The sequence below is a fragment of the Centroberyx gerrardi genome, chromosome 2 (assembly GCF_048128805.1).
Source record: "Centroberyx gerrardi isolate f3 chromosome 2, fCenGer3.hap1.cur.20231027, whole genome shotgun sequence".
Taxonomy (NCBI): domain Eukaryota; kingdom Metazoa; phylum Chordata; class Actinopteri; order Beryciformes; family Berycidae; genus Centroberyx; species Centroberyx gerrardi.
The window spans coordinates 13803329-13917451 of record NC_135998.1 but is presented as its reverse complement, the minus strand read 5'-3'; the positions used below and the strand labels follow the sequence as shown (position 1 = coordinate 13917451).

At 41.5% G+C, this 114123-nt stretch overlaps 2 protein-coding genes across 3 annotated transcripts; both read left to right on the top strand.

Annotated features, from left to right (window-relative positions):
• The first annotated feature begins 2654 nt into the window (after positions 1 to 2654).
• rabgap1 (RAB GTPase activating protein 1) lies at positions 2655 to 99064 on the top strand. 2 transcript variants are annotated; one of them, XM_071901303.2, is made up of 27 exons: positions 2655 to 2759; positions 19127 to 19362; positions 23890 to 23919; positions 25370 to 25625; positions 26176 to 26389; positions 27316 to 27490; positions 32925 to 33085; positions 35239 to 35349; positions 37659 to 37725; positions 37836 to 37938; positions 38453 to 38622; positions 39354 to 39522; positions 41071 to 41164; positions 43311 to 43461; positions 71682 to 71795; positions 73756 to 73830; positions 74463 to 74588; positions 75023 to 75166; positions 75501 to 75542; positions 76127 to 76255; positions 82072 to 82164; positions 84572 to 84682; positions 85026 to 85130; positions 86586 to 86669; positions 91545 to 91616; positions 93661 to 93861; positions 96261 to 99064. In XM_071901303.2, exons 2-27 carry the CDS (start codon positions 19210 to 19212, stop codon positions 96381 to 96383), a joined length of 3273 nt encoding a protein of 1090 aa, XP_071757404.1. In that variant the 5' UTR covers positions 2655 to 2759; positions 19127 to 19209; the 3' UTR covers positions 96384 to 99064. The 2 variants fall into 2 exon arrangements, with proteins under 2 accessions (XP_071757404.1, XP_071757405.1); XM_071901304.2 differs by lacking the exon at positions 23890 to 23919.
• On the top strand, positions 56551 to 58829 carry LOC139913325 (putative G-protein coupled receptor 21). The gene has a single exon (XM_071901305.2). The coding sequence runs from the start codon at positions 56692 to 56694 to the stop codon at positions 58108 to 58110; it is 1419 nt and encodes a 472-aa protein (XP_071757406.2). The 5' UTR covers positions 56551 to 56691; the 3' UTR covers positions 58111 to 58829.
• Positions 99065 to 114123: the final 15059 nt, after the last annotated feature.

Genomic DNA, 114123 nt, shown 5'->3' with positions numbered 1-114123 from the left:
ACTGACTGGCTCTATGGATACTAACACTGTCTCAGCAGTTATGTAAACAAATGAGGCTGCTGTGACACTCACACATTGTTTGGAAATTCACTACAGCCACAGCCTGCACTGTACAAGACTTCAACTTCGCTCATGGCTCTGTGGTTTCCTGGTCAGAAAGACATTTACTGTGTGTGGAACCTCTCTCTTTCTTTCTCATAGTGTTTTATTCAATTGGAAATTAAATGATGTGGATTTATAATGACATCTAATGAGGAAAACAAGGAGGCCAACTAAACACAAGGGGGTGACAAAGCAGAGAGTCGGTATAGGTCAACATGGCTGGACCAATGGGAAACATCAGGGAGTGGAAAGTGAACAACCAGAGTTGAACTGCCCTTTAGAAATGCTGTTAACACCCAGCTACGCCCTTACAGCTGCTCAGTGGCCTGTGTGTGTGTGTGTGTGTGTGTGTGTGTGTGTGTGTGTGTGATATGCACAGCCCTCCCTCCCCTCCCTTTTAGTAACTTAGACTACATTGTTATTCAATTCATCAGGTCAAATGATGGTTAAAAAAGGAGGAGAAGAGAGTTTTGTGGCTGATGGATAAACCTGGTGAAACACTTTGATGAAACCAGCCTTGACAGGTCGGGCAGGAAGGCCGAGCCTGACCAAAACAGAACAGGACCAGTGGGTGTTCATCACAGCTGACAAAGGAAATGGTGGGGGGGGGGGGGGGGGGGTGTGTGTGTGTGTGTGTGTGTGTGTTGAGAGCTCTTTCCCTTCATTTTTCTCCTCAAAATCAGTTAGCATGTGTTTAACCCTCATCCTACCAACATATTTAACATACAAGGACTACCAACTGGGGTCCCTGGGGACCCCAAAATGAAACTACTGTAAGAAACAACCATCATAGCAAAATATTAACTTATTTCTTCTCAAAACATTATTAGTTATGTAATTAATGTCATCTGAAAAAAAAACAGATTATTATTATTTTAGGAAAGTTACAGTTAATTAAATGATGTATTGTATTTCTGACTTTGAACATCATCTTACCTTAGGAAGAGCAGTATTTAGGGTCGTCGACAGAGCACATGAGGAAATCTGTGTCTGCTGCATCTGTGTCTGTCTCCTTCAAAATGATTGACAGAGTGCCCCTACCCCCCTGATAGTGTGTAATACTTTAAATTAGGACCCATGGCAAACATGAACTCAATAAATAGTTCCATCTATTAAAACTGCATAGGCGGAATTGGGTGCTTTTGACTGGGATCCCCCAGGACCCCAATACATTGGTATTTTTAAAAAGCACTAATTAAAACAGAAACAGAAAACAATGATATGAAGTCATTAGGAACAAATTGATTGACAAAGTCATGAAAAATTGGAATGATAGACTAAAGCACCTGTGAGATATGACAAAAAGTATACCTCTGGGGTCTGCGGGTACCCCAGTCGGTAGGATGAGGGTTAAAAAGATGGGTGCTACTACCAAGTTGCTCCCTGAACAGGTCCAGTTCTAAATATGTGTGCTTGTCTATCAGATTAACCTGAGTCTGAACTGTCGAGGCAACAGCCTGTGATCCCATGAAACTAATTGTAATCTCAGGGTTATTAGAGGGTGACTGTCTCACCCTGACCAACTATTTCATACTCAGGGGAAAATATTTACATTTTGATCGGATTACAGAGATTAGATTTTGCACACGGAAAAGTATCGTGGAACTCAATTTGGATCTGGCATCACGTGATGAGGCTACTTCCTCTTTCAGTAACACCTTTCCTATTTGATTACAGTTACGGATTGACATAGCATCGGTAGACAGCATCACTGCATTGCCTATTGCTTTATGGAGTCATGGCTTATATTACCGCTGGATGACATATAGCTATGGATATAATGACATGTTGTGTGTATGTGTGTGTAATAACCAATGAAAGACCTAATGGAGCTTGTAATAACCATGCCTTGATAACGTGCCCCCCCCCCCCTTTTCTCTTTATGTGTTAGGCTACTTTAATGTTTGAAAGCCAGTGGCAGTCGCACCTGCGAAAGACGACTATTGTAATCCAATAAAAAATAGGATAGACTATACAAATATCAAGTCCCTCTACGAATATTACAGTGATATCATAGCAGATGAAAATACCATTAAATAGCCTACGATAATAAGGTCACTGTAATTCACTCTTGATTCCCACATGTTCCTAGGAATATTGTAAGGAATATTATAAGAAAATTATTGTTTTTTCTAGGGCGAGCATGGTGTTTTTGCTGGGCCGAGGACGAAAGAATAGGCGAAACAGTTTAAAACACACATTTTGATTGAAACGGGTGCAGTTGGGTGGTTACATCCAGGATGCATGCCGAAATGAGAATTGCATTTGGGGAAAGTGTTACATCGTGTCCTGTGAAGTAACGCTACGCCTGTGAACAAGGAAGCCCTAAACTGACAAATTCCGGCATACAACTTGACTTCCGTTAAACAGAATGATCACGGCGTGAACCTGGGTTTAGTCTAGGGTCAAATTTTCTGCATAAGACATGTTGAAATCTTAAAAACTACTTATTGTATTCGAGCATCATTGTCATTAGGTAATGCCACCCCTCCTTCAGCACAAGCGAGGGGCACTGACAGACGCATGCGCAGTGTCAGTGTCAGTGGGTTGGTTGGGGTTGTGTTTACAGCTCGACTGGATGCTGTTGCTGCTGATGTTACTAGACAGTGCAATGTTGTGCCAACCGCCTTTGGAATAAATACAAGTGTGGGAAAAAGGTAAGCTGTCTTACACTTACATCTGCCTTTATCCTCAAAGATAAACGCGACTGTCCGTGCCGTTGTGGACAAAATTAGCTTCTTTTTATTGGCTGGAACTGTCACGTTAGCATGGCTAGCAAACGTTAGCCAGCTCTGTCTCAGAGTAACGTTAAGCTATATAGCCACAGTAACATTAATGGCCTGTTTCAGGGCTTTCTCCAGCGAGGGCCAAGCAAGCGGTTTTACCCAACACATTACTGCGACCACTTATGCTTAGCAGTTTGCATTCATTGCTTTTATAGGGACGCTATAGTTGCATTAACACACCATATAGCTAAACATTTCTTCTCGGACTTTGCATCGATGACTGGCTAGCTACCGTAGCTAGTTTGGTTGGCAAGGACCAACTAACTAGGTTAAGGCACTACTAGAGCAACATTAGGCTAGCCTAGGGAGCAAAATTGACTTAACATTGGATAAGTTATGTATCTGAGAGTTATGCGGTTGAAATGAATCGAGGCCCCATGAGGTTTCCCTTACACATTAATGCATTAACATGCGCCTTGTATCCAGATTAGGGGGTGCTCTGAAAAGTCGACTAATCGACAGATCGACCTGAAAGCCACTAATACTCCACAGAACTGTTGTATTTGTAAATCAATGAATAAGCCCGCTAAAGTACCTTTGACTATGGTAAATGTATCTGGACATCCTTTAACAATGCATTGTTCTCTAGATTGGTAGCCCTATTGTAAACTTTTAGGTCAACTGTTCATATTTCAGTATAAAATTGAATGACAGCTGGATGGGCCTTGCCTATTTCTTGTTTTTACTATCAGGTTTCAACATTAGTGTGTATAGACTAGTAGTGTATGGTCTATAGTTACTGGACAGAGAATTTGTGACAGGTTTGCCTATTCTGCAATAATCTACAGCACACTGTGCCTATCATCATGCCTTTATGTCAAAAGGTCAAACATTCTGCAGTGTAATTACAATAGTAGTTTAACACACACAAATACAACACAAAATCAACGTCTTAGCACATTTTGACATTTAATAAAGAAATACATGAAATTAGAACAGATGGAGCCATTGAATCATTTGATTTGCACATTTATAGCTCAACATAATTGATTAAAACCATCAATGCACATTTATGATAGTAAATCTTCGTGTGAAATGCTTTAGCAGTTAATCAGTTGTCTGTTGCGGTGTCCTGTTTACAGGAAATAAAATCATAGTCAACCACAGCCTGGACATCTTTTCAAGAAGTGCTGGGCCACTCATTTCTCAATACTCATTTCAAAAGTAATATTATTTTACTTATGATTAGTATTATTACTATTAGCAGTACTTTGTTACACTACTTGTTATATTACTTTCCTGTTATGCTTCCAAAATTGATATTGCTTCCTCTCTTACCTTCAGAAATCAGGATAACTCAATTGCTGTACCTTTGTGCTTCTGTGTGGATGATGAGGAGAACCAAATATCGTCCAGTGTTCTTGTCACACTTTTGCTTGACAAAGTAGTGTGAATATTTCCACCCAGAAATAAAAACTTTTCTACCATTACTCATCGAAGTTAGCTTAGTTTGCGCGCACGTCAACTGAGAGGACATCAACTAGCAGTTAAAACAAATTGGGCAGTGGAGGTGGGATAGAAGTTTTGGATAATTTGCTCTGATATTTAGAGGGGATCATAACTTAAGTAACAACTTATTTTTAGCTGTGACCAGCAGGTAGTATAGGTCACTCTGTCAGTCGGTCGGTCCCAAAAGTTAAAAACTTTACTGGACACTTTGGAGGACAGCAATAAAGACTCTATGAGTCTGAGTGCTGCATCATTCCAGGTTCTAATCCAGAGTGAGTAAATTTAGCGGCAAAATTGCGTGCTTGTTTTGATGGGCGAGTGTGTGGTGGGTGGTAAAGTGCTCTATTCTTTTTAGTACGGGCAAAATGTATTCTGTGTTGTGAATAAAAAGAGTGGAACTGCATTACTCAAACTCTCCTTTGTGGATCGTCTTTGTGTGCTGCAGAGGTAAAATCCTGGCATGCATTTAATAGAGAATAAAAGTTAGGCTATTATGTCCCCCCCTGGTCTTTGCATTCAGAGCTCAGTGAGCCAAGGCTTTACCTCTCCAGAGGGAATTTAATATAAAATTCCAAAGTAATTTGTATCACACAGTGGTTGCATTTCCATCTAAAGTGTCTTCCTCAGTTGATTATAATTAATTCTGTGCTTGTAAAGATGAAATATTGCAATATTCCTTATTGTATATTGTAACTTGCAGCATTATCTATCAAAAATGAGTCTTCTGCAGTTAATTATTCATTAGTAATTGTTTGTATTTGTGCACTAATCAGCTGCTTTCAAAAAACTAATTCTGAGTGGCAATGACATTTCTACTCCCATTGTACAGCAAATGTACTCAGCTGTGACCCCGAAACTGAGATACGTATGGAACCATGAGTTTTGCCCACTGTTCCACCTCTGTACTTTATATATTGGCTCATGCTGTCAAGTTTATTGAGCACAATTAAGTTGAAAAACTGAAAAGCTCTGAGGGCATTGGACTGAGTAATGAAGACAGAAGAAAAAGACAGAAGTTAAATAGTTATAGAGACAATAAAACTGTAAGGGTCTAGGGATGCAGCGATTAACCACTGTCACTCTTAACTGTGCTTAATGCCACGATTTTCTAACCAGAAGCATTTTAGAAGCTACACTATCTCTGTCTATGGTTCTCTGCTCTTGAATGCAGCCTCACGTTTGGACGACATTGAGCCTGTCAAAACTTCTCATGAGAGTTAATCATGTTGTTTGGGTATTTGCACGGCAGAACTAACCACAAAGTTGGTGGTTTGTTTTGAATTGCATAGTGCTGATCTTGATGGTGCTGGAATTGTGACAGTTTGCTGAAAAACAGTAGGCTAATGGTTTTTGGTCACTATTAGCCTACTCCCGCGGCGACGCACACTCTAATGATCACAAATAACGCTGATCTGCACGGGATTGAAATCACTGAATCTGCCCGATTTAAAAACTGCATTACCTGACCACCTCTAATAATATTAATGCTGTCCCGACAGGGCTATAGTAACCAGGAAAATAACCTACTGTTTTTCAGTGAACTCCCATGTCTGTCAATTCTAGTATCGTCTGGGTTGATGGTACGAGATGCATGGGGTCGGACCTCGTTATTATGTTGCTATTACGATACTTATGTTTTAGGTAGTCAGTTCTTTTCCAGCACTGTGCAGGGTCAGTTTATTTATTCATGTTGTTAATGTTCGTATTCTTTGAGCCCACTGCGATGCGTGCTGCTCGTCTCATTGAACATGCGTGACTCAATGGCCAAGGTGCACCCAAAATATTTCTTACCCTAAAACGTCAAGATAACTTAATAAAGTTTGTACATTAATTGTACATTAAAATCAGTGACGTGCAAATGTACTAAATCATATTACTAATTTCCAATACGACTACTCAAAAATGAGTGAGGTAGCACATCCAAAATTGGAAAAAAGATTATTGAATGAATGACATTTTGCTCATTTTTTTTTCTTGTTGGCATATACTTCTTTAAAGGCTGCAAATGGAGTATTCTGCTGTTACCAGTTGGGCTGTACTTCTCAGTAACTTGCAACCTAGCCTTAGAAAAGCAAAAATGAAAGAAATCATGATGGCATCATTATTGCTTTACTGCTGTTTCTGATAGAGCAACAGTTTTATCAGAACATACTGCTCCAACAGTTATTAAACAGGAGAAGGCGAGTGCGGGATGAGCTTTACCGCAGACAGACAAGGCAGAGAGAGGGGATGACATACGTCCAAGGGCACAGGCCGGATTCAAACCCACAACGCTGTGATTAGGACTCAGCCTCAATGGTACGTGCTCTGCCGGTTGAGCCACTGGGGCACCCGCAGCTCAAAATGTTTCTCACAAAAAAGTGGTGTCAGCAACAGACCGGGGCTGTGTTCGGAATGGGATTCTACCGTACTAAACATATTACTATAGGTACATGTTGCATATAGTGTGTATAGTATGAGTAGTATCCCATTCTGAATGGGCGGCCCGGTTTTGTTGGGCACCCGCCACGATTCATATTTTCCCGGAAACTAGTAAATGTCACTGACGTCACTTACCTCTAATGGGCGAGGTGCGCAGAAAGAGTATAGATATTCCAACCAAAGAAAGAGATCGGACTGAGCGTTTACATGACAAGATTTTATCCACTTAACAGATTATAAAAGGTTTATATCACCTCTCTCAAATGGAATTAAATTTCATTTGGAGTAGGCTGGTTTATTCTCATTGAGGTTAGCTATTATTCTGATGTACAGTTAGTGAGCCAAATGTGCCTGTGCTATTGCCATTGCATTTCTATCTCTTGCATCCCTGTTCCTTTTTCATTTCCTGAAACTCGGGTATTACAGTAAAGGCTCACGGCAGGTGGTGCTGCGGGTGATATGTACACACACACATGCACACACACACAGACACACACACACACATATACAAACACACACACAACCCAGATTTGTCTGTATGCAAATATTTATTATATTAACAACAAACGGTACACGTACTGGAGGAGGGGAAAGGTCAGTGCTGCTTAACATATCTTTGGTCTGTGCAGAATAAAGAAGATAAAGACAAAACTTAGGGGACAAAATAGGCTATCTGCACACATTTATAGACAACAAATGCAAGAGGCGCACCGATACCATTTTTTTTTCAGAACATAGGCCTAGTTCACCTCTCACCATCCACGTTCCATAATGAGCGCTGATGATTTTACGTGAACCAGCTTTAAAAGGTGGCTAAATGAATATGTTATGCATGATTTTAGTTCTGGGTCTAGGTCAGAGGAGGCAAAGTAGAGCTAGAAAGCACATGGATCTTCTCCACTTTTTCAAAAGAAGAAAGGTAGGATATGTGCTAGGTTTGGTTAAACAAGTGATTGATTATCCAATTATGGGAAGACAGCAAAAATCAGCCATGTGTATGCTGGTGAGCTGACAACCACTAGTGGCCAGATGGACACTGGAGTGCTAGCTTGGTTGACATTTGACTTGGCTGTTAGCGTCATGGTTAGTTGCCTACAAGCTACTGCTAAACTCTTCATTGTTTACTAACACAAAATGGCTTTTCAAAGACATTATGCTTTGCTAGAGTCATTATTATGTTGAAACATTCTAGACAAAATGTCACTTGTCAGGTTCATCCTCACATTCATAGTTTGTTTGGGCTGCTAAACATTAAATGCATTAAAAATGATTTTCCTCCACATGAAACAAATATATTATTCTCAGCTTAAGACCTCAAAATGTAAGAAAATGTGTTTAAAAGTAAGATTTAGAATTTGTGCTTCTATATATTTTCCTAATGCATAGAAGACTCCCACAGCCATTCAGAAAGGATGAGGCTTTTCACCCACGCCATGGCATGAGGATCTTTGTTATTACAGCTATGATGTAGCATGGAAAAATATAAGCTTTCTAAAAGAAGATGAGAGGTGAAATCATTTGCTTCCTAAAATATGTCAAAGTCATTAGTCAAGATTTCATATCTACCAATAAAAGTAGATTATTATTAGGTTGTAATAATGTTATGAGTTAGTGAAATGTATAGAGGCACAACCTTTGATTAAATATAACACTTTGGTTTTTGGATTGGATTTAATCTGGGTTTTTTTTAACAGTGCAGAGACAGATGAGGAGTTATGAGGACATACCGTATATCATATATAGCCTTTAAAGTTTGATAACTGTGTCGCTTATTTTTTGCACAACCTGAACTGAACAAGAGAGAGAAGAGGACAGAGACAAAGAGAGATGAGGGGAGGAGAGAACAATTCAGAAGGAGAGGAGGGAGACAGCAACAGATATGACAGACAGCACACTACAATCACTGTAGGCCTGTAGTACAGACCGCTGTTCAAAGTCTTTACTATACTGCCTCATTTAGACCTACGTATGTTCATGTCAGAGTGCACCAGATTGATGCATTTTGCTGTTGAAATTTTAATAATTCTCTCCCAGGGAGTTTCCCCTTGGATCCCCCCTACTATAGTCCTGTAACTGCCTCCGGGCAGAGCCTTGAATATTCTGAAATCCTAACAACGCCCTGATACGCACCTGTCCTTGGGAGAGCTGGTTGATTCTCAAGGGGAGGGGCTTCAGCTATAGGGGGAGGAGCTTAGGAGGACAGTAGTTGGGGTCCAAAGCCTGGAAATGTGTTCCATGACTAAGAGAGGAGTTGGGTAAATATCATGATGGCACTGCTGTGTTAGCAGAAGTGGGCAGTAATACACCATTCTCAGCTCTTGATATAATTGTGTTAATTACTTAAAATGAATGTTTGCTGATTCATTTTGGTTTCTGAGCTGCTGAGCTGGCTGTTTGAAGCTAGAGGGTCAGCTGCCCCATTAGGCTATTGTTGTTGTGACCAGAAGCAAGGTTAGAAATTTTTCGATGTATTGATGTGAACTAAGGGTAAACCTAACTGTAGCTACTGTAGATGAGAATGCATGTGACTTTTAGACACACATTGCTCATAATTTAGGTCAGGAAAATCAATGATTGCTTTAATGTTACTTTATGAGTTACTCTGGCACAGATATCTAAAAAAGAAATTACAGGAAAAGGAATTGCACATTTTGAGTCCTCAGTCTGTCTTTAATATGAATTAATTTTCCTCAAATTCTCTGAGGCCTCATCCTTCAGACCTTTAAGCGCCCCTGGGAGGGAGTGAACTCTAACTTAGATCCAGCCTTATGAATCACTCATTTTCTTTTTCACTCATATTTGCTTATCAACCACTTAACCATTTGAACTTCATGATTCATGGGAATGACGAGACATAGCAGTCTTTGGTGCTGCTTTTCTGATTTCATCATTGGGTGGACCAGTGATATTTTAGCCATTTACTTAGATGGTAGGAAATCATGCAAATCATGGTAGCAAAGACTTGCTTCATGGATGTGGGTGCATGTAAACACACGCCATCATGTGAAGCCCACAAATTGGTGATCTGTTTTCAATGTGTCCCTGCTACTTCCTTTGCTGAAACCACAGCCAGTCTCATGAATTGCAAAAATCAAATGGTCACATGGTCAAGGAGTGAAAACAAAAATGAGTTGATGAATTCAGGCTACTAAGACCCCACTTTTGTAGGTTAATCTTCTTTTCATTCTAAAAGAAGATAACCATCTACCATTTCATAAAAATTATTCCTGCTGTTACAAAATGATTGTAACAGTATAAAGCACAATGTGAAATGATTAAATAGTCCTCTGAAGTGTTGTTGTCATTTTTTTGCTTGTGGATTAAATCCGGATCCATTGTTTTTTGCCTATGGCGAAAATGAATGGGATTTTTGGATCACTCTGTTCTTAAAATGGGTGAAATAATGTAAATAGAAATAACATAATGAAGTTATTACATATTTTAACGTGTTACTGAATTAAAAAAAATCGTTTTGTAACAACCCTGGGGCAGATGTTGCGTTATCCTCCTTATGGTCTATGTTATCCTTGCTTCACAAAGCCAAGAAATGCTGGAATGCAAGAATGCAAAGTATGGCAAGTGATTTTTTTATTTTTTGCATTGCAGCTTCAAAACCCATCAGAGTCCACCTCAACAAATAAAGAAATAATGGAGGAAGCTCTGAAATCAAAAATAGTCAATATTAACGTTGGACATGGTCGAAGTCAAATCATTTTACACCCCTGTTAATTTTCACGTTACACTGAAAGGGGGCGGGATCCGGAATCCCTTATTTGGGCCAAAAAATGATGTCACGCTTGAGAGGACAATGATACCTTTGATTATTACAAAATGTCAATGTTTATGTGAATGTATTCGCCTGTGGTTTTGAGAGTGAAACTGATTGATGAAGTTTCTGTTGCATTTTCAGTTTTAAAATGGACATGAAATGTTTTCAAAAAGAGGATCTTGATCTGCATCAGGCTGTCTTCGGTTAGTTCCAGTTTAGTGGTCTGGATGCAAGACACTGGGCTTGTTTTGTTATGAGGACATGCATACTTAACATTGTTTGTATGTAGGCCTATATAGGAATAAGCCTGCTCTTTCCTTTCACCATAGTATCAATGACACTAGCTGCTTTCAATACCAATTTCTAAAGGCTTAGCCCAACACCCTTAATAACTGCACATACACATACACATACACATGCACATGCACATACACACAGGTTTCAAAGGTTCCATAATAAGCCATATTCCCATTCTTTCTACATAAAAGAGTAGAGATTCAACATTGTCTATTATATAAATGTCTGTGTATTGCCACTCAGTGTGCAGCTCACTTCTCGCAGTGGAGGGATTGCTTGCACCCATTGCTGCATTTCACAAGTTGCAGCCAAGCCTACAGTATGTGATCAAGTTGTTTTTTTTCTCAGTCATGTGAGATTGTTTTGTTGTTGAGTGTGAGAAATGCAGAGGTTTCCTTTCTGGACAGCCAACTGGGAGCCTGAGCTCTGCCATTGCCCTGAATTGAGATGGTTCTTAGGCACCCACACGGTACAAATACAATGTAAATCAGGGACTGCCTGTGTGTGCGTGTGTGTGTGTGTGTGTGTGTGTGTGTGTGTGTGTACATTTCCTCCATTTGTACAATGCGTGACTTGCCTATCCAGAGCTCCTCCTACCCTCTTTTTTCTGTCTCTCCCCCTTTTCTTTTGTGCAATACCTTGTGACTCACCTCTTGTTGGTTCAACTTTTTCTCTGTCATTCTCTCTCCTTTTTCTCTCTCTTCCTCCCCGCTATCTCTGCCTGGCTGAAATCACTGCTGTGAGGCTAGTCGAAAGGGACTGTGTTGCAAGCCTGAATGCTCTCTGGCTGTGTCTGGCTGTGTCTTCCTCTCCCTTGTGAGGTGCATGCAGGGCCCAGCTGGCAGCCCAGAACAGCCAGTTCAGCTGGAGAGTGGAAACCAGGAAAAAAACAAAAAACAAAAAAAGACAGGCGAAGGCTTCTGGTGTGTACAATTTTACACATGGACTTACATAAGATAAGGTTGTTACAGTTTCAGATGCTTGTGCTTCTGTTTTGTTTTTGTTTTGTTCAGATCAAGCTAAAAACAATCAAGGGTGATGTCTATTTTGAAACCTGTTGTTTCAAGTATTGGAGTAGGCTTTGGTTTAATTCAGGAGAATTCAAGAGAATTCATTTGGTTTAAGTCTGAGAAATAGGCTCTTGGTGTTTCTTGTTATTGCCTCTCTCAACATGTTATGCGATAATCAATAAGGGAAGACAATAGAACTACAGTGTCGCTTTGAGGAAATAAATCATTTACAAGAGCAGTGCTGGAACCAGAATTCATTTTCAGAACTGTTTTTGTTAGAAGTAAAGGGATCAGGACAAAATACTTGCCCATGTATCATTATCACCTTTACCAGAGATGTCGTCTTGTCCCTTCTCTTCCTGACCAGACACTGTAGACTACTGTAGAGGGGCCTTGTTGTCATGGCAACGCGCACAACAGCGTTCCATCAGAGGAAACTGCTTCCTGCTGCATTAGCTCACTTTGTTCTCTTCTCTTCTCTTCTCTTCTCTTCTCTTCTCTTCTCTTCTCTTCTCTTCTCTTCTCTTCTCTTCTCTTCTCCTCTCCTCTCCTCTCCTCTCCTCTCGCCTTCCCCCACTTCCTCGCTTCCGCCTCTGTTAGTCCAGATAGATTACTGAGAAAGAGAAATCACACACAAAGGGATTTACATGAAAAGTTAAAAATACTTCAGTAGATACTTGAAAGGGAACAGAAGATTGGAGATTTAAAACAATGGGAGTGATAGACACAAGAGACAGAGAGAGAGATGAAGAAATGGAGAGGGAGGGTGTGGCTGCGGGAAAAAAAGATTGAGAGGGAATGAAGAAACAGTGTGTATTTCAGTTCTTGCTGCTCTGTTTACTGCTCTGGTCTCATGTAGCACAATGATGATATATGAAAATATAACAATTTTGTTAAAATTCAGCAGAATTGGCTCATGATCCCTGATATTTCCTCCAGGTTAGTGCATTTTGGACCCTTTTTAGCATTTAGACGATCTGCCTATGCTAATTTTGTAACGATCAATAACTTGATGGGCATTGTGTGTCTTGTTGGAAGTGTACCACAGCACTGAAAAGGTTGATAACCAACGGTGTAGCTTGGCAGGGGCAGGGAGGAGGGCTGTTGCTGAGGCTAGGGAGGAAGGCAGGGTGACAAGGCAACCATTATGAGTCTGTTGGAGCCGCTAGCTAGTCAAAGAAATAGAGCAAGATGTTTGTGTGTGTGTGTGTGTGTGTGTGTGTGTGGGTGTGTGTGTGTGTGTGTGTGTGTGTGTGTATGCCAGCATGATACAGCTGCTTGTGTGTGTGTGTAGGCTATGTGTGAGCCAGCATGAAACAGTAGTTGCTTTTGTGTGTGTGTGTGTGTGTGTGTGTGAGAGAGAGAGAAAGAAACAGAGGATAGGAGAGAGAGGGAGAGAGGAAAGGAGAGAGAGGGAGAGAGAGAGGAGAGGATAGAGAGGGAGAGAGAGAGGGAGAGAGAGAGTCTGAGCTCCATTGCAAAGAGTTGTTAGGTTTTTCAGCCTTTGCTACTTGAAACTGGTAGAAACTAGTGAAGCCAATATGCCATCTTTCTCAGATATCTCCATAACAAGTCTTTAAGTCTCAGCATTGATATTGCTCAGTAATAAAACCTTAGAATTGGCCCAGGGGGGTCTTTTAGTCACTAAACACCGATCTAAAGATGGCTTACGGTGGCCAGGAAAACTGATCGCTCCCCAATTTCATTTCTGACCAAACATAGCATTTCACTGAGCTTTACAGGATTTTCCTTGACTTTTATAGGGGGTTAGGTGTTATTGTCATAATCATAAGGGTGTTTGCACATGAACAGACTCAGTAGCACAAAATGAGGCTGTTGGAACCTATTCAGTACTCCTAAGCAAGTAAAAGACACTATTAGAACTTATTCGGAGGCTTTATGCAAGGAAAGCATTAAAAAATGCCTAAGACGGTACATTTCACAACTTATTTTGGTAATCAGGAAAAAACACAGAGAAAACCTTGCTGTAGGTTTTTATGCAGGAAGTGTTTCTTTATGGGGTTAATAATGGATACTTCTGGTTATTTTTCAACCTGGACCTTATTTTCCTAGTTTTTGCCATCATTGTGAGTGATTGTGTTCAAAATTTCATCACTAACTTTACAGTAGACCTTTACGTACTTCCAGTTTGCAGGGAGCGCTGCTGTCCAGTACACACTCAGAGGGCCAATGCAATCTCCAACAGTTGAACCCAAAGTGATTAGAACGTAAAACTGTATACGTCGTTAAGGTTGTAACCGTTTTTTGCAGGAAAGGGAAGATGATAATTATGAGCACAACATCCTGAAAGCCTTGTAAGAAATGATAGTAATGACTGACATGTAGTGAATGAATAATAACATTTTATAGCACTTTTAAAGTGCTATATATAAAAATTGAAGTGCTGTGCAAACAATAAATAACAAATAAAAGCCAATAAGGTAACATGTAAAAAGCAGTAAACATGCCAGATGTGAATTAAAACAAGATTTTATAACAATAAAATGGGCAAAAAAAATAATATAAAAGCCTGCCTTGTACAAATGTGTTTTTGCATTTGCATATGCAGCAAAGGGCAAGACCAAGCCTTAAAATGAATGAGTAAAATGTTAAAAATCAGTAAAGGCTTGTAGAATTCTATGAGCATTGTTAAAACATGAAATCCCTCTGATCTTTGCAATATTCCAAGTTGATAGAAATATAGACAAACTTTTTAGCATGTTGCCCAAGGTTTTACATGCATTTCAGACAACCCCTCTTACAGTAATAATACGTGACATTTTCATATAAATAACTTTTGCTAGGTTTTGCTACAGCCAATTGATATAACACAATATTGATTCAGGTTTTTCCCAGGAAAAATACTCTGGTGCACAGGGAGTAATGCGGTTTACATTTATGGAAGCAGCTTGTTTGGAATAATTACAAGAGCTGGGTAGTTAGCATGACTAGCGACTGCCACCATGGCTGAACTGACAAAAAAAAGGCCGGTACCTACAGAAACTCAAACTTTAGCATGCTAAAAAAGGAAAGTGACCGTCTCCGAGCCAAAAGTAGAGTAAACATTGGCATTGTCTTTCCAAGAAAAGCCCGCAAATTTACCTGAATGTCAAACCCTGCTGTGGGACCCCACCTGTATGGTCTGATGAGGATGAGGATGAGGAAGAGGATGAGTTGTCTGTGGTGACTGAAACATTCTGTTGGAAAGATAGGAGTGAACCAGTGAAGAGCTATAGAGCCCAACCCAGATTCTCAAGCAATCTAATAAAATGATATTGCAGTGTTTCCCTTAAATAGGGCCATCTGTGGCGCACCGCCAGAGTATTGTCACGGCCGCAACAGTATCATAAATAATGAAAATTCAATTATGAAATCTTAAATCAATCCATAAGGCTGCGCCAAGAAGCGCGAATGATATTATGTCCCCTTTAAGATTAACTATGTCTAATACAGTAGTTTCGCAAGACTGTTACGCGGCAAAGAGGAAGAAGAAGAAGACGGGTCAGGCGGTCAGAAGGGTCGGAGCAGATACATTTACTTAAGTGCAGCTGCTCCACGGGCCGCACATGCAGCACGCTGCCGGATCTGAAACGGAGCCAGATCGGAGCCCCAACATGGTTTCTATTTTTGTCAGACTATGCAGCGGTCTGTTGTGTATTTGAGCCATATAAACGTATATAAATGCCACGATTTTGCTTATTATATTCAATTATCATCATGTCAGTAAACAAAATAGAGGATACATGAACCAATGTCACTTAAATAAAAGTTAGAGATGAGGTTATCTATGGATAGCCACTGAGAAGCCTTCTATTTGGCAACAGTAGACCTACACTCTCAAAATAAGTGACATAAGTACTCTTATATGGTGTATTAATGTTCCTCACGGTACAACTTGATTTGTTTATGGAAAAATAAGCAAAATTGGATAACTGTGTTCACTTAAACATAGGTAAAACCAGCAGACCGAGGGCAGAACAAGAACGGACCTGCTGCAGCAGCTTTAAGTGCCGTGCTGCAACTGGGCCGCAACAAGTTCGGAAACGCAGTTGTTACGCAGGCTGTGTAATTAAGGCGTTCAGGCCCACAGATGACCTTCAGACCTAGGGGAAACACTGGGTACTGTCAACAGTATCGACGGCCACTCTGAAATCTAAAATAATTAAAATGGAATATTCCCCGGCATCTGCTGTTAAAACAAGGTCATTGGTCACTGAGGACAGCAGAGTGTTGGCTGTGAAGTGTCTAAAACCAGATTAGAATTTCTCAAAGATATTTTGAGTATTTTGGAGATGGGTCTGTAATTTGCAGGGGGTCAAGACTAGCAACTGATGTCAAGTTTATACTGTGTGGCATTTTGGGTAGTTGGCACTGTTTTCACATGAGGTCTGTGGCTGCATACCGGGCAGGAGGGTGGCATAATGAGTAGAGAGATTGGCCTTGACATGGGGGTTTAGGCCCCCACATCAACAAGCGTCTGCTGTGTTGAAGCAAAGTGAATTGACTATCAGTTTCTTCACTCATGTCTACACGGTGTCAGTTTATCGCACAATGACTCGTTCCACTTATTTTGGATCTAAACATCATCAACAGTTGTCCTTTCTCACAACAAACATTACATTGGCCGGTATGGCTCAGGTTGAAGAAGGAATCATATATACTGCAAGGCCAAACTCTTATGTTGCCTAATGGCAGAGAATATCAGAGATAGATAAAGACTTAATTTAGCAAAGCTATTCTGCAAGCAGGAGTTCTAAGCATTAAAAATATTGAGAGGCATAAAGGAAAACAATAATCTTATTAGTCTAATTAGAGTCAGGCTTTACATAGATTTGGGTTTTGGGTTTAGTTACTCTTTAAGTTAAAATGGGGTGCCTATGCAAAGCACAATTGAGTTTCCATATCTACACTTCACACAAGTTGCATTTTACAACATTTTGCGAATGTTATAAAAGTTTTTTGAATCAAGATTGCTGCAAAGATCAGTATCAGCATTGGCTGATTCTTCTAATATGAGACTGTCAATTTGCATCCCTAGTGAATTGCATGCAGGCTTCAGTTGTCAAAGTGTAACAATCATCTTCTGCTGCATCAGAGGCTACAGTACGTTACACAGTATGTGGCCACAGTAATCCATCATTCCCTGTGACCCTGCCTTTCAACTCTATTTCTGCAACACAAGTGAAAAACAACACCCAAGACTTTTGGATGAACAACAATCATTTATTTCCTCAGTTTGCTTTGAAACAAGCAGAAAGTGAAAGGAACAAGCCAAAGCTGTCAGTTTATGTTACATTTGAGTTTTTTTTTTTGTTGTGTTAGCCTAATAATAGCATTCACATCTGCACAGTACATTGTAAAGCCCTCCTGTCCCACATCGATAGCTACTTAAATTGAATTTCAGTTTGCGTCAGTATAGCAATGTTATCATATGCATGGTACATCATAAACTACTTTGAATTTTGCGCTCTAGACCTTGTTCCTTTTGCTTTTCCATTGTTGGACCTGCTTTGAAAGGGAAGAAGGGGGGTTGAATAGAGAGGAATGGAACAACAACAACGGAGAGCCGGAGAAAAAGGGAGGAGGGAAAAGATGAAGGGGATGTAAGAGAGGAGATGGGGTGAGAGGAAGTAAGGGGTGACGAAGAATGAAAGGTAGGTGGGGGAGAGATGAGTAGGGCCTGAAGGAGAAGAGAGGTAGTAAAAGGGAGTAAGGGAGAGGGATGAGAGTGAAAGGGAGGAGCGGAGAGGGGTGAGCAGGAGGGGAGACAGCCAGAAATAGCTTGTTATGGTCTCTTGTTGAACCTCTGCCAGAACCTTCTGTTGCGCCTGTCTTCCTGTGTTACACAGAAAGGCACCTCCCTTATCCAGTAGTTACTTCATGACCAAACTGTAAAGCTGAAATTTAACCTAATTTTCATCTAAAAATCTGGCTGTAAAACCTAACCCTTACCTTAACCCTGACATTTTAAATTTTTTGTTTTTTGACTTCTCTCACCTCACCTTAAGCATCTATCTGTTTGCTATCCCCACCTATCTTTCTCTAGCATTATCCATTCGCTGAATCCCTACCTCTCAATTCTGTCTCCTCCTAGCCAAGTGAAACGAAACCTTTTAGCAACACCAACAAGCGTACATACACAAATACACTCGGATCAAGAGAGAGTGCACCTTTTAACCACCCATCTACAAGACTGTGGCTGTCAGAAATTAGGCTTAATTGTGCATCAGCCATTAAGTAGTTGATCATACATGACATATGACATTACAGCCTCCAAATGTCCATAGTCAGTGCTGGATTGTTGCAAGTTAGGATATAGTTTCTGATTTGTCAAGTTGAGGATATTTGCTTAGATCTGTTTTGCATACTCTTCTTGAAGAATGATGTTATATTGAATTGCCCATCATGTGAACTTGTCTTGTGCCTAAGGTCAAAATAGGCTAATGTAATAGACTATTAGTTGATTTCTCCTTTGAATATTGTCATAAAATAGTTATTCAGGATGGATGGATTGGCGGAAGGAGGTAGAGAGAGACAGAGGGAGGGATGAGTTTCCCACAGGATCTTAGGTTTGTGGTTGTGGCGGCAGGCCAGGACAGCAGTCATGCATTGAAGAGTGCTTGCAATGCAATAAGCACTTTTAATACATTATTTTTCTGTTAAGGGGATATATTTGTGGTGTACGTGTCTGATATTGTGGTGGGAGACCACAAATGAATCGATGTATGGAGGAAATTCTGAGGTCGGATGGATGGATGGTTGGTTTCTTCCCCAATTCCTCACATTCATATGTTAATTTTTTGAAATGACACTTGCATCACCATGGCTTTACATTGCTTCAGGCTATTTTGCAAATAAACTCTCTTCTACATTGCTGACTCAACAGAATCAAAATTGCTTTAAAAGTCCCAGAGATCCTCTTTTCTTCTGATCTTTCCTGTGTCTTTGCTCTCTTTCATTTTAGGCTACTCTCTTGTCTAAGCAATCAATTTCATCTGACCTAAGGTTTTCCCTTAACTTTTGTTCCCCTTTCTTTTTTTCTCCTGACCCCTCTCTCTCTGGGTTGTCAGTAAACCTGCACACAGTTCCCTTCAGGTGCACAATCGACCTCTTAAACTGAATAATAAATGGATTCACCAATTTTTTTGACAATTTGCAAGACAAGGAGACACCTAAAATGGTGTATCCAAGTAGCCAAGTTTCCAATTGCCTCAACAAATGCTTTTCATGAATTTCATCACATCATGACTGTTTTCTCCTTTTTCCTTTCTTATTTTTTTTTCCTTCTCTAGGTGATTTTGCTCATCATCCCCCACCACTTCCTCCTCCTGTCTTCCATTCATGAGCAGCGTGGCTGAGTTTAGCAGCGGCAGCCATGGATGACAAGGGCTCGGTGGGGAAGATTAGCGTGTCTTCGGACTCTGTGTCCACTCTCAACAGTGAGGACTTTGTCCTTGTGTCCCGGCTGGGGGACGAGACGCCCTCCTCCACTAATAATGGTAGTGATGACGAAAAGACAGGATTGAAGGTAAGGATGGTTAGGCGTATGGACGGATGGAAGTACGAAGGACAGAAGGAAGATTTCACAAGTCAAGTCAGAGTGGACGTGCTGAATGAAAATCACTGGTCTGTTCCCCTTGCCTTGACATTTACAATGATAATGACCTCTTGGGCAAGATTTAATTAAGATTAACCCTATTCTGAGATTATAGATTCTACAATAGTATTGAGTATGCTCAATATCGACAATGGTCCTCATTTATCAATACGTTCGTAAATTTGTGTGTACATTTCCGCATAAAGTAATATGAACTAAAAACTTGCGCTACATTCATCAAACATTCAGAAGCATCTGTTCTCAGTCATATTCATGTATGTATGTTGATAAATCCCAATCACTTATAAATAGGAGGCGCGTTTATGGGACCTTAATTATTGTGAATAAGCATAAAGAAAATGCAATATAAGATAAAGGAGAGCACCTGCATTCATAATCTTCCGGACCCAAATGGCATCAAAGAAAGTGAAAAAAAATAACTTGACATAATTCAGCAGCAGGAGCTTTTTGCCTCACAAAAAGCTGACATATGGATGGAGGTCACAGAGCAGGTGAACGCCGTCATATATCCATGCAGAGTCCCGTGCAAGAGGTTTAAAGAAAGTGGCTTGAATTAAAACTGTTGTCTTCTAAGTGCATCACCGCCAACCCAAATGAACGGGAACAACTGCTGCTGCGCTTTCCCAAACTGATGAATGCATTGGGAATGTGTTGGTCTCTGGCATTGTCCCAGTTGGGGACAGTGACATCATGCCCTGCACTGAAACTATTCACCGGCTGACGGGCTCAGAGGAACAGTGTGGGTTGACTGATAATTAGGGGTGTAACGGTACACAAAAATCACGGTTCGGTATGTACCTCGGTTTTGAAGTCACGGTTCGGTTCATTTTCGGTACAGTAAGGGGAAAAAATGCAAAACATAAAATTGCTTGTCGTTTATTATGAACTTTTGTAAACATCAACAGTTTATAATTTTTTTAAATACAATTTTAAATGAAACATAATAAAAAATAAAATATATAAAAATAAAATAGAATAAAAAATATAATACTGCTGCAAACTACTACTAATAAGTTCTCCAATAAATAAAATATTCTCAAATAAATTAAACAAAATATAAAATAAGAAATATATAAAATATAATAAAAAATATAAATAACTAAAAATCTTTTCTTTTTTTAGGAAATGAACTTTTCCACATTGACTAAAGTGCAGCATTTGTTATTGCTTTGGCCCTATCTGAATTACCAGCGAAAGGCTGTTTAAATGACGAAGGGAGCAGCGTTTGCACTACGCTCGTTTTTTTCCTTGCAGCAGTGATATTCACATTCGCGTGGTGCCGTTTCAAATGAGTTATCAAGTTTTGACGTGTTGCCAGAAACATACCCGATCACTACTGAACAAAGGAGACCTTAACGATAAGGGAGGGTCTTCTAGCTCTGGCTTATCGTTTGCATTGGCCATGACGTTCGCTAGCCAAAGGCTAGGCTAGGCTAAGCTAAGCGTGCTGTCTGTGTAGTGCGCTCAAAGTGCGAGGCGGAGACTAAACAAACTTCCGGTCCGCCACTTAATATGTTCGTGTGGGAACTCGGATTTGAAGTATGTTCCGCATGCAAAACAAGCCTACTAAGATTGCATTCGGTACACATCTGCACCTTACCTAAAGTCCTGTACCGAAACGGTCCGGTACGAATACGTGTACCGTTACACCCCTACTGATAATATAATACCGTATTTCCTCTAATATTGGCCCGGGCCTTTATTTACCTCAACTGCAGAGGGTACCAGGCCTTTATTGGAAGCAGGCTTATATTAGAGACAGGCCTTTATTTCTAATTCCCTCTGTTTGATAAGTATATTTGCTCATATTTTAGTACGAAGCCTCCTTGTTTTCTGATCTGCTTCAGTTGGGGTATGTTAGGTAGCCGTTTTTTTGTTACTGCAATGCATTACGATAATTACGGTAATTGACGACGGCATGCTCCAGAGACTTCCGCCGGCCGAGCCATCTTGTGGCACTTCCAGCCATATATAGTATATGGCTGGACACGGTCTAGCCATATACTAGGTTTTGACCTAGTCTTGTTTCCTTTGTTTTTTCCCCCGGCCTGTATTTGAGGCCGGCCTTTATTTGTTTGTGTCGACCATGGCCCCGGCCATTATCGGAGACCCGGCTTTTAATTGACTACCGGCCACTATTAGAGGAAATACGGTACTTCCATGGGGTTGGTCAATACGAAAATGTCTCCGCTCCTGCTTCTCTCTTCTCTATGAGTCCAGATTGGCTTTGCAGCGTTTTAGCACTTTAAATCTCTAATTATAGAATAAAAGGACATCGATCACTCATTAATTCAAATAGCATCTACAAGAAATTAATGTTAGGTTTTTTTTTTTAAATATTGCTTTCTTTCTACCTTTATGCTGTGTAATAATTTGAGAAAAAGTAGGCATACATTCAAAGCAGGCAATTTACCCTCCAGTTTCATTAATAGAAGTGAAAGACTTGAGGTAAAAGACAAACTGGAGTTTACGTATGAACAATGTAGACGTATGAAAACTTTGATAAATCCTGATTTTCGTATGTAAACATGGATACGAAGGATTCACAAACAAATCCGTTTGGAAATCGCTTGATAAATGAGGCCCATTGATTGTAATCTCATCCCGATAACATAAAGATATACAGAAAGCTGAAAAGCTGTAAATTATTCTCAGAATAACAGTAGGATAACAGCTCAGATTTCATAAAACTCTAGGCTAACGGGTAACATATCAGCACTCCTGTTTTAGGATAGACCCTATTTCAGAATCCAGAGCATGGTTTACTAAAAGCATATTGGTATTCACTTCATCTTCACTTTGTCCAAGGATTCCTTCAGACACCCAGGTCACATGTCCAGGCCGTACATATTCCATTTTCAACTGGTTGTGTTAATCACTCACTTGTCCAAAGCTCTCCTCCATCTTTTTAAACATGCACCGATTTTAGATCACTCACTCACTTATTATTCTCACTCTCTAATAAGGCTAACCATTTCATGTTTTGCCTTTTCCACATTCTCACTCTACCCACCCTCTTCTCACAGTTAGTCTTAGATCTGTATTTGTCCTCTTTCATTTGTTGCTTGAAGAAAGGAAGCCCTCAAATCCTCGTTGGGAAGTGCACATCGCCATAAATTGAGAGCACATTGTCACAGGGTTTGTGCTGAACTGGTTGTTCATATGTCGCAAACAAGGGTACTTCTACTGTATATTGTGTTTTGTTTTTAAATTAGTGCCGGGTAGTGGAGAAATAAAGACCTCATCGAAGTCAGCAATATATTTACGGTTGTCATTTGGCGACAGCTAGTCAGCAAAGAAAAGTTGCGTGCAACTTAACTTTGAGGCAACATCTCCCATTAGTTGTCAATTAAGTGCTACTGTTAGTCCTATATGTCCAGTATATGTCCCTTGCTGTATGAGTCATGCTTCAGCTAGCAATTATTTAGCAGATATTGGTTGACAAACTTTGCGGCGATGTGGTTGCGAGTGCTTTGAACTCATTGTCAGGGAAAATAATGGTGTTTTGGGACTAGGGTGTGTCTCTCTGCAAAGAGAGTGAAGATGTTTCTGAGGGAAGAAATGTAGCTACTCGCCACCATCCTGTGTGTGTCCCTAATGGGTTCAGGTTACCTCCTCTCCTCTCCTCTCCTCTCTCTTCTCCTCTCCTCTCCTCTCCGCTCTGCTCCTCTCCACTCCTCTCCTCTCCTCTCCTCTCCTCTCCTCTCCTCTCCTCTCCTCTCTCCTCTCCTCTCTTCTCCTCTCTCATCTCACCTCTCCTCTCCTCTCCTCTCCTCTCCACTCCTCTCCTCTCCTCCTCTCTCTTCTCCTCTCTTCTTCTCTCTCATCTCACCTCTCTTAGGTCACATTTTGTCCATGCCTCTTCCAGTTTACCAGTTAAAATGTTATCACATTTCCTTTTATTGGGTTTACTTAAGCAGTTGGCTCACATGTTCATACAGTGTCCATTAGTGCACATCATTACTGTACTTTGTGAATTCTGGGAATTAATTGTTGACTCGATGTTGTAAAGCTACCAGAAGATGGCGCCAGCAGAGCAGGGAAGTGGCATGTTCAATTCACAGCAAACGGTCACACGCTTCTATTGTTTATTTTACATGCTTGGAGATAAGAGCATGTGATTTCACACATTCCATAAATAGATAATCTGTTGATGGATCACAATGATTTTGATGGAAAACAGATTTGAGATGCTAGTGCTGTGTCGTTTTGTGGCCAGTGACTCGTTGCCATTTGAGGTAAGAAAGAAGTTATCCCACACACATCCAGTGTTGTCAATACCTTGTGGTGAAGTCACCCCATTCACTGACACCTGGCCATCCAGATATCATGTTTTGGTTTTCGTCTACACACTATTATGCACATTTCCTTCCCCACCAGTCAGCCCATCCAGTCAGAGACGAGTCAGTGTGTCTAAACTTGTTGTTTGTTATGCAGGTGATTTCTGAGGAAGGGGTCAGCTTTAAGGTCAGTTTCTTCTCTCGCTCTCTTTCTTTTTCTCCTCCTGACTCTCTCTCTCTCTCTCTCTCTCTCTCTCTCTCTCTCTCTCTCTCTCTCTCTATAGCTTGTGTTTTTCTATTTTTCTCTAATTCTGTGATGTGATTCCGTGGTGATTCTGTCTGTGCTTTGTGCTCTCTGTATTTTGACTGGCTGTTGATTGATGGCCTTAGCTAGCCTATTCAACACTTGTTTTGATGATGGTAGTGATACAGTAGACACTCGCATATAGGACTTAGTTCTACCTGACAACTGCCCAGGCTTTTAGCAAGACCTGAAACTGACAAGGCTTATCCGAAGCTGTATAATGAAGTGGTTATGTCAGATATATATGGACTTAATGGCTCTCAGTAGAGAATTGATTGTTGCCTTACAACAAAAACAGTTTCTTAAAAGCAGAGGCAATTTGACTTCATTTATATAAGAATCTTTTCTCATTATATGGCACTGGGAATTTAGACAGTGTAGTTGTAGTATCCATCCTGCTATAGGCAATTGTAGGACTATGGCTGCATTGCACAAATGGTAAAACATATGTGGCACAGATATTATCTATGGCTGTCTATACATGCAGAGCCCACTTTGAATATTGAACCTGATTACTCAGCTATGAAAACATAATGCGTAGGCCACAAAGGACGAAAAATCAGATTCTCTATTCTTGTGTAAATCAGCCTATCCTGCCTATTGCTCAACAGTGCCCTCTGCAGGTTACTTCTGCTGTCCCCCAGTATTTTCTGCCGCCACAGCAGGCAGGTGAAATAGGGCCTTGCCTCCTTTTGTATGGCTTGATGGTTTGTCTACCCTTTAGCTTGCTCTTTGTTTGCTATAGGTAGCTTTGGAACAAGCTTAGGCTCAGTTAGAGTTGACAGCAGTTCTGATCTCTTGCTGTACAAATGAACTGATCTAGGAGTTTCACAACCAAAATTGACATACCTACTAATCACTAATATTGGATTAAATGTAATAAACATATCTCACACCAACATAAAATGTAGGCTAAATCATTTGAAAGGTGCCTTCCTTCCTTGAACACACTGGAAATGAATCTCAAGATCACTGTTAAATGGGCAGCACAGAGCTGCCGCTCAGTGAACTCTGTGCACACTCCCACAACATGAAAGAGGAAATTCCAACACACTTGATGTAGGCCTAAGGATTAGCTTGTTAGTTGCTTGTTAGTTGCTAATTTTGACTTGTTTTGTTGAGTAACTGTTGTAGGCCAGGTCAGTACAATGATCTCTAAAACAGGCATATCTGTGTGTGCTTTTAATTATGTGTATATGAGTCTAAATGTGTGGGTTTTTATGCTTCCTTTTGTCCCTACTCCTCGGTGTGTTTGTGCATGTCTGTTTCTATGTGTGTGTGTGTGTGTGTGTGTGTGTGTTCTTGTTTCTACACCTGTATGTGTGTGTGTCAGATCGTGGGGAACGGAAGTGAGCAGCAACTACAGAGAGAGTTAGAGGATGTTCTGATGGACCCATCAGTAGCTGACACTGGACTTGCACCAGAAATAGGAATGGACCACCTTGTTGGGGGGGACCATGGCCTTCCCACTACAGCGTCACCTGTACCACCAGGCACAGACCCTCTCAGCACACCCCCGCCCAAGGTGGAGATGGTGCTTCCAGTTCAGACGGCTCAGGAGAGTGAGCTGAATGAGCGGTCGTACCGAGGTGAGCCGTGACGGGACTTTTCTCATTTTCTTTTCTAGCTTCTGTCAAAGCACATACTGTACACTGGCTCAATATTCACAGTGTTATAGTTGTTGTTTTTAAGGCACTAAGAGCAAGGGCATTGTAGCACCAAGGTGTTTAAGTCACATCATACAGTACGTTCTCCCCTTCCCTCTCTTTTTTCCTCCCTTGTAGCAGATGTTGTCTTGACATTTTCTTCTCATTTACCTTGTGCCCTCTATTCAAATATGAATATAAATTTTGTATTTTGTATAGTTGTACTGTTGTAGAAGTTTTAGTGATTCATTGATATACACCTTTCTCTTCTCTACCCACCTGCCCCCTCCCCCTAATTCATTCCTCCTTGAAGAAGGCAAGTCATCTCATCTCAGACAATGACAATGTTGTTGATGTATAACAATAAGATCATAATATGAATCTTCAAAAAAATAATAGAATCCCTTTCCTTTCCTTTCCTTTCCTTTCCTTTCCTGTCCTCTCCTCTCCTCTCCTCTCCTCTCCTCTCCTCTCCTCTAATTCCACTTTGCAGCGGACGAGTCGTCGTCAGAAGGCAGCCCCGGGACTCCCATCCCAGATGAGGACAGTGTAGTGTTCAGCCAGCTGACATATCTGGGCTGTGCTTCGGTCAACGCCCCCCGCAGTGAGGTGGAGGCCCTCCGCATGATGAGTATCCTCAGAGGGCAGTGCCAACTCCCCCTGGACGTCACGCTGTCGGTGCCAGGCGTGTCTGAAGGCACTGTCAGGTAAGGGGAACGTATGGATTATCAGTGCCAGCTTGATGTGGATATTACACTGTATAATATGTTGTCAAGGGCACTTAGAGTAGAATTTTTTACAGATGTGGTGGCTAGGGATAATTTTGGATATGAGGCCCAGGTTCGGTCCGGGGCCCGGACGCCAGTAGGAGTTGCAGTTTAAAGGATTTTATTTGGAAATTGATGCATGATGCAAAGTGTGGATGCACTTCCATAGAGTCTACTGTAGTTTGTCCTCTTTGTTGCAATACTGCTAGAAAACTGCTCCTGTTCTGTGGAGAATTGGACTGCACACACACTCTAACCTGAGCCTACGTCATGTCACAACCTCTCAGTCAATGGCATAAACAGTGTACAGTTGTGTAATTTGTGTACAATTTTAGAGTAACTGGTATTGTGAATAACACAATAATAAAACAGTGTGGTATGAGCACTATATATTTTTTATTCATTTCCATAAATTCAGTTACAAACTTAGTATTTTTGGAGGTGCTATAGATGTAATATATATAAGAAAGGAACCAATAAGGGAATCATTAAGGAATCAGTTTGTTAAAAAGGAATTGTTCTGGAATCGACATTGTTAAAGTCTTATTAATTCCCAACCCTAATGATATATAGACAGCTGTGCTGAGCAATAAGGCCAGAAGATGATTTTTCATCATATTTATATTTTTATAGCTATGGAGGGCCACAGTAGGTAAACGAAACTAAAGGACACCCTGATCAATACTGTAATGTATATGCATAGACACCGACACATCCAAACACATACGCTTGTACACAGGCAGGCATATGCACACATTATACACACATGAGAGACACGCACACTACACACACGCAGACCTCACTCTGCGGTAATGGCTTTTCAGATTGCAAACAAAAACCTTTTATCCTGTTCTCAACTCTTACAGGTTGCTGGACCCCCACACCAGTACGGAGATCGCCAACTACCCCATCTATAAGATTCTGTTCTGTGTGCGCGGCCATGATGGCACACCAGAGAGCGACTGCTTTGCCTTCACTGAGAGCCACTACAATGCTGAGATCTTCAGAATCCATGTTTTCCGCTGCCAAATCCAAGAGGCGGTGAGGATTCACTGATTTGATTGACTGTACACTTTAGCTCCATATATGCAGCTCTCTTCTCCACACTGCTGACAGTCATCACAAAGACCTGCACATAAACAGGAATGCATTTGCTGATTTTTACTGATAGATAAAATAGAGGATAGATTTATCTTTTCTCTGTTTCTTCCAGTTGCTTTGCTTTCACATTAAGGCACATTATAACACACACACAAACTCTCACACACACACACACACACACACACACACACACACACACATGTGCACAAACCAGTTGCCCAGCAATGTTGCTGCTATTCACATAGTGAACAACAGGGGGAGCAAGAACTGCTCTCACAGATCTCTGCTCTGACTACACTGTTTCGCTTGACACTTTATTCCTCTCTCTTGCTTTCCCACTTTTTCTATCTCATTCTCTGTGGGTCACATGTCTTGCCTCCGCTCACATTAAAATACACAAACACAGACACAGACACACACACTTGGTGCCCTCAGTACCCTGGTTGACCTTCTCTTGAATAGTTGAGCTCTCTGTAGCCTGTCCCTCAGGGTGTTATGTCAGTGTGGGTGCTCCCTCAATGGACCCTAAGGATTTATGTCCAGCTCTGCAGGCTGCTCTCCCATGCACACGCTTGCACACAGACAGGCGCGCGCTCGCACAATCACCCAAACCAGCTTCCAAGGGAAACTAAGTGTCATTGCTCATATAGTCCCATCAGTAGACATATAAAGGAAGAGGAGAGGGAAGCCACTCATGAATCTGGGTTAAAGTACTGCTTCAGTGTTCAGTGACCTAATTTCCCCTTCATGGAAGCACTCTCCTTCAGTGTCACTAAGAGCCCCCAGACAGACACTACTTTATCAGTCCCACATCATCTCACTATCCAGTTTCCCACCTTCCAGACTCTCATCCTTTACACACAGATGCTCACACTAACACACACACACACACACATATGCACGCACAAACCCCCACCTATAGTATTTCACCTGTTTACCTAACAACCAGATGTCTCCCTCCTGCTCCCCCTGCCCTCCTTTTTTTTCTTCATCCTCTTCCCCACAGTCTTACCGCTCTGCGCTCCCGGTTTCTTTCAGCTGTCATCTTACCTCACCGGCCCCCTCTCCTCACAAACCCCGAGCAGCCGACCAAACTCCAGCACTTCCAACTTTTCTTTTTTTTTTCTCCGCTTCTTATTCTGACCATCAGCCCGTAGTGAGTCAGCCCGTTTCTTCTCCTGGAAAAAGTCATGCTAGTCACACGCCTCACATCAGCCCTCAAACCCACTGTAAACAACCTCCTCAGCCTTCCTAAACCACCACCTTCACCCCGCGCCTCCTGCTAGCTCAGGAGTTCTCATTTTTGGGGCACAATAGCCATACCTAAAAGATACAGACTTATTGACCAAATTCTTATTTTTTCTGCTTTTTCACAATTCTCTGATCACGTACCCACACCCGCTGTATTCACACACTGTACTGAGGTAGCGTTGTGGTGGCTCCTTGCAGTATCAGGCCATCAGAGCCCCTCGGCTGTGTTCTCTGCCCTAAGCAAGCAACCTAATCCTAAAATCAAATCGCGAAGAGCATGTGAAGCATTCTTTACCTATAAATGGAAAAGTATGACACAGTCTCTGGAGAAATAAGGCATTTTAGAATATATAAATTACTAGCTATCTTTAGGACTTCTGACTTCTGACAAAATAGCAGCATTGTTGAGGATGTAATCATATGTTTTTTTTTTGAGATTTTGAGTAATAGATAAAAAAAAAATTCCTAAACGGATTTGGGGATTTTGGAAAGGAACTCTCCATGCATAAAGCAAACCACCTCCTCAGTCCTACTCTGCCTTCCTGTGCCAGACCTCCCAGTCAGGCCCCCAAGGCTAGTAGCTAACAATTCCCAGTCTCCTGGTGTTGATAGTGATGCAGAACCCTGCTGAGTCATATGTCCAACACCTCCCTTTTCTCCCATAAACTTGCTGCCCCTGTCCAGAGATGTATATCTAGAGCTGTGCGATTCAAATCAGTAAGGCTCCAGTGGACTGGTTTCACTTAAGCCATTTGGGATCTTAATCTAAATAAAATGAAATGTTTACAAGGAGGAGCACAAACTGGGCATTGACAGATGGCTGTAGATCTAGATTGTCAATCAGGTAGAAGCTAAGGATACTTCCGATGCCTCATATTAAAATGTACGTAACGATAGTGTTGCCAAGTAAGAAATTGTTGCCTCACCACAAAGTAAAAACAAGCAACTGGATGCTTGAAAATTCTTTAATGCTACAGTTTTTCCTCAAATCCAGAGAGAGACACATGTAATTTAGTTTTATAGGAAATACTAGAGTGAAAACTGTAACACTTAAACATTTTCTTCAGGCTTTTTATTTTTAATATTCTCCTGCATTTGCATAAAGGGACAAAAAAATGTCCAGTTCCAGGGCAGAGGCTGTGTTCATAACTCCAGTGGCCAAGACAAAAGGGTAAAATCACACAGTTCAAGGTCTTGCAGATCAGTGATCAGCTGTCCCAGGCCCAATATAACTCCTTTCCACTACATAAAAAAAGAACAAAAAGGCCATGTGGAGCCATGCAAAACTGATCAGCTTTGGCACAAACATTGATTGGAAAAGTGCAGAACAAGAATACCATTGTTCAAACCTTTCAATGTTTCAACTCGCATAATTTCATAGATACAAGACTGGGCCCCCATCTAGCTCCACTCATCCTCCGTCTCCTACATCCAGCCCCCCATTGTTCCTCAACAAATAAACCCCTCCGCGATTCCCTAACATCCTCCCACTCCACCAGAAAGAAAACAAAGCCATTGTGTAGGAGAGGTTAGAAGCTGCTTTATACTTTGGCCTTAAAACAAAGCAAGAGAACACTGTCATTTATTGATAACAGCAGTTTCCCCACACCATCTCCCAGTCACTAACCCCCAAGCTCTGCTGAGCGCTGGGGTTACAGATGATCCAGAACCACTGTGGTGTCGACCTCTGTTGGGGACAAGCTTTTGTTTGTGTCATCGTGTGTGCGTGTTTGCTTTTGTGTGTGTATACAGTCATGACAAATGAAAGAAAGATTGTGTAGCCAAGCTCACAAGTCTGAGGTCTTGTGAGTGGGACTTCAACCTAAATCAAATCAAAAGAACAGTACAATAAGTGAACGGTAATAAGTAAATGAATCGGTAACAACCAGTTTTCCAGTCTGTACCCCCCACCCCCCATCTCTGCTCGTCACTGGGGCTGCAGATGCAGCAGCACCCTGCGGTCTCTGGTGGGGGTGAGTTTCTGTTTTCCGTTTAATGTTGATAGGGACAATAACTCCACACTCAGATTTATAGGCAATGATAAGTCAGTATGTTGACTAAAACTTAATTGATATGTCTTTTTTTCAAGCCAAAAAAGCAAATGTCCAAGTGTTATTATTAGACCAGTGTTTTGCATTGTAATATATTATCTCTTCACTGGACATTTCTGTTGGATCTCTGCTCCTAATTAGCTAGCTTATTTGTCGCTGTTGTGAAACTGTGACTTTATTGTATGTGTAAATTATAGGATAGGATGAGGGTGGAGGCTGTGCCAGAGACTTGTGTAGAAGAACATAAATTCTATCAGTTCCCACTGCCAATTATTATTGCGAGGAGCACTGTGCTCTGTGTGTTGTTAGTTTGTTCGTTCATTTGTTCATGCATGCATTCTTGGGTGCATATGTATGTGCATGTGTGTGCAAAGCTTTATGTCATGCACACTGCTTAGGGGAATTACGGTATGCACTCTTTAGGACGCACAGAGCCGTGAGAGTCCTAGATAAGGAAATCCAGTGTGCGCTCGTACACCAGACAGTACGGTAAAAGTCATCAAGCATCAACCAACTGGAGGCTGGTGCGCTGTACATCCACATACCAGGAAGTAGCTTAGTGGTTTTTTAACTGTAGTGGGTCAATCAGTGCATCAATTAAATATTTTGTTCAACAATTCAAGGTGGAGTTTTTAAAGTCAACATAGTTTCACTCGCTACAATCGTGCATACACCCCTAGACACCTAAAAAGCACAAGTGTACTTGTTCTTTATAAGACACAAGTTTTGGCCCTTTGGGCTTCATCAGTGTTATAAATTCAAATCAAAAGTTCGATGGCAGCATTTACTGGCAGTTGTGCAAACTAGAGGAGGTGCTGCTTTTTGTTTTCTCAAATTTAATTTTTTTGTGTGGGCGGAGTGTGACAGTGAACTGATCACACATGTAATTGCCAAGTCTTTCAAAATCTACCGAATACATCTGTATTGTTTGTCTCTGTATTTCTTGTGTTGATGTGGAGATGTAAGTAAATGACGTGTGTGTGTGTGTGTGTGTGCGTGTCTGAGCAATTGAGTTATAGTTTATGTGTTTATGTGGTTGTGTCTAGATATTTGTGTGTCTGTACATGTGGAAGTGTGTGTACAGTATGTCTTACTGCTGTGGGTCTGTATGAGATTATTAACTGATACTACTGTAGGTACTATGTAATTAGAGGTCCCAGTCATGTGAATGCTGATGCTTGTGCCAGAGAAGTCTTATGTCATTAGATTAATAACTCTAGATCAAACGATCTCTTGTCTGTGAAAACGCACAAGACACTCATACGTGGTCACAAGCATATTGAGGCAGTGAGTTAAAATTAGCTTTTGTTTGCTTCATGTAAAAACAGATTAGAACACTCACAGTGGAAAAAAGTAAGAACTACTAAGTAGAACTACTAAGTACTTTTAGCCAGGTGACGTTGTCAGCCATTAGCTTCTCAGCTAGTTTATCTCCCATCTGTTATCTATCTATGAGGAGATTAACTAACACAAAAGAGTAAACCACAGCTCATATGATAAAGCCAACTTGTAATCACATTGTATCATATCTCCCCTAGGCTCTTAGTGTGTGTGAGAGAGAGAGAGGGAGAGAGAGAGAGAGAGAGAGAGAGAGAGAGAGAGAGAGAGTTTTACAAATGTATGTCTCACTTGTGTATTAAAGTGTGTTTGGGTATGGAATTTTTGTGCATTATTGTACAGCTTTGTGTACTTTATGTGTGTATGTACGTATATTCTCTGTACAGTCTTGTGTGTTTATAGTGGATTTCTAGTGTGTGTGTGTTTCTGTGTGTGCGTTTCTGTGTGTCTGGATGCATCTGTGTGTACACACACACATGCATGATTACTTAACAGTATGTTACTATATGGCTTTGTATGTCATGTCTTACCCCAAAACATGCCAATTTTGAATCCTTGAATTTCACCAAACACAATGTTGAGATTCATTGAAAAGTCTTTGAATTTGATGTCCAAGTGAGTGTGGGAACCGTGTAAATTGTATGTGTGTGTTATCATCCCACCCCATTTTAGTGGCTTACTGTATGTTTTTGTGTATATTAAAGTGTGTGTGTGTGTGTGTACTGTATCTGCAGGTGAGTAGGATACTGTACAGCTTTGCCACAGCGTTCCGGCGGTCAGCTAAGAAGGCAGTGCTGTCGTCCCAGCAGGCCACTCCCCTCACCCCTGACAGCGACTTGTTCACCTTCACCGTCAGCCTGGAGATCAAGGAGGATGACGGCAAGGGTACCTTCAGGTGAGATACACACACACACACACACACACACAAACACACATTTGCCTGTGTAACTCGATTTGTAGAGCATGGCATTAACACTCTGGGTTCCTACGCAGTTGTTGTACCAGGTGAGCACAATTTGACATGACCCAGTTACAAAACCCATGAACCATTATAGATTTGAGAATATATGATTTTTTTTTTTTTTTTCGTGGTAGCCACCCTCGATCATCCAAGTGTATGTATGCGTTGCATTTATGAACAGAACAGTATTGGACCGCTCTCTCAAAATCCACATTAACTGAATTAGCTGCCTCTCTGACCTTCCCTCATGCTCTTAGATCTTTTAGTGTCCCACACCGTGAAAATGAACATGACAGTCATGTAACAAGGCAATGATGAAAATAACACCAAAGAGAAAAGAGACTTGAGGCTCCCTTTTTTGTCTCGGAGCTGTAGACACATGCTTACTTTAATTTATAATTTTTTTTATAATCCTTCCCCTCCCAGATCCACATAGAGATGTATTCCTCATCACAAGCACACACACATACACATGCACACTTGTGCACTCACACACACCTGGCCCATTCTTGTCCCTCATCCTCCTTTTACAGGACAGTTATTGGCTCATTTCAATGTTTTAATGTGCAAAGCCCTTTTTATGTCTCACAGTACATTCATATTTTTGACCTCTGTTTAACCAAGCATGTTAAGTAAGAATACGCTCTGATTTAATGCGGTGGCCTGGCTCGGGAGAGTTATTGCAGGGAGAATGAGACATTCATGAGAGCATTCAGACTTCTGTCGTAGGCCCTGTCCTTGTCTTCCTTACTCTTATTCAGCTTCCACAGACTGTGAATTTCTTGGGGTTTCTCTCCAAAAACATGAATATTCCCACAGACAACACATCGACACTTAATCTACACTGAGACAAGATAACACAAAGGAAATCAGTCGGTTTTGAGGTTCAGTCATGGTGTTACTTTAAGGAGCTGTTGACCCCTTCGACCCCTCTCCCCCACCGTCTTTCTCTATTTTGATTTTCCCATTTACTCAGTCACTTCCGTGAGTTCACAAACTGCCCCAAATACCCAGCTTATTTGGAAAACAAAAAAAAAAATTGCCTGTGATTATTTTTAGCTAGCACATATTTCCTCCTCATTAGTTCTTGGTTGATTATTTTTAGTTTGCTTGACTTCCAAGCGTGCAGCTTTCACACGCAAGTGCACATACACTGTGTTATCTGTGGATAAGCAATTTTCCCCTTGTTAAAACAACCGATGAGATATGGAACAGATGCACTATAGAAATAAAGATACAATATCCATGAAATGTGAAATATTTTTGAATCCTTCTTCTTCCCCTAATAGGGTGTAAACAAGCCTGTTTATCTATAGTCGATACACAGAACATTATAAGACCATGAGTCAGGCTGATATTCCAGTTGACCAGGTTCTATCTGGCACAAATGTTTGCAGTAGATTTCAAAATGATTAATGGAATTTTCCTTTTTTTTTTACTCAGGAATCTCTTAACTGAAATCTCTTTTCAGTGTTTCCTCAGGAATTTGTATCACTGAGGGTTTAGAGAATGTTGATTACTGTTCCTGTCTCAAAGCTGGTCCTCTTTCCTGCTCTTTTGCATGCTTATACTGTGATAAAGGGGCCTGTTGTAAACAGGGGCCATGCTTTTAATTTTTGTCAGTCAATCAGACCGACTGACTGGGGGCGAATTCCATTGGTGTAGCAGAGGGAACACTAGTTACTGTGTTGTGTGTAGTTGTGTTTGCTAGTTTGTGAGCACAATAAGAAGAAACTGCTATATTTATTGATATCCTTCCCAGTAAGACATAATAAATACAGTCATGGGTCTGCTCAGCTTGTGGTCCACCATTACCCATAACTTCCTGAATATCATTTCAATTTCATGGCTGATTTTCAATGTAAATGTAAATGTTTCAAATAGTAAAGCTGTCTTACAGTATAATGTGGTCACTGTTACACAGACCACTGTATCTGCTACACAATTTAGCTAGGGCTAATGTGCTTATATATAATCTTTCCAGACTTATCCTTAGTGCTAAGTTAATCTTTGTTTTTTTCCATCAGTGATCTTTTTGCTGACAAGCATTTGGGAAATATTATTTATTTTTCTTTTCACATATTCAGTGCTGTGGCGAAAGACAAAGACAAGCAGAGCTTCAAGCTGCGCGCAGGAATGGACAAGAAAATTGTCATTTATGTCCAGCAGACCTCCAATAAGGAACTGGCTATTGAGAGGTAAAATACCACCTACACACACACACACACACACACACACACACACACACACACATAACACACACAGAAACGCATCTTCAGAGTAGCACCGAAAGTCCCAGTTGTACTGTACAGTATGTCTCTAAAAACATTATAGTTTCACTTTGGTGGTCAGATAAAAGTGATATCTGGTCAGCGATTAGCCAACTTTAAGGGTGCCAGGAACCACAGATGAAAACTAATCTGTTTTCTAAATGTTCAGTGGCATACCTTGTCAGATCCTTGTCATGAAGTAGAAAAGGATACTTTTTGGCATGATTGGGCTGTCTGCCTTCCTAATTTATTTCATATTTTATTGGTATGTTTGACATTCCAGTGAAATAGTTCAGGAAAGAGGGCTGCAGTCGCACAGCATGAGCCAGGATGCGGAGATGATGTATTGTTAACATGGGCCTTAGATGACTTGAGCAGTTACGATGCCCTGTGGTCAGCCTACTTTTTAAGACCGACCGGAACTACGGATGAAAGCTGTTTTATATGAATGTTCAGTATCCCTCACTGTCTTAATATCTGTCAAATAAACCTCATAATGTGGTCGCGCGGAAAAGAGTGTGTTTTTGTTAAAGGGATATTCGTCTTTGGTGTAACATTTGTAGATTTTGGCATGGATAAATGGGGATTAAGGAGCAGTCGGCCGCCAATACTGGCTGTTCCTGTTACCTGTAGTGATGTCCTGTTTAATTAGTTGATGTGGCAGTTACTGTTCAGGAAAGATAGATAAAATGCAAAATAGATGTTTGGTTCACCAGTGATCTAAAATGTGGGGATAACTTTGTACCCTGCTAGTGTGTTTTTTCCTGTTGTTTTTCCTCTTAGCTCTGCCTCTCCATATCTACAGCTCGAGCTTAGATGCCTCGTTATGGGTATTACATTGTTTCTTACAGCTTCTGACTAAGCCTTACTGAATGTTCTAGTGTCAAAACCGTAAGTCCATAGACTGGAACTATCTGCCTCTTGATATCGGATCAGCAACTTCTGTGCTCTCTGTAAAACCCTCATAGAAACTTTGTTTATTTATACATGGGTCTTAAATCAAGTGTTTTTAAATTTTAATTGATTTGTTTTTGTCTTTGTACCTCTGTATGAAAGGTGGTACAAAGTTTATTATTATTATTAGTAGAAGTAGTTGAAGAAGGAGAACAAGTATAGGTTATTTGTGGTGGTGGCATCTGGAGTCAAGTAGCAAATTCAACATAGTAATTGGTGTTGATATGTTTTTGCGACAGTTTGGGAAATATTGGGAAATAGTGTTTCCCATACACAGTTAAAAAGGTGCCATGAAAACTAGATTTTTTGGGGGGGCATTTTCATCTTTATTACATACTTCAAAGTAGAAAGAGACATGAAAGATTGGGAGAGAAAGGGGGATGACATGTGACAAAAGTCTTGGGCCGGATTCGAACCCAGGACGCTGCAGTTACATAGTATGCACCTAAACCACTGAGCCACCAGGATGCCCGAAAAGTAGCCTGACCCTTGCTGTAAAATAACCCTCATGCGCTGACGTAAGGATGAAAAACGAGAGGCTGAAGGAAGCGAGGATCTATTAAAAGAAGACAGAATTTGTCATACATCTCAGACTGACCGAGTTCATTCCATCCGCTGCAGTTGAGATGTCTCTGCTTAAAACGTCTGACGAGACATTCATAACAAAGGCATTACTCAGCCATAACTGATAAACACACACTGGGAATATCTTTACATCCGTCTATCTATCTGTGTCAGGGTTTAAGTGTTCCGGCACAGCCGTGAGATGCTGATTGATGCGAACCTGTCTCTGAGACTGTTAATTTTCCGTGGTTTAATGAAGCTGTTGAAATTTAAACATTCCATCACCTTCTGGTGAACTTCCCTTTCATGGTGGTTTGTTATCGTACGATGGGCCCGGACAAGGTGAGGATTGGGAATGGATTTTCTTGAAGTGCTGTGTTTAATGTTCTCCATGTTCTGGTCTGTGTTAGAGGAGATCAATCCAGGAAGCTATTTGTGGTAAAATATGTATGATGTTTTACAACTGGTTTTACTCTAAAGAGAGATTTATTGTTCTGTCTGTGGTTCCCGCTCTTACTCTCTTTTTTTTCTTTTTTTTTCTCCCTTTCTCTCTTGTGTTCTTATTCATCTTGCTCTTCTCTCTTCCCTCCCTGTGTGTACATGTACGTGTGTGTATGTATGTGCGTGTTTGTTTTTGGTTGTGTGTGTTTGCATGCATGCATATGCGTGTGTGTGTATGTGTGTGTGCGTGTGTGGTTTTGTGTGTGTTTCTTCTCCAGGTGCTTTGGTCTCCTGCTGAGCCCGGGGAAAAATGTGAAGAACAGCGACATGCACCTGCTAGACCTGGTGGGTGACTCTCTGTGTGTGTGTGTGTGTGTGTGTGTGTGTGTGTGTCTGTATGAGGCTGTGCCTGTATATGCGTATGTACTAACTTCCTCTACCTTGTGCTCCTCCAGGAGTCGATGGGGAAGAGCTCCGACGGGAAGTCCTACATTATCACGGGAAGTTGGAACCCCAACACGCCTCAGTTCCAGGCTGTGAATGAGGAGACGCCTAAAGGTAGCAGCCAAAAATCTGTCAAAAATTCAAAGAAAATTGAATGATTCTCCTCAATTATTATTTACTCTTTTCATATTTAATTGGATAATTGGATATTTACGCACTCATATATCATTTGTTCGTCCATCTGACAGTCTGTCAATCCATTACATGTGATATCTCAGAAGCTGCTGATTGGATTTTTGGACTTTTTTTTCTGATTGGACTGACTTTTGATTTTGCATTCTGGCATATTCAAAATTACACACCTTCTTTGTTAGTTTGTCCAAGAGCCACACACACACACACCTACACACACCTCTAACAGCACCAATCGGATTTTGATAAAACTTTGGGAAATGATGCACCTCACCACTGCACTCCAGCATTTTCAAAATTACACTGATTGGCTGAAAGGGGGTGCTACAATTCCAGGTAAAAAAAAGGTGACATATTTGTTTGTTACTGATTGGCAGCAGACGGGACTGCATCATTTCTGATGGATGACATGTTTGCTGTTGCTTTGTTTTCACAGACAAATTCATGTATATGACGACGGCGGTGGACTTGGTGATCACAGAGGTGGAGGAGCCAGTCCGCTTTCTGCTGGAGACCCGGGTCAGAGTGTGCTCCCCAAACGACAGGCTGTTCTGGCCCTTCAGCAAGCGCAGCTACACTGAGACCTTCTATCTTAAACTACGACAGGTACGTCAAGTCATTGTAACATTTTTTTCATCTGTAATGAAATTAAATCAAATTATTACTAGGAAGATCACAAAAGGCCTCTGCCATATTGCCCCAAATGGCCGCTGTGATGTGAGAGAAAAATACTCATTTCATAGTAAAGTAGGCCTATATCATGCATATGTGTGTTTAACTACGTAATGTATCCATCTAGTGTAAGAATATTATGTGGGTGTGTGTTCATCTAACTAAGAGATGCCGTGTACCAGGCTGTGACCAATAACAGATAAGGCCGAAGGTCACACGTAGGAGTAAACTAACCGAAGCTTACAGAGGTGTCCTGTTCTTGAACAACGATGCATTGAAATGTTCCAGGTGCTTTGATGATTGTTGTGCTTAACTAACCAATAGCAGGAGACAGCTCCCATGGTAGTATAAGGTAGTAGAGGGGAGAAACCACCCTTCAGAACTGGGGTGGCAGTGCATACTATTGTTCGTTCACTCCTTTTGATACACTGCAGTTTTGTAATTACTAAATAAACATATATATAATAAACATTTTATTAATTAATCTGAGGAAGTCTCTAGTTAATTGCTTTATGTTCTGTTTTTTGTCATGTTTTTCAGTGCCTCTCACAAAGGCCTCTCTTGCCATAATGAGCCAGCTTCAGTGCCTTTTAAATGGATTATGTTTAGTTGGGAGATGATCGTCTTTAACTTATCTGATGTGTTCTGAATGTGCCTCTCTTCAGATGGAGCGCAAGGAGCGTAAGAGTCCTGCCTCGGACACGCTGTATGAGGTGGTGAGTTTGGAGAGTGAGACGGAGCGAGAGAAGAGGAAGACCACAGCTAGTCCTGGCATCCTGCCCACTGGGCCCGGCACCATGGTTCCCTCGCCGCCCGAGGATGATGAAGAGGAAGGTGATTTTTGTTGGATGCTGTGAATTCCCTTTCCCCTCCTTAATTTTTCAAAGTCACTTTTTATGGTGTTTTTGTTTTATTAAATGTGCACAGTAGAGAGGGACAAGGAATATTACTGAAAATCAGATTCATGATGTTGCAAAATGCTTGTACTGTATGCCACCTGGATGGCCTCATATTTGCCACTGTAAGTCTCCTCTCCTCTCCTCTGTCTTCCTGCTTACCCTCTTTTTATCTCTCCTCCCGACTTTTATCTCCACCTAGCATCCCACATTATGCTGCCTTTCTTTTGCTGTCTTTCTAGCCATCATTCAAAAGATGGCATGTACTTTATGACTATATAAACTTCAAAATGAAGTCCCCTACTTGTACTTAATAAAGCCACCAGGTGTCTTTACCAGTATGACCGCACAAAAGCACAGAAGAAGCCTGGCTAGCAGACCTTTATGAAATAGACAGTACTTGAATATGGTTAAAGCATTTTTGAACCACTTGTGGTGTACTTGATCCTATCAGATACCTAAACAACTTCAAAGCTGGAAACGTAACTGGCAAGACAATATAAATAACGGTTTCTCATTATTCTGCCTAGCTCTAACGCTGCACCACAGTGGTGTCCTAGGTCAGGACTGACCTCATTCAATTGTGTGCACTTCCAAAACACAATAATAAAAGTAGCTCTGCCCAGTAGCATGAAATTTACATAGTTTAATTTGCATACGACCCTACCAAATTTCTCTGTGTTCTTTTAGACATGTAGCTGTTAAATATTTTCAGCCTCTGACCCAGTTACTCTACCCAAAAAACTAATACTCTGTCCTTTGGGGCTCTACCAGAAATAGGCTTGTGCCCCACAGTAACCAAAATCCCGTGGGAGATCAAACACAGTGGTGCAGAACTCTGTGTATCTTGTCACAGTATTTAGCCAGCATTGGTGCGTGTGTGTGTGTGAGAAAGAGAGAGGGGGAAATGGAAAGGGAGGGAGAGAGAGTCAAAGGGAGAGAGCACAAGGGAGATACCTACTGTATCTGTCTTTGTGTTTGTCTTTGGTCTACTGGCCTCTCGGTTCAGTTTGGTCTCACTCTCTGGACTCTTTGTCCACTGATTACTCTAGCCAGCAGGTGGCTGAATATTTACATAATATACTCCATTTGGCTGTTTTTGTCTTTTTCAAGGACCCAAATCATCACCCGCAGCCTGTAGCGGGCACTTGGATATATACGAAAGTGGATTTCGTAGTGGAGTGGATTAATATAAAGCCAGGTTTCCTAAATTATTGAGCTGGAAACTGAAATTTGTCATGGGCCTATTGTCTGCTTAATCCCCACCTAAAAAGTAGAGTAGTAATGAGCCTGTGTCCCAGCACTCCTCAGTCTGTATACACATAGGAGAATAATGTGGTAACCAGTACTTACAAAAGGTGTGAAGTTTGTTGTTAAAATGATGGTGAAAATGGTCTGACTGTGTTTCCCTTTGTGTTTGTGTGTGTGTGTGTGTGTGTGTGTGTGTGTGTGTGTACGTGTGTACATGTGTCTGTGATCTGTCCAGATAATGATGAGCCGCTGCTCAGTGGGTCAGGTGACGTTTCCAAGGAGTGTGCAGAGAAGATCCTAGAGACCTGGGGAGACTTGCTATCTAAGTGGTGAGGCTTTTTCTCTCTCTGAATCTTAACACAGCCGCTCACTTTCATGCATGTATGCACGTGCACACACACACACACACACACACACACACACACACACACTCAGACTCACATTCATGCACATGCACACACACACAGAATTCATTTGTGTGGGGGAAATTCTGATATATGTGAGAGACAGAGAGAAAGAGAGAGAGAGAGAGAGAGAGGCAGGCAGGAGTTCCCGATAAGCAGCTTATTAAGATGGCTCCCCTCTCCAATTACTCCAATTGTTTTAATCAAAAGCTTGTGATGAACTGAATGAAAATTGCCTGGACTTTAATTAGCCATAAGTTTGTGGCTGCTGTGCTTTGAAGCGAAGTTAACATGAACTCTATAGCTCCCTGAGTCAAGGCACACACACGTACTACACAGACTGTCTCTCACTCAATCTCTCTCTTTCCTTCTCTCTCTCTCTCACACACACACACACACACACGCACACACTTCAGGCAGAGAGGCACTTGACATAGCTGTTTTGATCTGTTATCTTGTTTTTTTTCTCCTGCTTCGCCTCCGAGAGGTGAACAGCGGGTGATATTAGGCGCCTTAGAGAACACAGGCGGACAGTAGAATGTGTTACGTATATCTTCACTTTTTCTTTTCTTGTTGTACCTTTTGAATGCCAATACATATAATGCATGGTATTTCACAATTCAGCCTTGATACTTTTTTCCTCATTATTTGTTAGATGCTGTCTCTTGCTAGTGTTTATAATGTCTCTTGAGAGTATCAAATGTTGACAAGACCATTGTCTCATTTAACTGGTAAGAAATGGTAAATAAAAGAATCACAAGACTAGCCTGTTAATAAAGCCAGGCTGTGTGTGTGTGTGTGAGAGAGAGAGAGAGAGAGAGAGAGAGAGAGAGAGAGAGAGAGAGAGAGAGAGAGAGAGAGAGAGAGAGAGAGAGAGAGAGAGAGAGAGAGAGAGAGAGAGAGAGAGAGAGAGAGAGAGAGAGAGAGAGAGAGAGAGAGAGAGAGAGAGAGAGAGAGAGAGAGAGAGAGAGTTAGGATGTAGAGCTCAAGCAGAAGGGAGAGGCAAGTCACAGAGAGCCATTTACAGTCTTATGCCCCTAAGGACCAGGCCTGGCATTACTTACATCACATGCACGCACACATGCATGCACTCACACTTTCACAGTATACTTTGTTTCCCTGCTTGGTCTCAGCAGAAAATGCCATGCATTGCATAACCTGACGCTAGGAACAAATAAACAAAACAAACTCAGAAAATAGAGGGGGATGAATTAAGAGAGGGAAAAAGTGAGAGAATCATCAGGGATTCAGGGACTTTACTGTCGGCTCCAATCATGCGGTAGCTGCTAGGTAGGTAGGTAGGTACGGCTGTGCCTCCGAGGATTCTCTCTGCATCTCTAACTTTATCTCTCTCAGTTTCTGGTGTGCTGGCAGATGCCCGAGTTCATGAGGACCTCATTTATATCTACATACACCACTCTCTGAGATGGAGGATTTTCACAACAGCTTAGAAATGTAGATGTGGAGATGAGTTCTTCAAAGGAAGGCTTTAAAATTGCTTTCTATGTATTGTTTACTGTATTTTTTCTGTCTATTGTTTTCCTGTCCTGTTAAGAATTAAAAAATAGCATTTGCGGTACAAAAATGATTGCATTGCACATATTTCCCCCCCCCCACGTTCTCAAACACTCTCACATGATTTTACTGCTATAAATCATTGCATTTTTGTGTTGTTAAGTGATATCACACCTCTTTGATACCCCCACCCCACCCCTCCACACACATACGCTTGCATGGACACACACCCACATACACACTACATCCTCATGATCTCTTTCCATGGGACCATCTGTACAGATAATGATATTCCCATTTAGACACCATCTGGGGCCAATGTTGAAAAAGAGACAATTCATTGTCTTGGTTAGATACTGTAGGCAGATGTGCACGGAAAGATCACATTTGCAAAAGTATGTAATGAGGGAGTGAGCAGTGTACCTTACTTTTAAGTTTTAAGTTTGATATATATAAAATAAATAATAAAACTGCAATGTTGAATAAAGTGAAAATTAGTTTAACTTTGATTAGCCCAACGCAACCGACTGACTCTCCTCTCCTCTCCTCTCTTCAGGCATCTGAACTTATCAGTGCGTCCCAGGCAGCTGCCAGCGTTGGTGCGGAGTGGCGTTCCTGAGGCTCTCCGTGGGGAGGTGTGGCAGCTCCTGGCTGGTTGCCATAACAATGACCACCAGGTGGAGGAGTACCGCACCCTCATTACCAAGGTAAGGCCATACCAAAATCTCATCTTAGTGAAGATGGTCAGGACACACTCATTCACATGATCCCCTAATTTCACTTGGTGGGTAGCATAGTGATTATAGAGACCTTTAACAGAAAGAACCCACTGAAGTGTCCTTTAACAGACCACTGAGTCACTGCACTTTATGCCCACTCCTCCCTGTGGAGGGGGGTGAGTGGGCAATTAACATCTTATCTATTGAAATATGTTGGCAGTTGTAATTAATGTTATATCAGAGAAAATTCTCACTTTCCCAGTTGTATTTTCCACTGTGTTTGATCAGTCATGTGTGCTCAAATCATAATTACAACATTTTTAGCAGCACGTGAACGAGCAGTAATTTCAAGAAAACATTTTTCCAGTCTTTGCTTTGGGTTGGCCTATACATAGGTGCTCTATTATGCTTGGCAGCAATGCAATACATTTTTATATATGAGTTGGCTGTGGTAGTGAGTTTCAGGGGGACAGCCGATGGCTGTGTTTGATAAGTTTATCTCTCATGTGCTTTAAACTTGTGATGCTATCCCTTACTGAACTGCAGATAACGCTGATTGATTCCTTGGGCATGACACGCTCAGAGTGAGATGGCACCCATAGTGTTGTACGACAATAGGATGTGCAAAGTTTATACAACTCTCTTTCTGTAGAGGAATCACTGTCATGGTGGGTTAAGTTAAGGTTGGTAATATTTAAGGTAATAATCCACAAATTTTTCATATAAATAAATGTGATTCAACCTACACCCAGTTCATGAAAGCTTTTACACAGATGCGGCTAGGTTTTCTGGTTGCACCAGTCACAAAGAGTCAGAATATGCGACCAAACTTTTGCACTCTGGATCTCTGTATTCTGTTCTGTTTTTGGACTCCTACTGGCCTGGCATGGCCTGTTTTTATTTTAATGGGAATGAGCTACTTGGTGTACAAGAGTTGATCTCCGATCTGAGATTCTAATTTAATTCTAATTTGGAATGCCGTAATTTTATGTCTGATTTGTCATGGCCACTTGGCCTCTTCCTTGCTCTTCTGTGCAAACTTTGTTTTTGAAACTGCAGCCCATATTTGAACCTGGATATAGAGAATGTGTAGTTTTTTTTTTTAGTTTTTTTTATTACTGAACAACATAATACAAACAATCAGACATTTAGTACAACATATGAAAACATATATCTTTCCAGACAGTATTGAAATGATGTTTAGGAGAATAGTTCTCTGTGTACCTTAACTATAGACAGAATTTTGTTTTATTTTAAATGCATTTAAAAGATTCAATTAAGGATTTACAGTCGACCATGAGCACCTTAAAGCATGGAATAGTCTGGAAGAATTTTGACTGTGACGGATTAGTAGTTGGGGAAGCTTGCCATTTTGCCTCTATTTAGTTTGTCAGTTTACTTTATGTCTTGGCATTCCCCATGTGTTAGTTGTTAGCAGACTTGTGTGTGTCTGTGTGTGTGTGTGTGTTCAGAAATGACAGGTAGCCTTTTATTTTCAATTCGCCAGCGAATCACAGTGTGCACGCGTCTGTGTGTCTATGTGTGCATGTGGGTCCAGGGCCAACGTGTCTTAGCCCTGCTGTAGATGGTTAGCCCCCCTGTGCGCTGGGCACAGTGTGTTATTTTATTTTATTTTTTTCCCGGCCACAGCCTTGTCCACTGTTGTTATGTAAAGGCAACATCCGCAGGCAGCGAGCTGTGTCCCAGGTGGTGACAAGATGTTCCTCTTGCCCTTTCCTCCCTTCTCCTCTCCCACTCTATCAGTGTTCTCGTCCCCTTCGCCCTCTCCTACCAGGTTCTCCTCCTCCCTGCCTCTCTCTCCCTTGCTCTTTTCCTCTCACTGGCTTTGCACTCCTCCTTCATTACGCCCTCTTCATCCTTACCATCATTCTCACTTAAGTGGTGGCAGTGCATTTGCATACTTAAAGTTCAAGAAAGGAAGTCAACTGAAATGGAAGGAATGTATCAAAATAATATGTTTAAATGTTGTCCCACTAAGATTAAGATCATGACTGGAATCTCAGTTTTTACTCATACTAACAATGGTTAACAATGGTGTTAACAATGGATCACAATGCTACTGTGTTGATAGACATTAGACAGAAATTTGGATAGGAATGTAGTATAGAAACACTAAAGCAGTCCAGGTTTGTACTGCAGCCAAAAGACACACAGAGAGGATTGTGCAGCGCACGTGCAGCTACCTCTGGCTCTAACAGATGATTCATGTTTTATTTAGTCTCTTCAGAGCGAGACTGGGCAAAGTAGCCCAGAACAGGAAGAGATAGAGGGAGCCTTTGGATGCCTAATGTGCTACTTAGCACGATGAGGTGTGTGTAAAGTCAGGCATACTTGTGAATTTTATCACACTAGAAGTAGGACACACAGAAAGGAAGGGTCTGGCTAAAAGAATCGGCCTGTAATGTTGAAAAGCATCTTGACATATAGTGCATAATGGTGGATTACATATGCTTTATTTAGGAAAGAGTTCATAATACTAGTGACTGGACTCATAGACACTGAGAATTATATTTGACTAGAGAATAAAATAACATGTTCAAGATACCTCTGCTCGTAAACAGGGTGCAAAAATGTACATGACACCCAAAAGAAAAAGTGAAGGCACTCTGTTGTTCCTCAATGTTTTATCAATTCTACATGGTGCCATAAAAGTTTCATTTCAAAGGTGTAGCTGCAGAATCTGAGTTAGCCACTTCAACTATTTTGTGGGACGTTTTTGTTCAGATGTTTGTTGCTACTCTTACTGTTACTAGCGCTTATCTTCTCCTTTTTTTGTCCCTTCCTTTTCAACCCCTGGTTTAAAATTTGTACATACCATCCTCTTGTGCCAGTAATAATTTGTTTTGAGTACTTTCTGTATTCATCCTATCTTAGCTTGTGTTTGTTTATGTCTCTTTGTGCTGTCTGTGCACTGTATGCACACTATGTCCTAGCTAGTGTGTTCTTTTGTGCCCTCATCTTCTCTGTACTCGCCATTCATCTGTCTGGATGCTTAGATGGAAGTAGAAACTGGACTGTAGGTCTTGTGCATTGAACCTATTCTTTCCCCATCAAGAGCCCTGATGTACTCCACAAGTATGTGGTCTTTGTAATCAAGGGGCCTGGCTGCCAAGTACTGGAAGTGCCAGCCTGACTATGAATAATGACTAATTAACACTCAACCAGTAACCAATCAACTCATTAGGCTGTTCTGGTCTTGGCCCACATTTGGCATTAGCTCCATGAATTATAGAGAGTAGAAGCCAGTAGAAGGACGCTAACCAAGTCACTCAGAGGAGAGAGGTATGGGAGATAGTACAACAAAAAGTTGTTTCTGCAGGACATAGATCCTATGCCAGCTGGTTTTTATAATGTCATAAATCTCATCATGGGGATGTTATGAAAGACATTGTTACATATTGGCAGCTGGCGCTTTTTTGTTCTACAGAGGGGGCATTATCATTGTGGCCATAGTACAGCATAACCACACTCAGCATGCCAGTTTTAACAGCATCATCATATCCTTTACTTCATTTGTTTATTTGACAGGGACAGCGCACACAATGTAACATATTGCACCAGAGCATAGCCAGAGGCTAATTTGCATCTTTATTCCCTGGGCTGGAGCCAGCAGCATAACCCAACCCTTCATGTAGCTCACCAGCTAACTGTTACTTAGCAAACAAACAAACTGACACTGTGTATGTAAGTTTCTTTCATATTATAAGCAGTAATCTGGTTATCATGCAATCATGGATATACAGTGAAATATTGATAATTGTTGGTTACCATTCCTTCATTTACTGTTGGATCCCTAATGATGACTTCCTCTTTGTCTGTTAACTGTACAATATGCAGGTATGCACATTGGGATCAATTACTATTATATTTTAGCAGAGTAGTCGACATATACAATTTTGGGTTAGGGTTAACAATAACGTATCCTGCTGCCTGATAGCTCTCAGGGGCTAATCTAATGGCATTAGAATTTGTTTTGCTTGTGGAGTGTGACGTCCAACTGTGGGAATGCAAACAGTCTAGCTTGCATGACTTCATAGTGGGTTCTGCACATTATCACGCTGCTTATAAGCCTGAACATGGTGGTGTGCACTGAACATGCTGTCAGTTATCTGCTGTAGTGCTTTTTTTTTCTTAACCATTGACCCACTGCTGGTGTCCTCATACTCAACTTTGACTGAGTTTTTTCTTATCACCATTAATGACTATAAAAAGTCTAAACCCACAGATGCACACTGTCAAAAGTTTGGACACACCACATTTTTCTTTATTTTTTACTATTTTCCACATTTTAGAATAATAGTAAAGACATCAAAACTATGACATAACACAAATGCAGTGACCAAAAAAGTGTTAAACAAATCAAAACTATCTTATATTTTAGATTCTTTAAAGTAGCCACCTTTTACCTTGATGGAAAGGTAAAGGATTTGGAAAGAAATTAATACATAGGCATCAACTTCCCTATTTAAATTTGTCTAAGAAACTATTTTCAAGCATTTAAGCATAAGCCTTTAGATCAAAATGGCTTTGAGATAAAAAAAGAAGAAGAAAAACATATTCAATCAGGTGTGTCCAGACTTTTGACAGCTAGTGTATTTGCGATAGTCAGAAGCTACTACTGTCAGTTCTACTGCAGGTTTGCCCGACCTCCCGGAAGTCATAGGCTCCCCAAAGCAAATGTGCTGAAAAATAACCGCAGCAGGAGCAGGAACTTACGGGTCATCAGCTGGCCTATAAAGGCTGCTACCGCAGGCATTTCAGACATGCCAAGTTCAACAGAAACCTAATGAAAATACTAAAAGTCTCTTAACAACATCAGCACATGTAGATGCATTCTCTTCTGAAAAGCATAAAAATGCAGTCATGGAATTGTAATTCACAGAAACATGATTATGCCATATGGTGGACCAGGTGAATTTCTCTCTTTTTTGTCCAGTAAGGTAGTTGAGAAATGAGAGTCGGCATACCAGTTCAAGAAAGGTCGATCAAATCTATTAGAAGCAACATGGTTTCTTACAGATATTCTTTTCTTTATCATTTTATTTAATGTCTTCTACATTCTAGTTAACAGGTTGCTAGTGTGACTTGTCATGTGAGGTGACGCTGAGCTGGTTCAGGCATTTGATCTTTTCTGGTCTTCCAAGGTTTTGTCAGCCCTTGTTAGGTTGATTTTCTGAGTGTGTGTGTACGTGCACACATGTTCAAAAGAGGTGGGGGCAGCGAATGTTGGAGATATCACTGGTCACACATAGAGAATGGCTCCAGCAGGTGCAGACAGTGATGTTTGTGTGTGTGTGTGTGTGTGTGTGTGTGTTTGCATGTGCTGATCTGTTGGTAGCAAACAGCAGGTGGTGGTTGGTGTGGCACAGTCCTCACACATACTGTCCACAGATGATTCTGTGTTCATATCTGCACATACAGTACAAATGCATATAAGCACAGACATGGACACACACATGCTTGTGAAACATTCACACATGTATATGTGCATGCGGGCACAGACACACACACACACACGTATTTATACTGTGGACACAGAGTGATTGGATAAACACAGGCCTGCTCTGCAGGCCTGGTGCACCAGCCTCCTGTGGAGAGCAAAAACAAACACTCCCACAACTACCTGTCTGTCTGCATGCCTCTGTCTGACCCCCATAACGACCTGCCTGCCTGCCTGCCTCCCTGTCGGTCCCTCTTCATAATCACTTGCTTTTCTGTATGCCTGTCTCTCTGTCTGACTTCTACCTCGGCCTGTTTGTGTTGCTGTCAGCTTGTGTATCTTTCTGCCTCGCTCTGTCTGCCTGCCCATTTGTGTTTTGTCACTCTGTCTGCTTCGCTCTCTCTCTTCTCCCGCTGTTTGTCTGCCCATGTGTCTGCTTCTTTCTTTTTCTGTCTGACTGTATGCCTGCCTGTCTCTCTGTCCCAAAGGTTTATGTGTGTAATGATGTTTTGGCTTCTGCTAGGCAGACCTGGGTCAAACATGCAAATACTTTATAGGTTTGTTTTATCCTACTTTGGTGCCAGATGGGAGTTTGCCACATGAAACAATAAAATGAATGCCAGAAATTTCAGACAATCACAGGAAAGTATTTGAAAAGCATTTTAGTACTGTTGTGTGATTGATAACTTACCTGACTGTGATTGACAGCTTACCTGATGCTGAATTATCCTGATGCAGTAAACCCATTTGACACTCTGAACAGGCTTACAATCATGTGCAATTACTATTTGACCCAGGTCTGTTGCTAGGCATGTGTCTGTGTATCTGCCCTAAGCACTCATCATGGGACTATCTTGTGTGAGTGTTTGTGTTTGTCTGTGTCTGTGTGATAACTCTTACAACCCTATCCTCATAATGCCCCCTTTGGCATGGGGGCATTATATAAGTTGATGTATTAATGTGTAGTCACATCGCACACAAACATACACAGTGCTGATTCAGAGACATGTCGGCAGCTATCTTCAGTTGGCCAATTATTTTCTTTTTTATTCCACCAAGCTGATGCAAACGTTGGCATGATGTAAATGATTCTTTTTGTATTTATCCAGAAAAAGGGCAGGGTGGAGAATAATCTGAGTTATCAGATCACCTGGGTTCAGTTAGAACCCTGGGTTACTTGTAAGGATGTGAAACCAGGCTATAATTTAACAAAGCCTATAATAATACAGTACTTCTGATGACATCCACAGTATGATTTAACTTCTTAAATTCTAGACACTGGAAGGTGTCCATTAATTTTGTTTAACCTACACTGTAACCGGACGCCTCTTATGTGACTGTTTGATCTTGGCTCTAAATAAATTAATGTGCTAGCAATGTATGAGTGGTCTATTTCAACTATACATTGGCTTATTCTTAAAGGCTTGAACAAATGGGTTATCAAATTGTCCTCAAAAGATCAAAATTATTGATCAGGGCTGAAGAAAACTAGACTTAAAGCTGGACTAACATTGTTTAGCCCTGATGCTACAACATAACCATAAAACCAAGATCCTTCTGTTCTCACATCAGACACTTGTTGCACTGATGTTGCACTGAAATACATGGGAAATTAGCGACTACAGTAATTCAATTTCTGTATGTAAAAAAAAATGTTTCTTGTACAAATCTTAGTGGCAAGGTAGAGCTGGCAGAGCAGGTTTTGTTTATTTGTTCAGTTTTTTTATTTAGTTTGGGATTGCCATGAGCTGGAAAGCCTTAGCTGCACAATTGGCAGTGTGAAGGGAAGCAGTTTATCCCTGTTTGAGACTAGACAGCTTCTCTGTTGGTGGCTTCTTTCTAACTGCACATCACTGTACATAACTGTTTTCACTGTTGAATGGCAGTTTTGAGCTGGGTGATTACTAGCTGTAGCACCAATTGTGTTGTAGCAATAGTCAGGGCATACAGGGCTGCTCAGGGGCGTTTTGTCCAAAAGTTCAGCTGCTGCAAACCTTGCTGCGCCGACAAACAATAGATTATGAATGATGTAACTCCAGCGCTACTTTGCTATAAACACTAAGGTGCTAAGAAAGATAGATAAAAAATATACAAAAAGGAAAACTTATTGCATACTTGGGTGAAGACTAAAAATAAGTATTTATTAAGTAAAACCAACTCATTTTGGTATTGTCTTGTAAATCTGTAACCCTGATAAAGGCATTCACTGAAACACATTGGTTTTACCTCTGTGGGTGATACCAAACTGAATAAATACTGCATCTATAATCACAAAACTCTAACAATATCTTTTTGTAACTGAGATATTTTCTGGAATTTTTTTTTCATACTGTGTACTGTGTCTCCCAAATATTGATTGTATTTGGGCAGCTTGCCAAGGTAAATTAACAGCCGCCCAAGTAAATTTTTGTTTTGGAGTTATTTTGCATGCTGTGATGCACCAAGCTAATGTTCAGACCACAGAACTCCATTCAAGTTCTGTGGTTCAGACCTGGTGTTTCATGTCAGTGTATTTCATAAAAACAAAGATTTGCTTCGTGCTGTCAAGCACTTACAGCGTGTTAGTGAATACAGTGATAATAATTTGTTACACTTGTGATGCAGCGCATGGTATTTGTCAAACAGCCAGTGCTCCTTTCAGCTGTGCTGTGCCTGTGCTGACACATGCTGAATAGAGGTAAAGTTTGAAACACAATCTGTTGAAGAGGTAATTACAGTAGCTGTAAGTTAGATTCGCCTCACAAAAGTAACAATTATCAGATTTAGCCAACACTAGCCTTATTAGCTTCTAATTAATCGAGTAACAGAATTTTAGTGCTTGAACAGCGATAAGACACTAACATTCACACACAACTGAAAAAACATGAAGTCCATCATTATTCATTATTTGAAAAAATAAAAAGGAATAGAGGAATGACAAACCTTCAGCACACAACCCCCTTTTTTTAGTATAGAGAGAGAGAAAACTGTGATTGCTCGAATCAGTTTTCTGTGATTGCTCAAAGATTTTTACGTCAGCCAACAGTATGTCAACCAAACTATCACAATAATATGATTTGACTTGAGAATATGAACTGTAATTTGCTGTACTGTAATTATAATCACCAGCTTTGTTGTGTTTCCCTTGAGCCAGTCAATCAGCCAGTCAATCACGATGTACTGTACTTGTGGGCTGAAGTGTCGGTGCCAGTTGTGTGTCAGTTACTGGATGTCAGTCCTGGAGAGTTTGCTAGGCTGTGAGGAAGCACCAGTTGGACTGAACAGGACTGAGCTGTGCCAAATGTGGCAGCAAATGTTCCTCAGCTTGGCAAGCAGGTGACTGTGCATCACTCTCTTCCTGCTTTTCCCACCTTCTTAACAGCTCTTTCTTGTTCTCAGTCTTTCTGTCTCTGTCTTTCTCTCTCTCTCTCTTCCTCCTCCTCATCTACTGGGTGAGCCCAGTGTTTCCCATGACTCCTTTTCTCATCCCATCCTTCTTTTCCTCCTCTTCTCCCAACCCTTTTCGTCTACTGTCATCTATTTTTAGCCCCTCGTGTGGTGGACTGAGGAGGTGCGTGAAGGCACAGGAGTGTGTCTGGATTGCGGGGGAGAAAGGTGCAGGCTGATGCGTGTGTGTGTGTGTGTGTGTGTGTGTGTGTGTGTGTGTGAGTGAATGTGTTTGGGTCTCCATCACGCTACACCAAATTGCCCTGCACGAGACATAAACTCTGCAGTCTCAAATAGACACCATACAGTAGACCGCGCAGCACCAAGCGGGATAAATGTTCCTAATTTTAGAACACGATTCTGTGTGATGATCTATAAATAGCATGCCAAATGAATCCAAAAATAACTGAGAAGGTAATTATTCTAGCACATTTTCCGTCAGCTCCTCACAGCAGGGCCAGTTGGGACTAACCTGTTTACGAAAAGGAAATAAAAAGCATTAAACTGAAGCCCAGCTGGCACATCATCTCACGCAAAAGGAATCCCAGAAACATAATTTTTGGAGAAATTGAGGTGATGAATAATAAGGAAGTCCTAGCTAGTCATTTTGAGCCTCGCAGTGGAAAGAGGGCTGTCTGTATTGCCAGGGAGAAAGAGAAAAAATGTCTGTGGTGAGGTCAGGACACCTGGGTATGGCTGACTGTGTCGGACCAACTCTCCTGCTAAGTGGAGGAGCAATATCTGGTGATGCATACAAAATCAGGAGCAGGTGCATATCTGTTTAGCACTCTCAGACACACCTGGACAGAAGGACATGCACACGCACACACACACACACACACACACACACACACACACACACAAACAAAGACATGGACAAAGGGACATACTCACACACACGTGAACATGGACAGAAGGACTTTTGCGTTTATGTGTAGATGAAAAACATTTGAATCATTTATGTGTGCATCAATACAAGAAAAAGCATAAAAACATGGGCTGTATAAATACAGTGTGAAAATCACTGGGACTGTCCTGCTTCCTCTTCTTAAAGATGTACTCCACATTTTTTTGCATCAGCAAACTAAAGGGCTTTCCGTTGTGGCCAATAAAACGCTTAAGGAATACAGCAATGAGAATGTTTTTTAGAAGAAATAATAAGAAATGATAATTTTAGAAGTGTTGCCACCTGTTTTTGGTGTTCAATTCAATTTCTTAAGTTAAAAAGAAAACACTACCAAATCTAAGAAGTACCCACAGGAAAGTAGACTATTTGTATAATTATATTATTACATAAGTACCATTGTTCAACTTGGTTTACGTTGTTAAACGGGCTAGTGCTTTGTGTGTGTGTTAGGGTGTGAGCGCATGCACATTTTTGAATGTGATGTTATTTTACCAACATATTCATGTTGTATGAATGGTATTATTATTATTGTTAATGTTGCCATGGTGACCTTCCTGCTATAATTAGACGACTCAGGAAAAGGTTTTCCATCGTGTTTTTGATCATCCCAACTAGAGCCCTTGGCACTCACACATGATTCTCCAAACCCTCACCCACAGGTTCCAGTACAAATGCATTAGTTAATTAAAGTATTTATCCACATAAGGTATTCCAGTGTATTTATTTAAAAAATGGTCTTGGTTTTGGTATTAAGGTGAAGAAAACTGACGTTTCATCAAACAATCAACTGTTTAACCCCTTCATCGTAGCTTGCGTCATCACTTTGGTTCAGCCCTAAAGTAGCAGTTTCATCCGAAAATTTGTAGCAAATTCATCAGCAAATTTATGAGAATCACATTTGCAATCACTTGTAGAAAGTATAAATAAAGCCTTGATCGCAGTCAGTCCGTTGTACTTTTATGTTTTATGCTGCAGTTTATTATGAGGTTATTACACCAGTGATGGACAAAATATAGAAATTACTTTACTAGTAAAACCGATTCAGCACATTAGCCACTATTCAGCTTAGAGCTTCACTGCTAGTTATGTTTAGCATCACAACATACATTTTCATTGCAACTTTAATTCACAGATGAAGTATTTTCAGCATGATAACACCAGAGAACCAGTAAAAAAACTAGTTTATACATGCATAATCAATGCATAAGTAGAATAAATCAAACACACACAGCATTAATGGATTCTCTCATTTGCGATGAATGAATTTCCATCGGAGAACAATGCTTTCAGCTCAAGGTGTAGTGTTTTTTTGTTGTTTTTTACAGCCCCCTTGTGTTGTAGTGACAGGGGCAGACTCTGATCCTGACACACACAGGACTTGACTTAGTCCATGTGTAGCATACATGCACATAGTTTGAACATGCTAGTATGATGTACTACGTTATAATGGACCCCTTCCTATGCCTTGGCTTCTAATCAGACTGATAATAGGGATATTTCCTGTAGGCAGCGCTTATTCATGCATCCAGGCATTGTTGTGACATTTTCTGTACTGTAAAATGGTAATGTCCAGATTGTGTAATCTCAAAATATCCTGTCTGCTGGGAATGAGGAGAGAAGCTGCAGAGAATGGGAATTAAAGATTAGTATTTTTTCTAAATTTACTTGGAAAGGGAGTCAACAATATCAGCAACTTGACAGTGACACTCCCACTGTATGAAGGGATAAACTAGAAATATTATCTCCAGAATCTTAAGAAAACATGAAAACATGGTGTACGACTGTTAACCTGACAGATTCCCATTCACTGAGAAAGTAATAATACTAATAACTAATTATAATTCTTATCATAAAACCACTATTACTGCTAGTAGTAATAATACTATAGTACTGCTAACACTAATAGTTACTTGTGTACATATGTGTATATATAAATAAACTATTGAACCCTGCCTTTCCAGTTTAACCTCATATTACCGAGAACTGGAAGAATATTTCCCCATAATTTTCCCAGTCCTCCCTTATCTTTCGGGAATGAGCACAGTGACTTGTGAAGGACAGAATGTTTAGAAAAGCGCTTACTGCAACCTGGCTCGGCTCCAGGCAATACAGCAGAATTATTTATCTGATAATCAGCTCAGTTTCACCCAAAGATCTGATGGCATGGATGGACAGCATCTTTACATCTCTTGTCATTTGTGTGTTTTTTTCTTGCATGTTTATGTGTCTTTTTATGTCAGTCTGTTTGTCCAAACAGTACATTTGCTAAAGGCCACGTTTAAGAGGTTGTGTAACCCCAAATATTGCTGATTTTTAAGTGTGAGACAGTGAATCTTATGGGGCGTATGGGTTAAGAGGGATGGAAAGTGGTCTATGTGCTTATGAGGAGCACAGGCACAGAAAAAAGGGGGAGGGGGAAGGGGGTGGGGAAGGAGGCAGACTCGTGCCCTTGCATTTGGTCATTGGTTGGAGCTACAGAGAATGGGAGGAGCCTCTATGCCACTGTTTCTGTCGAGAGAGAGGCAGAGAGAGCGAGAGAGAGAGTGTGTGAGAGAGAGAGACAGACAGACAGACAGAAAAAAAGGATAAATGAACACGAGGGGGGTTCTCTCAGCACTGGTATGCCTGCCTCCCTCATTTCCACTCCAGACATTGTTGCTGCTTCTCTGGATAGACACAGTGAGCAGAGCTGAGGTGTGTTTGTATGTGTGCGCGCGCGTCCGAAACATCAGTCACCCTCCGCACTGCCTTCATCCTCTCAGCTCAGGCTAGTCTGCTGCGCTCCCACCGTGAAGGACCAGACAGAAACTGAGGCAAGAACAACGGGACAGGGACGAGTGAAAAGAGGATAAAGGAGCAGCAAGAAAGGAGAGGAAAAAGGAGAGGGAAACAGAAAAGAGAAGCTAAAGGCAGGACAGAGGAGGAATAAGAGGACAGAATAAAAAGGAGACGATATCCTTCGTATCTCCCTCGCTCAGTTTATGTGTGCGGCATATTACAAAATAATGTCTTTTCACTGGAAGCTGTTGTGACTGTTCGGACTATAGACAGATCAGAGAGAGCTCTCAATCTGCGCTTTCTGCAGCTGCAGCAGATGTTGGAGCCATCTCTGACTTTATAGGGAGCTAAGGACGGAGGCATTTCAAGCACAGATTGGACTGGAATTCCTTTAAACAAAGACAATCACGTTTCTTTCCTTTTTCCTTTTTTGTGCCTTTTAGATCCAGTTGTGTCCAGTTGGGCATTTCACCTTACTGGGACAAGGAAGAAGAGGAATACGAGGGTTTCTCTGTGTGTGTATATCTGTTTGTAGGTGTGTGCACACTGGTGATTTTGTAACTCTGTGTGAAACCACATCTGCATGCAGTGAGGACTACTCCGGGGGGCTCCCCCACCTTTCTATGTCCTTCTATCCCTCCTGCCTATGAAATGGCAGAGGGCGCCAGTCTCACCATGGAACCCCAGCATGGAGCTTTCCGTTTGGGCTGAAACCCTCCAGCTTGTCCCAATAACCAGCCAACTAACCAACAGAATCAGTCCTTGGGTTCCCCGTACCCTTGCAGGGCCCCTCGGACACACACTCCCGCCCAAGATGATGAACTCCACACTGGACCCATTGAACCAGAGCTCTGCTGACCTTCACCCCTCCAACCTCTCTGCTCCCTTCTGCCTGCTGGAGATAGGCTATTCCCAAATCTTCAACACCTGCCTCCTAGAAGTCTCTATCATACTTCTCCTTACTATTCTCATTATTTCTGGCAACCTGGTGGTCATCTTTGTCTTCCACTGTGCCCCCTTGCTCAGCCAGCACACCACCAGTGCTTTCATCCAGACCATGGCCTACGCTGACCTGCTGGTGGGGGTGAGCTGCCTGTTCCCCTCCCTGTCCCTCCTCCATCACCTCCAGGGCCTCGACCCCAAACTCACCTGCCAGGTGTTCGGGTACATGGTATCCGTTTTGAAGTCAGTTTCCATGGCATCGCTGGCGTGCGTGAGTGTAGACCGCTACATTGCCATCACGCAACCTCTGACCTATGCGTCCCTAGTGACGCCTTGCCGCGTGCGCTGCTGCATTGCTCTGATATGGTTGTACTCTGCCCTGGTGTTTTTGCCGTCCTTCCTCGGCTGGGGGAAGCCGGGTTACCATGGCGATGTGGTGGAGTGGTGCGCGGTTGAGTGGACGACACGTCCGGCGTTCACAACATTTATCGTGGCGTTGCTTTATGCCCCTGCTGCGCTCACTGTCTGTTTCACCTACGCCAATATCTTCAAGATCTGCCGACAGCACACCCGGGAGATCAGCGAGCGCCACGCACGCTACCGACCCCAACAACTGCAGGGGCCAGGAGCGGCAGTGGGATCAGTGGCTGTGGTCAAGGACTGCAGTGGGGTAGAGCAAGGTCAGATGCCCCACTTGTCACAACCACAAAAACCTCAGCACCAACTGCAGCATCAGCAGCCCCCGGCACCATACCCAGACAAACGATACGCCATGGTGCTGTTCCGCATCACCAGCGTGTTTTATATCCTATGGTTGCCCTACATCCTCTACTTTCTGTTGGAGAGTGGAGGGATCTACCATCACTCTGCAGTCTCCTTCCTTACCACATGGCTGGCTATCAGCAACAGCTTCTGCAACTGTCTCATCTATAGTCTTTCCAACTCTGCCTTCCGAAATGGCCTCAAACGCCTCTGCTCCTTCTGTCTGCAGCGCAGTGGCAGTGGTTTTGGGGTTAGGAACACTAAAAAGGCTTTCTTTGGGCCTGCTGAACAGGGATATGGAGGATCTGGGTATGGATATGGCCATGGGGAAATAAGAACTGGCACAACATGTCATGTGTAGTGAGAGCGCCGAGGGAAACCCTGTGCCGAAAGGCATTTGAACCTTTTAGAAGTTGCCTGATGTGCTTGTTAGTATATGTCTCCCTTGTTAAGATGAAATGTGCTGCAAGAGAGATGGACGGAGGGATAGATCTGCTGCTGTTTCTATCCAGTTTGGATTTGCAGAGGCATCTTCCCTGCACAGGCCACAGATGGCATTCAAAGACAGAGAGAGGGAGGAAAGAGAAAATGATTTATGGATAAAAGGGTACTAAAAAGTCCCGCAGGGTGTTTAAATGACGAAGGAAACTCATGTGCATTATACACCAACATATACGGACAGGGGTGATGGAAAAGACGAGTTGGAAAGGAGGAGGAGAAAGTGTCTAAAGATCTCTGGACAAGTGATATGACAGTTTTCTTTTATGGGCGGTGAATCCTTAACTTATTTTGCCAAAAAAAACAAAATGTAAGAACACGGTGTTGTTCTGAAGAAAACTGAAAACCAATGTGTGCAGTATGTGAAACAATGTGACCTTTGTGTGTTGCCAGATCAGGACAGTATGTGTTGAATGGAAAAAAAGAAGGAATGGATGCAAAACGCAATGTGTTCTTTGAAAAAGACCAACAGTTGACTGCTGCTTTTTAGTATTGTGGTAGTGCGGAGGCGAACTGTCAGTAACAAATATTGTGTTTTATGTGCCCTCACCCCCTGGGTGTTTAAATACTCAAAGTGATGCAATAGTGTGTGTGTCTGTCTTAGTTATACTTTTACTTTAAGTATTTTGATTGACTGATTGATTGATTGTTTGATTGATTGATTGATTGATTGATTGATTGATTGTTTGATTGATTGATTGATTGATTGAGGTTAGTCAATCAAAGAGCAATTTAAAGAAATTATATAGGTCTAGCCCTAATACACATGCCATTTTGTGGATTGTTTGCATTGACTAAATTGAACATGGTTTGTCTGCATTAAGACATCTGTTTGTGAATTTAGATTATTTATTGATCCATGTTGTTGTACAGGGCAACAAGTCATTTCTTTACTTAAGTAATGGGTTGACACATTGATCCTGCTCTTTGTAATATATGAGCCAGATGCTGTCTGGCTATGGTGTACGACTGTTAACCTGACGAAAAGCCACAGTATTTTTTAATAGATTTACGTCTCTCAAGCTTTGTCAATATCATAGCATCCTTGTCGTTTTGTAATTGATTATATTTATTCTGTAACTAAAGTGATTCCAGAACTTTGTCCAAGACAAAAGCAAGATAAAGAATGTGGTTGTTATGGTTTTTTTTTTACAATCCATTCATTGTTTGTACATCATCTGAGCTGATTTTCCCACAGCATATTTGACCACAGGTAAAGCTGTTAGGCAATCATGGTGACTGACCCTTGAACTTTGATCCTTGACCCTTGACCTTGAGACTGGCTTAGGGGAACAGAGTAAAGAGAAGCCGTGAGTGTCTGATCCTGCAAACTTCAGATTTACACGTCCTTCTAATTATCTTGTCACTAACCTATGTGCTGTATCGTGATTGCATAACTGTGCCTGCAGTCCGGGTCTAGTGCACACACACACACACACACACACACACACACAGACACAGACACAGGAGGAGCACATGCATACAGAGCGGACAAATAGTCCATTCTCTCTGCCTCCAGACTAACCTCTACACGGCGCCATGAAGAGGGATTGACCTCCTCAACTCCCTGGGACTGGCAGTGGCGCGTGTGTGCGTCCATGTGCATGCATGTGTTGTAGTCTATTTCTCTCATCTTGTCCCCACATGTCGTTTTGTGGATCCTTTTCTATTTAACTTAATATTTAATACAAACTAATCAAGAACAAGAATAGGTTGAAATGGTCCAAGTGTGTATATTGTATAACTCAGAAGTTGGGAAAATTGATTTGAACCACTATTAATAGTAGGTTCAGTTCTCCTATGATGGAGTCTCCTCATCACTGGCACTCAGTTTATTTAGGTGCAGATACACTAGCTTTATCTATCTAGTCTACCAAAGAATGTCAGCTAGATCTTTCTTAGATTATAATAATTTTATCCTAAATATGTAATGGATGAAGATTAAGGGCCACTGCACTGTGCTGGTTTAGAGATGCCGAAGGTGCATGTATAAGACTGTTTCTCATTACAGACGGATATATTCTTGCCTTGATGTACACATAAAAATGAAAATGATCTGTTGGAAAAGTGTTAATTAGGCGAGGGCTTGATTTATAGATATGCATCTATTTTTACAGTGCTGCTTGGCACATGCTAGGCTGGCAATCTTTTACATGTGCTGAGATGAAAACATGCACTTGCCAGCCTCAATCATTTTATTTCACATTCAGTAGGGAAAACCCAACACCCTTTTTGTATTGTATATTCAGTAGAATTTGCAGAAAAACATAATTTATTTCAAAAATATGTCATTATTGCTCAGCTGCTCTTTAGAAGTTCAGGATCTGCATTCAGTGTTTCTCTGTTCCCTCAATGTGTAACTGAAGACCAGATGGAGCAAACACATGAATCAGAAAAATTATTTTGTGCTTGTGTGAGTGTGTGCACAGTCTCGTATGTGTTTGTGTGAACACATGGGTGCCTGTGGGGAGGCGACCATGGGCTGAATTGGACTGTTTCTGGTGTTCTGGCGTGCGTATTGCCAGAGTTATCACCTTTTACTGCTTAATTATCTTCACATGACCCCCAGACTGTTATACCTTCAGGTGTGTTTGCGTGAGTGTTTGAGTGTGATGTACAGAACAAGATGTACGAGGTGTCAGGTGTTCTCTTGTGTTTGACAGAAACTCTGATCTCATGTCATCATTCATTTTTTAGGCTGTCATCTGTCAAGCATTGCCAAATATTATAACCTTTCCTGTCTTTTCCCAGTTTAGCTCTACTACCTGAACAATACTCAGTGTACAGTAATATGATGGCCTATTGAATGTCTGATTGTCAAACTACCCGCAAAGTTATTTTTGTAAAGTTAAACCGTTGCTGTCTTTTTGACGTCTCCATTGGGACTTGATCAGTGTTGTGGATTGCAAATAGGTTTAGCGGCAAGGTCACATATTGAAGTCATGCTTTTTCCCTCGACTGTTTCTACTGAGGTGTTTTTATTGTAAACACTGTCTTTTGCGCTGAGACAGCTGATGACTTTTGAAGGAATTGAAGGATGACGTTCACTACTGAAAACCTATTCGAAAGACATTCCTTCCCACAGTAGTTCACGGTACAGTTCCTCAGAACTGGGTAAGAATTGGAGCAAAGGGTTGGGGGGCATTTCACGTACAAAGACATGGCGGTCCTCCACTTTTTTTTTTTTTTTTTTGCTGTGGGAAAACAATTAGCTCTGATGGTCTCAAGGGACCCACACTCTGGTGGTGGCAGTGCTAAGGAACAGTACCATGTTGGGTATGATTAGAGAGAAAAAGGGAGAGCAGGCTGGGTTGGGTTGGGAGTATGAACACTGTGGTATTCTGGGACTGATCTGGGTTCACTGGCCATTTGTAGATGCATAGATAATTTAAATTAAAATGCAACCTTCTGGTTTGAGAGAGGGAGATAGATAGGTACAGTTTACAATGGTAAACACATACAACAATAAAAATATGACAGTAATTATACATGTCAACAGGTAGGGCATCTACACAACGGGAAAGTGATTTTCAAGTATATATGTGTAAAAAAAAAACTGTAATGACATTATAGTTTATACTTTTCCAAGACTGGGTTTGGTCACAAATTTGGGAAGCAGGGAGATTAAAGTGTGTCTTCAAATATTTTGGAGAAATTGTATCCAAAGCTCAATAAAGCCACATTGAGTCAGGAGAAAAAAAATTGTTCCCTAGGAAAAAAAAAAGAAAGAAAGTTTTGTACAGTACACAGAACAAGCAGTACAAACTCATTCAGTGCACTTTAGTTTAACACATGCACACAAACACAGGCAGTGGTATTCTCTTATCTGTCATTCGATCTGTATTGGATTTTCTCCTCTGTGTTTTCCTCTAAATAGGCTCTAAATAGGCCACGCCAGTCCCCACTAATGACTGACTCATGACCCAGCTGTTCTGTGGAACAGATTATTATCACATTAAGAGGAGATTGACCACTTTAACAAAACCTTGGCCAGGAAATGTCCCAAAAGATGCAGGAATGTGACTCTCCGCGTGTGTTTTTGTACACTGTGCACACTGGAGATTGGACACAGTGAACAATGGAATATGTGTAATTTTGAGATTGAGAAACTGAAGCCACCGCCATGTTAAAACATGACCATGGGTTTGGCATGTCAGATTTCAAAGCTTTTGAAGTGTTTGCAATGAGGTCTTTGTAATGATGTATGCTTTTTAGACGGGGATCAAACATGCAAATGATACTGTCATTGAAAATGAGTCTCGCTCATTTTCAGCTTTATAATGAAGTCAGTTTGTACAGTACATGTGTTTATATATTGTGGTGTATCTGTACTGAGCAAATAAATGTGATGTTATCTGAATGTATTCAAACTTCCTTGTGCTAATTAATTTGCGCTTTGAAAGGAGGCATGGATGTTTTAGGATAAAGTGTGTGTTCACGCGTGTGAGAGAGAGAGAGACAGAGAGAAACAGAGTTTCAAAAGTTTATTTTTCCTCTTATCTTCCCTGTCCCTACCCTACCACAAAGTGAATGCCAGTGATCACCACTTCAGTAGTTTGAATCATGTAAACCTAAACACACACGCTGCATTATCTGTGACAAATCACACAAAATTTAGCAGAAAAACAGACTCTTTCATTAGGGGTTATTCTAAGTAATGTGCATCAAATTTGCTCAGAGCTGCATTGGAGGACCGGGCTTAATACTGAGGGTAAAAGATCGAGTAGTGCGGTTGACCGGATAAATTAGTGGCTTCGCCTCTTTGGTACATTTTACATTACATTAACACTTTAAGCATTGAGCTAACACTCATATCCAGAGTGATGTATGTGTGAGTAGGTAGGCGTTTAGCTAGTAACAGTAACATATCCAAATCGGCACATTCTGTACATAATGTTATCTGCATCTGTAAGTGAATATACTGACAAGGTGTATAGGTTTTTTGCAATGCATGTCTACGCCAGGACACTTTTCTGAACATACGTATATGGCCTTCAGTAGACTTGTTAATGTGAATATGAGGCACATTTGCACATCATGTAAATTACTGTAAATTCACATATGTGATTTCTTCAGATTGCCATATCCTTCTCATTGTTACACACATACGGATATATGTATATACATTTATATAAAGCCCAACTGTAGGGGAAAACAGACTCTGGAACTTTTCTGAGCTGAAAAATAACTTAGCTGCTTAGCTCTGACACTTATATATATCCTTATGCTGAAGCAGTAGATAATACCAGTGCATGAGTGGCACACAATGTAGGGCAAGGGCCAAGGGATTAAGATTTAATGATGGATGCTTCTAAGGTAAGGAAGTGGCACTAGGGGCTTCAGTATGTGTGTCTGTCCATTACAGATTAAGGAAAATATCACTGAATTTTCTAATTCTTTTATCAATATCATGCAGCCCTAATTCAGTAAGATATGCATGCAAGCTAGTATTTGCTTTATTAATGGAATTAAAATTGCAATCGTCGACGGCTGCTGTATTAATGTAAGCAAGCCTCCATTTAGGCTCTGTTGACTTAAAAAATAATTAGTCTTCTTGACCTTGACAAACTCTATCCCTAAATTAGAACTTAGAGAAATAAGCTTCTAATCTGAGGTGCCATACTGATATACCTTTATTCTTAGAGAATTATACTGGCTACTGTCATATTCAACATTTCTTATTTTTCAATTCCAATTTGAAATTCAGTGTAGTTATAAAAGTATAGCACTCAGGGTTGTTGGGTAGGAAAACAGAGTTGGTACCAAGCTTGATAAATTTGGCCCCAAGTTCCCTTGGTGTCTCAGCAGGTCCCTTTAGGAACAGAGCAAGAATAACAAAGTGCCATGTCAGCCATTGTGTTGATTCAGAGAAAACTAGGGACATAAACAATAGGGACCTGCTACTGGAACTTCTCACGGAAGCTCTACTCTGGTACTTTAGTCCTACTTTGTAGCTTTACACACACACATACATACACCTTAGCTCTTTGACTTATTAAGATCAACACTAGGTGGAGAGCTTCTGTTTGTCGGTTTGTCTGGACATATTCAGGACATATTTCGGGGACGATGTGCTTTGACTTCCACTCATTTTTCGTCAGAAAATCGCAGCATGGTACCCAATCAGATTTGAGCAAAATACCCGCCATGTAAATTATCCTTGTTGCCAAATATTAGTAATATTAGTAATCACTGCACACACAGCGTAATCTCTGTAGATAAACAGCTGCAGCAACAGCAATGACTTTCCTCTGTTGATCCATGGTAGAGAATAAAAGTACTCATACCTTCGTTTGGTATTTAATGCTATCCCATCAAGAAATCAAGCGGAAACGCATGTGACACACCCACAAGCGGCCGACTCTAGGAGGCGGCAGCGGTGCCCGGCGGACTTACCGCTTTCTGTCTGTCTGCGCCGTCACACTTCCCTTCACCATCATGAGGCACTGGGTATGTTTTCTCTCCCCTCTCACGCTACCCTCACTCCAGACCTCTCTTAACTGGACAGGCAGACAGACAGAGAGGAAGCTAATTGGCCATTATGTCAGAGGTCTTTGTACATGCTCTCAGCACTCCAGATAAGTATGGCTAAGTGGTGCTCGTATAAACATGGATCCTTATCGTTCACTGAGAGACTGTAGCCCGGTGTAAGAGTGTATACAGAAAAACGCATACAAACAACCACACAGAAGCGTGCACACACAAACACAGACACGCTCACAAGAGTGTATGAACTTTACCCCCATAATAAATTTGCATACGGTACATGCAGGCTTTTGCATACACACACACACACACACACTCACACACACACTAACGTGACTTGCAGGGTGTGGTGGTGGTTGTGGAATGGAGTTTTGTTTCAGGACATAAAAAAAAAAAGCCCACTGCTGTTGGTCTCCGATCCCCATTAGCTCTCTTTGTTTTAGCATTCCTTTCTTCCTGTCTTTCTTCTCACGCTTGCATACTTTTTGTTTCACCCTCTTCCTCTGTGGAAGTTGGAACAGAAACCTTGGGAGAAGGAGAACGAGGGCCAGAGAGAGCAAGAGGGGATAATGAGCTATGAAGTGAACACGAGAGAGATTTGAAAAGTATTGGCAATTTAAATTAGGGGACAGAGTCTCAGGGGGATGACTGTAATTTACATCTGACCATGGGGCAGCAGGGTGGCATTGTGAGTAGGGGTTTAAGCCCCCATTCGCCCTGCTGAAATGCCCTTGAGCAAGACAGAGCGCTGTTCTGTAGCTCACACTACTCTGACCTCTGAAAAGATAATTTCCCTGCAGGGATCAATAAAGTATCACATTAATTTGTTCATTCAGCGTGAACTTTGTTGGTGAGGCAACCGCTGTTCCTTACCGCTCTGACTAAAGGGCAGCCTGTCTTTGCTCCAGCTGACTGTCCCAATATGCACTGTGGTATGAGAGCCGGATCCCTCCAGGCTCAAAGGAAAGGCACAACCGAGTTCAAGAACTCACAACCTTGTTTGGTGGGGGACCTGTGCTGTCCAAATGCCACTGGTGTTCGCTTTTAATTTCTAAATAATGATCAGGTATAATTTTAGGAATTTCTGCTTAGAAAGTTTCCTGAAATCCCCATTTTTGTATCATAGCACCCCACATAAAATCCTTTCTCCAGAGCTAGATTATAGGTTCTGGTGCTCACCCCACAAATATGAAGATATCTTTAAATGTGGATTTGATTGGTCATGTAATGGCCAGGGTGTCTTCGAGTAACATTACTTATTTAGAGGCTGTTCTGTTCCAAATACACAGATCATCAATAATGAAGTGAAGGGTGATTAATCTTTGAAAAGCAAGGCTAGCTTAGACTCTAGTCTAGAGTATTTACTGATCTGTGTGGGTGTGCGTTTGTGTGTATATACAACCCCAGGGCTGTATGTATGTGTGGTTGTCACGCCTGTATGTGTGTGTGTGAATGTGTATGCCTGTCTCTGCTGCTCAGGCTGGTGCCAGACGACTTGTATGACCCGTGTCAATGTAATAACTTCACACTGAGAAGGAATCCAGACCCTAAACTATCTCATCTGATCCAGTGTCCTTCTATATTTGACAGACCGGTAGTGATTGGTCAATCTTTTGAATAGTAGTAGCATGTATCTTAAAGCAGCAATACTATATACTATAATTGCTAAATGGATCGCAGCTTTTTCTTAAATTAAAGTGAGCCTTGGTTTCTCACACACTTTGGGACCCAGGCTTCTGGTGGCTCCCCACATGGTAAGAGTAGTGATGCATTATAATGAGGTCTGGTCTCACAACAAGACACTAAAATACATACTTGAGGCTGAGAAGGTTGAAGAACCCCTGACGCAAACAGACATCTCTTTGTGTTACTGCAGTGGCATTGCAATTATAAAAGAGATTTGAAGATGATGAAAAACCAAAAAAAGAGTTTAATGCTTTGGTTTAGTCTAAGAACACAATTTGATGGTGTGATGGTGCACATGTGTTTTTCCAGTTTAATCACACTATGGGCTTTAAAGTATCACCTCAACACCTAGAGTTACATGGCACCCTATTAGAATGACTGACACTGGAAATGCAGTGCAGTACAGTAGTGTACACTAACTTATGTAATGTGATGGTAATATAGGAAGCTGATGTGACCATTACTGTTCTGGGTGGAGGGGAGAGGAGAACAACTTAGATGATGACAGATTTGGAGAAAGGCCAAAAGACTGACTGAGAAAAAAGCAGGTGGTACAAGGTGGGAATTTTGTAGGAAGGAAGGAAAAGTTAGTTATCTTTTTCAGGATTTCATTTTTATTATTTCAATTTTTTTAAATTTACAACACCCATTGATTTTGTAATTGAGACCTGTGGTCATTACAGTATACAGCAGGTAGGAGGGAACTATAAGAGAAATGGTTATAGAGGGGTAACCGGGGAGAAACGAAAGGGAGACAGATGAGATTGAGAAAGAGGGAAGGAGGCATGAATATTACATGGTGGCCTTAATTCCTCCACTTTGTCTGGTCTGAAGTCTGAAGCATGGTGGGGGTTTCTGTCTGCGAGACCCCTGCTGAAGTTCACTCTTTCGCATAACCACACACTCACACACACGTACACACAAACATTACATGTTAAGTTCCTTTAAGAGACGTCTGTTCACTCGGGCGCCCTCTTCAGAACGCCCCCTGGGCAGCAAGTTCATGACTAACAAGACAAGACTCTTAACTCTTTGAATGGGGGGTCGTCTATGTCTAAAGTGCTGATATACATACAAGAGTAAGATGATGACAGTCTAGACCAGTCTGGTTTACGGCAGTCCCATACACTCAGTCACTGCCATGGTATCAACTGTAAACAGTGCATGCAGTCCACAGGAGGGAGCTGACGGTAACATCTGGGAATATCATGTTATTAAAATGTTATTTCAAATTATTGTCAAGTTGTCCCAGCGCTGTTGCCCCCCACTTGCATCAGTTGTCGTAAATACCAGTTCTGCAGCTGCGTGAACCTGAAAGTATAATTTTCTGATTTCTTTATGATATGCACACAGAGTTGCGCCAGGTGGCCTGTTTTGCTGGCGGCATGTCTTATATTGTCGGTGCCGCCATCTTTAGCCACACACACACACACACACACCTCGAGCAATGCTGCTGATAGTAATAAAGTGCCTCAAAACATCTCTTTATCTTATAGGGATTTGCTGGTTTTAGAAACAGTCTTATATTCTGGTTTACAGTCACATAACTGCTAATGCTGTCATCCATTTTTGACTTTGTCTTTCACATGCATGTACTTGCGTGCTCACGTGCACACACACACACACACACACACATCCTCTGCCCTCTATCTCTCTCTCTCTCTCTCCCCAGTCATCCATCTGCCCCTCTCTGTAGACAGACTTGGGGTCAGAGAGAAAGAGCTGATTCACCCAGTAAGAATTAGGATGGCTGATGATGGACAGGGTGTGAAGATGAAAGCCAGATACCCTTGCCACTCTAGTGACTTGTTTCATTCTCTGATTCTAATTTTCTGGGCTGTTTTCTATTCCAATAGAATGGCCTCTTGTTAGACACTGAGTGCGTTTACATGCACATTAATATTCCATTTATATTTGGGACATTCAAATATTCTGTTTATGAGTTGGTGCATGTAAACAGCATATCTTATTTGCAATAACGGCCAATAAGCCCATATTCCGACTATGAAAAACCTGAATATGCTCACTGGGATATGCCGATATTAACTGGTATATTCTGACATGTAAACACCATATGCTGTCTATTGTTGGGTTTGGCTACAGGTTTTGGCAAACAGAAATGCTGTGTCCATGGAGTCACAAATCGCAATATGAACTACTGCAATTTCCAAATAGCAGAGGCTGCAGAGAGAGGGGTGTCCAAAATTTTAGTGCTGCAGGTAATCTTTGGTCCATGAATCAAGTACAATATTGGTGAAAATCTTTCATCATACTCAAGCTCAGTAAATCCTGCACACTGACATCTAATTTTTCTTTAACAAAATTACTTTTCTTTAAACAATTTTAAAGTTCTGAAAAAATGTATGACAAGAAAAACGTGATGATATGAATCACAGTTTAAATCGCAATTGCAATAATCTGTCAAATAATCTCAATTCGATTTTTTGTCAATATCGTTCAATACAGGTACAGTACATGAAAAAACTGCTTACTGATCATTCCATGTAAACACTGTATCCCAACTAAGACCTTAGCCGGGATAAGGCTCGTATTTGGAATATTAATGTGCATGTAAACACACTCACATGATCTGAAGAAGGGTGCACTGATGTACTAGTGTTGGATATCAGGCTCATACCAGTCTGAAATGGGGCATTGTATCAGAGAATTTGACTAAAATCAGATACCAAGAGTCATGTGCAATATGTCAAAACAAGGTCACTTGATTTTCTTTTTTTTTTCTTTTTCCTTTTTCGCAAATAATTCCAGTATGTAACATTATATCTCTCTCTATCTCTCAAAATCTAAAATATTTGATTAACGTAATATATTGGAATAAGTAGATACTTGAAGTTTATACTCCCAGCCAGCACTGCCATGTATAAATTAATTTCTTGTTGTCAATGTCAATTTAATAATTCCATAAAAATGTGTTGAACAGAAGATTACCTGATTTATACCCAATGGTTGGGAAAGTCGTATGGTGTACGGTAATGTTCTGTTTCCATTTACTGAATAGCTTAACAAGTTTTGAAAATCATGTAGGATTAAAATGAGACAATATATTTACAGTAGAAAACACCAGCTCTCCTAAAACTGACCAGGGCCAGGCCGTGATACACCATGATAACAACTAAAAAAGTTTACTAATACTTCACAATCACAATTAATAAAAGACACAAAAACAAGCAAAGAAGAGGAGAGCGGCAAAAAAAAGACTTAGGTCATAGGGTGCAGGTGGGTTACAGAGCCTGTTTAGGGTGATGGGTGGGGTAGGGGGGTGAGGTTAAACCAACAAACCAATAAAGTGAAACAGCAGAAAGAAAGAGAAACATCATTATATAAAAGTACGTCTATAGAAGTAGATCTTAAGAAGTGATTTAAAAGATGACACTGATTTAACCTGCCCCATCTCCTCGGGGAGCGCAATCCAAAGAATAGGTGCTCTGAAAGAGTGGGAGAGAGAGAGAGACTGAAAGAGAGAGAGACATAGAAAGAGACGAGAGAGAGAGAGAGAGAGAGAGAGAGAGAGAAACAGAAGATAGAATTCACTCTGCTCCCAAGGAAATGTAGAGACAGACCTACACTTCGTGCTACACGTTCTCTGAAGTGTAGTAAAAACATGGCAGTAAAAGCAGTCACAGAAAAAGCTTGCAGGGCAATGTATGCAATGAAAATGAAGTTATTCAAAATTGACATTCAAATTAGAATCTGGACAATGATATTTGATCATGCAATATTGCCAGTTGCTTTATACGGAAGTGAAGTCTGGGGTCCACTATATAGTCTGGTATATGGGACAAAAACCCAGTGGAAGTTCACACAATTCTGTCGAAGAATTCTCAATATACAAAGAAAAACACCTGATAACGTCTCTAGGGCCAAATAAAGACACTACCTATTATTAATAAATGTACAAAAAAGAGACATGACATTCTGGACACATCTCAACTCAAAATATAAGCCCAAAATATAGTCTCCACTTCAAAGCATAACAGGCCTAAGAGCTGAACCCTGAAAACAGACCACTCAGTCAGCTGATGGTGAAGCTTACCAACCAAGCACCCATCAGCACTGCTTCTTATCAAAAGACAGGAATAAAGCAAATTATCCGTCTGTCAAAAGAGCTGTATTCGGATCTGTATTTGGAACACTGGAAAAAACTAAACAAAAACCCAAAGTAGAGTAAATTGCTAAATTACTCCGTGAGAGATACGAGGCTGAGACAAATCCTGACCACATAAAGGCTCAGTGACCACCAATTGGCTGTAGAAAAAGGGTGATATAAAAAGACATGGCTACTCAGAGAGGAGCGCATATGTGATCAGTGTGAGGTGGGGGAGGTAGAAACAGAAATGTACTTTGTCCTCCGCTGTGCAAAAATATAAGAATAGGTGACCCAAGTTCATTATTTTAATAGGTGAAGTACGAACTGCCCCGTTTGGTGCAAAATACATCATGTCCTGTCACAAAGCTTGAGGTTCTGAGTAACTGTGTCTAATCTTTATTTTATCAATTGTCATTATCTGAGCCATTGTCAGATACTAGTGAGCAAGAGCTGAATACACAGCAACCAAGATCCTCCTCTGTCGAGTCACTGACACACACACACACACACACACACACACACACACACACACACACACTTAGACTGATACACGGGGCAGGGTGTGTAATATAAAGTTGATATTTATCTTGATGCTTTGGCAACGTTGTGAACTTTCATGCCGATAAAACACATTGAAATTGAAAAAAACTGACACAGAGAGAGACAGAGAAAGAGTTACAGAGAGAGAGAGAGAAAGAAAGAGATACACAGACAGAGAGTTGTGTGCCCTCTCAGAACAGAACAGTTTGTGCCACCAGTCGTTCATCCCGCCGCGATGCTGCAGCTCTGGGCGCTGTGCTGCGATAACACAAGGCAGCTGACCGCCGCTGGGCCGGGACAGGAGGTCGTCACCTGTAACCGCGCCAACCAAGCATCAGTTGTCATCAGTTATATTATATATTCTACTCATTCTGCTTTCTTCCGTTATAATAAACCTAACCTCTGGTGGATCCCCAACTGACATGGATACAACAGCTGAGGACGGCTGAGTGCTTTTTGTGACCTTTAAGGGAACAAAATAAACTAACAGTATTCTCTCTCTCCCTCCCTCCTCTCTCTCTCTCTCTCTCTCTCTCTCTACTTATCTCTCTTTACTTCCTTTCATCCACCTTGCTTTCTTCTCCATCTGCCCCCCTCCTTCGTCTCACTGTTAGGAGTCCCCCCAGGACAGTGCCATTACCAGGGACATAAACAGGACATTCCCAGCTCATGACTACTTCAAAGACACTGGAGGAGATGGACAGGATTCCCTCTACAAGATCTGCAAGGTGACACACACACACACACACACACACACACTCAAACCTTTTCTTGAAAGCTATAGAAGAAAGAGACAGATATCCCTTTTTTGGGGGGGGATTTGTTATTGCCATTGTGGCCCTGACATGCAGTTTGAATCTCATGACTACTAAGAATCATAATTGGAGAACTGATAATGTTATCTTCCCTCAATTCACACAGGTGTGATTTACACGTTAGCGATGGTGTACATTACTGAATACACCTGGAAGTAATGGTAATCTGCATGTGAAATCGAAAACACGTGCTTAGGCTTCAAAGGTTCCCTGGAATATGATGTAATTACTGTGTAAATGGGTCATTTTAGTCACAGTGGGTCTGATGACAAAGTTTTTTTAGAGCAGCAGTGAGAGTTGTCTGAGCTAAAGGGGTCTATTCATTAATAAACAGAGCAGCCACTCATTTTCTGGGTGGTTCAACGAGTTCAAAACAGTCACTGCCTTTGTAGGAGAGGCGAAAAGTTTCTAATCGCACACACATGCGCACATAAACGCACACACTCTCTAACCACTGCCGCTGCACAGCTGCCACACACACACACACACACACTTGCATACCAACTTGTCGCACATAACACTGATGCAACATACAGTGCAGGTGCTCTCTCTCTCTATCATGAAAATACACTCGCATATGTTTAGACACACACACACACCTCAACCTGTATTTCCATAATCCCTCATGAAAGCCGGGCTGCAGCGCGCTCAAAGTTGTTTAATTTTTATTTCATTCATTATGTATAACTCAAGTGAGGGCATTCATTTCTTCCCAGACAAGCACCTCCTCAGGTGCGTTTGAATAATTCAGTGGGCCCTCCCTTTCTGTGTGTGTGTGTGTGTGTGTGGATTGATCCACACTTTGTCTGCTTATAATAATTAGTGAATTTGTAGCCCAGTAGGCCACTGCACCTCTGTTTCAATCTCTCCCTCCACCCTTCCCTTTCTTCACATTTACTCCATTTCTATGCTATCTATCTATCTATCTATCTATCTATCTATCTATCTATCTATCTATCTATCTATCTGTCTATCTGTCTGTCTGTCTGTCTATTTCTCTCCTCACCCTCTCTCCTACCCCTCTCCATTCCTCTTTCTATCTTTCTCTTCCTCTTTACCTTTTGCATCATTTTGTTTTCTCCATTCCTTTGTCCCTCTGCCCATCCATATTTTCATTTCTCCCTTCTGTCTCAATACCTCTCGCTCTCTCTCTCTCTCTCCATCTTTCATCTCACTCTCCCCCTCCTTTCCATTCTCAACTGTTTTCCTTGCCTCTTTCTCTGCCGCTATCCATCTCTTTTCACATTCAACCCTTCCTTCTTTCTTTCCATCCCTTCCTCTTGCTATCTTGGCATTAGGCACATCTGGTCGACCGTCCGTATGAATTAATAATTCATATGTTCATTGTCGCAAATCTAATTGGCTTAAAAACTCCTTTATTAGAAGGGTATTTTTTTTAAGGTTTAAATATACATGTGTGACAAATGGGAACTGATCAATTAGTTTTTCATTTAAATAGCCTGCATTATTTATTCAAAAGCTCTCTGTTCCCACTTGCTCTGTCTCCTTAAATTAGGTTTCAAATTTTTTAAGCTTTTGAATCCTTAGCTTTAAACTGCTGCTTTAAATCCCATCAGAGTCTTTTTCCCGGAGTGCAGAGCTATGGAAATTAATTAGGCCTAATCAACAAGGTGACAGCACCATTTGGATTAACATCTGCTACAGCTGGACAAGCAGAAGCCCGGTGTGGAGTTGAAATCACAAGTCATCTTGAATCCACATCTTACCTGAGGATGTTCTTCTGTGAGGGACAGGCTCCTTTTGAGGGAAAGAAAAGGATTTGCATTTAGGGTAAAATATCCTTACGCTAACTGTGTGTGTGTGTGTGTGCATGCGTGTGTAATTACTCATTCTCCTTTGTCCTCTCCTTCAGGCCTACTCTGTATACGATGAGGAGATTGGCTACTGCCAGGGACAGTCCTTCTTGGCTGCTGTGCTGCTGCTGCATGTGAGTTCATTTATCAGCAGGGTCCTGCAGAAACCTCAGTTTTTTAAAACCATTTCAGGAGCTGAGAGCAATTAGTTTGTTTTCCTTCAGACATCAATTAATTTTGACATGCTACAATGAATGGCCTGACTTGGTTTCAGAGTCTTGAATCATTTTCTGCACAATATGTACGATGCAAGGTGCAAGGTGTCTGTGGGATACTGACATTTTATGTGTTTGGTGTAAATAATGTATAATGTACAGTATGTTTGTTTATTTGTCAAATTAGAGTGGCTTGCATTTAAGCCCCCCTCCAGTTCAGGCACTGTCAACACTGCCATCTAGAGGAGAAATAATGTTTATGGCATCTTACAAGCTGGTAAACTTTGGGTAGGACGTATATGCAAAGCAATGAGATTTTACTTACTAATTCTATTTATACGGTGCCTCTGTTATATTGCAGTAGGCCCACCACAAATTTGTCTATGTGTATAGGAAATACTAGGCTTTGTCAAATTACCTCGATACAGAACATTTGTAAAAATATTTGGCTGAAAACAACCTGTAATATCGGCCCATCTCAAGACGTGTCTGCAGCAGAATTGGAATAACATAAGGTGCTGATTAGTGAATGCCTTGGTTCGTCTTTTCAGATGCCAGAGGAGCAGGCGTTCAGCGTGCTGGTCAAGATCATGTTTGATTACGGGCTCAGGGATCTCTTCAAGCAGAACTTTGAAGATCTGCATTGCAAATTCTTCCAACTTGAGAAACTCATGCAGGTGTGTTTGTGTGTGTGTGAATCTACTGTGCTTTTGCTGTATGCACACCACACAGTAGTCATTTTCACCGTATTTTTCAGTTTCACAGATTGAAAGTACTTTTGGTGTGTAAGCCGATGTGCATTTTTTCTTATTTGTCTTATTGATTGAGAGTTGCTAATGTTTGTTCTCTCTATCTATCCCTCTTCCACTTCTTCTCCTTTTCCCCCTATACTTTCTTTGTTTCTGTTTGTACCTTTTCCTCTCCCTTCTATCTATTAATTATCCTCTGTCTCTCTTTGTGTCTCCTCTTCCTCTCCTTCTCCCTCTTGCTGTTCTCTACCTCCCACTATTCCTGTGTCTTTATTCCTCGTTATCTCCCTCTTCTGCTCCCTCTTCCTCTCCCTCCTCTCTCTCTCTCTCCCTCTCTCTCTCCCTCTCCCTCTTTAACCCAGGAATATATCCCAGACCTGTACACCCATTTCCTCAATGTGGGTCTCGAGGCTCACATGTACGCCTCTCAGTGGTTCCTTACCCTCTTCACAGCCAAGTTCCCTCTTTACATGGTCTTCCACATCATTGACCTGCTACTGTGTGAGGTAGGTATTAGAAGACACACACACACACACACACACATATACAAACCCTAACCCTAACCCTCTTAAATTCCTACACATGTACACAATTCAAACCTTATCCCTATCTATCCATAATATAATCTGAAATATGCTGTTTGACGGACACTTACCCAAAGCGCCTAACAATACCGTCAGTGCACCCATCATCACTATGGGTGACCCCAGTTGTCTCTCTGTCTCAATTTTAACACAGTTTTTTTGTTATTTTCCTTCAACCTACAGTCCCTCTGCTCTTGGTTCTTATGGTGTTTTCCTGTCTATTTTTACATCTGCTCTCTTCTTTTTTTATTCTCAGGGCATCAGTGTTATCTTCAATGTAGCCCTGGCACTTCTGAAGGTAAGGTAGTCCACACATAAATGCACACACACACACACACACACACACACACACACACACACACACCCCAAAATTGATAGCCGTAAGACCATGTTGCCACAGCTACGCACTGCAAGTGCCAAGAGAAAATCAAGCCTTGGTAAGATTTTACACATGCCTGCACATGCAAGCACACACACACAAACACACACACACACACACACTTGCACAGTGTGATCCCACGGTGAGTTTTGTTGGTGGTTTTGACCCCAGAACTCGAGCTACATGAAACAGTTCACTCTAATTTGTTTTAGTTGATATTGTTCAGATAGCCTAAGTAATTAGAGCGTAGAATTTGGGGGCCATGTAGGTAATTTTACTGCTTGTTTTTCAAAGAGTCAAAGCTATTTAATGTTGATTCTGGCCGTTTAGCTGGTTTCTCACAAAGAGATCCTGTGTATTTTTACTCTTGATAGGTATTGTCTTTTCCAGGGGGTGTAAATCAGGTTCAGAAACAGGAGATGAGCTTCTGCCAAACGAGCTGCTCTGGCCTGGATAAGTCTGTGCCTAATTTACTTTTGTGTTCTGATCCTTTTCCTGCCCAGACGTCAAAAGACGATCTGATCCAGACAGACTTCGAGGGAGCACTCAAATTCTTTCGGGTCCCGGTTCCTAAGAGGTACCGTTCTGAGGAAAATGCGAAGAAACTGATGGAGCTGGCCTGTAGCATGAAGGTAAGTCTGGTCTCGAATAGAATAGAAACAAGGGGAATAGAACAGAGTAGAATAGAAGAGTGTGCAAGAATAGTAAATCAGTTCTTCTTGTTTACCATAATTATACCTATTCAGCCCTGCATCCATCACACACACACATTCATATTTGAGACTATAGGTTCAATTATTGTACAATGGCGGTTAATTTCATACTTACTTCATACATATTTTTATTTTACATTTCCAACAGGAATTACTTGTTTAATTAAAGTTTAATAAATGTATCCTCAAAACAGACTTTTGATTAAAAGATAAATCTATGCAAGTCCATTTTCTGGCACAGTTAATAATCTTCACAGTGTTCATACAGAAACTCACAAAAATAAACTATATTAGAAGAAAAAAAGAAAAAGCACTACATGTCTGACCGCCAAATAATCAAATCAATATTTTTAGTAAGTTCGATCTAATGGAGGTTTTTATTTTCTCCAGCAAGCTAGAGGCTCTACTGCTGGATAAGTCAGTGAAGCCTCTATTGTATTCCAGCAATGCTGCTTAAAGCCAGTAGGGGCCAATGTTGATCTGTAACGCAAAGTTGAAGAGATGCAGTGAATACACACTCACACAAACACACACACACACACACACACACATACACACACACACATTCACACTGACACTTACACACACACACACACCTGTGTCCTGACCTGTTTTTAACAGTCTGGCCTAGTTTAGAGGACCTGACTTTGAAGGTAACTTTTGGCAGAGTTATTCATTATTACAAACTTTTATTTATTTTTAATGGTGAGTAGAAAGTGCACTTCCCATTTGAGCGTTTTGATTCTTGGTTAGACAGGTGGAAGGGGAGGGACAGACAATTTGCACCGTGGATACAAACTATACACGTTTGTTTGTCAAACCATTATACAGGCAAACAGTTTCTGCTTTGTGCTGCTTTAGCTTAATTTGGCCTGTCTGTATGCTTTGCTGTCTCTATGTTTTCGAAGGGTTCTTTGTAACCAGACGAATGAAATATTCTCAAGTAGTTAAACAGAGGAATATTGACACAGCATTCACCACATCCAGGATTGAATAGTTATTTATAGTGAAAATCCAGGATGCAAATATTACCTGGCAAGAGAAAGTAATTCCAAGAAGCAATTCTGCAAATTGACCTTGGTGACTATTCCAACGTTGGAGCTGGAATTTAAATCTAAGTCAAGGTAGGCTAATCTGAAGCCAGCATGCCACGATACTGTAGGGGGATTAACTGATCAGATTACTGGTGCCCTCGCTGACTCGGATACTGGCGTCTGATTGGAGCACAAATCATTCTGGGTTGCCAGGTGCTCTAACTTTATTCCCCTTTTTAGCTCTGCTTTGACAGTTATATCTTTCCCAGGTGTATCATCTGTGTTAGATATCTCACAGTGCTACATTAAACATGGTATTATATTATATATAAGTATTGCATTTAAACTGCCTTAATACGCCTCATTGCACATTTTGATCTTAAACGGTGCAAAAATGATGGGGAGTTGTATTGTTTGTTGGGAAGCTTTATTGGTTTATGGTTGAACAGCCTGGTTGTTGACCCTTTGAACTGTTGACCCTGGTCTGACCCCCCACCCCCCAGATTGATTTTGGAGTGAAGATAGTCTGAGATAGTAAGGACTATCAGGATTAATCAGTTTATCTCACAAGCAGGAGAGAAACAGGTTGTAATCACTGTAGGTCAAGGAATCGATGAGCTTTAAATACCTGGAAACATGCTTTCGAATGCACCTCCCTCCCACCCACCCCTCCCAAAACACACACACACACACACACACACACACACACACACTGTAACAGTGCTTAGAGTCTGTGCTAGGCTAAGTTCTGGTAGCTGAAAAGAGAAAAACTCTGTTGAGGTAAAAGATTTACTGTGTCGGGGGGGTCAAAGGTCATTATAATTTCATTGTTTTTTTATGAGGTATATGAGCCAAAACACACTTGCAAACCGTAGTCACGTCTCAAAATTTATTCAGAGGACAATCTGGGGTCAAACGAGGGTCATTTCTTTTGTCTCGGTGTCTGCCTGTTACACCTTCCTCTTCTTGTCTGGCGACCTTTTGACTTATAAAGTTGATATATGCAAATGGCCCTGGGAATTTAAATAAAAATCATGAACACATGCGGAGACATGTATATTATTTTCATCCCCTTTCTCTGTTTTTTTCCCTCTAACTGTCTTGGGTGTCTCTGTTTACTTGTGCGATTCTGTCTCTCTCGCCTACTGTCTTCCTAATGTTTTTTTCTAGATCACTCCTTCGTGCATCGTCATCATGCAGACCTTGGATTTATTCTGATCTTGCATTGACAGCTCACTCAGAACTTAGAGAAAATGGTAAAAGTAAAGCGGATGTGTCCTGTATTTGCAGACACAAGTGACATAAGTCATCAGGCTCAAAGTGGGAGCCTGGCAAAATTCCCAAACTAATCTTATGATACACAGTGTGGCACAGAAAATGTTCAAACAATACCCAGACCCTCTAGTCATGTTTATACCTGATGTGTTTTGGGTTCAAATTGTACTGACTGTGGTGCACCAAAGGAATTGTTTTATTTGACATATACCATCCAACACCTAGTAGTGCATGTGGGTATTTGTTTGTATTTGTGTACACTTGTGTGTGAGTATGTGTGTCACATGTGTGTGTTAGTGTTTGTTTACGTATAAAGTCATTTATCTTTATAGATGTTTATGTGTATACATGGTATACAAGACAAGACAGGGTTTTTCTGAGAGACTTGCCAGTCACTTGAGAGAGAGTAGTTGGTACAATATGCCTTTTCAGTCTGTTCAGTGCTTTACTACATTCAGAAAATAATGTTGATGCTACTACAGAGATCATTTATTAATTCATGGTCATTCATGATGGCTAACATTTTATGTCTGTATTTTAGTATTTATGGTCTCAGCTGTGAGAGCCACTGTTGCTCTGTGTTCCTAATTGGTTTTCTAACTAGTAAGTTCTGGAGACCCAGCTGTCCGTCCAGACTGGGAGACCGAGAGGAGGAGGGAGGACGGGGGGTTAAAAAGAGATGGATGAGGCATATCCTGCCTTGCATGATCTCTTGTACTTTTTCTGCCTTTGTCTGTCTCCCATTTACAGAGCAGAATGTAGGACTGAATTTACTCAGAAAGCAAGCACAAATGAGCACACACACACACACACACACACACACACACACACAACGTGTGGGCCATGTTGTCCCAGTTATGCCAACATAGTTAGGTGATGAGTGCAGTTGGATCATTGGATATAAACTAATGCTAAACCTAATGTAACACACACATGGGCGCACACACATACACAACTGTGCAATGAGGTTGCAGCCATAACTAGATCCATTAAAATACACAGACTGGACAGCAGGTCATAGTTTGTACACAGAGTGGTGGTTCTCTTTCATGCCTAAGATCAGACACACACACACACACACACACACACACACATACACACACACTGAACTCTGTTCATTGTATAGTAGCTGGCTCTTTAAAAAGGCCAATGTAAGGCAGAGGCAGGGTAGTGAAAGGCCTGTTGATAAAACTGCCTAAAAGCAGTTAAAGTGTGTGTGTGTGTGTGTGTGTGTGTGTGTGTGAGAGAGAGAGAGAGAGTGTGTGTCACTCGCATCATCGTGCATGCCACTGCGCATGTAAGCAAGTGTGTGGGTGTGTTTTTTAAACCAGACACATGTAGGCTTGTTTTGGGTGATCTAAGGTGTTCTACTGTGCACTGAACGTTCTGTTCAGTAAAACGACAACAGGGTGTATACTGTGAACTGGTGAAATTCAGCTTTACTTTCCTGCCTGGACAGATTTGCTCAAATGTCACAGTTGCTCTGACACTGCTCTTCTAAAACCTGTGACAGCCGTTGTAAACAGCAGAGAATTTATTTCAGGTTTATTCAGAACAACAGTAATACAATGCGAAAGATACAATATGATTGATTGTACGTTAATTACAAGATGAGACAATGCAATGTACTCTATTAGTCATTAAATTAAATTTAATGTCTTAAATTCAATTCAATTAGTCATTGATTCTCTATAATGCAGCACATGCAGTGCCTTCAGAAAGTATTCAATCCCCTTGACACCGCACAACAGCATTTTGTGGTGTTGCAGCCTCATTTCCAAATGGAGTAAATAAGGATTTTTGTGTCACTGATCTAGATATAATAACCTATAATGTCAAAGTGTATTTTTTTATTGACACATCTTTAATTAACAAATTAAAAATGAAAAGCTGAAATATTCAGTCCATAAGTATCCATGCCCTTTTCAGTAACACTCCAGATTGAGTTGCATCCAAATTCTGTTGAAAGTCCTTGAGATGAGAGTCCACGTGTGTCATGTTCAGTCGATTGGACGTGATTCAGAACAAAACACAACTGTCTATTTAACAGTTCCACAGAGAGTGCATGTTGGAATAGAAAGCGTGAGGGATTAGGATAAAGGGAACAATGAGTGGAGCCAAATACAGGTAAATTATTGAGGAGAACCTGTTTCAGACAATTTATGTTTCAACAGGAAAATGACCCTAAGCATACAGCCAAATCAATACTGGAATGGCTTCAGAATAATAATGTGAAAGTCCTTGAGTCAAAGCCCAGACTTGCATCCCACTCAAAGTCTTTGGCTCGAATGACTTGAAGATAGCTGCTCACAGATGCTCCCCATCCAACTTGACCGAGCTTGAGCAAATGTGCATGGAAGAGCGGGAGAAAATCCCAAAATCCAGATGTGCCAAGCTGATACAGACGTGTCCAAGACTTGAAGCCGTAATCGCTGCCAAAGGTGCATCTGCTTTAACTGAGGGGGTTGAATACTTATTTAAATTACATATTAGTTTCACTTTCAATAAATTGGCAAACATTTCTAAAAACATGTTTTCACTTTGTCATTATGGGATATTTTGTGTAGATTGTTGACAAATAAATCCCAATTTAATCTTTTTTGTATTCTGCAACACCTCATAATGCGGAAAAAGTCAAGAGGGTTTACTCAAGGCATTGTACAGTATAGTGTAATTACACACCATATTTACTGATAGATCATGCTTTCTGGACCTAGATAGCACCAAAGTTTCCTTGTTATTATATCAATCCTCAAGAGTGCAATGTTTGTTGTGAGTGTTTCCGCCTGCCCCGCACATCAGGGCACAATTAACTGTACAATCAAACCCATAAATCCTGAGCTCCACAAAATTCATGCTCCATACTGTACTTTAATTGTATTCTATACGCTTTTATATTTCTTGCTTTAAGATGAATGAAGGCAACGAATGTAATGTTTTATGTATTGTGTTGAAAACCCACATATAATAGTGACATTTTTATTGATTCCATAAATCTGAGAACTTTTTAAAAAATAAAGTTCAACAAAGTAACAAATCTTCAGGTGTTCATTCATCCTAAGAGTGCATGTGTTTCCTCATGAGTGCGATACTTCATGTGCGGGGACAGCACAGTATTTTGGGCTCTAGCCTATCGAGGCTGGTTGGCAGCCGCCTCTGCACTCGTTCCAGTAAATCTCATTCAAATTCTGGACAGAAAAACCGCGGTCCAGCGGGACTCTAAATCTTGCATCCTTGTTTAGTGAAGATTGAAAAGACACTTCTATGGCAGCCATCCTTAGTGCACAAGCCAAAGAGTAGCGGGCTAGCTTAAATTCACGCCCTTCTTTAAGTGTTCAATTCTGCTTATTAGTGTAATTCAACATAATGGGTGATACAGTTAATGAGTGTAATGCCTCATGCGTTTCTGCTCTCTCCGCCCTGCAGATTAGCCAGAAGAAGCTGAAGAAGTTTGAGAAGGAGTACCACACCATGAGGGAGCAGCAGGAGCAGCAGGAGGCGCCCATCGAGAGATACGAGGTAGACAAATGCACACATGCTCACACATTCACACGTGGCATCAGCAATTCCCTTTCCCTCTCAAGGAAATTGACAAAAACAGCATATTAGAAGTCGTATTTAATTGACTTGACAAAATGCTTTGTTCCGACGTGCAGCAGGAGTTTGTCTCCCAGCCACAGGGCCTGGGTTCGATCCCCATGTGGCCATACAGTGGACAAATACTGACAAATGGTTTCCTCCGCTACTAGCAAAGTTGAAATTTACCAAGTTGAATATTCTCCCAGAGCCTCGCGAGCCAGACGTGTCTCGCGAGTTGATCACCTGCGAGACACGTGATGCAGCAGAATAGTAAACAACAATGACAGCGATGGAGTGTGTCAGCATTGAAATACCTTCTGTTGTTTCAGAATTTGAGCATAAATACATTAAAAGAAGAACAAATAACTACACTGAAGACATACCTTTTAGTCAGAGGAGATGTTTTCACTCTTCTTCCTACCGGACTCGGCCTAGTTCCGTTGGTGGAGAAGAAAATGTCAGGGAGGGAAAACCAGTAATCATCACTGTGTCTCCGTTGGTTTCACTCATGGAGGACCAGATCCACAATTTTGCCAAACTGGGTCTCACAGCCATGCAGCTCGGTGTTAATAATGACTCGGATATTATCTATGGACGTTGCCAGATTGTTTTCGGCAGCCCAGAATCTTGATGCTGATAATGATAAATGGCGGAACATGCTCTCATCTTTTATCAAGAAAATCTGGTTGTGATCGCTGTGGATGAAGTTCATGTCATATACAAATGGTATATACTGCTTAAACCACATTTACCATAAACTTATATTCAATCAAGATACAAATCATGATACCTAAAGAAAGTCTAAAGAGTCAACTCACAACCAAAATGCATGATGACATTTGTCAGTCACTTTCAGTTAAATACCAGACATTCACACCCAAGCCGGGGAAGACCCACATGCACCTGTGTACTTGCATAAACCGTTGACTCACTCAGTGGCGAGCAGAGCGTATCGGAGCAGCGTGCAGCAGTCGCAGGCGAGAAGCACCCTAGAAGCATGTTTTGAATCCAGATGTTGATGTGGGTTATAAGTGGGGGTTAATATCGCACGTACAGCCTTTCACACTGATGATATACAGGACCTGGGTCTGACCCAAACTATTCTTTCAATGTAAAAGAATCCATTCACTTAGTCAAAGACATGCAGCGAGGCGTTGAAACGGAAACAGCTTTGCTGTCCTCGTTGTTCATTTCCTTCAATCATGCATCTGTATTAGCCATGTGTACATTATAAAAAATCGTTCTGACTGATTGCAGTAACTTTTATTAGTAGTGTAGTAACTTAATATTCAACAATGTTACATATTTTGAACTCCATAAAGTCCATTTCGACAACTCTGTGCTGTAGATAATGGACTCTTGATTGAGTTAATCTGAAATAACACTCATGTCTTGAGAAACACTTGTACATGCTATTTTTCCTTATCTAAAAAAGTGTGCCTCATTACTCCATTTCCTAATGAACTCTGTAGGCATTTAAGTGTGATCAGTGTTTTATAAAATTAAATATAACAGTAGGCTAAGTGAATCCATTAGAGCGTAAAACAGAACCACCTTATTTTGACAGTTTTTGCACTGAACAGAATAAATCATCATGTACTGCAGACCTTGACAATCCTTGTTCAGGAAAGAAAAGAATACGGCACAAAAACAAACACATTAATCGTTCATGCCATAAGTCATCTGAAGGTTAAAGGGTCTGTTCTATACAGTACAACATCATCAGTATCAATAACTCACTGAATCAAATGCCAATTTAAGTATGAAAAGAGTAGTACTATATTTTCTCAGTCAGTTTTTTTAGTAGTAGGAAGTGTCAAGACTTTTATTTATTGATATTGTACCTTTATGTCAGTAGTTAATGCAGTTGCCTGTTGCTGTTAATGATGTGCTAACAAGTTATGCCCAGTTAACCATTAGACACGACTCTTTACTGTTTGATCCTGCTGTCAGCTGATCAGTTAACTTTTACTGTCGCAGAAACTCATATACTGCTGTATTACTCATAATTTCATAGTGTCTAGAAACTACTGAGCCAGGGAGAAACACTTAAACGCCGCCTTCCGTCGCAACTCTTTCTGATTAACTCTTTTTTCCCAACTCTATCCCTTCACTTTCCTTCCTCTTTCTTGCCCCTTCACTTCTCTCCACTTCTCTCCTTCTCTGTTTTGCTGTCCCACTCTTTCTCTCCTGTCTTCATCTCTGTTTTCTCTTTCTACGTATCTTTCTCCCTCTGTTTTTTTGTTTTTTTTCTGTCAATCTGTCTGTCTCATCGGTTCTCTCTCTTTTCCACTTTGTCCTTTGTCCCTTTGTAACCCTGTTTGTCTCTCTCCCTCCCTCTGTCCAGAGAGAGAACCGTCGTTTGCAAGAGGCTAACATGCGTTTGGAGCAGGAGAACGATGACCTGGCCCATGAACTGGTCAGCAGCAAGATTGCACTGCGCAAGGACCTCGACAACGTAAGCCACAGTGGAAGAATATGTTTGTGTGTGTGTGTGTGTGTGTGTGTGTGTGAGACAGAGAGAGAGAGACAGAAAGAAACCCAGAGAGAGACCTGAGTGTCATTATTAGTGATTGTGTGTATGTAAGGTAGGGAATGTACGTGTGTCTGTGTGTGCATGTGTGTGTGCATGTGTGTAGTTGTTTGTTTGAAGACAATGACAATATACACTTTCACAAAGAGAGAGAGAGAGAGAGAGAGAGAGAGAGAATGAAGAAGATAGTGGATCGAGTCTAACTTTTCAGTGACCTAAGCAACATTTGGTTATTTTGTGTGTGTGTGTGTGTGTGTGTGTGTGTCAGGCTGAGGAGAAGGCAGACGCCCTGAACAAGGAGCTGCTGATGACCAAACAGAAGCTGGTGGACTCGGAGGACGAGAAGAGACGACTGGAGGAAGAGTCTGCACAGGTTAGAGCTTAATTCAGGCCTGAAGATTGGAGCCTAACCCAACGCCGACCCCAAACACTTCTGCCAGAACCTAAAGCGAGGCCGTGGAGGAAAGGCTTTTCCTGAGCCAAAGCCCAGTTAAAGTCTAAAATATATTTAACAGTGTGCTTTTTTTACTCCAAGATAGTGTTTCTTTTTCTAGACGAGAAGGAATCGTCAGAACTGTTGCGAAAATAAGCTGCTTAAATCTCCTGTTGGCCAGTCAGGTCAGCTGGACGCCTGTGCCGATTTCAAGAGGAGGAGGACGAGCAAGTAATATGCAATATTTATGTGACAGGCCATGACTGAGCAGTGTGCGAGACAGATTAGTCTGTCGCAGGGGCGGGTAACCATGTGCCGTGGAGGGCCGAGAGCCTGCAGGTTTTCATTCCAACCAAACTCTACAGCAGGTGATTTCGCTGATAACACACCTTCAACCAGAGAGGAGGATCTGATCAGTGAAATCACCCGATGTGGTGTTTGGTTGTGATGAAAACCTGCAGACTCCTGCCTGTCTCTAGCACATGATTGCCCACCTCTGGTCTATTGGGTTATTATGTTGTTCTCTAAAAACTAGGCTATAATTTTATTTTTTCTGGCTGAGTAGCGCTGATGTCACCTGAGCTGCAGCCAGGCAGGACTAGCCTCGGTGAAGGCCAACTTGAACCAAACAAAACCTTTTTTTTTTGTCCAAACAGAACCTAGCGATTAAGTGAAAAACTGACCCCAATCAGATCTAAAGTCATTTAGCCCTTTAGGCATAAGTGTCAACAAGCACAAGCACCTGTCTGTCTGTGTCTGTTTGTGTTTCTATTTGTATCTGTCTGTCTGTCTCTCTGTCACTCTCTCTTTGAATCTCTTTGTCATGCTCTCCCACTGTCTCTTTAAAAAAAAAAAAGCCCATTCACAAATGTATCTGTATCCATGTCACACGATTGAAAAACAGGATATTACAAAAACTTTCAGGGCCTCCTCTATCTTCTTTGTCAATTTTAAAGAGACCAACTCTCCACGGTCAAACCCTCGATGTCAGAGGATGTTATTTCATCTTGGCTGTTGATTTGCTCTTTAGATTTTTAATAGTGAAGGATCCCTCTGAGAATACAGACCTGCCGCCCTCCGCTCCCCCGTGTGCTCATTTCTGTCTTCCAAACGTCTTCTGTTTTTATGTGTGTGTAGGTGTTGCTGTGAGTGATTATGTGCTCGCGTGTGGGTGGGTGTAGAGGGCATGACTTTGCCCCCAGCCTCCAGCCTGCCAATACCTCGGTCTGTCTTGTTTATACTTCATGGCAGTCACACGGTCTCTGGGGCCTCTGACGCCGCTCCTGTCCTTGGACTCTGTTCCCTGCAACAGCCTAACAGTATCCCTGTGTGTGTGTGTGTCTTTGTGTGCGTGTGTGTGTGTGTGTGTGCACGTGTGTGTGTGTGTTTCCACAGCTGAAGGAGATGTGCAGACGAGAGCTAGATAAATCTGAATCAGAGATTAAGAAGAACGGCTCCATTATTGGAGAATATAAGCAGGTATGGACTGTATATCTGATAAGCAGCTGTGCGTAATATGTTTGTGAATTTGTGTCTGACAGAATCCACAGATATTACTTGAATACTTGTGTTACAGAGTGGAATATTTTATATATATATTCCTTCAAATTTGAATATACTGTACTATAAGCCATGGTGTTACACAGTGTGTTCACATAGCATATTAAGGTGTGTCCTTCTCCTTCTCAAGTACATTTTGTTCAATTGCTTTAGAGAAGTGAAACTACAAACTGTGAGACCCGCCGCAGTTTCCTTGAAATTGGTTTCTGTTGATTTACATGCTATATATCGTCTCCATCACCACTGCCAATACCATGGATATCCAGTGAGGCACCCAGGTGCTACACACTAGCATTAGTCTATTATTAAATTTGTCAAATAGTTCAGTTTTATAGTGCATTTTATCTCAAAGCACTGCATGAATTTAAAAAAACAAGTATTTTTTGACACAGCCACCCTGTTTCCACTGAACCGCTCATGTACTGATTTCCATCCTTTCATATCAATCGTTATCATTTAGATACTCGCTCACTCACTACTCCAGTGGCATCAGCATTCCCACTGCAACTGTACATTTTTATAAAAGTATGGATTTATTGTTTTTTAGCACTGTAAAGTATGCTTTTGCTTGCATATTATATATTTTGTTTAGTATTTTTGAACTTGTGAAGTAGTTATTTTATTTTGTTTTTGTGCATTTTGTTGCCCTCATCCTGAACCCAAAGCATTTGAAGTGTGAGCCTTTGAGCACCGCTCCTGTTCTCCTAAATCTCCCCTCAGTTGGTTTGTATCCTCTCAGATCTAAGCTTCTCTCGCCATTACTCAGACACAGATGGGCATAAATAATTAAAATAATATACTTTTCAAGAGAGAGATTAGATATACCCTTTGTTCTGTTTTCATTCATTCGTCTAGTTTGTGAAGTGGCGATATATAATTTTTTTCGAATCGTTGCCCCTAACCTGAACCCAAAGCGTTTGATGACTGAGTCTATGAGCTTGTTTTGATAGCCTGTCCTCCCGAATCCCTCTTTAGTTGGTTTTCATCCTATTCAGATCTCATCCTGTCGCGTAACACTTAGATATACACTACTCACATTAAACATTATTCCCATCACCACAGAGACATTATGCAACATCCAGCTCCAGTTGTTCCCTGTGGGGACAGACAGAAATAGCAAGAGGACTATTTTAGAAACGGACCTTACCTTCACCGGAATCTAAAAATATTGACATGAAATTGGGAATGACAGCACATCTGAAAATTTATGACAGGACCTAGCATAGAGGGGGTGGGTTTGATGCGGTATGTTTATGTGTGTGTGTGTGTGTGTGTGTGTTAGCTGAAAGCACCCTTCAGATTGCTAGTATGCAGCTGAGAGCCGTGCTAAGTGTGAAAATGGGGCTTCATCAAAAAGTAGTTCTTTATTTGACAGGAGGGAGGGGGTGATAGACGGGAAAAAGGAGAAAATGAACAAAACTCTCTAGAGGAGAGAGCAGAGGGAGGACAGCAGGATTCAATCCTCTGGGATTGACAAGTTGTGGAATGCTTATGGTTCCCCAAAATAACCTGTTATTTTCCAAGCCAGATAACGCAAATTATTCTCCAAATAGCATTTTCCTATTTCAGTGGAATACCAAATTCTTTTTTGGGTGATTGGAGCCAAAAAAGCTTTGTTTGCTAATTGCCCCTCTAGCCCTTGTGGATAATGAAAAGTCTGTTAATGGTGGAGCTGCACAGTGTCCAGTTGTCTGTTGTAATCCATGCTGTAGCTTGGAGCAGGGCCTGTGTACACACACACACACACAGGCTATCCGGATACTTGCTGGGTACAGCCACATGTACCAGTGCTACCAGTCTCTCTTATGGCCTGTTAGCATTATAGTTATTAATTACTACAGTTTTACAGTCTGAAGTCACTGATTTCAGCGTCATGTTGGAATTGTCTGCATCCATATATATAAAATCATCATTCTAGGGAAAAGTAAAACAGAAAAATCTGAAAGTAAAACAGAAATGAGGAAGAAATTGTCATATTTAGTTGCTCTGGGACTTTTATGTGGGTCATGGGTCTGACCTACCAGAAATGAGCACAAAACCCATTTTCAGTGTGACACCTCAGTTAAATAATGCAAAAAATAAAACAACTACCTGGTTCTTCCTGAGTTCCTGAGCAAAATTGATCCTTGACAGTGTTCCCAGAGATGATAGAGTGATTAAGCTTCCTGCTTCTTCAATCACCTGTACCCCGTCTTGCACAGGTTTTAAATCCCACCAGAACTCTCTGTCCTTTACACTGTGTCCCACTCAGTCTTCCTACTAATTATAGAAAAATAGATGTAATGCCTACTTTGTATTTGGGAAAAAGAGATAACCTAAAAACCACAGATTGAAGACAGAGTGGCAGAGCCGTTCTGAATATGAGTACCAGGAACTCGGGTAAAAGCCTTTTGGCTTTGGTACAGAGACGAACGCTGTAGAGTGGTGCTAGTTAAAAAAAAAGCAGCGGGGAGAGTAGGAGAGGTGAGATGAAGAGGGATAAGAGAAAGGTAGTGATAGAGGGGAGGTAAAGAGCTGGGTGCAATAATCGCAGTAGAGAAAAAAGGAGGGAGATAATGATGGAGAAAAAGAGGACAGATGAAAGACGTGTAGGAGGAGAAAGATGGATATGTGGTAGGCTAAAGATAGATAGATGTATAGATGGATATTAGGCTAAAGGGGGAGGATGAAGAGAGATATGCGTGCCGGGGGGAATGAGAGAGAGAGATGCAGAGACCAGTAACAGATAGATAGATGGGCTGTCTGCAGAGAGAGGTGGGATGATAAGATGTTCCTGTTAAGATGACTCATGTCACATTGATCTCTCTGTTAGCCGGCAAGCTAGAGCACAAGTGTGTGGGAGTGTGTGTGTAGGGGGGGGGTTTGTGTGTGTATGTATTTAAGCATGTTTGTGGCGTTGTGGCTTAGTGGTATAGAAGGAGAAAGAAAGAGAGAGATTGTGTGTGTGTGTGTGTGTGTGTGTGTGTGTGTGTGTGTGTGTGTGTGTCAGCTTGTCCTGGAAAAACAGCCGACACCTGTAGCACTGCTAATGGACTTAGAGTAAGAGGATGAAGCCTCCGCCGCAGTGACTGAATGACCAAGAGTCACAGACAGAGAGGTGAGGAAAGAGAGACACCAGGTCGTGCACAGGATTACGGCCAATCAGGAAGGAAGGAAATCAAATCAGACAATAAAAGAAAACTGGAAAAATGTATTTAAAAAGCGGTTTAAGGCCTGCCTCTGAGAGATAGTAGACTAGTGTACTCGTCTTATCAACCATCGATATTTAATGGCATGGGCTTTGATTTGGTTTGTATTTGATATGTTTTCACACATTTCTGTCCCCTTTTCCCAGCATATCTTTACTATTCTATGTGAAAAACTGCTAAATTATCAAAGTAGTGAGAACTGTGTAAACCCTCCTTTGTAAAAACAGTAGTTTTGGAGTGGAAGGAAATGGAGGGAAATTGAGGTTTTAGTGTCTATAGTTCCCCAATATAAAAGCTTTATTGCATAGACTGACACATGATAATGTGTATTAGAAATCTATTTTTTCCATGTTTTATATCATCCTGCAAGCCCAGAGAGCCACTTGGCTAAATGTTTGTGAATATTTCTATTCATACTACATCTGCAATACCTGACCCCATAGAATATTCTGTGTGGTTATGGCTTGGTTTCCTGACTCCTAATCTTGCATAGCCACACCTGTGGCGAAGGTCAGGAGAAATTTAAATACAATAGTTTGTTAGAAAAGGGCGGCGACACTGGGTGCCACCGTCATCATTCACAACAATCAAATTTTGCTTGGGCGAAGCATGGCACTGGTGCCCACTGTTTACTGTCGTAGGAACAACACAGAAGTTGCTACAGTTAGCGAGCTAGCTTATTACCCCCACAAAACTTTCATCCATTTTAATCTGACTCGTTTAATTTACCCAAAGAGCTAATGGTGGAAACTTGTCCTAACCAGGCAGAAAAGTGCCATTTTTCTCCAATTTCTCCAGACCTCCGTTGTTTGAGCTGAGTGACAACAAACCTTTAGTCAATAATTTATTAATTCATTCAGTTTGGAGTACTTGGCATATCAAAAGAGATGGGGAGTTAAGAACACTAAACCTTTGAGCACATGGAGAAGAAAATGTCCAAAAGGCACAGTGCACAAGACATCAAAAGTGAAGTGCTCAAATTAACTAATGATCATCTACTGATGAATAACAATTCTTGCCTTGAACATTGATTGAGGGTTCAATAAAAGCAGGGTGGCACACCGCTTGTTAGCCAAAATAATCAAATCCATCCTGGTTGCTACAGATTTTAGTGTAAACCTTAATTAGTCTCCATGTGCAGCACTAAATGTACTCATTTTACATTCAAGCATTTAGCTGACACGTTTATCCAGAGTGACTTACAATGACTGCAACAGTAGAAGTAGTTCCTCAATCACCAACAGTACAAGCAGCCAATAGTAATAAGTGTGATCAGAGTGTCCTGACAGTATTCCTGTGACCACAGAATGATCTTGTAAGAGAAAAGTGCTAAATAAGAGCATGTTGAGGAGGAAGATATGGGAGAGGGGGTATAATTCAGAGGGTAGAAGTTGACATGAGATACTCAGTTTGGATTTTTTTTTTTATTGATATGTCAGTAATTGATTCATCAATTTATCTGAATTACTAATGAACAAGAAAAAACAATTTAGTTTGACATTTTCTTCAGATATTGTTGTGGAACAAGTCATTGCAGGCCTACTCTTAACTGAACAGACCAATTTCCCTGATCTTTAAACTGTGTCTCTGTCTGTGGTTCCTATAGATCTGCTCCCAGCTGAGCGAACGACTGGAGAAACAACAGACGGCCACCCGGGGAGAACTGGAGAAAATCAGGGTGAGTTTTACACACACAAACATAAACACACACATACACAAGTCTGAAAACACTGCTGTGAGCACTGTGAGATACTGTAGATTAACAGTCAGGACGTGGTAAGTGGAGTGGAGCATAATTAGAGGGCTCTGCTGTTTGAGGAAAAAAAGACGTTATTATGAGACGTGGTGTCTGCTTGTGTCTATTTTTATACTTTGTGTATACACATCAATTTATGAAAGACATCTGTGTGCATCCTTGTCTGTATCTCTGTGCAAGTATGTCTTTATGAGTGTCAGTGTGCATGTGCATGCGTGTCTTTTATGCAGTTATTAAATTGAGAGTTACAGATGTAACTGCAGCTCTGTGAATTCTGGATGACCACCACAAGCAGTGCTTAACACTGGATGTTATCCATCGTATGCATGTGCAGGTTGAGTGTTTAGACCAACAAAGTCATGTTTCACCTAGGATGACGTATTGCACCAGTGCCTTCCTCGTACACAAGCATTATCCTGAGGTCTGTCAGACTTCATAGAACTTTAGTTACATTCGTAACTCTTGTTCTGTTCTCATTTTTCCTGACTGTCAAAGGTAATGCTTAACACTGGAAAAAATGCAGGTGGTCCTTTTAAATCGATGGATGTAAACCAATCTTCCAGCCAACAGCCTGGAGAACGTTTGCTGGTTGCAAGATGCGGAAGGGAAAAACTTCAGAAACTAGTTTAGCCCTCTCAAAGCAAGTACTGGGTTGAAACTACCATTGTTGTTTGGGATTAAAACGTAAACCGAGTAAAACCCACCGAATTGTGCAAATGATCATCTTTAGGACTTGAGGGAGAGGCGTCGGTTTGGCCTGTGAAAGCCTTGTCCGACTGAAGGTTAAGGAGCAGAAACCCAATCTGAGCAAACTCAGATGTCTACTTTGGAGCTACACACCGAAGCGTTTGCACCCCAACCAGCACTACTATTAGCAGGCTAGGTACGGGTGAGCCAATCTTACAAAGAGCAAGTGGAGCAGGAACACTCCAGCTACCAATGCTACCAATGTATCTGTGCTGAAATAGCGCTATCTTGTATTAGTGTCAGGCCACCTCCGAACACCTCCAGTGTGGCTCAGCCCAAGACTGGTAAAGCTGGCAGCGTAGTAGCACAGCAAGCTAACTAATGTTCCCAGCAGTGGAGAGTTGACCAAGGCATGTGCACCTCCAGCGCAACATGACTGAATAAACACTACATAACTTTAGGCAAGCAAAAGCACTTGAATGCGATCTTGGCTAGCAACACGGCCAGTATGGCGCTGTACACAGTGGGTTTCTGTGACTGCTTGCACAAACGCTCTGTGCCCAGTAATAGCTCGTCACATATAAGGATACCTGAAAACAGCTCCCTGACTATCACAAATGGCAAGCTAACGGTACCAGAAATACCCACCTGAAACAGAGCTAGCCTGCTAATGGACGTGCTGGCTGGGCTGCAATCGTTAGCCTGTGCAGTGACAGCGTACAGACGAAAACACCAGTCTGACAGGAGAGGAGAGGCGGAGGTAGCTGGGATCGGCCAGTCACAGCCTCTTATAAGGCTGCTACAGTGACAAGCTGCCAGCTGCTTCAGTAACTGTACACAGCATTATCTCTGCTCAACTTGACTTACTTGCAAGAAGCTCTCAGAATGACAAGGCCTGATACAGATGTTTACATTTTGGTTAAACAATGTAAAACAAAATTGTTGTCTGGATAGGAATCTTCAAGCGAGGGAAAAGGGTCTACATACCCTGCTAATGCATTTTCTTTTTTGCTTGGTTGAAAGAGTTGTCTTTGATATTTTATCTTTCTCTCTTGCACTGTTGCTGTTTCCCTCTATTGCTGTTTCTCCCTCCTCCTTCTTACCCTCCTCCAGTCTCAAGTGGGAGGCTGTGAGAAGTGCAGTGATTGTTTCAAGAAAGAGGGCCATGCTAGGGCTGAGATTGGTGTAAGCGTGTCAGTGCTTACCTTGTATTTTTCTCTAACCTTGTCGCTCCCTCTCTCTTTCCCCCCTCTCTCTCTCTCCTCTTATCCCTCTCCAGTCTAAAGTGGAAGGCTGTGAGAAGTGCAGCGGCCTTTTCAACAAGGAGGGCCGTGTGCGGGCTGCAGTGAGCACGGCGCCCCATGGGGGTCCCGAGGAGACGGATGAGGAGAAGGAGGGTCTGAAGAACCAGCTGAGAGAGATGGAGCTGGAACTGGCCCAGACCAAACTACAGCTGGTGGAGGCCGAGTGCAAAATCCAGGTACACACACTGGCCCAAATCAAACTACAATGGGTGAAAGCTGAGTACGAGATTCAAATACACATACAGTACATACACATGTAGACCCACACACACACACTGGCATAAATCAAACTACAGCTGGTGGAGGCTGAGTGCAATAATCATTGTACACATACAGGCAGATGCACATACAAAAGCACACACACATACATGCAGTCATATAGTGTAAATAATGGGACAGTGAATTGTCATTGCTCTAACATAGTTTAACATGAAGGCCAATAAAGATCTATGATCAGATAATAGTCTAGTTTGGACACATATTCAAGTTTTGATGTTAAATCCATAAAGGCAAGTTCAGGTCCCACACGACTGTTGAGAGCTGACTGCAAGGTGTAGGTATGGACATGGGCAAACAGACCACAGTAGAAGCACATTTTCTGGCCTAAAGAAAAATAATTAATGATTGTCAGCGGCAGAATCACTGTTTATTGACAAAGTACAACGGGTGCACAAGGAATGTGACCTGGTTAATTGGTGCTGACACGTTACAAAACGGTTACAAAATACAGGATGGACACACTAAGTGTAGGACTAAAATTGTAACAGGATATCACGTATAGTAAAGACAAGATTTTTGTTGTTCTAATGTTAATATTAATAACAACAACAATAATACTTTATTTATATAGCACTTTTCAAAATCAAACTTAGGAAGTGCTCTACAAAAGTAATAAAATCAGACAAAAGTACAGGACAGAAAAATTAAAATAAATGCCAAAGACAATTAAAACACGACAGAAAAGAAATAAGACCAATAAAAGCCACAAAAAGCAAGTGAAATAAAACAATTATAAAAGGCCTTTCTATAAAAGAAGGTTTTTAGTAGGGATTTAGAAGATAATTTCCTCTGTCAGGCTGTTCCAAAGCATTGGGACTCTGACTGCGAACGCCCAGTCACCTTTAGTTTCCAGCCTGGATGTCGGGACAGCTAGACGGGCGCTGAGGATCTCAGGCTCCGTTCAGGCTCAAAAGGGGTCAAAAGGTCGGAAATGTAACTCGGGTCTAGTCCTCGCTGAACCTTAAAAACTAACACTAAGATCTTAAAATCAAGTTCTAAAGTTAACATGAAGCTGATGAAATAAAGGCATGGATTACCTTTTCGAGGCAAGGCCTAATTTTAGCAATATGTTCCAGCTATAGGAAACATGACTGCACAACCCGCTTTACCTGAGAGTCACAACTAAACTCTGAATCAAATACTGCTCCCAGATTTCCAGCTGTGGGCTTAACAGAGGCGGAGAAGGTACCAAGACTGTAAAGTATAATCTCAGATTTATTGTCATTCAGTTGGGGGAAGTTTTGGGACATGCAGCACTTAATATCCAGACAGCACTCCTTAAGGCTATTTAGGCTATTTAGAGTTTATGGTACATTGCGTGTCGCCAGCATAGCAATTAAAATGCCTGTTATATTTCTACCCTTATCGCATTATCGACCCTTGGGGAACGCCACAGTTGAGACGCGCCAAGGAAGAGGAGGCGTTGCCAATCACAACAGAAAATTTGCTATTAGCAAGATACGGTTTAAAGAAATTGGGAGCAGCGTCAGTGAGCTCGACCCAGTTTGAGGAGCGACTGAGGAGAATGCTGTGATCTGCAGTGTCAAGAGCGGAGCTGAGGACTCACAGATTTAGGACAGAGCATCACCTCCGTTAGCAGCCAAGACGAGCTCGTTAGTCACCATGAGTACAGCGGGCTCAGTGCTGTGGTGAGCTGTGAAACACAAGTCAAAAATATTATTGTAATTCATGAATAACAGTAGCTATGTTATGTAGCTGAAGGGCAGTTTGGAAATAGGTCCATAATTATTGAGATTAAGGGGATTGAGATTTAGTGTTTTTTTAAGGAGAGGCTGGAGCATGACGTTCTTTAAAAGCGGGGTGGGGAGATATAGTGAACTACTTATGATTTATAAAATGTGTGGCCCGACTGAACCAAGGACCTGTTTGAGGAATTGAATGGGTTATAATAATAAAAATAAACTGTATTTATATAGCACATTTCAAAACAAAGTTACAAAGTGCTTCACAGTGGAAAAAGTAGAGTAATAACAATATCATATAAGAAAATAAAAACAGTAAAAACATAGGCAACATTTAAAATGAGACACCAAGAAAAAGTACTAAATGAAAACAACACAGCAAATTATAAGAGGCCTTTTCAAAAAGATACGTTTTAAGAAGTGATTTTATATTATGTCAAAGGAGCAAGATTTTTTGTGATTAATAGTATTAATGGGCTCAAAGCTGCCGAGAGAGGAAAGCCATAGCATTGAGGCTGATAGATCACAGCCTCATATTTATCTCACCTTTTACTCAGGTCCTCAGTCTCGCCTCTTTTCTCCTCTCCACTTAGGACCTGGAGCACCATCTGGGTCTGGCCCTCAACGAGGTGCAGGCCGCCAAGAAGACCTGGTTCAACCGAACGCTCAGCTCCATCAAGACCGTCACCGGGACCCAGGGCAAGGAGACCACCTAACCTGACACCCCCACCCCCCCCGACACCCCCGTCACCCAGTTTTACCCAGACCAGGACTTGGCGCTCAGTGCAACTTATCACGCTGAAACCTCTGGACCCCTAACGTTACCCGCCGGGTCGTAACCTTAACTTGAACCTTGACCGTTAAAATCCCAGGATGACCATTACTACAGACTGTGTTACTCGTTCTCCTTATCAAAACAAACTCCCTCCCTCCCTTCCTCCTTCCTTTCCACCTCTCCTGCTCTAAGCCCCGCCCCTCCCAACCCCCCACACCCCACTCTCCCCTCCCGAACGACTAGAGCCGACCTTGCTGATGAGAAGGGGTTGGAAAACAGTAAGATGAAGTACAGCGGTACCACTTTCCCCCAGAGAAACGATGTGCTTCGACCGATCAAAGAAAGAAAAGTGTAAAAAAAAAAAGAGAGAGAGAGATGCTTCATTGATTTTTGTCTTTGTACTACTGATATTAAAGAGATGTGGAAGGAAGGGAGGGAATCAGAACTCTAACTGTCCTGATGGGATAAAGAAGAAAAACACTCCATCCTTCCTTCCTGTTCTTCCTCCTCCTCCCCTCTAAACTACTGGCACAAAACAAAACCAGTCCCTGTAAAACTTTGTTTAGGTACGAGAGCTAATAGACGCCTTTTCAGAACTGAGCTTTTTCTAATTTACGTTGAACAATACCTTTCTTTTCTATGTATGTATATGAATGTGCTTATGTAAAGAGGATATGTGTGTGTGTGAGCATGTTTGTTTTGTTTTGATTGTGAGGTGTGTGTGTGTGTGCGTGCTAGACAGATTGAAAGGACGTGGTTGAGTCCATGAATAACTGAGATAACGTTAAACTATGTTGTGTGTGTATATGTGTGTGTATAAGAGAGACAGAGGGAGAGAGAGCGTGAGAGTCCAAGGGAAAGAAAAAGCACTAAATTAGGTTATGAATGTGTGCATGCTTGTAAGGGAACAACGTTTTTCCAAGTTGTCTAGTTTTCCTTTAATGTTTAAATGTGTATATGAATGATGCTGAGGAAGAGGAGTTTGCTGACAAAGCCTTGATCTGAAGGTTGATGAAAATGACGGTAGTGGATATGAAAATGTAATTTACAGTACAATAGATGCATAAAAGCTGTGGTGATCAGCGACGGTAGCGTACCTGTCAAATTTCAAACATATAACATGCATGAGGTTTGTTTGATTTGGATCTCCCAGCACAATGAAACTTAAAGAACAGCTCCAAAACATGCAAACTTCTGCTTGCAAGGCATAGTAAAACAAACATACCCCATGTATTTTATATTTATAGTACCTGTTAGACTCTGGTCTAAGTCCGTTGTAGAGGCCCTCAGTCGTGCGCTACAGAGAGTAGTGCATGTTCCAACCCAGACAAGTGTAAGTAAGACACACACACACACATACAGAACCACGCACACTGAAAGTTGTAATTCCCTGTGCACTTGAACACACCTTTGAAACCCATTGGCCAGGTCACCTCCCTGCCTCCCCCTCTCCGGCGCCAGCTGCTCTGTGACCTTTGACCTTTAACCCTGACTGGGCAGGGTCATGTTTGATACTTTGTTATGTGAGGTGACGGGCCGTGTTTGTGTTTGTTCGCTGGCTGGGTTCTGTTAGTTTTCACGGCACAGACCAGACCTCTGCGCCCTTCTCTACCACTATACACAGAGAGACAGTGAGTTACAGCGCAGACACACACACACACACATAAAGGGATTTCAGGGCAGACACACACACACACATTTAGAGACAGATGCAACACACACTACATTGTATAAAGGTAGACACACTACACACAGACACACAACCCAACACACATGATCTTAACCTCACAAGAGGCAGACAAATTACACATGCACACTCATAAACACACACTTGTGAGCTGTAACCGTGCACCTGAAGAGGGGTAAATATCACAGTAGTTATGCCGTCAGTCACAGGACCTCAGAGCGATGTCGGAGTCATCGGATGTCAAAGGAGGGGTCAAACTGGCACGCACACTAAATCAGTCCGGAGGGGGGATGGGGGGTTAGAAAGTGTGTGTGCTTGCTTGTGTGTGTGTGTGTGTGTTTGGTGTGTTTGTGTGCATTTAGTCAATGGGTAGGAGAGTCAAAAGGGCGCTCTACAGTTCTACAATATTAATATTCATTCTATTCAAACTTTTCTGTCCATGTTAGGCTGAAAAAAAAAGGAAAATTAGTGTTTCTCTGCCTTTCCAGCCCAAAGTGGACTCTTACTGTAAGTTGCATCTAGCTCGACAACAGGATCTGATTGGCTGGAATCTATTTGTGATGTCAGAGGAAAGGTCACATAAGGCTGAAAGGAACAAAGGGCCGTTCCTCTAAAGGCACTGGGTTGTATATAACAAACATAAATAAATGAATATTGAGTTTTTGTTCATGATTTTCTACTCTGTAACTATAACTAATGTTGCCTACTTGTACCTACCTACCTACCTGCTGCCGTGCTACAGTTTAATCCACAATGATGTTTTATGTTTTTATTGTTTTTTGCTCCAAGCTTCTCAGTCAAACTGCTGTTTGGTTGGTTACTTACATGCCAAAACGTAGCTTTATCATCCAACAACAAAAACATTATCAACGTGTGAAAATTGTAATAGTGTAGGATGCATTGTGTATACTTCATGAATTTCAATATAAAGATATGAACACAGAAAAATCTTGTTTGTTTTTTTCCTGTCTTCTGTCATGTATTGTCAGTGCATGGAAGAAAAATCAAACCCAAACTCAACTCAACTCAAGACAGTTGTGGTTGTTTTATTGCTGGCTGAGTTAACATGGTAGATATTGTGAATTTTCACAGAGGCTTGACTTTAGAAATCAAAACAATCATCTCTGCTACAAGAGTTTTTTTTTTAACCCTTGTTCTCCCTACAGTTCCCATAGAGCAGCATCTGCCTCCATCATTTCTAATGTGAGGGAAGAATGAATGATGCCATTGAATGATGCCAAGATATCACTTGACTTCACTTCACTGAAACACACCCAATGTATTCAAAACTACACCGATTTGTTCAGTTTGGGTAACAAACCTTAAGTCATTAAGCGATGCATTAACTTTTCCAACCAGCATTGCCTCCTCAGAGCCAAATACTTCTTCTGGGGATTTTGGAGTATGCGGGAAAATCAAATAGAGACGGGGAGTTAAGGAACACTTTGGAAGTACATCAAGCAGAAAGTGTCCAACACATACAGTAAGTGCACAGTAAAGAGAAATCCTCAAATCGATTACTTATTACTGAAGTGCTACAGTCTGATGATGCCTGCCTTATAACCGATTTGCTGATGCTCTTATTCAGAGTGACTTACAATGAGTGCAACAGCAAAGTGAGAACTTTACAAGCAACAAAAATAGTGAGAAGTGCAAGATCAGAGCCAAAACGTCCGGACAATATTCCTGTGACCATTGAATCATCATCTAAGGGCAAAGTGCTAAACTGGAGCGAGTGGAGGAGGAAGGTGTATATATATATATATATATACATAAGGGAGAGTGTCAAATCAATTTTATCGTCCCAGATGGGCAATTTGTACTGCAGCAAGCACAAAAACACATATCACAACATAAAGTATCACATAGAAAAATGACAAAGGTGACTCACTGCACAAGAGTTCATTCAAGATCCATTAAAACAGGCTTAAGTGTCCATCGTGCCCATGTGGCTTACAGTAATATCATATAAAACAACATCAGTCCCAACAAGACTGAACTGTGTCTTCATCATCAGTAGACATAATTCAATGGGGGAAGGACGACATGAGCGGATGTGAGGCGTTCAATTTGGATTCCAGGCTGAAAAGGTTTAAGAAAGCTTTGATTGTGAACTGAACAAACCTCCCATCGCCCCGACCTTTGTCTCTGTCTGTTCTGTTTCTATATAGATCTGCTCCCAGCTGAGCGAACGACTCGAGAAACAGCAGACGGACGGCCACCCAGGGAATACTGGAGAAGAGTTAAACACACACACACACACACAATTCTCATGTTCAAATGTTGCTGTGAGCACTCAAAGATATAGATTAACAGACAGAACTTGCCACCAGTGGAGGATATATATAGGTCAAGGCTGCTGAAGAATTTCAAAATAAAGGTATGAACTCAGAATGTTTCTTTTTTCCATCTTCTGTCATTTGCTGCCACTGTATAATTTAAAACACTTATGGTTATTTTGCTGCCAGCTGAATTAACATATGATGGCGTGTAATAATAGAGAAGTGTGATCATTTTCACCAAGACTGGGTTTTGGAAATCAAAATAATCATCTGTGCCATGAGAGTGGAGTCTGTTTTTACTTTCCCCAAGCCTGCGGTTCCCACAGATCAACATCTTCCCTCCATCTGTTTTAATTCAGAACATAATTGGACAGTGTATCCAAAACCAGAGCATTTTGTTCAGCTGTTTTAGTTTCTCTGTGAGCTGCTGTGCAATGGCAGCCGCTGGCCCTTCCTGCTTCATTTTCATCACGTTTTTGCTTTCTTTGCATCTGTAGCCTACCTGTCACCTGAGTTCAAAGTCAGCTTCTATAAAAATCTCCAAGGATTTTTTATGTCATATCCTCTCAGACTCCTTCCTAACATCTCCTACTGTCGCTGAAAAAGAGAAAGAGAGGTGAAAGAGAAAGAAATCAGGCGCGTTGTTATAACGAGACTCATCATCGCATGAGAATACTTCTCTGGATATCTGAGAAGATTTCGAACATGAAAACAAACCGGTTTTCCTCCAGCTAATCACGTCTTGTGAAAACGGGGCTTTATCTGCCAGTCACTCTCCAACCACTTGAACAAGCTATTTCCCTTAAGCTGGATGGAAATCTCTTAATAGCTTTTACTTAGTTTGGTTCTATTCCCGTCCCTCTTGTCTTCCTCTGTACTGTATATCACCCCTCAGAGAACATCCCGTGTAATATATGGCCCTATCTTTGCATTGTTATCTGTGTCAGTGATGAGCTATTTTCTCCCGTGCGCCTCTCGCCTGTCGCCCCGGCCCCCCTTGGTATATGAAACGGACGGTGTGTGTGTGTGTGTGTACGGATTCTTATATCATCTGAAGTGTTTATAACTTGGTGCGGGGCCATAAAATTATCGCCTCTGGTGATGACTGCCGTTGGGAGCCTTGGCTGCGCTTCTGCCGCCGCGGCTGCAGATTGCGAGGCAGGAGGCACGAGGCACGACGCGTCGGAAATCCTGTACCAACAACGATCGGAGGTAACGAGCGTCAGCATTATGCAATCAGCTTGACACCTTCCCCCTCCTCTCCCTGTCCTGTGTGTTGCGAAGCTATAAATACTGCCAGCAGGCAGCAACAGAGTCAAATGCATAGGTGGAATGCTGATGGGACGGGCTTCTTGAGTTGCTGCATGGCTCAGTGATTCATGATTTGTGAGTCAGGGATATATGTATCTGTGTGTGTGTGTGTGTGTGTGTGTGTGTGTGTGTGTGTGTGTGTGCATGTGTGTGTGTGTGTGTGAGAGAAGCTATCTGTGCCCCAAGAGCCCTCCCCTCCCCTCCCACAACCTTCTCAACTCTCTGCCACCCTATCTCCTGACTACACACACACACACACACACACACACACTGATCTCATGCACGCAGACACTGACTGGACTAACAGCAACTTTCACAAACAGATTCACACAGAAATATTCATACAATACAATTCAATACACTTGAGTTCACACTCAGTCACTCACCTGGACTCAAATTCAGACTCAATTAACTCTCTCTCTCTCTCTCTCTCTCTCTCTCTCTCTCTCTCTCTCTGACACACACACACACACTCACACACTTCTCTCTTCTACTTTACTGCTTTACTCTACCCCATTCTGCTCTATTCTCTTGGACTGTGTGTCAATGTTTGTATGTTTGTATGGAGGGATTATTGTCAATCCCTAGTGGCACTAAAGGAGCTAGTCTTTTACACACACACACACACACGCACCTCTTTAAGGTGAAATCTAAGTGCTAGTCGCTAGTGTCAGGTGGTTTCCTCTTCTCATCTTGTGTTATCTTTGTTCAGGCTCAGAGGTGAGCGGCTCAGCCTCCACCTGTCCAGGCAGATAGTCGTCTGAATAAAGACGATGTTCCACGCTGCCGCCGCGACAAATTAGCCTCCCATCATTTTCCTCTTAATACACAGTTTAGCCTGAAGGGGAATTCTCAGGAATTGAAACATATCCTTTTCTTAATCCATAACATCTGATTATCGTAGTCATGGTTTTGAGTGTAGTTGCATGCAGTGGATTGTGGGAAGGAAAAGCGTTTTCTCTCAAGTATTTCCTAAAACATGGGGGAATGTGCGGTGTGCACTGTGTGGCCCGATGTGTGATATTGAACGGGACTCTATCCCTTCTTACTGTATATCGTCTTCAGTGATGTAGTGGAGGGTAAATCCACCAAAACTCTAAAAACTTTTGTTTGTGAAATGCTTGATGAAATAGAGTCTCCACCACTTTTTTTTACCTGACATTTTCTATTATATAAACTCAGAAACATGGCAAGGTAAGTTTATTTATATAGCACATTTCGTACACAAACACAGTTCAAAGTGCTTTACACAAGGTATATAAGACTTTAGATAAGAAATACAAGATAAATAAAAAAATCAAAATAGATTAAGTGAAATCTCTACATCTCATAGTATACATTATAATAAGTAGTGTTAGACTGATAAATGTCTGTGTTTTCAGTTATTTTGGTGTTTGACTATTTTATCACTGTCCCTGATTTAATGTCAGTTCACTGATACGTCATTTAATTCAGTGCCGATGTTCCTCAGCGAACAGTGGTTACAGGTTTGAGGTCACGAACATGTCCGAAGGTAGCGGGGGGGGGGCGGGGGGGGTAATCTGATCCAGATGGGAGCAGACAGTTTAGAAGTGAGGAGCGAAAGCCGGTTGAAAACTAATCTGGGTGTGCAGAGAGAGCTATCAAAGGAGCCAGAGTTCGTACAGCAAAAGCTCATTTATCCAAACTTCAAACATCCCGACCGGCCAGGCAACGGAGTAATTAGTATGGATTTTAATTTGCTCCGGTAAGGGAGAGGTGGGGGGAAACTGTTCAGGAGGGCATGGAGAGTTCGGAGGGGGAGGGGGGGGCAATTTCACCTTCGACTTCGAGCGTGTCCCTAAAGTGGAATTTGACCACTTACCGTGTATCAGCTACAGCAAGAAACAGCAACCCTCCGTTTAGTTTATTGGCTTAATTTGAACCGGTGTACTCACAACATTTTAACTGAGATTGTCCGAGAGCGAGTGCAGAAATCCAGCTCTCATAAATCATCTGTTTGTGTGCTCAAACGGCTACACACATGTATTGAGATTGATATGTGTTTAGTTTCTACATGTAGTCTGTAAACAGGCTTCATATCCAGCGCCGGGGGAAGGTATGAGCATCCTGTCAAGTTAGTCTGATTTGTGAGGAGATCAGATGCACCGACCCCTGGAAGAACTCTAATTTAATTATGGGTCGTCCCAAAAAACTTGTCAGAGGTCCAAGCCTGTTTATCGCGGCGAAGTGAAATTCGGGCCGTGAATATGCGTCTATGCCTGCTGTATATAAATAAGTCTCTTATTGGTTATCCAGATTAGTATGTGCATAAACTTTGAGTTGTGGAATGCGATAATGAGAGGAGAGAGGGGGATGCGGACAAGTTTTATCAACAGACTGTAATCAGGGTTTTTTTTGGATGCCATCTTCATCTTGATCAGAAAATAATTTATCATAATGGTGCAAACTAACTGCAGTTTGAACAGACATAAATAAGCAGTTAGAATAGCAATCATTGGCGAGAAATGCCTTTTTCCAGTTTAAGTTTTATAGACAGGATTTTCTATGTATGCACAGTTTTACAATCAGATTTTTTCATAAGATATTTCTATTAACAATGCCCCCGGTCTTTGTCACTTTGCGACTGGCAGCGTAAATTGAGCCAGTAAGTATGTGAGAGCATTCATAACTGGACCGACACATTTGAGATGATCTGATGAGATCTGATGAGTAGGGTTTAATTTGTCAGGACAACTGTCATCGGCTTGGGAGCAGAGCCTCCTCCTCCCTCTCCGTCTCCTCCTGCCTCGATTTCTCTCTCTCTCACACACACACACACACTTTCTATATCTCTCTTTCTCAAACACACACACACCACTTGGCAGCATGATTGAAAGCTGTGCTTCTCTGCTGGTGGTGTTGACTGCTGGAGATGTCACTGGATACTTGGAGTCAGCCATTAGCAGAGCTGCTCTAAATATGATTGACAGGTCATATTGCTAAACCGCCATGTGCTGATACTCTTTCTCAGACATGCCTGCCAATTATCCCCAGTAACTCTGCTTGCATGACTCTGTAGCTCCAGTATGACATGATGAAATAGGTATTATCACCATTAGGTGTCAAAATGCAGCCCTTAACAATGTAGTTTAACATCGAAATGAGACTTTTCAATGTGGGACTATAATAATGTGACACCAAAATCTATGCCAATGTGTTGCACAAAGTCAGCTGTGTGCTGTGCTACAAGCCCAGCTCTATTAGTTTTATTTTATGAAGCAAGTGTTATGTTTAGTGTTTGTATTTTTTTTTTTTTTGGCTCCAATTAATTTCTAATGAAGATTTCTGTTTTACTGCTTTTGTGCTGTTATTTGCTTCTCTTTTACACTGTCCTGGTGCCAATTTGTATTTTGTATTCTGTACCATCTGCAAATGTGTAATTTTGAATACAGCACGGTTTACACCTAATTTTTTTTGTCAACACATTCTATTTAGCCTATGTTTTTTATAAGATTTAGTACAATTTACCATAAGATCATCCCTTTTGCTCACCACACATTCACTTTCACACCAGTCAGGCAATCAGTCAGTCAATCAATCAATCAATCAATCAATCAGTTTCAGTTTCCAATGATCATGAAAAAAAGTCCAAGTCACATGTAGAGAGATTCAGCACTTTCTCCATTTTATTTTCAGTTCGTCAAGCATAGATTATGTCAAGAACAGTGACAACCACAGATCATCACCGCTGTGAATGTTGCTACTAATCAAAACGATTAATACAGCTAGTTAAAATGACCACCCTCATGTATTGTCATTGGCCTCTGTTGAGCATAATCAATGAGTTTCCCACCCTGACGTCATTACACAAAGGTTTACTTGAATAATTTTGTGGATCAAATTGATGCTGTAGATTGATATCATTTATTAATTTTATAGGCCGCATCATAAAATAGTGCGAGACGCACAACTCTGACCGTTTCTTTCAATCCCCTTTTGTCAAAAATAAAATGAAAGAAATGTATTTATTTATTTACAGAAAGAAAGAAAAAAAGGTCATCCCTCATAAGACGCTACTTTTGCAAACCATCATAAATAAAATTGGAAAAGGGGAAAGAAACATAAATCCAAACAGGGTGGATGTGCCCAAAACAACTCTTTCACACACAAGTAGTTCAAAAGATATATAGATGTATATATGTATGTATCCATATATATATGTATGTATCCATATATATTCTGTATATATGCGTCTCTACAAAAAAGCAAGTTTACTCTCTCTATGAGTAAATACATTCTACTCTACAATCACTATAACAACAGTGTACATTCCCAACCAAAATGCTTTGATCGTTTATCAGGAGGATATAGGACTTAAACAATCAGTGGACCATGACCAGTAAGTATGTAACAACATGCTTCATGTGATTGCGATATTGTGTGTGTGTGTGTGTGTGTGTGCAAACATGTATGAGATAGGTTCCCATCCCCTCCAATTTATGTGCTTGCCAGCAGAACACACACACACACACACACACACGTTCCACATCCCCCACCCCGTAACACACACACCCACACACACCCAGAGAAAATGATCTGTTCAGCAGTGAGTCTGGTTCACCTTGCCTCAGCAGCCGAAACGTGATCCCACATCTATTTCTGCTGCTCTGCAGAGTTCGGAGCGACTCACCGATCGACTTCCCGGCTCTGCCGTGTCGCTCCCAGCCGCATTTAGCAAGACTTGTAGACTTTTAAACCCCGACCCATCTTTCTGTGGTAATAATGCAAGAAGAAGCGGGACACGTCATTCCCTCACAGGCTGGATTTACACACAAACAGGAGAGCTGATTTTTTTGACCTTGTGGCACACACACACACACACACACACACACACACACACAGACACACAAGCAAACATTTCATGACTGTCTAGACGATGTCAGATCACGTGTGGTTTCTCGACAGCCAGGACGATCACATCTGTGCAACAAAGGCTTTAAAGTCCAGATGTTTTGTGTCTCTGGGTAAAATCCCGCCAACGGAGAATCGACCAGCGCCCGCTTCCCAAAAGCATCTCTGCACCGTTCACTCCCTCTTTGTGCCTTTGACCTGACAGTGGGATGAAGACGTGCCTTTAGGGAAACCAGGCAGGCCCAAACAGTTCCAAATAGAATGTTCAATAGGCCGATGTTGCCTGGCAACAAAAGAACTCCTGCAGATTCAGAACTCTTTGACAGCTGAATATTCTGTGGCTTCTAAATACGCTGCACAGCAAAGCAAAGCTCCTGCATTTAGGTGCCAAAATCAAGATGTTTTGTTTATGTTTTTTGATGACTGTACTTCCCAGAACTGAACTGAACTGAACACACTCTCAGCTTCTCATTATGCATGTCCCTCTCTTCTCCCGACAGCAAAACTACAGTTGGTCATAGATACCTGCTTGTTTCTCCACATTAAAAAAATACCTAGTGGAAACTTAAAGAAATACATTATGTACAGTGCTACAGACAGCCCATTATAAAGCACCAAGGTAATGAATGGGGTGGGGGGGGTGTGAGAGGTGTATTTCTCAGCTATACATGGCTCAAATCCTAATTTGCAAACAAATTCTAACCACTGTGACTCTCACTAGATACAATCAGTGTAACACACACACACACACCAAGGAGCAAGAAATGATATGCTGTCTCAACGTGCTGGGCTGTTATTGTACATACATGTGTAACTTTGAAAGATGTGTGTGTGTGTATGTGTGGCGGACCAAAATATTTACATATATCCTGTGTATGAGTATGTGCACGTGTGCGCTTGTGTTTGTGTCTACTTGCGTACACACGTGTGTCAGGCGGCCCTGAGTACGACGCGGCGGTGTATTGCTTGTGTGTGTTTTGTGCTTCTTAAGATTTACATTGATACAGGTGCAGCCATCGTTTAACACCCGCCGTCTGCGCGCTGGCTCGCACCTCCGAGAGGCGGCGCGTGCAAGATGGTGATGTAGGGAAGGGGATGTGTTACAATGGCTGCCACTGTATCCCGTCTCGTAGCGGCCGGTCCCCACTCTTAGGGCCACTTCAGGATAACGCTGGGACGGGAAGACCATCCATCAGGCAACTCAACGCGACTCAACTCCAGAACAAACAACCATTACTCTCTCATGAAGTTATCCGCACAGCCATTACTGTCCAAGCCCTCAGCCGAGGCTATTATGATTGAGTTTCTCCTGCTCACAAAGTTCAGGGGGGGAAAAAAAACAAAAACCCTGCGCTCATTACAGTAATGTAACCTATTCCAAGCCATTTTGTTATGGAGTATGGCTGGTCTTCTCATCTTCCTGATCTTGCTCTGGGAAACGCAGCTGGAAGATGGCGTGAGAGCCCGTACCTCAGCACACCGCTTCCTCCCTCGTGTTTTATTTCTCCCTGGAACTGAATAAAGCTATTTAAATCGATCGTGAAATTAAACTCATGGGAGCGACATTTGTATGTTTTGCAGAGGTTGAGTTTTCCTCGTTTTTTTCTCATTCTGTCTCCAGTTCATCGCCAATTTTTTTTTTTAACTAAGAAGCAGAATAGCGGGGTGACAAATCATTGTTTCAGGCAGCGTTTGAACCCTGGAAAAATCTCAACATCTGAGAAACATAAGAAACATGCTGAACAATCATCATTACTATCAGATGGTGATTATCTTATTAGTGGAATCTTGTTTTTCCTCACATTTCACTCTAAACCTTCAGTTAACAAGAGAGATGCATTTGGGAAATCCACCTAACCAGAAGAATAACAACTCCCCATCAAATCAAAACTGATTATTTCTGTGGACCAGCCACCAAGGCTTCCTGTACAATCCAACCAGATCAGCTTTACAGTACCAGATGTGGAGCTACTGTGTGTTTCCTCATTTCCCCTAGCTCCCCCCCCCCACCTCTGACTGTGGCCCGCCGGCCAGCAGACCAAGAGGACAGGGTCAGTAGTCAGGGTGACTCCTCCTGTGTGTCTGCTCTGTCTGGGGGGAAATGAGAAGGTTGCTCACTGAGGTATGACTGTCTGTCTTATTAATGTAGGCCATCTGGAGAAAGAGGAAGAGGGCAGAGAGAGAGAGAGAAAGAGAAAGAGAGAGAGAAGCAGAAGGGAAATTGAGAGGGAAATTCTTAGCTGCTAGAGAGAGCTGCTGTTTCCATAAAACCACAACCTATCTAATTTATTCACATCGGCATGAATTCCACATGAGAAGACATTGAAAGGCATGGCAAAGCAATGCTTCTCTGTGGGCCTGCCTGAACACTTCCATACAAAATCCCTGTAATTGACTTTTAGGGATGAGAGGGCCAGATGTGCTGTGAAATGTGATGAAAAACGACAGTAAATACCTTGGAAGTTGGAGTTATGCTGCAGGGAAAGTAACAAACACTAGAGTGACAGGCAGGCAGACAGACAGACAGTGCAGAAAAAGATCCCCAGTCATAAAACTCTGAACAAGAACATGGAGAATACATTATGGATAGATTATTTAAGAACCAGGCTCTGGTTTCCCAAAGACATCTTAGCACCAGGATCAACTTAATGCCAATGTATGTCAAAGCGGTAAGATGATCTTGGTACCAATTCTCTCTTAAAAGCCAGCCAGATATGTTTCTCAGATATGAACAAAGATACACATGCCAGATAAAATACCTATAGGTGAGTGCAGTGATGTCGGATCAGACTATAAAGTTTATCTCCAGGACATTGAGCCTGCTGCCCATGCCGTTAAAGGTTTATTAAAAACTAATGAGATCATTTCCAAGTTATGCAAGTTCTGTGATTGATGCAGTTTTCTTAGGCAAAGCTTGTAAAGACCTCCTGTGTGGTGCAGTGGATACCGCCGGAGTCCCACTGAGACCACTCAAGTACACATATATGTTCAGTGTGAATGAAAGCAGAAGCTGCAAGTCCATTATTGAATGTGACAAGGCAGCTATTTAAATTAAATGATGTGAAACGGCTTGTGTGCTTGATCTCACCTGAAAAAAACACAACTGGACATGGGAAAACATGACTGCCTTCAGCTCACTTCCAGTCTTGACCAGAGTTTAGTTTTATAACCAACAAAATCGCCAAATTCTTTTCGCCCTCATCTCACCAATGTCAGAAATACCCATAATCTAACTCTAATTTGATTTATGGAAGTTGTTTGTCTTGAAAAATGGGGCTTTGGGGCTGGATGAGCCGTCACGTCAGACATCACGTCAGGTGAAGTGAACAGAACAACATGAGAGCCGGCACAAACACAGGAGATCAAACTGGTGCCAAGATCAAGGCGAGAGTGAGAAGAATCAAAGCCTTTTGATGTACATTCTGTTAGATTTCGTCTCTGCTGACTGACACCTCGTCTCTATTAAAGGCTGCTTTGTGATCTGAACTTCTGACATTTTTTTTAAACGTGATGAAGAGGTTTCAGAAGCTTATCAACTCCGCAGAACTGCAGAAACTCCATACAGCGCTGCGTGTGTGTGTGTGAGCGTGTGCGGACATGCTGTTTGAGCTGCTGTCATTGTGATTTTTCCAACAATAACCAAAGATTACACCCAAGTTCCAACCAGCGAATGCAGCTGCGGCCACCATCGATGTCTAACCCAAAAAGCTGAGCTCTAAAACCTTCAGAATCACCTTACTGAGGACACCCAGTAAGGATTCGATTTGATTGAAAAGGAATAAAGACTAAGTGCGGCTGATGGACAGCGAAAGACACATTATGCTGTTGCTGATATCCTGCAGGCAATATACCAAACTATCCTATTTTCCTGGTTTATCTATTTTTGCTCACTGCTCTAGATATCACTGTATATATAGCACATTACACAGTGATATCTAGCGCATCTAGATATCACTGTATATATAGCACATTGGAGCATATTGGAAAGTCTCACCTATCAGTCTAATTACTACAGAAATACAGCATGTACTGTACTGTAGGAGGGTGGGATCGCAGTACACCCACCACTCCTCAGCAGTATGCATGGCTACTAAACTACCACTACACAACTGGGACGCACTCATTAAATACAGCCAACCACTGATAACCAACAAGATTTGCTACTAAAGGTATAATCCCTGCCCCACCACACACACACACACACACACACACACAATAACCTCATATTTGTAACACTAGCTACCAGACACTCTCCTGATCAGCTCAACAGGTATACAGATGTAGCATCACATATTTTTGAACAATCCCGCCCCTCCGCCCCCCTCCCATCAAATCAAACTGCCTTTCTCTCCCTGACTCACATTCCATTGGTTTAGACTTTTGAATGATCCCTCCCTGTGTTATGTCCCGTCCCAGCATCCTGTTTCAACAGGAAATGCATCAAATCAAGGAAGTAAAGATGCCATTTCATGGGGTCTTTAAGTCCTCTGTTGACACTGTTGACAGCCCCCAAGAATAATTATCCATAAAATCCTGCTGTATTAACACAGGACAGACACATACCACTGCACTATAGACAGAGAGTGTACAAGCAGGGGTAAGGAAGGAAACAACTGCATCCTATTCCAGGTCTTGCTTTTACAGATTTTGGCTGGGCTGCCACCCCTTAATTAGTTAGCCGTTAGTTTGTGTTGTGACTTTCCTGTTGTGTAACAAGGCCCTTTGGTATGTTGGACAAAGCCGTTTCTGCCAACAGCAGCATGTCTTACATAGAAGCTTACCATAGGAGGGAGAGGGGGAGGGTGCGAGTGTGTGTGTGTGTGTGTGTGTGTGTGTGTGGGTGTGTGTGTGTGTGTGTGTGTGTGTGTGAGCAGGGACAGCAATGAGGGTCACCTTAAAATCAGAGAACTGTGCTTTTGGTCCCACACACAGCGTGCGGGACGAAGATGATGATGATTATTTCATGTGTGTGTCTGTTCATGTGTGCGTGTGTTATGGTAGAGAGAAGAGAGCGTACATCATAGTATACACATACTATACAGATACAGTATTTGTTACAACAATATTCCCTGCCAGCAGTGAGACTATAGAAAATGTGCTTTCTGACAGGAAAAGTGTGTGTGTGCGCATGTTAAGTGTGATTAAGTATGAGTGAGTTAAATAGTAAGCACCTCTGGTCCGGGGCCATGTAAACAAACCTCGGGCAGCAGAGAGCGTGCTCAGAAAGGCTCAGAAGAAAAGACATCAAAGATATAGGAAAGAAGGAAGGAAGGAAGGAAGGAAGGAAGGAAGGAAGCATTACTATTCTAACAGCACAGGTTAATAATAATACCAAAGATAATATTGCATCTCCTAGAACTAGATTCAATTGCTCAGTGTATATAAAATTGGAAGAAAGCTATACTGTGATATTACAGTTACATTTCACTTTATAATTCTAAAATAATTTATACCAACAATAATATTTTATGGCATATTTACATAAATACATCATATATTAATATTATTGTCAACACATCGTTATAGAAACATACACCATACATATATGTGTATATAGTCATGTTATAGCCACACGTACACACACATACAATGAATATACAATCAAAATGAGCTATTGCAATGCTGTGTCGGGTAAAACTCCATCGGACATTCACATCATCTCAAGTAAGTAAGCTCGAAGCCAAGAGTTCAGGTGTATTGCTATAATAAGAAAGACCAAAGTTCAGCCCGGCCTCGCACAGATGCAGCTGAAAATTTCTCGTAAAATCCCGAGTATTGCTTTTTGTTAAGTTGCCCTCCTCTGCTGTGATATCTGGGCGAGGAGGAGAGAGAGAGAGAGCAGCTTTGAGCCTGTCGGTCAGCGAGTCAGACAGACAGTCTGTCTGCCGCGGCACTCGAGCAGAAAGTTCTGCCAGCAGACTGATCAAACCACAAGTGTTTTGAATCTGTGAGTCGGTCAGAGAGACAGACAGGCGGCCTGCTCGGATAGACGGAAAAAACAGGTGGGCGGGGAAGCTGTCCGTGCTGTAGTCAGGTAGACATGCAGGCAGGCGACCTGCTCAGAAAGACAGGTGAGTGTGAACAGCGTATCCAACAGCCTGCTGGCTCTAGAAGTCAGAGAAGAGATCCTGGGGACCCAGATGAATGATAAAAGGAGCGATGGTCCGCGGCTGGTAAAAGGGATTGTCAATGAAAAGACCACCTACAGCGAGAGGAAGAGCAGAGAGAGAGAAAGAGAGCGGAGGAGAAATTAATGTACGAACAGGTATAGAAGTGTATAAAGAGTTATGTGAGGCTGCTGCAGTCTTTAAAACACGCAAAAAGTTTCTAAAACTTTGACAGCATTCTAGGATTTACTAACTTTGAAAGTTAAAAGGTAAATTCTATAGGGACAAAATAATCCAATAACACTTTGTTTTAGGACAAGGTTACTTTAAGTCCACCTGCAGGATGCAGAAGTACTCTTGAGTGGTCCTTGGAAATATTCCAGTAGAAATCATATCTCCTTTGTGCCCTCAATGACACCTACATTAAATAAAGTGTTGTTGGATGGGGCCCATAGTTTAAATTAATAATTTCATCCACTGTTTTTCCTTTTCTCCTTGAATAGGTTTTTATAGAAAGCAAGCCGAGTTTAATTATATCTTTATAAACTGATTAATTCAAAAGGTTTTTTGTTCAAGTCATGAACATATAAAGTACAATCATCGATCATTAGATATTATTTTCCCCACTGGAAACAGCCTTCTTTGCGTTATGGTACGTGAACAAAATGAGTGATAACAGCAAATGTGTAAAGACTGAAAGTGAGATCAGACACTGGCCAATTCGTATTTGAAGTATCCATGTTTTAGGAATATTTACAGATCAGTAGACGGTATCCACTGACAGGTGAATTAATGCTTTTTCCAGTTAAGCTGTATCTGGGATTTTATCTGTGTGAACTAAAATTCAATCAATCATAAACAAAACTAGAACTAAACAAAATAGAAAAAAATATGAACAGCTGGAGCTCAGTTATTTAAGACTGAAGTAAAGATCTGGTGATGTAAGCAATATACCAATTTAAAGACCTCATAACAACTCAATGGAGCTCAACCAACCATTGGACAAGAAATTGGGTCCTCTCATCCAATGGCTGCGCCTCATAGCCGTAACCATGGAGACGTCGGCAGGAGTTATCTCTCGCTGGTTGATGATCATGTCGTGGTGATGGGCCAGCATAACTCTCTCTTGATTGGCTCAGCACTCACCTTTGACCTCTGACTGATATGTGACCATTGTTGTTTGCCATGTTGTGAAGCGACAGCTGGAGTATCTCCTGCTTACTTTTATTTCATTTTATTGCATCATATTTACCCAGGTTAAATTAGAAACCAACCCCAATCCCTTCTCTGTTGTCATTTTTGTATCTTGCCATATTAGCTCATTCATGGGTCCATTGGAAATGTGGTCAATCTTTATTGTGAAAATAGGGATAGAGACATGTAGGGAGTTCAGCTGCTGGTCATTGACTGAGCAATAAACAT

Coding starts and splice junctions, on each gene's coding strand:
- LOC139913325 (XM_071901305.2), top strand. CDS start 56,692: ATGAAATGGCAGAGGGCGCCAGTCTCACCATGGAACCCCAGCATGGAG.
- rabgap1 (XM_071901303.2), top strand. CDS start 19,210: ATGGATGACAAGGGCTCGGTGGGGAAGATTAGCGTGTCTTCGGACTCT. Junction 43,462..71,681: donor ACCGCACCCTCATTACCAAG/GTAAGGCCATAC, acceptor TCTCACTGTTAG/GAGTCCCCCCAGGACAGTGC. Junction 76,256..82,071: donor AGCTGGCCTGTAGCATGAAG/GTAAGTCTGGTC, acceptor TCCGCCCTGCAG/ATTAGCCAGAAGAAGCTGAA.